Raw genomic sequence first — 144,179 nt, 5'->3', positions numbered from 1 at the left:
CTTTGGGCTAGCATTCCCTTCTACTCTTCACATATTTTTACACTTAAAATGCAGTGAGCTTTCACTTTGTGTAAGATACCACCCTATGTGCTGAGATACGAGAATGACCCAGACACGTGACTCTGGGTGCTGTGACTTATGGCAGAGCCTCACTGCATGTGGTAGAGCTGAACAGTCTGGGTACAGAAGTGCCTGAGAGGCCCTGCAGGAGGGGCAGCCGGAGGTAACGGGGTCGGAGACGGTGCAAAATGGCCCCCTGTCTGGAGCGAATCTACAGACAGCTGCATCATGAATCATGCATGCTGAGGGCATCCAGAGGAAAGGAAGCAGCCAAAACTGCCCTTCCCTTCAAGAAGAAAACTTCCAGAATCTATGTGTTTCCATGGAGACCCAAGAATCTGCCAAGCCAGCATCAGCTCTCTGGTCCCCAGGCTCAAGTTCAAGTGAGCTTAATTCCCCTTTGTCTAGGTCTCTTGAGTAGTGCGAGTTTTCTTCCTTTGGGGGGACATGGGTTTGTCAGTCTTGACTATGTTACTGGAGAGCCAAGTCAATTCAAACTCTAACTTGACAACAGTCCCCAGGTACCCTGTGGAGGGTGAAGTGCAGTGAAGCCTCAGTTCACTCTCACCCAAATAACCTGAAAATTCAACCACCAGGATTCTTTTCCTCTATTTCAACAAGTATAATGGCATTCACTTCATTAGTCAAATTCCTTGAGCACCTATGGAGTTCACTGTAAAGAATGCAGAGATGGCCCTTCCTAACAAGAACAACTGATGTGAAAGCAATTTACAGCTTAAAACCTTCCCATGGCTCCCATTACTTCATACATGGAAATTGTTACACAAAAACACAGCCTACCAGTCTCTTGCCATCCCTCCTCACTGTTCTCTAAACTCCAGCCATACTGCTTGCTTCCTCCTCCTCCTTCCCCTCCTGCTCCAGGGCCCTTATCTGGAATGATCCTTCCTCCAAACCTCCTTTTGCCTAATAAACTCACATCCATCCTCCATATCTCAGCTCAGGATCACCTTCTTAAGGAATATTCCAGATACTGACTGGCCTGCATGCCCTGGGTCTCTGCTCTGTGCTCTCAGGTTACTTTTCCTTACACTTTCTTCACTCTCCCCTAGAGTATGAACCTCTTTCCTCCTGGTACAGACTTTATTCCATAGGTTTTGAGAATCTGAAAATTTTCAAGGCAGGGAGAGGTAAGATTAAAGTTTGGGGAAGATAAATCCAACAGCTGGGAGCAGAGTATATGAAACAAAGGGAGAAATTGCAGGCACAGGAAAGAGACTGGAACGATCATCTTTAAGTCTGCCAGGCCTGGGCCTGTTTTTAAAATACTATGTTATTTGTTCTTTACCATAGATTCACAGGCAAGTCATTGATATCCCCATTGTTTAGGTGAAGAGACTGAGACCATGAAGCGTTTAACAACTTGATGACTATACGTGGGGACACTGAGTGCAGGGAAAGAAACTCGTCAAAGATGACTCAGGTTCTCACCTGGCCACTTCCCCCCTGAAGTGCTCCTGCCGTGTCTCCTGGGTGTTCCCTTAGCACCCTGTGAATCCTCCTACCAAGAGCACTCTTCACAGACTTTTACAATTCCCAGTCCTCCCCACCAGGCCCATGGACACCACTGCTGGACCAATCCCCTGATCCCCTGGCGAGGCATACAGCCTGTAAGCACCCGCAATGTCTTGCTAGATGAATATGAGCTGATGAATGAAGGGAGAACTCAGTGACCGGGAGAGTGAGGATGCCAATGGTAGGTTTACAGAGAGAAGCTCCCGGGCCAAAATGCTAAGCATCAGCCAGCCAGAGCAGGTGAGGCAGCTCTCTGGGGTAAACCCAGAGTGTTTGCCTATGAGGAACTTTGTGACTTAATATCGCTATAGAATGGGACTCTTCCAGGTGTCAGTGAGATGATTGGATGAGGCAGGGCTGCAGCCGCAGTGGAGATTCGACTCCGTTTTGTACCAAAGCTCCATACAAAATCAATAATGCCACATCTGAAAGGCTCAGAGAAGCCTGAGTGATTTGTCAGTGGGAACGTTTGGAGCTTGAAAAACAATTTATGCCACAACTTGTAAAACTTTAACATGAAGAATTGGTTTCCCTGGAGAGTTTGCAAGAATGTTCTACACAGAGAGAGAGAATCCATATCTTGGTTCCAAAAATGGCATCTACCTCAAACTTTTTCTGTTCCCCACCTGGGAAAGGGTCAAAGAGACCTGCAGACCTGTGATTACCACTTTGTTCCCTCTGGAAGTTGTAAAAACTCCTCTCCACACTCTAGAGGAGTCTCAACATCTCCCCCACATCTCCCTATGCTGGCTGTAGTCACCATCCCCCCAAAACACCATGCCAGTCACCTCCTTCTAATCTGCTACCAGTATTTCTCCCCTCCTCACTCCTCCCTCCACACTGTGAGTAGATAAGTTTTTCTAAATGCCGATCAGAACTAAGTGTAGAAATTACAACTCCTCAAGCTGGCATTTATGATCCTACATGCTGGCTGTCACCTCCCTCCCTGGACTCACCTTCCACAGAAGCTCCCTTCATGTTTATAGGCCACAGTCAAGCCAATTTCTAGCTCTTCTTGTATCCTGTGCTCTGTTTTCCAGCCATATTTCTGCTTTCAACCCATTATGCCTTCTTTCCAAGGGCTTTGTCAAAAAATCCTCCTGTCCTTCCAGAATTTTCTCAAATGCCACTTCCTATCTGAAGCTGATCCCACCTCTCTCAATGAGAATTAACCCCTCCCTTCATATATGTCCACAGTACTTCCTTTTTATGGCTCATAACAATTTTTCAAAAGATTGCCTCATATTTTAGTAAGTTCCATGACAGTTCATGAAACAGCCCATTGCCTCACAGTCTCATTTGGCGTGATATGACTAAGGTACATCAGCACATCAGTGGGTGGTTCTGATATTTGCAACCTAAGAATTTCTGTATTTAATGACCCTAATTAAAACTCAGCATATCAAAGGAATTTTTTAGACAAACAACAATTAGCTTTGAAAATTTTCACAATTTGTTAACTTTGCCAAGCTCAATAAACACTGTTTTTTTTTTTACCCCTCCTTACAAGTCTTCAATGGAAAGCTTTGAAATCCTGAAACCTTCCCTCTTTTGAGTGGAAATAGCATGGGCAATCATTTTCAAACTTCTCTCTCTTTTATTTCCTCTCCTCTCTCAAGTGAGAGATTCTATATCTCACTTTATGGATAGCCACCTCAAGCACTCATTATCATTATTTCCTCTCTTTTGGATAATTCTAAGCTTACAAGAATACACTAGAATCTCCACATTTAATTACCTCGTCTTAACTTAGTTCCCCACTCCAGAAATGACACCAGCAAAAAATCTCAGAAGGGATTGTTTATATATTCCTTATTTCTAGTTTCTTTCTGCCTATTCTTTATTTTTTAGTTAAATTTATATTTATATTGCACTAAATATAAACTCATTGTGGAAAATTTAAAAATACAGATGAACTGAGAAAATTAAAGTATTTATGTAAGGAAACTGCTAAGCACATGGTAAACTACATTTCCCAGTCTCCCTTGCAGTTCAGGTGAACACTTAACATTCCATTAGTGAATGAGACATAGACTCATAGTCTACTTACTAATGAAATGTGAATGGTAGTGCTATGTCCTACTTATTGGCATGAGCCAGAAACCCCCAGGCACATCCCTCTATGCTCTTTCCTCTCCCTGCAAGACTGAATGGCAAAGACCAGACCAAACCTGGAAAGCCAGGTTTTGAAAATGGCAGAGCCAATATTAGTCTTGGACTAATTAGTCTGTGTACAGAGGTCACCTGCTAAAAGTGAAGTCTAGCCCCAGACTACTACCAGAGTAATAGAAATAAACTTCTATTAAGTTTGAGCCATTAAGAAATTGATTTCCATCATGACAGCATTAAAAAATGCTGGTGACAGAGGGCACCTGGGTGGCTCAATCCGTTGAACATCCAACTTTTGATTTTGGCTCAGGTCATGATCTCATGATTCATGAATTCAAACCTCACATTGAGCTGTAGGCTGATGGTGCAGAACCAGCTTAGGATTCTCTCTCTCTCTCTCTCTCTCAAAATATATAAATGAACATTAAAAAAATATTTTTAAATCCTACAGACTTACTTCCTGGTGAAACTGGTGAAAATTATTTTTTTTTGAGAGAGAGAAAGAGAGCACAAGTGAGTGAGGGCCAGAGAGAGAGAATCCCAGCAGGGGTGGGGGTGGGGGGTGGAGAGAGAAGCAGGACTCACTCAAAGTAGAGCTGTGTTTTTACCCAAAGAGGGACTCATGTGGTGAAAATTATGTATTAAAAAAAATCATTCAGAGCATTTGTTAATGGTCCTAAAGATAGAAAGCATCTATTGAAGAAAATCTATGAAAATTTAGGAAGAAAAATGAGAGTCTGTGGTATCTGAGCCAATACTGCTCCTTTCTTCTCCTTTCCTCCCACTCAGTAGTTGGAAACTCAACCCCAGACTACTACAGCTAAGAGCCCAGAGCTCCTAGTTGGGAGCAGGACATCAGTGTTTTTTATTCAGTCCTCAGTGCCTTACTGCCGGAGCTAAGTTTTAGACAAGTAGGGATCAAGAAGGTAGAGATTCCCTTTTTCCACCAATTCCCACTCATGGAATGGAGGCTCTACCTCCAATGTGGCACACTGAGAATACTGGGGCCCTTGGGTTCTTTCCTTGACTCATGAATCAGTGATTACCCACCAGGGGAGGCAAGCTGAACAGAGCCCAGGCTGCTGCCTCCTAACAAGTGCTCAGCGCCTAGAGTGGGGGGATCCTTCAGAGTAGCTTGCCATTATCTTTACTCTCAGCCTCAGAGTCCTGTCTCAGATTTTTGCTTAGGGGATGAAGCAAGTCATAAAACAGATAGCTCCTAATCTCTCTTCCCAAAAGAACGGACTTAATTTGCAACAGAGCATATAGAAGTTCAAGCCGAAGAGTGCCCTCAAGAACAATGAGGATTGTAGTGAAAGACAATTGGAAGGAGATTTCATGGATCAATGAAGATACACCCTAGACTGTAGGCTGGCTACTGCAGGAGAGAAGTCAGAAATAATCCAGCTGGGATAAGCCTTCCTAGGATCAGGACAAATATCAAACACGAACCACCAAAACCATTCCTACAAGGAGCCATAATTTAATTGGATTAGTTTGTAGAGGAATATATACACCAGAGCATTATTGAAACCCTAGAGCAATCAGCTGGCAATTAGTGGAGTTTAATAGCTTTGTGTGAAAAGAGCAGAAGAAAGCTTTATCAGTATCACTGCCATGAGGTGTCATCCTAGAGCAAGGAGCAATATCAGAAGATTAACACTGTGGAAAAAGGGAGGGAAATTTCACCAAAAGAATCTAGCCAGTCACCAAACAAATAAAGAAGCAAATAACAATAATAAGCCTAGCTAATGTTGAGAGGAAGAAGACCAATACCCAGAATTACTATAATATATCATCTAATATGTCAGTTTCCTATAAAAAAATATTACAAGGAGTGCAAAGAAATGGGAAAGTATGACAAATAACAGGCAACAGAAACTGTCTGGCAGAGGAATAGACAACAGATTTAACAGAAAAAAGGTGTCAAGGTAGTCATTAAGAAAGTTCACAGAACTATAGAAAAGCATGATTAAAAAGGTAAAGGAAGGTATAACAATTTTGTATCAAATACAGACTATTAATAAAGAAACATAAATTATTTAAAAGTAGAAATTCTGGAGCTGGAAAGTACAATGACTGAAAAAAGACAAGGCTCAAGTGACTAGAATCAGACATGAGAGAGGGAACATTATTACCAACCCTACAGAAATAAAAAGGATTAAGGGGCGCCTGGGTGGCTCAGTCGGTTAAGCGTCCAACTTCAGCTCAGGTCATGATCTCATGGTTCATGAGTTCGAGCCCCACATTGGGCTCTGTGCTGACAGCTAGCTCAGAGCCTGGAGCCTATTTTAGATTATGTATTTCCATCTCTCTCTGACCCTCCCCTGCTCACGCTGTCTCTCTCTCTCAGAAACAAATAAAACATTAAAAATATTTATAAAAAATTTTAAAAAAAGAAATAAAAAGGATTAAAAGGGAATACTATAAGCAATGTATGCTAATAAATTAGATAATTTAGATGAAATGGACACATTCCTAGAAAGATAAAACTATCTAAACTGACTTAAGAAGAAATATATAATCTAAATAGACCTAAAACAAGTGAAGAGATTAAATTAGGACTTGAAAAAAAAAAAAAACTACCCACAAAGAAAAGCCCAGGCCTTAATGTCTTCATCACTGAACCCTACCAAGAATTTAAATTAGAATTAAAACTAATTCCTCATAAACTCTTGCAAAAAACAGAAGAGGAAAGAACACCTTGCAACTCATTTTATGAGGTCAGTATTATATTGATAAGAGAACCAGGCAGATACCACAGAAAACTACAGACCAATATTTCTTATGAGTATGGATGCAAAAAATCTTCAACAAATCCTAGCAAACCATATCCAGCAACATTTGAAGAAACTCATACACTATCAGGTGGGATTTATTCCAGAGATGCAAGGTTAATTCAACATTGGAAAATTAATTAATGTAACACTTTATATCAATAACACAAAACCAAAAATTACATGATTATCTCAATAGACACAACAAAAGCATTTGACAAAATCCAGCATTCTTTCAGGATAAAAACAACTCAACAAACTAAGAATAGAAGGAACGTCTTTAACCTGATAAAAACATCTGAAAAGCCCAGAGCTAACACCCTACTTACTGGTGAAAAATTGAAGGCTTCTCCCCTAAGATCAGGAACAAGACAAAGATGTCCATTCTTGCCACATTCATGTCCCGGATGTTCTAGCCGGAGTAATTAGCCCGTTTAGGTTGCTGTGGGCTTAGTGGCTTAAACAACAATTATTTCTCACAGTTCTGAAAGCTGGGAAATATATGATTCTGTGTCTGGTGAGAACATGCTGCCTGATTGAGTGACCAGGCTTCTCACTGTATCCTCACTGCAAAAAGGACAAGAGAATTCTCTGGAGTCTCCTTCATGACTTGATCACCTAACCAAGACCCCACCTCCTAACACCATCACATTGGGGGTTAAAATGTAAATGTATGAATTTGAGGGAGAGACAAACAATGACAGCACTTAGTGAAGAAAAGCAAATAAAAGGAAATCATATTGGAAAAGAAGTAAAACTATCTCTATTCACAGATGACATGATCTTGTACATAGAAAGCCCTAATGAATCCACTACAAAACTATTAGAACTAATACAGGAGTTTGGCAAAGTTGTAGGATACAAGATCAATATGTAAAAATCAATTGTATTTTAATACACTAGTAATAAATTATCCAAAGATGAAATTATGAAACAATTATACTCAAAACAGCATTAAAAAGAATAAAATATTCTTTTTTATTTATTAAGAATAATTATTTATTATTTTTATAATTTATCATTCTTTTATTTTTCATAAAATATTCTTTTTTAGGGGCACCTGGGTGGCTCAGTTGGTTGAGTGCCCGACTTCAGCTCAGGTCATGATCTCACAGTTCATGGGTTTGAACCCCATGACGGGCTCTGTGCTGACAGCTCAGAGCTTGGAGCCTGCTTTGGATTCTGTGTCTCCCTCTCCCTCTGCCCCTCCCCCACTCACACTGTCTCTCTCTCTCTCTCTCTCTCTCAAATAAATAAACATTAAAAAAATTTTTAATTAAATAAAATAAAATATTCTTTTTTATTATTAAGAATAATTATTTATCATTCTTTTATTATTTATTAAAAAGAAGAGAATGCTTAGGAATAAACTGAACAAAAAAAGTGCAGTTTTATATGCTGAAAACTACAATACACTATTGAAAGAAATTAAAGAACTAAACAAATAAACATACCATGTTTATGGATCAAAAGACTCCATATTTTCAAGATGGCTATCATCTCATGTAACATAGTGTGTCAACTATACTTCAATAAGAAACATAAAAAATAATTAAATTAAATCAAATTTTAAAAGATCACAATCATCTCCAAACCAATCTACAGATTCAAAGCAGTATCTGTCAAATTCCAGCTGAAATTGTAGAAACTGTACCAATTCTAAATTCATATGGAATTGTAAGGAACCCAGAATAGCTAATAAAATCCAGGAAAAGGAGGACAAATAAGGGGCATTATAGTTCCCAATTTTGAAGCTGACCACAAAGCAATGGTAATCAAGACAGATTGGTACCAGCACAGGATTAGACACGTGCATCAATGGAATAGAATTGAGAGTCCAGAAATAAGCCCATACACCAATGGTTAACTGTTTTCCACAAGAGTGCCAAAACCATTCCAAGGAAAAAGAAGAGTCTTTTCAACAAATGGCACCAGGACAACTGGACAGCAACATACACAAGGAATGGAACTCAAACTTTACCTCATACCATATACAAAAATAAATGCAAAACAAATCATAGATCTTAATGTAAGAACTAAAACTATAAAACTGTCAGGAGAAAATATAGAAGGAAGGAAATCTTCAAGACCTGGTATTTGGTAAAGGACTCTTATATGTGACAACAAAGGCACAAGCAATAAGAGGAAAACTGAACAAATTGGTCAGAGTATGGAAAATAAATTTTTTAATGTTTATTTACTTTTGAGAGAGAGAGAGAGAGTGCAAGCAAGGGAGGGAGAGCAGAGACAGAGAGGGAGACACAGAATCTGAAACCAGCTCCAGGCTTTTCCCTGTCAGCATAGAGCCTGACACGGGGCTTGAACTCACAAACTGTGAGATCATGACCAGAACTGAAGTCAGACGCTTAAGCAACTGAGCCACCCAGGTTCTCCTAGGGTATGGAAAATAAAATATTCATACACAATTGGTGGGAATTCAAAGTAATACAGCTACTTTAGAAAACAATCTGGTGGGGTGCCTGGGTGGCTCAGCCTGTTGAGCGTCTGACTTCGGCTCAGGTCATGATCTCACGGTCCGTAGGTTCGAGCCTTGAGTCAAGTTCTGTGCCGATAGCCCAGAGCCTGGAGCCTGCTTCAAATTCTGTGTCTCCCTCTCTGTGTCTGCCCCTCCCCTGCTCATGCTCTGTGTCTTTGTCTCTCAAAAATGAACATTAAACTTTTTTTTTCAAATGTATTTCCACACAAAAAAATTGTACTTGAATGTTTATAGCAGCATTGTAACAAGCTAGAGTGGAAACAACCCAAATGTCCACCAACTGATGAATGAATAATGAATGTGGCACATCCTTACAATGGAAATAATATTCAGCCATCAAAAGGAATGAAGTACTGATACATGCCACACATAGACGAACCTTGAAAACATTATGCTAAGTGAAAGAAGTCAGACATAAAAGCCCACATATTCTATGATTCAATTCATAAGAAATGTCAGGAATAGGCATTTAATCCCATTCCCATATGGAAGTTAGCCATATGGGAATAAAAGGGTAATAGATGGCTAATGGGTAATGGGCTTCTGACTGAGGTGATGAAACGCTCTAAAATTCACTGTGGTGATGGCTGTACATATCTGTGAATATACTAAAAAGCACTGAACTGTACATCTTAAATAAGATAACTATATAGTGTTTGAATTACATATCAGTAAAGCTGTTTTTAAAAGTTTGAGCCATTGATTATTGGGATCTATTTGTTACAACAGTTCAGCCTATTCTAACTAATACAACCCCATAATCTTACAATCCAGTAATATACTTCTTTTGATGCATACCCACTAGGCTTTGTTTTGTATGAATATAGTTTTTTAAAAACAAACCAAAATTCTTTAATATGCATTTTCTACTTAATTATAACTCTTTATGTCAATAAATATGTTTCATTTTCATTTCACTTAATATCTAGCACTAAAAATTTTCTGTTTTATTAAAGCTTAAAATCTTGGGTTTGTCAAACAGCTGAATTTTTCATTCAGTTTTTATTTTATCATAGTAGTATCAACTTTTTAGCCTTTTCCCCCATTCTTTTATTGTTTTTTTCTGAAAGATTTCCTTAACTTTATTACACCAATTCTTTAGTATATTTTACATTTCCAAACATCTACCTTTTCTTCTGAATATTCCTTTATTAAAGCACCCTATCATTTTTCATGAATGTAAAATCTCTTATGTCTCTGAAAGTATGAATTATGAGTTTTGCAAGTTTTTGTTCAATCTCCTCATTGTCTGACTTCTCTAGGTCTTTTTTCCTTCCTATTTCTTTGTTTTGTTCTCTGTGTTTCATCATAAAAGATTCTTCTAAATATGTACTCTTTATTGACTTTCTGTTCGTGTTTTAAAACAAGGCACCAGAAGCTAAGTGTGTCAGAGTGCAGTGTGCTAACTAGTGAGCTCACGGAGCAGTGAGGAAGTGGTGTCTGACTCCTTTGCTGTGCTTCCTAGATGTCAGCATGTGACACTAGACAGTTTCTCCAGGTAGATGTCCTCCCACCTCCTGGTCTGCACACTTAGTTATGACTGCCAGGTTTCTGGTCACTGAGAAAGGCAAGGGTGTGGAAGTTACCCCACCTGGTATGTAGAATTTCCCTTGATCCCTTTACTTCTGTGTGGCCACTCCCAAGCCCAAAGCTTCTCTCTCCCAGTCTCTCACTAGGGCCTCTTTCCTTCTTCAACTCTCTGTCATTTTTCCATACCAACCTCTGCAATGAAGAGTCTCTTATGTAAGTATTTAATGGCAGCCATCTTGCTAAATCTGAAGGATGTTTTTCGGTCCTCATCTCAGTCTCTCAGAAGAATTGAACAGTTTAGTGTTACTTCTCTCCAGAAACTCCTTATTTACTCCATGACAAGAGATCTCTCTGCTACCTTGCAGTCCATTTCCTACATTTTTTTGTAAATGTAAAACAGGCATGCCATTCTCCCGCTTAAAATGCATGAAAGCTTTTCAACACACTTTGAAATTGTCTGGTTTCCCCACGAGGATCCACAAGGGTCCACGTTGCCTCTCCCTGCTTGCTCCTCCACCTCATCTCTGATCATCTCCCGTGCACTCACTCTGCCCCAGACACCCTTGCCTTCTCTCTGTGGCTCAAACATACCAACCCGGTCCCCAGGGAGAGTTTCGTGCTTCTGTTCTCCCCCAAGCACTCTTCACTCAGGTCTTCCCGAGGATGGCTCCTTCTCATTATTCAATTCTCAGCTCAAACATCACGTCGTCACCCAATCCAAAGATGCATCCCTGCCACCATTATCCAAGCTACACTCACTTGGATATCCATCTCTTCAGCTGCCACTGTGGCATTTAAAATTATGTGATATTATCCTGATTATTTTTTCTTTACTCTCTGTCTGAATTTCCCAACAAGAATGGAAGCCCCACATGGAGGGTGCTTCTGTGGTGTTGTCTATTCTTATTCACCAGTGTCATCAAACAGTGCGTGACATGCGGCACATCCTTGATAAGTGTTCACTACTTGAAGGAGTGAAGTGAAATGAGAAATCATCTCAGCACAGTTCAGGGAAGGATCTATTTCCAGCTCAGACTATCACTCAGAAGGAAATCTTCCTAACAAAACAGACTGAAATTCTCTTGACCACCACAGATCCCAGAACTGCTCAGCACCTCGCAGAACACAGAACATTTACCTGGAAAGGCAGGACACCCATGTCCGACAGCCATTTGTCATCAGCAAAAAAGCAAGCAACTAGCAAGCAGTAAAATCTTTCAAAAAAATTAATTATGATAAATTCAGCACCTTAAGATGGAACTTTGGACAAGCGCACAAGTAAATAATAAGAATTTCACAACAGTAAGTGCAATATGTGAAGAGTATCCAAAACTGTCTAAAAGCCGGAATGCCCTCTTGGTCCCTATGATTAGGGATTCTAGTCATTTTCTTAGTGTGAAAGAATTAAAACTGGCCACCACAATTTGCTGTAGGTATTTTAGTTTTCAAGTTGTATAAACATGCAAGGTGAACTCTATAATAAAATGGTGATGGATTAGCCACTGTCAACACATTCTGACTTAAAGAGATTCTTTTAATACTTTATACATATAGCACACAAACAGATGACCATTGCTGTGATTTCCTAAAAATCTGAACACTTTTTGGCCCTACAATTCCACTTTAAAGAAGTTAATCAAGGAAAATAATTAGGAATGTGAATTAATTTTTGGCCAAAAGGATAGCGATTATATTATCCTTGATAACAGCAATCCAAATATCCAACAACAGGAGATTGGTTATAGCCATTTACAAAATTACTCCATGGATAAATATTTATTGGCATGTAATGAGTTCATTAGGTTGAAAAAGGAAGGTTACAAAGCAATATGGTCCCATTATATCTATACAGTATTTTATAGTATGTGTTTTTTCTTTATCCTAATCTAAATTATTTTTTTCTCATAATAAATAGGTGTTAACACTGCAGTTTGAAAACAAAAAAGCTGTAAAATTAAAATCAACATTTTGCTGATGATCCCAGAATGAGCACAATTAAGTAAGAAGCACTCTATATGATAGTGTTTCGTAATGGGTTTATTCCACCTGAAAGTGCCATAAACCATACACACATGATGACATCAACATTTAAGCCCCAACTAAATTGACAGGCTCTACCAGACGCTTCCAATTCAGGTGTCTCCCAGCCCTTGCTTCTCCCGTCTGGCACTCCCTCCCTCCCCCCACCTCTGCCGCCAGCATCCCCAGCCTTGCTTTCTTTTCGGAGGCTCCTGTCTCAGTCAGCTCCAATGGCATAACAAAACACCATAGACTGAGTGGCTTAGACAACAGACCTTTATTTCTCATGGTTCTGGAGGCTGAAAGTCCAAACTCAAAGCACTGGCGAGAGCTCCTGATGAGAGCTCTCTGCCTAGTTCGCACCTTCTTCCTGTCCTCGGAAAGTGGCCTTTCCTCAATGCATGTAAGCAGGGAAAGTGGCCTTTCCCCAACGCATGTAAGCAGGGAAAGAGGACTCTCTCTTCCTCTTCTTCTAAAGCCACTAACAACAAAGCCCCACCCATCTGACCTTGTTTAACACTAATTACCACCCAAAGGCTTCATCTTCAAACACCATCATCACTTTGGGGCTGGGCCTTTAAAATACGAGTAGGGGGCGGTGGGGTACAACACTCCATCCATAATGCTCCTCTTCTCCTAATTACATCTGGATGCGTGCCAGGGCTCTGTCCTGATGCCTCACACATTCTCCACCATTCACACACATTGATGGTTTCTTATTTTTTTAATCTCACATATGTCCCAAGAGTCTTTAACTCCAATTCCAGACCTTAATCTCTCCCGAGTCCGACAAATGGTTCAAATTCACATGCCCTGAAGTGTCTACCCTTTTCCAATCCTGCTTCTTCTACCATGCTCACCCCTGTGGTAGATGTATGTCAAGACCACCCACCCATTTACCTGCACTGGCAGACGGGCAGATGGCCTAGATTCCTCCTTCTACCCACAGTGGCTAAGCACTCAGTTTGTACCATAAGCCTTGGTGGCTCCTGCCGCCAAGTACACAAGAGATGCTCAGGCCCTGAAGCACTGGCAGAGAAAAGGGGAAAATTGCTCAATCCAGGATATCAAGACTCAGGATTCAGAGCTTAGCATGACAGGTGTGACCTGCCTTGTGTGGAGCTATCAGTGGCTTTAGGCGCTGGTGTGGCCGGCCATGAAACCCACACAGCCCTTGGCCTCCCTGACCTGTGGACACCTCACCGAAGTGGACTGTCAAAACCTCCAAAGTACAGGATGCCCTAGAAGCCAGGGAAGCACAGATGACCTTCCTGGTATATCACAAATGGCATATCATCTGCTTACTTAAGGTTTTGTGAGCAAACAAGGCAAAAGCAGCCTTGGACGGGGGCGCCTGGGTGGCTCAGTCAGTTAAGCCTCTGACTTCCGCTCAGGTCATGATCTCACAGCTCACGATTTCGAGTCCCGTGCAGGGCTCTGTGCTGACAGCTCAGAGCCTGAAGTCTGCTTCAGATTCTGTGTCTCCCTCTCTCTCTCTCTGCCCCTCCCCTGCCTGTGCTCTGTCTCCCTCTCTCTCTCTTTCTCAAAAATAAGTAAACATTAAAAAAAATTTTTTAAAGAAAAAAAAAAGCAGCCTTGGACTGAGTGGAAGACTTCCTTCTCACGAGATCCGTGCTGATTGACATTGGTTTTGCAGGCTTCTAGACTATGTCCTATATTTCCTCTTCCTGCTCCTCTCCCCTCCTGCTCCAGCCTTTTCTCATACAGATCAAAGCTTAGCTCCTAGTTTCTCTCTTACTCAAATCTCTCCTGACTCACAACTGTCGTCCATGTTGCCCAGGAATGGGCCTTTCCAACATGTAAATCTGACACATTTCACCCACTGAAAACCCTGGGGAGGCTTCCGTTATCCCCTGGGAAAGGGATCCTTTATCACCCGGTTCCTGCTTGCCTGCCAACACCTCCACACCTCATTCTCACACACTCTTGACAAATTTGCTATTCCCAAGCAAGCCGTGTTTCCTGTGCCACCTCTAATCCTTGCGCGTGTGTTCACTCTCACGGGGTCTCCCCATTCCCAGCCTCCCAGGTCCTCTCCCACCTAAGCACTTCCCCAGGATCCCTCCCCCACACCACACCGGGAGATTTCAGAGCTACTTGCCCCTGTTGGACTTCATACAGCCTGTGGGGCAGCCAGACCTCACCATAACTTTTAGACTTCCCTCTCCTCCTCCATGGTGTAAGCACTTAGAGAAATGTTCTGGATTTTCTCACCTTTCTTCACACTGGTATATTTGAACTTAGACATAAATGTTCAATAAATATTTTTGAATGAGTTGATTAACAAAATTAAAAACAAATCAAAGAATGACTAGATGGCACCAATGACAACAGACATTACCTCTAGGGTTAAAATATGCTTCAAAAGTGCTTGGGAATCCTTGTGCCCATAGATATGGAACATTGGATGTGGAGGAATAAAAAGGTTAGGGAACTTGGAGTTGCCTGGGTGGCTCAGTCAATTGAATACCTGACTCTAGATTTCAGCTCAGGTCATGATTTCAGGGTCATGGAATCTAGCCCTAAGTCAGGCTCCTCACTGAGCGTAGAGCTCCTTAAGATTCTTTCTTTCCCTCTGCCCCTCCCTCCAGCTTGCACACACATCAGCATGCACTTCTCTCTCTCTCTTAAAAAAAAATGGGGGGTGGCATGGATGGACCTTGAGGGTATTATGCTGAGTGAAATAAGCCAGGCAGAGAAGGACAAATATCATATGTTTGCACGTAGAGGAGGATTAGGAGGAACCTGATGGAGGAACAAGGGGGAGAAGGGCGGAAATGGTGGGGGAGAGGAAGGCAGGCAAACCATGAGAGACTCTTGAATGCTGACAAAAACTGAGGACTGATGGATGTGGGGGGGAGGAGGGATGGGCATGGAGGAGGGCACTTTGGGGATGAGCACTGAGTGTTATGTGGAAACTAATTTGACAATAAACTATTTGTAAAAAAAAAATAAAATAAAAAAATAAATGCTATGGATTTTGGAGTCAAAAAAAAAATGGGGGGTGGGGGAAATGAACCTATTTGTGGTACATGGAAATCTGAAGAGTCAGGATAATCCAAAGATGGCGAGACATGAGATACTGGCCTGAAGAGATTTGCAAACTCCTATATTATGGATTTGGTGATTTTCCAATAGCCAAGTGAAGGAAACACTGGAGCTTTTCTTGCAAATAAACCCACCTTCCCTGAGCAAATAAACTCCAAAAAAAATGGCCCTGGCAAAACAAACCCCACTGGAAGCAACATCCTGTTAATCAGGAGCTCTGAGATGTGACCTGCCCAGGCGGCTCCTGGACCTCTTCTGCCATTTTATATTTCCTCTTTAATCAAATCCCTGGATGCTACAGTTCTCAACTTGCAGAGATTTAAAAGGCACTTTGATTAATGGACTTGATCAGTGTCCGCTCTTGTTTAACCACGGTGTTCTCCTCCACGTTTCACATTTCACACCCACATAGCACCTTTTATTACAGGAACTGAAGAATGTGATGGGCTGCCAGACAGCAGAGTAATTTATGAAAAATATATTTTTAAAGGGAGAGTGTATTAAAACTCGAAAAGAACTCAGTGCCTGTTGCTATTTTAATTTTAAATAGGCTATGCAAATAATTAAATGTCAGGTCATACTGACACCATCAAATTTAGGAGAGTAGAGATGGTATACAACCCCCAGAGACCCAGGGAATATTAAATCAGATAGGATTTACCAGAGCACTGAAACATATCTGCTTTTGACATGAAATAACAGTATCGATTGCGTTAAAAATGAGCCAATTTCCAAAACCCTCCAAACCTGCTACAAATGTTTCCACATATACCACAGTTCTTTAAAAAGAGATAAAAAGAGATCGAGATGAATTTGTAACCATATTTAAGCACTAACTCCCTCTTTGGTTTGTTCGTTTGTTTGTTTGTTTGTTTTTACTTTTCTCAAGCCTCCTCTGCCTTACATTAGCCTATTTCAAATATTGACCTCTAGGAGAGGATGGATAAGAACACCCAATATGCAAGGCTAAAGTAATGTATACTGCTCACCTAACTTTAGAACAGTTTAATTTAGGTATTTACCTGAACTTTCCTTGAAACTTGACCAATGAGAGAGGGTCAGCCATGAGAAGATCTGACTTCTCCTCAGCACAGCGCTCCAAGTGGCCATTAACAGTCAACTGCTGATTGGCTGTGGATGAGCCCTGTGCAAGGCCTGGTGGGGGATGTAGAAAAATCCAAGGTAAAAAGCATTCCATGTAGCTATGGGAACACATTGAGCAGCATCAAACATCACGTGACTCTGCAACAGGGAATGGAAGGAAGACTTGGAATACTTGGATGCTAGTCTTCCTCTTAGAATCTTGGTTCTTCCTCATCAGTAAAATAAGAGGGTTGGACCAAATGATCTATAAAATTCCTTTTAGAGCCTGTAGCCAATAATTCTAGCTAAAAAGTGAAGTTGGGTTTTAGACAATTGGAGAGATAGGGTAGATTAAGTAGAGAAGCCCTTTTGTGAATGGGGTCATTTGAACAGTCAGATGAGAAATAAGATATAGCTATTGCTTCTTGGAGGCTTCTTGGTGATTTCAGAAAAAGCTATAATCAGCCCCGAGTTTTTCAAACAGCTTCAACTGCCACAATCCAAAGCAGTTTTCACCTTGGCTTCTGCATGAAAATTAATTGGTATGATCTTCTCAGCCATGCACACATTCAAAATCATCAACATACGAATATGTCATCTGGTCATCTCAGAACACAAAGGGCTGCACAAAGGCAAATCACAGAGCTGTGGAATAAAGAGGAAAGAGTTGTCAGGGATTCATATGAAAGAATTCACCTTTCGCTGCTGCCTGACAACAGAAGAGCCAGCACAGAAGCGCCATGGGAGGGAATTATAGGCTTGCATGGTAATGACGGGTCCGGATCAAGACTCGGGTATGAGTGCAAAAATTCCTGATCTTGCTTCACAGCGGCATTAAAAGCAAGTCCCAAGTGTATGAAAATATCCCCCATCTTACAGGCAACAGTTCAAGTTTGGGTAATTAGCCATAATACAAATACATACATGTTACTGTGATATTGTGAGTTTAGATAATAAATGGTTGAAATTCACTTTGTGGGTACAGAGTGCTTCATAAATACTTACTCTCCAGAGAGACTTCAGTTTAGAGTTACTCACCCCATTTTTTGGACGTCTCCTTATCCAAGTCGCACCAGGTCCCTGTTCTCTTTGTAAAAAGTTCAAGTTCCACACTAGCCTCTTCACTGTTCCCACGGTGGCGGATGGACCCTGGCTTGGATCTTCCCATCCCAGCAGAACAAGAGATCCAGGACAAGCCAGGAGTGGTCTTTTGAGTGACTTCCAATTCACAAACAGCTCCAGTGACTTATTATTTCTTGGTTTTTCCATGCTCTAAAGCAAAAACGGAACTATCTCTGTGACTTACCCCAGACCACAGGGATGGATGGTTCCTTGTGGGGATGCTTTCTCCAGAGAAGAGCTCATACTACCAATTCACAGCTTTGGGCCTGCACACTGTTCATCAGCCACCTCACAGCCCCCACATCTCAGCCAGGAGCCAAACAGGAGGCTCACCAAAGGCTCGCATTCTCTGGGAATATATGAGACAGGGCAGTACAGGGGCACCTGGGTGGCTCAGTCGATTGGGCATCTGACTTCTGCTCAAGTCATGATCTCACAGCTCATGGGTTCAAGCCCCACCTTGGGCTCTATGCTGACAGCTAGCTCAGAGCCTGGAGCCTGCTTCAGATTCTGTATCTCCCTCTCTCTCTGACCCTCCCCTGCTCACGCTGTCTCTCTCTGTCTCTCAGAAATAAATAAAACATAAAAAAAAAAAAGATAGGGCAGTACAGGCATCATCTCCACTAGCTCCCTCCCTAAAGCAATGGTTCTAAAGACACTTACCCAACATGGTGTTGGCCCATACTCCAGAGACCCTCTAGGGCCAGGATGGAGTTGTACTGGCCAGAGAATCCCCCGTTAGTGATAGAACACAGCAACAATCCTACTCCACCTTCCTGATCCTCCATCTCCTCATTTGTAAAAAGAAGGTTTTCATCTGTCTCTTAAGGCTTTAACCTCCATGGTCGCCTGCTTGGTGGATGAGCCTGCTTGGTGTCCAAAACTCATTTCCGGTGTTTACTGCTGTACAGCCTGACCTCAATTTACTTGTTTTTGTGATAAAATAATGCCTGCCTCACAGTGCTAACTGTAAGAAACAAAATTAATTAAGCATGTGAGTGTTAAACCACATGAGTGAGCTGTCTTACCTCATGTAGCAAGACCTCTTACCTTACCACCCGCCATAGTTCCTTTCCCCCAGAGGTCCTCACTAAGCACTAGATTGAGTACTTGGTGGACTTAAGCTGAGAACAAAATTGGACCCTCAGGATATCCCAAACCCTGTTTGAATGAAGAGTTTATCTGAACCATCTCTATTAAAGTTGGAGATCTCAGACTAATAATACCTCCCAATTCATGAAATCTGTTTAGAGCAGCCAGGCATGCAATATGAAGGAGTCATGTTAAGAGAAAAGGAAATCCAGGCACCTAGGAGTGAGTATTAGGTGCGTATGTACATGTCCCATTATTTTCATGTCTTAAGACAACACCATTTTATTATATCTCATGACTTTGTGGGTCTGGAATTCAGTTTAGTTGGAGGACCTGTCCGTTTCACATGGCATTACCTGAAGTCAGTCTGTGGTATTTAGACGGTGAGGAGACTGGACTGGAGAGACTAAGACAGTTTCACTCATTTTGGGGGCTTTGGCAACAATGGCTGGAAGGGTCGGCTCAGCTGGACTGTCAACTGGAGAACCTGAATGCAACTATGCCAGCACGGTGGTCTCAGGGTAACCAAACTTCTTACACAGTAAGCTGGAGTCTTGAGGGAGTTTTCTAAGAGATCATGGCAGGAGAAGCAAGGTTTCTTCTGATGTAGCTTTGGAAACCAGGCACTGTTGTTTCAACCACATTCTAATGGTCTGCTGGTCCTATTGAATGACTAAGCCTGGTCCAGATTTCAGGGGACAAGGATCTTGAATTTACCCCAATACTTGAGCCTCAGTTCTGCTGCATAGAACCAGGTATGGTGTGACCTCTTCCATCTTCTCAGCCTTCCCATTGTCACCACCAACGTCTTCATCATGTAATGAGAAAGCAAAGACTGAGACATCACGACGGGAACAGAAAACCCCAGCAGGTAAGGACCAAAGGACCTTCTGAACGGCCATCATCTTGAAATATCTGGCTGTGTCCAGTCAGCTTTCATTAGCCCAGAACCTAGAATACGAAAGATCTTCCCACAGTCTCTGCTCCACAGAGATGAAAACTGTCAACAGGTGGTTCTCTGGAGACTGGCACTCCCAGGAGACTCTCTATCACCTACTGTTGATGGCAGGCATCAATGTGAAGGGACTCGGTCTTCCTCAGAGAGGACAAGAGAATTGGGCAGCTGACAGGTTGTGTCCCTTTACTGCTGGTAGCCATCATGCAAGAGGGACCCAAGGCTTCTCAGGGTTGGCAGGTGCCCAAGCCTCTCCATTAATACCAGCAACCAGGATCTTACAACAGAAGTGTACTTGTCCATATGCTGCATCGTTATGGGTGGGCTGTGCCTTTGTTCTGCTTCATCTCTACTCCAGGACAAAGACTGGGAAAGCAGCTTCTATCCAGAACATTGTCAGTCATCATAGCAGAAGGAAAGGTGAACACCATAACCATCAACCCTTCTGCTCAAAAGTGGCTCCTGTCACCTCTGACATGCACATGTCGTTGGTCGAAGCAAGTCGGATGGTAACACCGAACACAGAAGGACCAGGATGTAGAGCCCCCCCACCACACGGAGAGGCCCTGCAGAGAAGGGTGCCATAATACTTAGTAAATATTAACATCAGCTGCCATAGTCTGTACTCTGGACATCAACATGCAGTTCCCTCCCCTGCCCATGTGAGAGAACACTTTCCCCTCCCCAAGGGAGACAACCCCCTAGTCCCCTCCAAGTGCTGTATGAGCTCTAAGTCCAGGACTGGTGCATAAGGTATAAGCCCCTGTATAGAAGGTTTGGATGTGCCTGCCTCCTTTAGATGGGGACACCTGAATAATTAAGTAAGTCACTTGCTCCCACACACAAACTTAATATGCTATTAGGGACAGGGACACAATAAACACTCCCACTGGGAAGTGGATGAATGGAATTCATTTACCAGTCAGAGACCCCCAGTAAGTCTAAAGTCCCTCCAGGCAGGCGTGGTGACCAGCCCCTTGTCCTATGATGGGCACATTCCTTGATTAGCCCATTCTTTTCCATAGCAGAAACTCCCCAGCCCACTCTTCTCCATCATCCTTGGTTCTGCTCATGGAGAGGTCCACTTCTTCACAACCCTCCTTTGCTATATCTCAAAAGGAATATGGTCTCTTTAGGCGCTAAGCAGAGCTCTCAGCCTCTCCTCTACCTAAAAAATCCTGCATGGGTGTGGGGCAAAGTTTGTTTTAAGTATCAAATGGGTGCAGTCTCTTTTACTCCAAGCCGGTGGATTATTTTTCCCCCATACAATTCTCTTAAAATGTTAGTTGGTTTCTCATATGTTTGATTCTAGTCAGCCTCCAGAACCAGGAAAGATAATAATACTATGACTACTCTTGCTTTAAGCGCCTCAGTTTGGGGTTGGTTTGTTATGTAATTATAGATAACAAAGTACAGATACCCAGGGCCAGGCAAGGCCTGTTGAAGCAGAGTTGCTGGTGGAGAAGCCTGTATCTCGCCTCTGTTTCTCTAGGTGATTCTGTTGTTGCTGAGGGTTGAAAAGCTGCTGATCTTCTGTGATACCAGTGAACAAAAATAAAGGGTTACACAAAAAGTCATCTTTGGCTTATCCCTATAAGAAACTCCCTTTTCTATTTTTTTCCCCCATCACATTCACATAACAGTCAGATAAAACCAAGTAGATAGTGACCAGATGGTAAAGGGTTGGAAGCTATATCATAGGAAGAAAGTAGGGGAGCGGGTGCATGGGGAGGTGTTTAATGGAGAGAAGAAAAGTTGACAGGGAGCATTTAGTTATCTCCCCATATTTAAATGGGTAAGAAAAGCTTTCTCTGCTTACTAGAAATCAATAGGAAGCCATTAGATAGAAATCACAAGGATAAAGATTACACTTGATATGATTGATCGTAATAAGATGGAGAAAGTAGTATTTTCTTAGTAGCTATTACCAGAATACGTAACTAGGGCAGGGACTTGGGCTTTTCACAAATAGCCTGGTGAGCTCTCTCCTGTGCACATGACAGGATCGCATCTCCTCACCCCTGTGAGGTTAGGAATGACCAAGTGATTTACTTTCAACAACAACAACAAAAAAATGTGACTGGTAATGCTTGTACATTTAAAAAAAAAAAAAAAACCTTCAAGAGCCAGCGTGCAAATGGCCACATCCCCTTTCTTTCTGTGATGTTTAGATACTAGAGACACCATTAATCTGGGTCCAGAATGAGGTCGTGAAGCGGAACTCCCAAGTAGGGTTGCCAGATAAATTACAGGATTTCCAATTAAATTTGAGGTTCAGAAAATAATAATAATAATAATATTTTAGTATGCATTTTGGGGGGCATATGTATGTTAAAAAAATTATTGAGTATTTGAGGGCATCTTGTATTTTCCCTTCCTAATTCTGGCAACCCAACTTCCAAGGGACCCCTATAAGTCATGTAGCATTAGGAAGAAATAAACTGTTGTTATTTGAAGCCATATAGACTTGCAGATTGTTTATTACAGCCAAATAACTTAGCCTAAACTGACTTAACTATTTCCCATTTTTGATAAGAACATATTTTGATAAGGCCTAAGCGTGACCTTAATATGTGAAAGGAGGTAGGCAGCTTCTCTGCATAATAAGAGAGAAAACTGAGGGCTCCCAGAGGTAATTTGAGAAGGAGAGCTGGATAGAAAATTGTTAAAACAGAGCGTCAACCACCAGGGAGTTGCTTATCTACTTGAAAAATAAAATGAGAGAAAATGATGGTAGAGAGCAGTCTTGAGGTCACAGAAGTCATTGTGGGGTTTAGCATAGGCATGGAAGGACTTCACCCAAAAGTAGGCTTGCCTGAGCCCGGGGTGGCCAAGTCAGTAGGAGAGGAGCTGAGCGCAGAAACAGCCCGTGGGGAATGGGCAAGGCCATGTCTGCTCTACACTGCCACCTACCAGCCTCATCAGTGCTCGCGGGCCAGGGCTTCAGGGCAGGGCTGGAGATAAAGCTCTAGGTGGCACCTGGACCCAAGTCACAGGCCTGCGCTAACCCTAAGAGACTAATTACATTCCATGATGCAGACGTCAGTGCCCCTCCTGGGCCCCTGGTAGGCAGGGGATGGTGGTTGGGAGTTGATTTCAATGCCACCACCCAAACGTGTTTGCAAACTTTTGTTTGACACACCAGTGTTATAAGGAGCTTTCCTTGGTAGCAAGGGATCTGTCATTTCGATGTATCCTCACCCCACATGGTCCCCTCTTACCACATGGTGGATGTTAAACATACAATATAATTGATGCCAGGAGGCCCAATATTTTGAGACCCCCTTTAGCCGCTACAACTCGTTTTGGCCACCAGGGGGCAGCATAGTGTCATGAACTAGAAACTGGTGGTGCCTTAGAATCAGGGTGGATGGGATTCCCATAAATCAATTAGGGGAAGACCCCAGGCTCTGCCAACATTTTCCTGGGTCCCGAGAAAAGGGAGATAGACATTTTTTTCCCTATAAAGCTATATTAATCCAATTTAAAAGAGCTGCCCTTTATTCTGAAATTTTCTTTCCCAATTTTTTTACCATTAAAACATCTTTTCTTTTATGTGGTAGGATTTTTGTTCTGTTTGCTTATGCTTTACATTACTATTTAAACAAATAAATAATGGCAACCTTCCGGTGTTCCAGAATGCTTGCAGTAAGTGACTGTTTCGGTTTGTGCGATCAATGGTTGGTAGATCTCTGAGTGTTGAATGTCAGAATCTGATGGGGCCTATGACAAAATTAGGGGAGTAGATACACTTCACTTTTGGGTCCCCCAGACCTTCTTTCCTGCCACCCATTGCTCTTTCCTTTGTGCCCAAGGGGCCAGCCCAGGGCCCTCCTGCTCTCTCCCCTGCCAGCCTCCTCCTCTAAGCTGAAATCTGTTCTCGGGAAAGAATCTACTATCAGCAGCTTAGACATCAGTGAGAATTTAACTCGCTCCTTTTCCCTCCCAGAAAACTTGCCTCGGACGTCTTATCTCCGATTCCAGAATGCAGGTGTTTGTGGCTGCAGGGGGAGATAGGAGAAGAGGGGAAGGCAGTCCACGTGGCGATAAAATCAGCCCCCCCAAGGGGCTTGCAGATCGCATGCTGCTTTCTCAGAGAGGCTACACAGCCGCCCCAACGCGGGTAGACCAGTTCCCCGGACAGAGTGGCCCCAGTGCTTACTCTTCGTTCACCTTTATGGAATATCTTAAGTCACACCCATAAGTGCTTACGGCCCTGATGACACAGCCTTCTGTCCGTTAGGCCCGTGCAGCCCAAGCAAGAGACAATGCCCCAGCTCATAAAGGGCCTGCTTCAGTCACAAACCAGAACGCATTGCCCACGGTGCGTTGTGGGATACAGTAGCATTTTTAGCAACGACTGTACCAAACAAGTTAGCGAGCCTGCGCTGAGACCTGCCATGGCTGGGGGGCTGGGGGGGTGGGGGGGCGGGGGGCCGCGGAGACGCTGGTGTTACGGGTCTACAAAGAAGTATGAGTATGAGACACGGTGAGGCTGCCATCAGAAATGCTCCAAAACAGGGGCGCCTGGGTGACTCCGTCGTTAAGCGTCCAACTCTTGATCTCCGCTCAGGTGGTGATCTCAAGGTTTGTGGGTTTGAGCCTCTTGTGGGGCTCTGCGCTGAGAGCGGGGAGCCTGCTTGGGAGTCTCTCCCTCCCTCCTCTGCTCCTTGCCCACCCATGCTCTTTCTCTCTGCCTCAAAATAAATAAATGCACTTTAAAAAAATACTCCGAAACAACTGCCAGAGTTGAAAAGGAGACGACAACGTGTTTGGGAGCCTTGGGAGGCCTTCTGCGCTGGGCCTGAAATAACCTGTAGGCTTTGGACGGCAAACAGCAACGGTACAGCGGATCCAAGGGTAGGAAGCACAGCGCTGTGCTGAGAGCTCAGCCGGTCCGGTTTGGCCATCCTGTCGGGCATGCAGCAGGGAAAACGAAACGCTCAGGAACGACAGGCAGGCTTGGCAGGCAGCCAGCGGTGGCCTCAACCCCAAGGCCACAACGGACCGCTCTGTGGCCTTGGCGGACTCCCTAAGTCTCAGCGACCTGAGCAGCCAACGGTAGCCCGCGAACCCAAGCAGTAAGAAAAGTTTAATAGTAATTGTTACTTTTTTCTTACCCAGTCTCTGTCTCAAGCCTCATTCTTCCTGAGGTTGGAAATGCCATCCCTCAGAGTTGGGGCTCCCGCTGTAAGTGGCCTGTGGCCCGCAGGGGCCCAATCAGGGGGCAGCCTCTGTGTCTGCGTCTACAGAGGCCTCCCCACGCCCCTGCTGGGCCAGGGCCGGAGCTAACTGCCTCCCCTTCATCCTCACGGCCATCTGGAAGGCTGGCTGGGGCTGCCAAAGCAAAGCGCTACAGACCGGGTTGGGGGGGAGGGAGTGCTTAAAGTAACAGATATTTATCCCCCCAAAGTGTGGAGGCCGGAGCTGAAATTGATGTGTCTGCCGGGTGGGACTCCTTCCGGAGGCTCTAGGACGGAATCCTTCCCTCCATGCACTCCCTGAGAGGTGGCTGCGAGCCCACGGATTTCCCCTGCTGGCTTTGCACCTCTCCGAGAACCCCCAACGCCCCCCCCCCCATTCTCCCCTCCTCACCCTCCACCCCCACACACACACTCTCTGGCCCTCTGCTCTGGGGCAAGGATATAACTCTCTCCTCCCTGAGGCCTCCACACCCCTCCTGTGCCCTCCCCCAGCCCAGGGGCCTCCAGCCCTCACCTTGAGCTCCTACAAGCCGGTCATGACCCCTGGGGAGTTAGGCAGAAGGCAGATGAGAGTCAGTGGGTCTTGTCTCCCCGCTCTGAGGCCCAGTCTCTCTCCCCAGCCACTCTCTCCTCTGTCCGCAAGCCAGGAAACTTGTATTAATTTACCACATCTTCTCCCAAATCTACCGGTTAAGGCCTAGACTTCCCAAGCTCAAAAACCAAAAGAAGACCCATTTCTAACAGCACATTGCCTTTGCTGATGTAAGTCTCGCTGGCTAAAAGGGACAGGGAGTCTGGTAAGAAAACCCCGGCAACAAAATGATTTCTTATTTGAAAATGTTATTGCGCTTCCCCAAAGCACGCAGCTCACTGGGTGTGTGTGAAGGTCTGGCCTCGCCTCTGGGGTGAACATTCCAGTCAGCCAGGGCGCTTTGCTTTCAGGGCTGAGAGCAGGAAAGTACCAGACAAACCAAGACACAGTGTTGGCCGCGCAGGAAACGGCGGGTCCCTTCCCCATCCAAGGACACTGAGCAGCCTGGGGACTCTACGGCTCAGGATCAGGCCCTGGTAGTTTGGAACCCAAGCTGCTGAACAATGAGCAAGTCTCTCCATCAAAGGCTTTCTTTTACTTGGCACTTGGTTACCATTTCAAAGCACCAGCAGTGCTGTTCACACTCCGGAGGAACACCACAAAGGTGTCATTGAGGACTTTTATGACCAGGCCCACTGGGGGGGCTAAACTCACAGTCCTTTCCGCCCTCAGAGACTTCCCCACCACTCGATTCCACACATCTGCCCGTGGCTCTCCCCACCGCAAAAAAGGACACCTTGAGTTCTGCCCCAGATTCTTGAAAATAAACACATGGTAACCGCCTCTGCTGCACCCTTTACGGCTCCCAGCCCGACATTTGTTCCTATCAGCTCCTGTTCCTGTCCTGGCAGAGGGGCAGGCATTGGACTCTGCAGCTGGTCAGCGGAGTGGAAAAACAACGTGGATTTCCACCACCTGAAACCTAATTTCTGGTAGGAAGGTACCATCTGGTGGATATTTGGAAAACTGCTCACGTCCCGTGTTCGAAAATGAGCATCTGAGGGCCGCTCGTGTGGAGCGTGCCAATGGAAATATTCCTCCAAGACGGCATGAGACCCCCGCATTCAAACATGGGCTGAGTCCCTGAATGTGTCTGACTCCACATACACACAGTATTCTTAGAAGCAATCAGAAGCATCTAGAAGTGTCTTCTCTGTTTTCTGGCCTTCTCCGTCCAGTTTACCATTAATTCAAACAGCTATTTATTATCTTCTCTTCTTCTCAAAGTATAGTTCTTGCTTCTCTTTATTGTGGAGATTTATGGATGAGGGCTGCATCTTGAGAAATCTAGTCATATGGAACACATTCACATGGTTAGTGATCCTTTATGGGGTCCTCTCCGCTGAGACTGTGTCCTGGTCTTTATATCCTTGCATTAGTCAGTCACTGGACAAGAGTCACCTCCAAAGGCCAGGACCTTGGACAAGGAGGCTCTCTACAGCTGAACAATGTCTGCTGAGCAGCCCGCTAGCAGTGGTGAGGTAAGTCTTTCCCTAAGGGAGCCCCCAATCTGTGAAAATAGGCTGGGCTCCTAATATAATCTTTACCCACTTGTTAAAGTCTCATTCCCACTAAAATATGGGATCATTCTGTTCTCTTCCTTCTTAACTTCATTCAAAACCAATGGACAGTGGCAGTTACCTAAAGTCGATTAAAACCATCCCCCAAAAGGCCAGGACTTCTGTGAGGAATACTGGGAAGTCATCAATATCTGTTCTATTTCCACTTTTGTTCCTTTGCCCCTTCCTCTGCTGTAGCCTCTCTCTATTCCTTCATTCTACAGACAGAGTTTTGTTTTCTAGGATAAGAAACAGGACATACTGATTCATACTATGGGGTAAATGACTGCTAACCAAACATTCCTGTCTGATGTAATCTTCCCTATTCTTGCGATGGTCCACATGTTCATCACAACTGTATTTAGACAATCTTCTACCAGCTCTCTCATTTCCATTTCTTCTCTAGTCTGCCTTGACTATTGAAGTCACACCAGTCATCCTTAAATATCACTTTTGTCATGTCATTCCCTTGCTCAGTGTCACCTCACCTCACTGACATGCCCAGTCCAAGGACAAGGAGCACTGGACCAGGAGCACAGACCTGAGGGGCCATGAGGATCTCAGCAACTAAGACCACAAGCCCTGGAGGCCCAACTGCAGGGTGTGAGTTTCAGTTCCACCATTTTCTGGCTGGACTTTGGGCAAGGTGACTGTACCCTTCTGCCTCAGTTTTTCCATATGTCAAAATACTGTTTCAGAGATGAAAATGGCAATAACCTTCTGTGTTAGATTAGTTCATACACCTAAAGCACTTAGATTATTGGCTGGCACATAGTAAGTGCTCTATAATCTTAGATATTAATAGCACTGTTAGTACTTTTATTACTACTGTCATTCATAATATTAATACTACTATTGGTTGTATTATTAGTACTACTAATAGTAATACTGTTAATCACAGAGTTCCAAATAACTGAGTGACCTTGACCTTGAATAAACCACTTCATCTTGCAGAGGACTTTCAGTTTTATCATCTTTAATTATGTTAATTTTTATTTTGAGAGAGAGAAAGGGCAGGGGAAGGACAGACAGACAGGAGGACACAGAATCTGAAGCAGGCTCCAGGCTCTGAGCTGTCAGCACAGAGCCTGATGCCAGGCTCGAACCCACGAACTGCAAGATCATGACCTGAACTGAAGTCAGACGCTTAACTGACTGAGCCACCCAGGTGCCCCAGTTTTATCATCTTTAAATTGAGGGTCCGGTGTCCTTCCCAGCCCCAGAATTGTGTTTCTCCCATCCTCTTTAAGGCCTCCAGGCCTGACTCAACAACATGCATTATCATATGATTGTGTGGTGGCTCTAATGTTCAGCTCACCCTTACACAAGCCTTTGTTCAGACTTTGACCTGCCTAGAATTGTCCATGCACCTCTCAGCGCACTGGCCCTCTTCCCACGTACAGGATGAAACGGTCTCTCTGATCTCTGTGTGTGCGTATGGAATCCGGAACCGCTTCTTCTATCTAGGTGTTCGGGAAGTGTTTATTGACCAAATTGATATCGAGCACCAGATGGTTCTGGCCACTTTCCAGTGATTTGTCTCCCTGGCCTCTCCAGCTCTGGAATCACTCCTCTAACAGAGGTCCTGGAAATGCTCTGGCTTTTTCAATTGCCAGTTTAATTTGCCGCCATCTGTCATAGAGTGTGCGTTCCCAGAGGCCTGGAGCACATCTTCCAGGGGCTTAGCACTGTGCCGCATTCAACTCCAGGCAGAGGGAGTTTACGTGCAAAGAAGCCCAGGGTCCTGGTTGGGGGGTGGGGCGGGGAGAGGGGAGAAAGAAGGTGGGAGCTGGAAAGAGACACCCCGTATATGGCCTCCACTGTCTGAACTACCCTTACTCACTGTGCACTGACAGAATTTAGGAATTGATTTCTAAACATTTAGAAAAATCAGTGTCCTTTAATACAGAAATCTTCCAGAAAGATAGCTTTCTACATACATTGTTTATTCTTTTGTATGTTAACACCTATAGCACCAACCACAAGTAGTTTGAGCTTAGGCCAAGGTAAGAGAAGGAACTGACAAAATGTCTAGATCCACAGGTGTGGGAAGGGGGGTGGAAGGTGCCGTTTGTTTCCTAGAGGGATGGGTGAGAAGTCTGTGATATCGGATAAGGAAGCCAGCACGATGTGAATGAGTGCTGCAGCCTTGGACCAGTGTCCTCTGCCTAGAAGATCAACAAACATATATATGTGTTTCAACCTGTGTATATTTGGGCCTTTTACCATAGCCATACTGAGGACACTTGCTAGGGGGTTCAAAACCCATAACCTCCTTTTATAGAGGTAGCCAGATTTCTAGCAACTTCAACACTCCAGCACACAATCAGGATCCTGGCGCTCGAGTATAAGGGTCTTGCTGAGCCCCCAACTGGTGTGCACTCAAGAAGGAGTTAGAGAGTCATCCTAGCCTCAGCAAAGCATATGCTCACAAGCATCCTACTCACTGTGAAGCCCATCCAATCTTCCAGGAGCCCCATCCAATCTTCCGGGAGTCCCTTTTGTGCTTCAGATAGGATTCTAGGAATGCAAGGAATCAGTGCTTCTGAATTCAAAGTCCCGTATGCCCCAGGTTTGCCTTGCCAGCCTCCCCAGCCCACGCTAATCTCAACTCTTTAAGCTGGGTAGTTCCATCCCTGATTCATCTGATCAGGGGACATGTGCCCAAGGTCTCTTGCTAATACATCCTACTTGGGTTCCTAACCTATAGTTTGCTGCCACCTGACACGATATGATAGAGACTACACAGTGTCTCCTGGAAGACTGACCTCTACCATCGAGCCTTGATCAGCTGGAAAAGGTCTCCTCTATATGCACTGCTTTGAAATCCAGCCTCCTGAACCCTAAAGGGGACATTTTATAAACGTCACTTATTGAGAGTAAATAAAACAGAAAATCTCTTAAAGAGCATGCCATGCTGAGAAGAAGCCACCGCAGCTGGGATGCTCCATCCTCACCCAGGAAGGCCTCACCCAGCCTCTCCTCTACTGCTTTTGGAAAAGAAGAGTGACCCATCGCTCTTCACAGCTCCCCCGCCCCATGGCACTTTCCGTCCCACCGTTACTTACCTCTTCCAGGAAGCTGAGTCAGACACTCTCCTGCCTCCTTTGCCTAGGCCATGGGCATGTTCCATGTTTCCCAGGGAAACAAACCATGTGTCCTGTCCCTCAGTCTTTCCTCTCACCCCATTCCTACCCCTGAGCTCCATATTACTTCTCTGAGTACACATTTCTTGAAAAAAGCTATTTTATAATTACTGCCTCTCTCAGTACCCTCTTACTTCAGATTCTTGCAACCTGCTTCAACCCCCATTTCTCTCTTTATTAAAATGTTTATTTTTGAGAGAGAGAGTGGGGTAGGGGCGGGGGGTGGGCAAAGAATCTGAAGCAGGCTCTACACTGACAGCAGTAATCCCAACGTGGGGCTCAAACTCATGAACAGTGAGACTCAGGCTCATGACCTGAGCCTAAGTCGGACACTTAATTGATTGAGCCACCCAGGTGCCTCACCCATGGCCATTTCTCTTCTTAAGGTGGTCCCTCAAAAGCCAACAGTGAGCTTCCAGGTGGGACATTTTTTTTTTAATTTTTTATGTTTTATTTCTGAGAGAGAGAGAGAGAGGCAGCATGAACGGGGGGAGGAGGGGGGTCAGAGAGAGAGGGAGATACAGAATCTGAAATAGGCTCCAGGCTCTGAGCTAGCTGTCAGCTCAGAGCCTGACGTGGGGCTCGAACCCACGAACTGTGAGATCATGACCTGAGCCACAGTCGGACACTCAACCAACTGAGCCACCCAGGCGCCCCACCAGGTGGGACATTTAATGAGGAATGATGCCGTCTTCATGTCGGTCAGCTCTCCACAGCACTGGCATTTCTGCCAGCTATTTCCCTTCCTTTGTTATCCTGGTTCCCAAGACACTCCATTTCTCTGCATTCTCACCCCAAAACCTTTGCCATGACTCTTTCTCCCTTTGACTCCTTTTCCTCCTAGAGCCCTCTGCATGGCATTCTCCAAAGCTCTGTTCTTGCTATTTATCTCCTTAAACCTTCCTGGTTTTGGATTTCAGTGTTCACCTCCTTGTGTAGAACTCCTGATCTTCACCCTTAGTCCTGAAGGTGCTATGGAGCTAGAGGTCTCTACTTTCACCTGCTTCATGGGCATTTCCATTGTTATCTTCCATATCCTCCTCAAAATCAACAGATACCAAACTAACTCACCACTTTCCATCCTAGATCTGTTCTTGTATTTCTGCTATCGGCCCAACACCCATCCTTATCCCCAATTCGGTCATGGTGGTCACCCAGGCTAACCTGCTGAGCCCTGTTCTTTTTTTTTTTTTTTTTTTTTAAATGTTTTATTTATTTCTAGGAGAGAGAGAGAGAGACAGCGTGAGCAGGGGAGGGTCAGAGAGAGAGGGAGTCACAGACTGAAACAGGCTCCAGGCTCTGAGCTGGCAGTCAGCACAGAGCCCGACGCGGGGCTCGAACCCACAAACCGCGAGATCATGACCTAAGCGAAAGTCGGACGCTTAACCGACTAAGCCACCCAGGCGCCCCGGCCAGCCCTGTTCTTTCAAGTCTCATGAGGTGCCAACCTCCATGGATGCCACCTCCGCACCTGTTTCCGAGTTCCACTCTAACTCAGAGCCTCATCACGTCTTCTCAGGATGACTAGGTGGCACTCAAATTTCTTGAAATATTAATTTCTGTGTTTTTGTGTTGCCTTTCCTTCGTCTATCCCATGAAGATTCATCACTGAATACTTGGTGCATCCTTGCCTCTAGTGAGAGCCCCTATGGCTTTTATTGGAGAAAACACACGTAATGCCCTTGAAAGCAACACGGAGAAGGAAGAGATGCTTTTAAAGAGAGAAGAGAGACTGGGAAACACTTAAAAAATAAAAGAAGTGAAATACCCTTCCACAATAAATAAAAAAAATACTAAGCAACAAAAAAGGAATGAATACTGACGTACACAACAACATGATGAGTGTCACAGATAAAATGTTGAGTGAAAAAATGTTGCAGTAGGATTCTGTTTATGTGAAGGTCTAGAACAGGCACACAAATCTATGGGGGGTAGAACTCAGAAGAATAGGTGCCTCAGTAAGGAGAGGGTGGCCTGGAAGGGGACATGAGGGAACGTTTCAAGTGATGGGAAAGTCCTAGATCTTCAGTGGGATGTGGTTATGTGGGTATTCCATATATCCAAACACAGCAAGCTCTACACATAAGGTCTATCAATTTCACTGGATGCAAAGTTTAAAAAGAGTTCAGACTGGGGGAGAGTGATGGGAGCAGTACTGATGGCAGCTCCCTGGAGAGGGAACACCACTTACAGGAGATCATTGTCCGGTGTCTTTAGGGATCCTAGACCTTGGGTGACAAGGGTCCCAGACTTAACAAGCTTTACATGCTCTTAAGCCAGAAAAGGCTACCAGTCTTCAAAGATGTCAGTGCGACCATGATGGAATGGAGGTCGGGGGTCCTTCCCAGGCCTACCAGGTATAGAGTTATCTCCCCAGATTCCAGCGCATCCTTGAGAAGGTAGGACATAATGGCAGATGCTCAATTTCCTGTCAGCCCAGCAGAGCGAAACTGGAAACTCAACCTGAAGAAAATAAAAAATAGGCATTTCCAGCACCCCGGCTGTGGTGGATTGAGGGTCAGGCCTCCTGCAAATGTAAAGACCTCTAATATTTCTCTCAGTTCTTCTTATTCACTCTGACAGATTAATCTTCCTAAATCACAGTCAGAGTCATGTCTTCCCTTGGCTAAAATCTTCCACGATTCTACCTATATTTCTTGGAGGAAAAAAATTTATAGTCCTTAGCCTGAATTTCAAGGGCCCCCTTAATCTTTCTTCCCAAACTGAGTAGCCACCACTTCTTAGTAAGGAGATAGTGAGAGGGATGCTGTTAGACTAACACCAGTCAGAGGAACTACATTTTAAAGGCTGTTGTCCTAGGCAGAGAAGGACAAACATCATATGTTTGCACGTATAGGAGGATTAGGAGGAACTTAACTGAGGAACAAGGGGGAGAAGAAGCGGGGAAATGGTGGGGGAAAGGGAGAGAGGCAAACCATGAGAGACTCTTGAATGCTGACAAAAACTGAGGACTGACGGATGTGGGGGGGAGGAGGGATGGGCATGGAGGAGGACACTTGTGGGGATGAGCACTGAGGGTTATGTGGAAACTAATCTGGCAATAAACTATTTGTAAAAATAAAGGCTGTTGTCCTATTGCTGGCGGGGGGGGGGGGGGGGGGGGGCAGAGGAGCATACTCAAGACCACAGGAGTTCCACACACTAATGTGCCAGTGTTCAGAGCAAGTGAACACATTTTAAGATTTATGCAACCCAAATATACACACAAGTGCAAATCTCTCAAAATCTGAAATGTGTTCCAGTCATGCTTTTCCTAATCGCCACACATGGGAAACCCTCATGCACGTGTGTGTCTGGGGACTGAGACAAACTCAGCCTTTAGGACGAGACGGACTGGGTTTGAATCCCTGCTCTGCTCTGACTGTAGCAGACAGGACTGGTTGTGCATCCAACAATCCAGCACGTGCACGCGCACACCCCTTCCAAACAGCCGGATTCGTATCAGTCACACTTCCTCCGCTCGGTATCCCGCTAAGCCAGTCCTTGAAATCCATTCCACTTAGGATGGACATACGTTGGAATTCCGATCACTGAGACATAAAGGAGAGCTCTTTTGAGAGACTTGCAGGAAAGTTTCCTTTCTCTTAAAAATGACCACCCAGGAAGAGGTGTCTCTTCTGCTGCCGGATTTGTCTGGATATGAAGCCTGAAATTGCAACATTATCTGGCATCCACAGGAGACAGCCTGACAACAGACCCTCCACACCCAGAAGGCACAGCAGCACAACTGCTACGGGTACAGGAATAGGTTGATCAAAGACACAGCCCGCTTTCAGCCCCTGAGACACGCCAGTTTCTCTATCCATCCCCTACATGAACAGCGAGACATACAGCGAAGGCACTTTGGTAAATTGAGATTGCTCTTTGGAGGCTGGTGTATTTAGCTCTATTGACGTCTTCACTCGTTTTCCCGAGCTTTGAATTAATGGTTCATTTCACTCTGCCTCAACTGAAGTGGTGGATGAACAAAGGTAAATACACAAAGGTTTGAAAAAGAAATCAAGTTGAGGTGAGGAACTGTGCATTTCCTCCTGCAAATGATATTCTGTATTTCCTTAGAGTAGAATCTGACAGCGTAACACCTCTTTGGGTTCCTGTGTGTCTATTTCATCTCTAATGACACTGCTAATGGAGGGCTTATTCTCACTTACCACCACTACAACAAACACATCTATCCGTTGGCATTTAAGGGACTGCACACAAATGGAGCTATAAAAAGCTTCAATTGCTCACTGCCTCACTGCCTGAGGGTAATTTGTACTTTACAAGGCAGAGGTGGAATTGTGATGAGGAAGATACCACAATCTGCTGGTTTCAAACTTAGGGAAAGTATCAAAGAAAGAGCGAAGACACAAAGCTACCTTGATTCACTGTGGAAAGTATTTATTGAACATCTATCTACTGTACGCACAACATCAGCCAAGATATTGGAAAAAACTCAGATGAAATTTTAAGCAGCCAGACTCCATTCCCCGAGATACTACTTTTGTGGAAGGAAAGAATCTACATACAAAACCATAAATGTGAAAAAAGAGTCACAGGAATAGATGTAATGTATATGTTATGTAAATATATTACATATATATAAATATACATGTATTGAATGCTAGATTGAGAGTTGGCAAAATGGAAAAAAGATTAAATGGAATTGTCAAAAAGAAAGTTTATGTGGCCTCATATCTGTAGTATCAAGTAAACTGTTAGAGAGTGACACCTAATAAATTAATGCAACTGTCTTCTTGAAGTGTTCTTGAACACTTAGTTAAAATCAGTTTCTAGGGGCACCTGAATGGCTCAGTCAGCTGAGCATCCAACTCCTGATTTTGGGTCAGGTCATGGATCTCACAGTTGTGGGACTGAGCTCTGCATCGGGCCCCAAGCTGAGTGTGGAGCCTGCTTGAGATTCTCTCTACCCCTCTCCCCTAAGATTTAAAAAAAAAAAAATTTATATAAGTTTCTGGATCCTATTGTGCTTTACACTTTGAATGCACTTCTATCCTAGCTCAACCAGCCTAAGATCTCAGGAGTAAATTGACAGTCTGACAAAGTCAAGTTTACTGACCCATTACTATGCAGGACACTGGACATAGAGGAAAGGTGGAACTTACAAGATTTGGAGTATGGTGACATTTAAATAAATGAGCATGCCAATAGGTTCACAGCAAAGCAGGGCTGTGTGTAGGGCTGAACATCAGGTCTGCACTGCAAAGTGGACCTAGGGTCCTAAACTCTTGGAAACTAAAGTTTAGATGTAGAATGTGGTGTCCCCAAACCCAATTGGAAGCTCTGCACTTCATGGAAATTGAGGCAGCTTCTCTGGGTCAAAGTAAACTATGTAAACATGGGATATTTCATTCTTACCAATGTAATGTCAAATAGCAACATTTCTGATGGTCTGATTTTAGAGAACGAAGTTCCTCTGAGTTAAGAAAGCAGTAGTCAATGCAAAGGAGTTGTTCTGACAAGTTACAGCTCCAGAATGTCCTTGGGAAAAATATTTTTTTCTTGTTAACTGCAGCTGGCTTTATCTGTGCCTGATGAAAGGCAAGGCAGATTTATATTTTCTTAGTCTGAGCTAATGTTTACTTTGTCACCTCCATGACAAAACACACGCTGTCCTGCATTTTGGTTACTTATGTTCAGAGCTGTCTCCAAGCTAGACTATAAATACACCAAGGTCCAGCAGTGTCTCCTATGCGGTGTCTGCTCAGAAATATTTTCTGGACCTAATCTGATTACCAACAGCAATAGCAGGATTTCAACTTCATCAATGAGGGCACATCAGGTCCAAGCAAAACTAAGATCAGGCCATGTCAAGCGGCAGGTTAGGAAGCTCTTCTAAAAAAAGACCTTCCCACTTGCGAAACTGAAGGCACACCATTCTTCCTCAGCTGGAAGAAACATTTATTTTAACAGGATCTCAATAGGATTGTATTCAGCAAAGTTGCACCTACAAAGGAAACTTGCAAAAGAAATAAGAGCCAGGCAAAGGGTTATTAGCCTTCCGCCCCATGAACAGTATACTTTCAAATCTGCCTCTTTCATACTTTGCTCTTTTTATGAATGGCGGTGGTAATCAGCCTCCTCCATGTTATCCTGCCCTTGGCATACATAATTGCTTAAAAAGGCATAGCCTGTCAAGTTTTTATTTGCTCAAGTAATGTCAGTTCAATCATCTCAGTTCAAATATGTCATCATTAAACAACTGCATCCATTATAAAGAACATAATGAAACCATTTGGAGTGGAAAACTGTTCTTAACCCCAAAGTATCTCCCAAGTAAAGGGCTTTTGTGTCGTAGGAACACTTTCCCCTTCCTCTCAACACGGAATGTCAACACACTGCAAGTTGTTTGTAAATTGGCCTGGCGGGTGAAAACCAGAGAGCAACCAGTACAAAAAGCTGTTGTTCCCAAGACCTAAAGAAATGACATTGGAATCTCTCTGTGCACTTAAGAATTCTAGGTAAACTCAGTAACTAGAATTTGGTGAGCACAAGAATTCCCATCTGATAAAGTAGTTCTGCTTTGCACCCAACTGGAAGCCGGAGTTCATCAGTCCACAATGAGATTACCAAAAGGAACCCATTCTTAAAGAGCATTCCTTACTAAATGTCCCTCCATGGCCTGCTGATTAGCCCTATCTGGGAGAACAGGCGTGCAGCTCAGGGTGGACAGGAAAGACACATGTTCAGAGGCAGCAGGGATGACAAATGTCAGCAATGCCACCCCAAGACTACTTGCTTTTCATTCCATGTGTGGAGTCCCCTTCTGAGACCAGGAGAAATAGGACACACATATGACTACAGCGCTTAGGGCCAGGGTCTCCTGCCAGGTGTAATCTGAAAGCTCCCTCATCTAACCTAACTCACACTCAGGGCCACTTAAAATGTTTACGCACTGTCAAAACAATACACGGACATTTATTCCCCGTTTTCAAAACATTTATATTTAACCTCAGGCAGCTTTGATCTCAATTTGAAGCACCACCCCCCAAACTTACAACAGCCTTGGGGCAAGGGTGGGGAAGAAATTCCTTAAGAGTTAGCTTTAGGCTAGTGCGGAGTCTGTTTTTGAGGTTTATGAGGTTGCTCTAGGAGAACATAACAGCACAGAGAGAAAAGAAAAATGCCTGCTTGTTTGATAAAGGAGAACTTCAGTTTATTTCTTTATTACTTAGGCTAAAGTGTCCTGCATCCACTTACTTAAACTTTAATCACTTCCTTCTGCTATTGTTATGCTGCTCATTTCTGAGACCATAATGGGCCCAGAGCAGGAAAAGTGTCTTGGGAATGGGCCATGACCTAGCCAAGAACACAGGCAACTCAGAGTACACAATTACTGGGTCACACAGCACCATAAAGTCTCAGTTTTTGTCGTTAACTGTTAAGACGTTCATCAGGGGAAAAAAAAAAGCCACTGAGATTTTCTATGGGAAATAACCAATACAATATTAGAAGAGAGGAGGAATATCCTTAGTTAATATTTGCAATTTAGAACCAAAATGACAATCCTCTCCCATGCAAAAGTTCAGGTTAGTTCTCTGCTTCAATAGTAAGAGCAAGTAGCTAAACCAATCCATGCTATATCACCTAAGGTTCAGCTTGATACATGTAAAACACACCACTCATGGAGTTCTAGATCATATGTTGCAAAAGGTGGTTTTTGAACTTTTTTTTTTGCCAGATAAGAATCTTCATTTACACTACAAATATTAATAAGAAAAGGAAGGACACTTAGCTGATGGGTGTTGTAGGTTAACCTCAAGCATGGTTAAATACTAACATGCATTTCTGCTTCTGTAAAGCCACTTGGCAAGCTTGTGCTTACTTCCCTGTTCTGGCTGACCACACCCACACCCTGTATGTAAGTTACAGAACGCCAAGTCACCATTCTACCCTGGTAGTCTATCACGTAGTCACTACCCCCACAGCTTCTCAAATGTCTAATTACGGTTGGTCATTTCAAGACAAAGAACTTAAAATTGATAGGTCTCTGCCAAAACTAACACCTGAGCGTCAAAATGCAATTGGTTACCATAGTATGCTGTAACATGTAATTGGTTAACCAAATAATGACATATTCCTCCTTACTGAGATCCACAGACGCTCACTGCCACCTTTGTTCAGAGCCATTCTCTGCATTTCTCCATAAGATCAGGATGTCAGGTTTGGCCTGGCCGTAAATAAAATCTTGACTCGCTTCTATTCGTCGTTTGGTGGTCTCTTCGACAATCACCCTGTTTCAATGGGCACCTAAAATCTGCATGATGAATTAAATGCAATTATCATGTCCATGCACCTTATTAAAGGAACATTTCTCTGTTGACTCTGCAATCAACCTTTGCATCTTTTCAATAATCCATCACTAGAGAGAAACTGCACAATGTCTAACCTTAAAGAAACATGAAGAACACTAGCAAGTAGTATTAAACACTGAAACATGAAAAACAGCTTAAAATGTTATCCAATCCCTTACTTCTTCTGGCTTTCCTTAACACGAGAACATAAATGATGGTTTTCATATTGAAATTTTAATATTTTGCTATGGCTTGAAAATCCTTTTAAAGTTCCAGGAACCAAAAACCATGTCTACTTTGCTATTACATCCCCATATCTTGAACAGTTTTCAGCATACAGAAAAGTTCCAAATTGATACTGCTGAATAAATACATTCCACTGTGAATTACTGTCACTGCCTAAGTTGCTTCTTTGTTTTTATTGAAGGCATGGATATGTTGCTGAAAATAGCATACTTTAAATGGGAACATGAAATGTATTATTTCCATAATTCACATCCAACCTGCTTTTGACAGCAGAAAATTTAACTGAAATGTATTCTTTATGGATGAGGGGAGAAAAGAGAGACATCTAGTGGATGGACTGAAAGACTCAAAACTCTAAAGCCACATCTGTCTCTCCTTCCATTTTTTGCTAAATGTCTCTGAAAAAAATAATTTGTCTTCATTGTCTGATAGTGCAGAACCTGCTTGGGATTCTCTCTCTGCTCTTCACTGGCTCACGTGTGCATGTACTCTCTCAAAACAAATAAACAATAACAACAACAACAAAAATAGGTATTATCCTGCCTGTATCTTAAGTATTCTCATTGATTGGACCAAAACCATGGTAGGATCAAAACACCATTTCCAGAAGTCTTTTTCAATCCAGATAACTTTACTCAACAAGTATTTGAGCACTTGCCACATGCCAAGAATTGTATTTCATAACATTATCACAAAGTTCACTTTTGTTTGTAGACTAAAAATGCTTTCCCAGTCTTTAAAACCAGTTCGAATACTTTCTAGTTCATAAGAATCCAATTATGTCACGGTCAAGTTTAACTTTCAGCATGAGATCTACAAATAGGTACATAAATTTGGCCAATTTGGAAAGACAAGGCCAAAATGTGCAAGAGCTTAAATACATGACTTGCCCTAGATCAGGACAGTTTAATGTTCCCATGGTTGTTCTATATACAAAGCGGTCTCTTTCTTTTCCTCTTTCTTTTTAAAGAGTTCATTTCCTCATAACTTCCAATTCAGTCTCAAACAGACTTGCTGAGTTTTAGGCTCTTGCTATTAACACTTTAGCCTGCTAACTAAGGACATCATGCATGATTTGGTAGACATATTTACGGTCATTTAATGGGGCGCCTAGGTGGCTCAGTAGGTTAAGTGTCCGACTTCAGCTCAGGTCATGATCTCACGGTTTGTGGGTTTGAGCCCTGCGTTGGGCTCTGTGCTGAACTCTTGCTCAGAGCCCGGAACCTGGCTCAGATTCTGTGTCTCCTTCTCTCTCTGCCCCGCCCCCAACTCATCTCCATCTTACTCTCTCAAAAATAAATGTAAAAAAAATTGTTAGGCCATGTGATACCTCCCTCTCTTGAGTAGCATCTAGCACAATAAGGCTATCAACTCTCTCAACTAAATGGTCAGAGAGTCTAAGCAATACTGCCAAATAAACGTTGTGAAAAATATTTCAGAAACCATGCTATTCAGTATAAATAAAACAGAAAAATAATCATTACAAGTCTTATTCTGTCCCTAACTACTTACATGGCCTTTACCAAGTCACTTACAATGGTAAAATGTGATTTGGACTAGACCAAACTCTAAAAATCCCATGTTACTGATGTCAGTTGCTTGCATATGTGATCGCAACCTTAACTGCATCCATTTTTAAGGTTTTCAATCCATGTGTGAGGACAGTACACATCCCCCAATGTTGTTATCCGCTATTTCCAATTTGTTTACAGCCACAACACATTCACCCCTTCCCACAATCACTAATTGCTACTAAGCCCTTTCTTCCACGCCTAAACTATTTTCCCTACCTACTCTACCAAAACCTTCCTCGTCATTCATGGTCTTGGGAAAGAGAAATCAGTCTATTCTAATAGAACTGTATTTATTTATTTTTTTTTATAATTTTTTTTAATGTTTTATTTATTTCTAGGAGAGAGAGAGAGAGAGAGACAGTGCGAGCAGGGGAGGGTCAGAGAGAGAGGGAGTCACAGACTGAAACAGGCTCCAGGCTCTGAGCTGGCAGTCAGCACAGAGCCCGACGCGGGGCTTGAACCCACGAACCGCGAGATCATGACCTAAGTGAAAGTCGGACACTTAACCAACTAAGCCACCCAGGCGCCCCTTAATAGAACTGTATTTAGTCATCTCATAAAGGTACAAGATATCCCAACTAAACATTATGGCACCAAAACATATGTCTCATATTTTCTTACTGCCGCAGTGAACAGTGGATTCTTAAGAATTTGTTTGTGAAAGATACCATGTACTCCCCAAAAAAGGCTGTACTCACAATTCCAGTATCAACTTTCTAATAAGTCTCCAAGAAAGATTAACAATCCACTGTACCACTGATTCTTATTCATTGAAAACAGAGGAAATTTTAGGTCATCTTCTCTGTCTCAGAATGGGATTTGACTAAGAGGGAATCAAAACTGATCAATAAAAGCCAAAGCTAAAATTAGTAGGGTTTCTACTGTTGATGGGTGAATGGCACAAAACATTTCAAGCCATTTCAATTAGCACTGCACAATGCTCAGATTCAGAGTGCACAATCACTTACCTTATGGAGATTTAAAAATTACCAAAATTTAAAGAACTACAGAAGAACCACTTCAGGAAATTGATGACCTTTTAATAATCCTCCACTATTTTACACAGAGTATCATGGTTTAAGATAAAAAAAAAAATGTGGATTAGAAAAATGTAATTATTCGGTTTTACTTTCTTGATAAATCTGGATATTTTTAAAGGGCCAAAAGTCGTACACACAAGTTAATTCAAATCTTTCATTTCAAAATGAAAAATGGATTTGATTCACACATCTATTCATCTATCAAACACATTTACTGAACCACTACAATATGCCAGGTAATATATAAGGCAGTAGAAATACCAAATGAGTAAGACTGATCCTACCGTATAATTACTTTATTCACCTATTGTTGGATGTAACATTTTTCATTATTTTGAGAAACAATTTCAGGCACACATAAAAGACTTAAACTATAGCCACACGCTGTGACTTTACTGTACTTATCGGAGTTTTTTTTTCCCTCAAAACCACCACAACCGTCATCCTTATGAAGAAGAATTCTAAGCTTAGTAAAACATCTTTGAAATCATCTTTCACTCCTCTGTGAAATCCATTCACTACCACACTAGCCTTTGAGCTCAGGACAGAATGTTTTATTCATCACCAGGCACAGTGCCCGAACCATAGTACGTATTGAAGAAGTACCTCCGGGATTGAAAACCCAAAATTTGCTGTGGTACACGGGTAGTATAAATGAGTTGTAGTGTCTGAATAACAGTGAAACCATTTCGATTCAGCACCTTAGTGTCATGTATACAAGTCACCAAAAGTGTTGGACCACTGGAAAGCAGTAGAGAGAAATCATTTGCAAAATCAAAATAACAGAACAGTAATTTTCTTCTAATTTTTAATTTTCTCAGTTTTTTCTTTCAGGTTTTTTTCCAGTTGCCATATTTCTAAGTCTTCATTCATCTCTATTTTTGTACTTTTTTTTATTGCTGCTGCATACATGGGAGCAATGTTAATACAATTCTGAATTTGAATAGGTGTTATTTAATTTCAGCTCCCAACTTCTAAATATATCAGTTACATTGGGTTATGGCATAGGGAATACCAGGAACAATCACAGATTTTTATTTATTTTTGGTAAGATTCTCTGAAGACTAAGCACACTGTAATGAAAGTTCTGGTATGCTGAAAAATAAGTAATATGGAAGAGGAATGAACAGTATAGAAGAGTTATCAATAGTGAGTAGAAATCCTTTTCCACTGAAGTCTCTAGACCTTCCAGCAGATCTAAAATTCTTAAAGTATGCTTAGATGTGATACGGTCCTAACTACACAAAGTACTTATTTTTAGGATTTGCTGTGAACATTCGCGAGAACTTCTTGTAGACAACTCTGCCCGTGGCCATGTATACTGGCTACATGCTATTACACTGAAATATGTTCTACTGCACAGAGTAGAACGTTTTACCCCAAGAGTTTATACATATTTGGTCTGCGTGTATTTTAGGTGATCTATTTAGTGAAATTAACCGAAATTGGGAATCTAGGTGCTAACAGCTAACAAGACTGCAGAGGGCTATCAGAGGGACTCACGCATGGTTATGATGAACAAGATATGACAGTGAGAAGGACACAGGAGTCAAAGCAGAGCTGGTAAGAAAAGCAGAAATGCACGGGACTTTATCACTGATAGATTAGTCCCATACTTAGTGGAAGAAACCTCTTCACAATACCACAAATACCCTCTGATACTACAATTTCATCAATAATGTTACAAAATACTCTGCTACCATCTTTATGGTTATCTGAATGAAGGAAGTTTCTATGTATATATTCTCCAGGACTTCTCTGCAGAAATTATGTAGAGAATAAAGAATACAATAGCTTATTATACCTATACATTATGTTATTATTTCTGAAGGTATCTCCACAAATAACTGCAAGGACAGTTATATCCACTTGTTCAAGTAGCTTTGAAGGCAAACTAGTGGTGGACCTAACATATAAAACTGTTTTATCTCTTACCAAAAAGGAAGACAGACCAGAAGGTGATTTTTTGCAGTGTATGCAACGTACTAATATGTAAGGATTAGTTGTAAAAACCGGCTTACTGAAGAGTAGGCATGTTAGATAACCATCATCTATTTTATTTCTGTCCACTGATATTTCCCAATTGATCAAAGCCATGCCTATTAAAAAGGAGACATTAGAAAACACCCTTACTAACAGAAATAAATCAATTCTCACAACTCATAAAAATTGCACTGTTAATCCGATAACACCACCACCTTCATATGTGAATTAAAGTCCAAAGAGTTCAAGGAGTTTGTCTAAGATTATACAAATATATCTTTCATGCTTTAACAATAACAACAAAAAAATCAAAATTGAAGGAGTTGTATCATCAATTTCTAAAACCAAAATAAAACTTTCAATCACTGGTCTTAGTTTGGTGTTTTTCCAATGTACCATGCTCATGCAGCCTGACTTCGAATCAGTGTTAAAATTCATATTGGCCAGCATCTACATATATATAACTGAAGGGGCTATAAACTGAAAAATGATATACAGTGATAGGAGAGATGTGAAGAAAGAAGAGTACTGTTTCTATCATATTATAGTTCAGTCCTATAAAAGCAGTGCAAAGGGGATATCAGGAAACATAAGAAAGGTTTGAGTCTTCTTGTTTCCCTAATACATTTAAGTTTAAAGAAAAATTCCTGACCTTCACATTTTTATATCAAGCAGTTAACATCTTTATAGAACTATGCATGAGATTGTAATCTGTGGCTTCGTAAACATGATTTGAGCTTACTCATTCACTCTTCAACAATACTAGGTAGAAAAGACATATTTAAGGCAATGCTAATGGGCCAGGAGGATGACATCTTTAATGCTTATCAATTTACTTCTGTATCAAAAGATCTTTGAAAAAGCAAATGAAGAATAGTATACGTAGCAAACTCCTATTTGTGTTAAAATAAGGGAGCTATATTCCCTTCTACACACACAGAAAATAACAAGGACATAAAGACACTTCTCAGGGTAATGGGAAAGTAAGAAAAGCTAGGGAGGAAAATAAACCTACTTTCACATCTAGTCTTTGGTACTGGTTGAATAGATTTTTTTACATGTTCATAGACTACTTTCCTCAGTAAATAAAAAGACCCTTGATACTGATACTACTACTACTGCAGGGCAAACACGTTGTTCTTTACTCCCTCATTCAAAGACTCATGTAAATGATTAATGTAAGTATCCAGCTGCACTCTAAAAATCTAAAGTTTACTCCCCAGTTCAATCTTTATATGAAATACAAAGACACTTCAACTGCTCTTTAACTTTTGGACACAAGTATACTAATTCTATGTGTTATTTTCATGGATAATGAAGTTCAAGTGTTTACTGGCATTGATGCTAAAGTTCTAAAAGGCCTATAAAACATTTTCCATTTTATTCTTCTATAAACAGCTGGTAAAATTTCAAGTTCACAAGATTATTTTCTGCCATACACATTATAGAGATTTCAATGAATCCCACTATTCCAACAGAAACAGAAATCATATAAAATACATAAACACAAAGTAGAATGACACTGCTTCTAAAAAAAACATTAGAAAAGGTAATTGAGTTTTAATTTATTTTCATCACGGTTTCTTCATGATCCAGATATTTTAAAATGCAAAGAAAATTAACTTTCCATGATATGTCAGGGACTGGCACTAAAAAAAATTTCAGACCGCAAATGAGTTATACAAATGAAAATATCAAATGGAGATCCAGTTATCAAAATGAAAGCACTCAACATATTAAAATTTCACAATTATTTGTTCAGAGCACATAAAAAAGTCAGCTTGCTAACCAACTGTTGTGATTTTAAAGAACTACTGCAGAGGTTTGAAGAAAATAGATTAGTTAACTTATAAAGAGATTAAAGAGCTTGAAACAAGTATTAAAAAGAATTGTGTGCCTTTATTAGAATGGTGTTAGGCTTTAAATATACCAATTCTGGTAGTCAAATTATTCATTTTTAATAAGAAACGACACTACAGAACTGCAGTACTGGTCCAACAATCTTGTCTTTACTTTTCCTTTAAAGCAAGAAACAGGATTCGAGTAATCAGAAAGCACTAGCAGGCATCAGTTAATCCAAGATACTAGCTTCTTAGTTCCAAAAGCACTTGCAAAGAAAACCGTTGTGGGGGTACAGGGAGACGGAAGCCATTTGTAATAACTGGAATCCCATGAGGGTGTGTGTACGCCAAGTCTCACGAGGCTTTTTTAATGTATCCTTTACTTGGTCACTTATTTGTCCTCAAATACTAGTTTTTCTTTGACTTTTTTTCCTCAAAGTATAAAAAGTATGAAATATAAACAAGCTCTTGCATTGCACACTTAGAAGTGTACAACTCAAGCATTATAGAGCTATCTACATACCGATAAATCCCATCAAATCTTGAATAATTCAATAATATACAAAATATCAGGGCACAGAAAGAACTAAAACCCACTTCTTTTTGTTACACATAAGATTCAAATATTCAGTCTAAAGAAAAACAATCATTTTGGCTCTCCTCTACATTCACGTGTTGATATACTTATTAAAATATTCCTGTGTAATTATGTTTGGTCTTCTTACTTCAAGTCAGGTTTAAAACCTCAAAACCAGCCATCCAGACAAAACAGGTAATCAGAAAGATTATTTCTTGCCCACCTCCCTAACCCCAATAATTATGAAATCAATTTTACGACATGACTCCAAACACTGGATTGTGACGACAAATGCTAGGTCCGATTTCTTCATAATCCTTTTTGGTGTGGCACACTTGGTAGAACTCAGGCTGAAAATAAAAACATATATTTTTACAAAAGTCAAAAACATACTACCTCTTGATATGCTTTAAAATAGACTTGTGTGGTGCCTGGGTGGCTCAGTTGGTTAAGTGTCTGACTTCAGCTCAGTTCATGATCTTGTAGTTCTGTAAATTTGAGTCCCATGTTAGCCTCTGTGCTGACAGCCTGGATCTTGCTTCAGATTCTGTGTCCTTCTCTCTCTGCCCCTCCCCTGCTCCCACTCCTCTCTCTCTCTCTCTCAAAAATAAACATTGAAAAACAAATCTTTTGATAAAATAGACTTGTTAAGTCTAAAATTTTTATTATTAACTCACCTCCATATTTGAACAAAGCTTAAAAATTTTAGCAACTGTGACTTAAAATCAGTTATAATTCTTAATCAGAAATGAAAAGGCATTTACCACATGTCCTAACACACATCCCCCCACCTTAGCATGATTTTGAAATTCTAAAGAAAGACTGGCAGACAGATTCTCAAAAGACCAGACTATACTGCTGAGGTGTCCCTCCATTGCACAATTAATCAATAATCTAAAAGAGCATCATCAAATCTAAAATATAGGTAAACTCCTATCAGTCATAGACAAAAACTTCTAGATCAACTTGCTTTCCTCACTCAAAGTATGGACAGAGGCTCTCTGTTAACTCCTTTCTCAAAAGGCAAACTTACAAACTCAAACAGGTTAGAAGGCACAAATGAAGATAACTAAAATTAAGGAAGAAAATAATTTTCACCTCTTCATTGTAAATGGTTTTAAAAATCCAAGTGTGTATAATATTCAGTAATTCAGATTAAATCTTCTTCATTTTATATAATACTCTGTGCACTACAGGATAAAGCACCAATATTTAATGGACTAATGTTAAATTATCATTTGAAGGGATTTTAATATGTTTTGGTTTGGGGAGAGAGCTCTTAGAACAATTCCTTTTACTATGTTTTGAACATTGTACTTCCTGTGCAATGACCTTAATGCTTTTAAATACTTGCACAGAAAAAACAATGACCTTCTGATATCTGTATTATCACAAGGTTAAAAGAATTTTCTCTATAGATAAATTTTAAAACTATAAATGCTCATTTGAAAAAAAATGTCTAGTAAGCAAGAAACAAAATCCAAAGGACTTCTACCTTCTAAAATACTGTGTGTATATATATATGTATATATACACACACATATACATACATACACACACATATATATATACACATACATATATATATATACATGTATGGAGAGAGAGAGAGAGACACATATCCAATTTTAAAACCTGCTCATGCAATATACAGATGCAATTTAAAGAAATTTCCCTTGTCCTATACTGTATAAGCACTAGGGTGCTGGCTGGCTCAGTTGGTTAAACATCCGACTCTTGATATCAGCTCACGTCACAACCTCACAGTCTGTGACATGGAGCCCTGCATCCAGCTCTGCACTGAAAGCAGGAAACCTGTTTGGGATTCTCTCTCTCCTTCTCTGTCTGCCCCTCCTCCACGTGCACACATAAACTCTCTCTTTCGAAATAAATAATAAACATTAAAAAAAATTTTTTTAATTACAGAAGTATTGGTGAATTCTTCTATCTGAAAAATTACATTATAAATGTAAGCTTTATCTCACCGTGGAAGCCAGCATCGACCCTCCAAACCAAACTGCGTATCGCTGCATGTGGTGTGTAATGACTTGTACATCAATAGGTTTTGGCTAAAAATGAAACAGTAAGAGCACTTCAACAGTAAATTCAAGCAACAATTTCTGTATTACTTAACTTTAAATGTGTACATACATAAAAATGTAATGTTTCACACACCCAAAAATAATAAAGCTTTAAGAGGACGCACATAAGGCAAAACAGAACACAACAGAAACAAATTAAGCTCATTTTCAAAAGATAAAAAACCACCACACTGAAGTGGGGAAAGCGACTAACCCAAGTAACTTATGAACACAGTATTAGGACTATGCACTCTGGCTTGAGATAAAAACTAAGTAAATGCTAGACTCTGGTTGGTACATTTTTCACAGTGGTGTGGATTAACAATTCTGAAAGTACTATATATATATTCGAGATTTGAGCAAAAACATAAATACATTGTAGATAATGGAAACTAAGTTTCTCACTGTCAGAGAACACAGCATTACAAATATGGAAAAGAAGGCGGCTAGAATGAACCTTTGGTATTCTGGAATGGGCAGTATCTATATATTCAGAGTTTTAAATTTATACAGATACAAAACTAGACACAGATTGTGTGTGTGTGCCTGCACATGCACACACACACACATCCTAGCTCTGTCTCCCAAGGCCTGAAGCAGTGACCCTCAGTAACAATGAACATAACTAGTATCCAAAACTTGGTTGCTTAATAGCATTTTCCACAAAAAGGAAGAGAAAGGGCAAGGTGAATCTGAATTATTCTGAGTCAAGAATAATACAGCACCTAAAGAATACTAGCACCACATCAAAAGGACAAAAAGCCATCTTTCATGGCTCCCACTGGACAAATCTGAGAAAATCTGAGCATCAAAATCAAAGATGTTAACAATATTAAGGATATTGTTGATATTATATCACAATGATATGATAATATGAGAAATTGAGTTTTCACAAAGATATTACTGAATGAATGAATGAATGAATGAATGAATGAATGAATGAATGAAAAGAAACAACTCTTCCTTACAGTAGAATGAGATTTAAAAAACACAGAGGAATGACCGGAATTTACAAAATACCAGTTGGTAACTACCATAGTTGTAACTACTTAAAAAAGAAAAATGGGTGTTAAAACCAGTGGCTAAAAGTTTGATAAGAAATAAGATAACTACATAGTCCGAAAGTGTCTTTCCATAATATTCTTATTAAATATAAAGAAAAAATAACTTCATAGAGAAACCTAACCAACACAACTTTATTAGCCAAATGATCAAAATTAACATCTGGAACAAATTATACCATGTGTCTAGTGATACTTAAAAGGATACAACATCATTTCTGTGGTATTACTGCCAAAAGTACATGATCTGAACCCAACTAATCATGAGGAAATATCCCAAATTGACAATCCCAAATTGAGAAACATTCTGCAAAATAAATGGCTTATATTCTTCAAGAACACTAAGGTTAAAAAAGACAAAAAAGATGGAGTACTTGGTTCCAGATTGAAAGGCTATAATAATTAATTCAAACAATGTGATCCTGGATTGGATTCTAGACCAGAAAAGGTTTTTTTTTTCTTTTGCTATAAAGGACAATAATGGAAGACTTGGTGAACCCTGAATCAGGTCTATAAATAGATTATATATTATATCAAGGTTAATTCTGTGATTTTGACAAGTATAATGTTCTGTTTGGGACATATACACTAAAATACTTCAAAGTGATAGACCATTATATTTCTAACTCACTCTCAAATAATTCAGAAAAATGTATGTATATATGGATGTGTCCATATATTTACAGATATAGAATAAAGCAAATATAAAATGCTAACATTTGGGGAATCTAGATTCCCCCAATCTAGATTTATCAGAATTCCTTCCACTAGGTTTTGTAACTTTTCACTAAGTATGAAATTATTTCAAAATAAAAAGTTTAAAAACTTATGGGTCATAAAAACTGGCTTACTTTGTTTCTGTTAAAGAAACCTACTTTAGTTGCATTAAAAATTACAGATTGAAAGGGAATAAAGACAGATGTAGATACAGATATATAAAAATGTTAGGGAAAGCCATAAAATGTCAAATAAAAGAAAAAGGCAGAGACCTCCAATAAATGGGATTTTTCCTGTATCATTTAATGTCAGTACAGCTGACATCACTGGGGGGGGTGGGGGGGAGAACCCTCATTTATTCTGTACAAGAAGCCTAAAAATGTTAAATTTTTACTTTGTTGAAAAAACTGTATTTTTATTTAGCACATATCTTCTAAATCAAGGTTTTGCTTCAATCGTCTATACCGAATAAGGATGAAATGTAACATTTACTGAAAATCTGTCTCATAAATACAGAAAGTAGACAGAGGAGAACTTAAAATTAATTTTGATTTTGACTGTGAACCCAAAATCCAGGACATGTAAAAGAAAAGTTTTATTCCGCTGAACCACCAATTTGATTTTACACTATGAGCTGCTATGGGGGCTGGGAGAGGTAGGGTGTCAGTCTGTATAAGAGGGCTTGACCCCACAACATCAGCTTCTCTCTCATCTCAGCTCTACTGTACTACCACAGGAGTATTTAAAGTTGCGTGGATCCCTAAGGAATATTATCCTTGGAGTATGCAAGGAATCTGCTCTATATACGTTATCTGTCAGAGAGGTATGAAAAAATGTCACTCACACAGACTAAGAATATTTTCCAGAAATGCAGATAATATCCTAGAGGAATCAAATGACCAAGAATATCAGAGACATGAATCAATGATATTAGCCACTTTCCATTAGAATGCCTGATAGAGGCCTCTTACTTCCCTAAGTTAAAGCAAAAGCTGACAGACATTTCCCATCACCATTACAAGAATCAAGGAAGCCTCAACCCTCCCACCAATAACCGAGAAAACCAACCTTCAATCTGCCACCACTCAATTCCTCACTTAGTTTCAGCCTGGCATCTACGGTTCTTTTCAAATCTCTTTGCAAGCGACGTCCAAAGTCCCTGAACATGGTTGAACCTCCAGAGAGAACAATATTCTATATTGGTGGAGAAAAATAAGTATTGACTTTTATTTAGGAAGAAAATATTTTTAAAGACATAGAAACATTTTTTTTTTTTTAATTTTTGAGAGAGAGAGAGAGAGAGAGAGAGACAGCGTGAGCAGGGGAGGGTCAGAGAGATAGAGGGAGACACAGACTCTGACACAGCCTCCAGGCTCTGAGCTGGCTGCCAGCATAGAGCCCGACGCGGGGCTCGAACCCACGAACCGTGAGATCATGCCCTGCACAGAAGTTGGACGCTTAACTGACTGAGCCACCCAGGCGCCCCCTTAAGAAACAATTCTAAAATCCTATCAGAGCCTTTTGAAAAGAGTTTTAAATTTAATATTCATGAACAGACCAAAAATTAAGTTTTTAAGAGTATGACATTGAACAACAATCTTGCTGTAAATACTGACCTTGTAGAGAGGACGTCTGACATCAATAGGGCAATTTTGAATTACTTCATCTACAACTTCTGAGATAGGTTGAGTAAAGTCTGGATTAGCAAACTGAAAAGTAAAGGTGGATATACAATGATTAGATCACTACAGACTTAAATATCACAATAAAAAGTTAAGTATGTTTTCAGTTCAAACACAAAAGTATTTTTACAAACCATAAATTCTGGTCTCTAATTCATAATTAGACACTGAAATCCGAGATTTCAGAAGGCAAATTGTAATAGTGATGATATGTACCATTTCACAACCATCAAGACAGCAAAAAATGTAAAGCCACACATACACTATGAGCTGATAAAAATCTGTGGGCAGGCATATAAGCAGAGGTGCAAAAATCTGAATTGATCAACACACTTATAGTTGAGGGCAAACAAGGAAATGCTCTTCTCATTTCATCTTTTGTACTATTAAGTAAGTGTCGTTTTCACGACATAGGTAGCGTCACAGTTCCGTATTCTTGTGGGTGATTTTGCTGTTTAAAAGGGTCTCCAACCACAGCAGTGCCAAAGCGCTATCTGCCGTTTCTAAGCTTGAGATGGCTGTAATGTATGATATGCAGAAAATATAAGGTTGGATAAGCTTCATTCAAGCATGAGTTACGGGTATGTTGGCCATGGGTTCAATGCTAATGATCAACGATACATACTCATGTGTCTTTAAACAGAAACACAAATAAAACAAGTTTATAGGTTCAGTTGACAAAAAATGAAACCTAAAGCTCACAGGATCTAACCCTGCATTTCTGCTATGAACAACAGTTTAGTATTCACTAATCTGGTGTTCACAGCAACTTTATAGAGCATCTACTATGAATAATGAGAATAAACTATGTATTTACATCATGATATACCACATTCAAACTATTTCCAAATAGCTGATACTCAAAAGCAAAACTCATTTTTTAAAAAACTTCAAAAAATTTTGAATGATTACATATATATAAATCTTTTAAAAATATATGTTTTGGGGGTGCCCGAGTGGTTCAGTTGGTTGAGTGACCAGCTTCGGCTCAGGTCATCATCTCACAGTTTGTGAGTTTGAGCCCCACATCGGGCTCTGGGTTGAGAGCACGAAGCTTGCTTGGGATTCTCTCTCTACCCGTCTCTCTGGCCCTGCTCATGCTCTCTCTCTCTCAAAAATAAATAAACATTAAAAAAATTTTAATGTATGTTTTTGTGAATATATGCATTGTTAAAAAAAAACATGAACTGGATATACACTAAATTTATGACAACCACCCTCAAGAGAAAAAGAAAGGATGGAAACCAAACAGAGAAACAAAAAGGTCTGAGGAAGGGAATACTTTATTTCTTAAAATAGGATCTCAGTATGATAAATATTAATATTAGTATATATTTATTTGGAATGGAAGGTAAATGTATTATGCAACACTTTTTTTACTGGTTAGGTAGGTTCAAGATAGAAAGTAGTTTGACAATTTAAATCATTATGGAAACATAAGGGGATTAAAATTAATAAATTTTTTAAAACTTAATCTTTGTATACAACAGGCTTTATACAAGAAGAAATAATATTAGGGAAGGTTTCTTTTCTTCCCCATCATTTATGTTTATATGCATGCCTGTGGCCCTCCAAAATTAGGCTGTATGTATTTCTAGACTTCCACAGAGGATCCGAGGAACTACAAAATGTAACAGTTTTTCTTTTAACTTTATTTTAATTTGAGAGAGAGAGCAGGGGAGAGGAGTGGAGGGAGGAGAGGGAATGGGGGAGAGGTAGGGAGAGGGAGCGGGAGAGGGAGAGAGATAATGAATCTTAAGCAGTCTCTACGCTCAATGCTGAGCTAGATGCGGGCCTCAATCTTACGACCTTAGGATCATTACCCTAAGCCAAAATCAACAGACAGACACTCAACCAACTGAGCCACCTCAGCACCCATAAAATAGTTTTTGTATGCTATTTGAATCTCAGAATTCAACTTTTATTTTGAAACAAAGATCTCATTTTACTAAAACTTTTCAAAAATGTATGTAAGTGGCCATATATTAATCTTTAAATTGGAAAGGGAATGCTAGATGGGGTTTTTCCTAGCTAAAAATAAAAGATCAAAAGTTAACCTAATCTGTCAAAATAAACAAGAATATTTCATTAAAATGAATAAAATTTAAAGTACTGTCTAGAAAATGAGTTGTCAACCACATTTCTTGGCCTCTCATTTTTCACATTAGGTTGTCTAATGGGAGAGACAATATTCCTTTGTTCATTAAACCAATTCTAAAACTTGACTGACAGATAACTTTTAACAATGTGTTAATTTTTTCCAGTTTTAAAAATTAGTTTTAAGTTATTTAGAGTCTGGGCATATAATGAAAAGAGATTTAATGTTATGTAAGTGATGAAGCATAATGACACAAAATATTTTAATTTAGATAAAGTAAAATATCACTAGCAAAGATTCTACTGACTTCTACTATCATAGTAAGAAACCAAACGGCAGCCAACATCTATCTTTTCGAAGCATGCCCTAACAGGAATATAGAATCCCTAGTGATAATGAATACCTAAGAGTGAGTCTAGAAATGGGACTCATACTGATGCTTGAAAGTCCAAAATACAGACTATTTGTTCCGTCTGTTAGAGGTAGTCCATATTGCATCCTGTGGGGAAATGGGAGAATATAACCCCACTCAGCTGGCTGTGTATGCCATTTACAGACAATCTTAGTTTATGGGCAGGGCATGGCTCAGTTCACAATTAACTAGAATGAGTAACAGAACTGGAATCCTGAAAATTTCATCATGTGACCTGTATAACTGTCTCTCTAGGTTTTATTAGACTATAAAATCTCTAAGGAAACTTCAATTCTCCAAACATGCTTTTATGATCCCATAATGATACTTCAAACTGAGAACCTGTAATGAGACTTAATCCCCAAAATGTGGACGGAGAACATTAACAATTTGATAGAAAATATAGTCTATAGTATCTCATCAACTTATTAATATAGAATTTACAAATTATCTACATTGTCTTTTGTTAGCCATACTCGTTAGTAATTACCTAAACAATACACACACACACACACACACACACACACACACACACACAGGCACACACTCGAGGGATTAACCTTCCCATAATTCTTTCCCAAACCTTTAAGACAGTTCAACTGCTATAACAAAAGCATTAAAAAAAGGCAGGGATAGGGTCATTCATTCCTGTGCTATACCTTCTCTCCTAGCAATTTTTAATCAGGAAAATACAAAAGACAGAATTTATACAACCTTTAAATATTCACATACCCTGGATCCACCCACCGATATTCTGATTTAGAAAGAAATGAAGTCTGATTTGAACAGATCTTTATAAAAAGCTTGGGGACTATTGTGCTATATAGAATTCAGGTGAGAATGTGAAGAATAATATGTAGTGAAGCAGCAAGCAATGAATACTTGGTAAATCAATGAAGGAAAAGAGTTAAGAATTCAATAAATTGTTACAGTTTATTTAATACTTTAATACTAATAGGCTCAACCTAGGGTCCCTACTAAGCCTATTTTTAGGCCTCTGCTTTCACTTTCAGCAAAAGGATTAGTCCTGCCTCTAACTGTTCTCTGATCATGTGGCTACAAGTGGCTATCAAGAAAAGAGTATCTTTTCTCTCTTCTGAAAAATTTACAGAGAATACACTCAAAGTAAACAAAGCAGTTCAAATAGCTTTGAAAAAAATTAAATTTCCATTAAAAAAAAAGTACCAAAGTGCCAAGCCTGTTCCTTCTAAAAATAGTTCAAATGTTTGTGAAGAATTTAGCAATTCAAAAAATAAACACCCTTACTCTTTCATACAATCTATCATCAGTGTTCAAGTTCAGATACCTATAGTTTTGTCTAGCCAAAACAAAAACCAGAGTGAATTATTCAAATGACAAGAACAACTCTGGCACAGAAAAATCTAGAACTACCCAAGACAGAATCTTACAATTCACTTGGGAAGTGACACAGTTCATATGATACAAAACAAAGGGGGGAAGGGATGTCTATTCTGCAAAAATATGATGAACTGTACACACATATCTCATCTTGTTCTCTATACTAAAAGCACCAATAAAGAAAATTTATTAATAAGGCATAATCCCAAATGTATGGAGAGAAGAGAACAAGAAGAAACGGCAACAAAATTTGGCAAACTGGAATCTGGAAAGCAGATGGACAAGACCAGGCACTCCCTCCGAAACACTGAGTAAGTCATCAGTAGGGAAAGCCAAGAATAAGGCTGTTTTGTATCACCAGCCCTCATCCCTACCCCCCTCACCCCACCCCAACTGGCTGTACCTGTCAGCACTGAAATGGAGGTAGAGGAAGGGCAGGGAGGAACACTGGTTGAAAATGTCTGTGAAGAACAATTAGAGTCCTAGATCCCAAACAAAAAAGCCTATCAAACACCTCCTCCTCATCCAAGGAGCAAGCTGGCTTATCTATTTTCTAAAGAGAACTGATTAGCCCTGGAACTCTTACACAAGCTAAAAGGAATGAAAAATGGGGGCTTTAAGTGAAGGTATGCAGCCTACTGCTGACAAACAAATGCTGATCCTCTTGCCCATCTGGCTGCCAACCTTTAATCTCCAGGTAGCAATCGTCTTGGAATCAGATTACCTGATGTGATCTAATAGAACACACTAGGGCTTTCTCCAAAGAAAGACCAACAGGCCCTACCCACAAAGCTCCGATTTCCAATAAGGTTTTTAGTGTCCCCTACTTAAACGGAGTGACTCTCCAAAAATCTCTAGCATGAAAAACACAGGAATCAAAACAAAGAGAAAGGTAATCTGGAGGAAAGAGGGAATGCAGAAAGAAGAAAACTTCAAAAGCCCTAGATTAATATCCTCAGAGAGCCAGAAGATATACATCCATGAAATAAGAAGAGAGCAGCATAAAAAAAGGAATATTCAAAAGCAGAAGTAGGGGAAGCCCTTGAAAATTACATATGTTACCAGAAATAAATTCAACAGAAGTTTCAGAAGGTAAAACTGAAAAACACCTAGAGAATAAACAAAAAGATAAAGTGCAACTAGAAAACAGAGAGCACATCAGAATGCCAGGGGAACAAAGGACAATCTACAAGTATCTGGAAAGAAAATAAGCAGGTCCTACACAAGGTTTAAAATCAGAACAGTTTTTGACTTCAAATAATAATGGGAAGCAACTAAGCAAAGGCTTCAGAATGCGGAAGAAAAATGATTTACAATCCAGGATTCTATACTCAAATTATCAGACAGGTGTGAAGATAAAATGAATACATTTTCAGACATGCAAGGTCTTCAAATTTTCAGCCCTCAAGTATCCTTTTCATCAGGAACCCCACTGGCAAACGATAGCCACCAAAATAAAGACAAAAAAGATATGAGACAGAAGAGAGAAGACTTAAGTGAGAGGCAACAGGAATCCCCACAATGATGGTGACAGAACAGGACAACTCTATAGCAGGTACGAAAGGAAACAGTTTCAGACTGGGATGGAAAGAGGCTCTGGAAAACTAAATTGATGATAAAAACCTCTTCATCTGAATACCCTGAGAAGGCAGTTATAAAACCAGTGGATAGAGTTCAGAGGTGAATTAAGGATCATTTTTTTAAAACTAAGCAAACAACTTACTATTTTCCATGGAAAACAAAATATAAAATAGGACAGGAAAATATCTCATGATAAACTGCATGACTCAGATCTGACTGAAATTTGTACTGACAAAAATGTAAGCACTGAATTTTTACTTAACTCAAATTATAATGTATATATTATGACAAAAAGGTATGAAAAGGTACTGTTTGTTCTGGGAACAAAAGAAGGGGAGGGAAGACAGTCCTCATCTACCATAGCTGGAAATCGGTGGAAAATGCCTAAAACAAAAAATTTGAAGTTGTGAAGTAACCAAAGCAATTCGGCAGCAAGCACCAAAAGAAACAAGTAAAAAAGGTTGAAGTGCTCACCTCGTAGGGAAAAAAATAGGGAGAGGCGTATACGGGGGAGCATAGAGGGCACTCATAGGTTTTGTCAGAATTTAAATAAGTAGGGCTTTGAAACAATGTGCATATATACATAAATGATCCTTATAAAACAACTCTGAAAAAGAAGAAAAACACAGATTTCTCACAGAAGAAATTATTTTCAAAGAAAAAAATGCTATGGAGAGTAAAAGATGGTACAAAGTTGTGGGGCGCCTGGGTGGCTCAGTCAGTTGAGTGTATGATGTCAGCTCAGGTCATGATCGTGCGTTGGGCTCTGTGCTGAATGCTTGCTCAGAGCCTGGAGCCTGCTTCAGATCCTGTGTGTCCTTCTCTCTCTGCCCCACCCCTACTCGTGCTCTGTCTCTGTCTATCAAAAAAAGATGGTACAAAGTTTTAAAAAATTTTAATGAAGAAAACTTGGTATATCAAACAATAAATATTTCCTAAATTAATGAAAAAAATTATATAAATTGAAAAATTATATATGAAATATTAGAAACTGAAATCCAGACAACTATCCCTTTCCTAAGCAGCATGACACAATCAAAACATCAGAGTTGATTTACATATCTAATGTCTCAAGGTTTTTGAGACCGTCAAGACATTAGCTGAAGAGGTCTATAAAGAGCATTCCGCTCAACTACTTCCTCCTTTAAAATCTAAGATATCTCTTATATCCTATGCCATTATCTATCCCATGGTAATTCCTGTCCTCAACTTGCAGGTTTAGTTTTTCTCTCCAGTATTTCAACTTCAGTTGATGTTCCAACTTCAGTTGATGTTCCTTAACCCAAGTGATCCTTAATCCATTACTACTTCAGCAACTCATATATACATGGCCCCAGAGGAAAATCTGACCTGACTTCCAGCTACATGGTTACCTTTCTCTCCATCTTCTTGAATCACTACTAAAATAAAAGAAAGAAATTACCAGGAAAGATAAATCCCCAAGGATGAAAAGAGGAGGTAAGTAAAAATGTATAGAGTATTTCAATCCTGTTTGGAAGACAAAAAAGGAATGTTACATCCTAAGTGTTTCCATGCTTCAGATTCTTTGTCTCCCTCTCTCTCTGCCCCCTTTCCCTCTCATGCTTTGTCTCTCCAAAATAAATAAATATGAAAAAATTTTTTTAACCAAAACAAAACAAAAAAAAAAATGGGGGTGCCTGGGTGGCTCAGTTGGTTAAGCATCTGACTTCAGCTCAGGTCATGAGCTCATTGTTCATGGGTTCGAGTCCTACATCGGGCTCTGTGCTGACGGATAGCTCAGAGCCTGGAACCTGCTTCAGATTCTGTGTCTCCCTCTCTCTCTCTTCTCCTCCCCCTCTCATGCTCTGTCTTTGTCTCTCAAAAATAAAATTAAATAAATATTTAAAAAAATTTTTTTGCTAAGTGCTTCCAGAGGGGCATATTGGTAAGAAGCTAACTACTTCATCCTGTAGAACCTTCAGAAGGCCCCCAAATTTAAGGTATAAGAAATCACACAAGGAAAGGTAAAAAAAGGTTTTAAAAATATTAACATTCTCTATATAGAAAGACTGAGACCCCTTCCTCCAGGATCCCTTCCAGATCTTATATAACCAGACAGTTAATTACAACTTCAATGAATAAATGAAAAAATGAACAAACAGAAAATAACACAAATGAAGAAATGAGGCAAAAATTAAGGAAAAGCTCAATTTTAAAAGAAAAAAATAATCAATTACAATAGTACCTGAAAAGCAAAAAATGTTAACAGGCAGAATACCATAAATACTGTAAAACTACTGATTAAGCCAATAACTAGAACATAACAAACAGGCTGAAGGAAGAGGGTCTAAGAAAAATATCAACCAACCTAAAAGGAAGTTAGTAGATAAATTATTCACATTGCTATGTCTAACAACAGTCAGATAAGTATTTGAAAATCTAGAGGTAATTACCAAGAGCAAGGGCTCCGTAAGAGCTCTGGGATGCTCTGCAGAGCACAAAAAGGGTAAGAGAGGAAGGGCGGGGGATGAGGAGCTACTGTGTTTGCTGTAAGCCTGTCAGTGTTACCGAACTTTTAAAACTATATGCATATATCTTTTTGTTAATTTTTATTTTAAAAACTGGAAAATTTGCCATCTAAAACCTTAAAACACCCACATACTACTGACCATAATGCCTTATCCTTCAGGAGCTCTCCCCTTTTGCTCCCAATTTACAGCTATCTGCAATTCATCACAATCTCCAATCCCTGTCCACATCCCTCATTACCCCTACGTTATTCAGGCCTTTCAGATCCAGGCTCTTACACCCTGCAAAGCTTTGACCCATACCTTGTCAAAACCCTTTGTTCCTTTCCCACAACTGCCTGGGATGGAAAACACTGTTGTATGACTCAAAGTTCTGAGTTTCTAGCTTCTGTAGTGCCCCCAATACTATGAATTGAGTCACCCTCTCAATTCTCCTCACTAATGATTATACAAGTTACTGTTCTCTCCCAGCCCTCAACTGTATGTCCATTCCCTTCTTCCAACACAGAAGCTTGATTCCCCTTCATGAAAAATAAAATTATGCTCTGTGACCATGAACTTCCTCAGCTACCTACCTGCTCCTCTACCTACCCTTCCCAGCTCCACATTTTCCTGTACCCATGCATAACTCTTTACCTTTACCTCTGGAGTAACCCCTCTTAAAGACAAAACTAACCTCAGCCTTATTCTTGCAAATGAGTTCTTACCAGTTCCTCCTCCATCTGGGAAACTCCAATAAACTCACCTGTTTCCAACACAATTCACACCTCTGTTCATCTAACCCAGTGCAGCCAGAGTGACCTTTCTATTACCGTTCATATATTTGTGTCATTTGCACTGAAGACTTCTGTACAATTCCAAAATCCAATAAACTCCTTTTTGTACCTATTAGTCTCTCATGAATACCTTTCTGGACCCATCTCCTAACACTCCCTTCCTTTATACTTCTACTATCTAGCTCTCTTCTCCCAGACTTCTATCCAGTCTATCTCCTGTGCCAGAAAAATATTCCCCTAACATATCTGCCTGACAAATACCTATTCATCCTCGAAGTGTCAGGTCAACTGCTACCTCCTCTAAGAAGTTTCCATAGTTCTCCCAAGCAGACTTAGATGTTCTTTGCTCCTATGCCCTATCCAGATCCATGCATTTATTAAGATAAATTTATCTGTTTATTCATCTCCTTATTCTGCGCTCAGTAAAAGATAAAATAATTTTTCATCTTTTAATACTTACACTGAGACCATGAAATTTATATTCATTTGCTAAGAGAATAAACAATTTTTTAAGAAAACGGTTTTTAATGTACAGTAAGCACAAAAAGCATTTAATGGAATTCTATCAATAAATTTCTTACAGAGGCGTCTGGGTGGCTCAGTTAGTTAAGCATCCCACTTCAGCTCAGGTAATGATCTCACGGTTCATGAGTTCAAGCCCCACAACGGGCTCTGTGCTGACATGACAGCTCAGAGCCTAGAACCTGCTTCAGATTCTGAGTCTTCCTCTGTCTCTCTACCCTCCTCCTGCTCATGCTCTCTCTCTCTCTCTCTCTCAAAAATAAACATTAAAAAAAATTTTTTTAAGTTTCTCATACTCAGTTACTAGAAGAATTTTTCATTATTAAAATATATACTAAGAATACTTGTATGTTACTAATATTTCATAGAGATAGAAAACTATTTTGCTAATAATATTCTGTTACAATAATTAACTAAAGGTTCTTTGTCTAATGGTCATTAGACAGGGGTACTTCTAGAACGTATCCCAAAATATTTTATTTAAAAGGCCGTAAATTTTAATGGCTCCCCTCTTTGCATGACCCCACATAAACCACAAATATTAAAAAGGCAAGTTTCAGTTTTCTAAATGTGTGAAAAACAGTTACTTGCTTAGCCTCTTTCAACATGGGTGATTTTTCCTCTTGAAAATGATTAATTCCCTATAGCATTTTAGTATACAAAAGAAAGTTCCTGAGATTAACTTTCCTGAATATCCTATAGTTGACTGATAATTTCTGCCAAATATTTTGAAACAATTCCATCTAACAAAAACAAACAAACAAGAAACTTACCTCTGGGTGAAAAAAGATTTCAGGTCCCAAGAATCTCTCATAACCAACATCAATAGAAAATTCTTTCTTTGAGATAGCATTGATTCCAGTATATTGCTTAATCCACTTTGATCCATCTGTGTCATACTTGTTAAATTCTTTTACTAAATCTGGGCAGACATAACTATAGCGCTCCTAGAAAAACAAAGAACTGAGTAATTATTTCCTCATTTTAGTTAACAGTAAAATAAGCTGGCATATTTTCAGTAAATAAGAATCAAATGAACAAATACCTTCAGAAAATAAAGAAATTCAGCTGAAGAAAATTTTACGTTACAGTATTATGCCTTGTACAAGTAAAAAGCTCATCTCATCTCCTACATATAATTCCTGGCTTAATATATAAACTGAACAAGATTTGACCAACTAAAGAGACAATCTCTACTACCTCAATGTTATTTCATGAAAACATTCATTAATTTCATTCAACATTTTACACTATTTCAGTAATTAACGAAGTTTGCATTCTAGAGAGAAGAAAGCATAAAATACATAAGAACCAGAGAGTAAATAATAGTTGAAATAACCACACCAATTAATATAGATACTTAATCCTTAATACCTATCTGGAACAAAACTGAATGTGGTCTAAGTAAATGAGCAAAAGGAAAACGACTGAAAATATAAATTATTCTTTTCTACTATATCACCTGCAATGCTAAATTGTTGCATATCTGATTATATGTTCTAGGTAAAAGTTTTTAGCAAAAATGCAATTCAAAAATGTTATGGTTATAACATTCCATTTGCAACTCAGGGCTCCTGAATCCATATCTCATTTTTCTTTTTTCCTTTTTAAGAAAAACACACAGGGGTGCCTGGGTGGCTCAGTCAGTTAAGTATTCCACTCTTGATTTTAGCTCAGGTCATGATCTCATAGATCCTGAGCCTGAGCCCCACGTCAGGCTGTGCTGACAACACGGAACCTGCTTGGGAGTCTCTGTCTCCCTCTGTCTCTCTGCTTCTCTCTCTCTCTCTCTCAAAAAACACACACACCCATTTCACATATTTTTGCACATCCAGAATTCTAGCCCACAACAGCTAAAAAGATTACTAATGATCAAAAGACATAAAAGGAAAAAGTACTGGAAAACAAAGGACACTTTGATTATGTTACCATAGGTCTTGTTTCTCCAAACTTGGAAGTAGGAATTACATGAAAATAATAAGTTTTAAAAGAAATTCAGACTGAGCATCAGTATTCTCTAGATTTAAATCCTTAGTGCTCTTGTCATTTCTTTAAATTCCAAAGACTTCCCAAAGATGTTAGAGCAGTAATGTTCTTACTAATTTTTTACATATTTCATTTTGATACTACCATTGAGGTGAGTTTTGTTAGCCTTTCAGGAACTCCTTTACTACTAGGAAACAGTAAATTCATTTTCATTCCTAAGCTTTGACGAGTGAAAGAAACCCTATAATCATGCAAAGATAGGCAAATAAATAGTTATTTCCACTGGGGCAGTTTTGCTTCACGTACTGAAAATACAGGAAAAACCCACGGAAATTTGTTTAGGTACACTGGCAAATGAGAAATTTAAAAAGCAAGGCTAAATATTTTGGTGGTTTATATAAAGCACTGATAGACTTATGTAACATGTAAATTATTAAAACACCTTAAATAGCCTTCACATTCTTCTATTTGCCATATCACTGGAGCCAAACATCACCTGTATTCTATACACAAATGAAACAATTACATAAAAAAAAAAAACAACTTTGCAACAGAAAACTGTGAAAATTAAAATAAAGAATTCAGTGAAGAAATTGAGACATGAGAACTCTGAAGGGAACTAATTATTTTTACAATGGGGAATAATCAGAGAAATGTATATAAATGTTCTTGACTCAAATGTGAAATGTGGAGACAACAGGCATAAGACTGATAATTCCTCACAAGTTCTTTACAAGAAATACAGAGAAAACATACACATAATTAAGAATAATGACTTACAAAAGGTTTTTAAAGTACTGTTCTTTACCTAACAGTTTCTCATGTTAACAGTGTAAATTTGATTTTAATTTCTAATCATTACTTTGTACCTTTACTGCCTTAGCAGTTTCCAAGGATTGTTCTGGAGGGATTCCTACTTCTCGGTCTCTCAGTAACTGCTGAATAAAATATGTTATATCTCGTCCTGCAATTGGAATGTGCTTAATACAGCTGCCAATCACATACCCTTCAGCCTAGATGAAAAAAAAAGTGTCAAATTTACTTTCATTGGTTTCAAGGTTAACATAAATAACCATTAAAGACTAATTTCTCAAGTTAGTGTAGTTATATTCTCGAGTATTGTTTTATCACAGAATTCTTCTAGTCTTTACTCCTCAGGTGTATTCCTCACAATACTATATACTACATAATTTGCAGTACTATACAGATATTATGAACAAGAATGGCCAGCAACTCAGATCTATTCTTTTACTGCTAACAGTTTTATAAGCAAGACTGAAATGACTGAACAGCACAAACAAGGAATTTCAGAAGTATTAAATGTTTTGATATTAGACCAGATAGAAATTTATAATTTAAAATTCTTTTAAATTATTTTAAAACCCTTTATAATTTCAGTAAACCGTTTAGACAACAGTTTAGGAAATTTGTAGTCTACAAACTATCTTTTTTCCTACTGAAGTAGGTACTAGTTTCACAAGTCTGAGGCATTCTATGCATCATCATAATGCCAAAAAATTAAATTCTATATGATGAATCCAAATTTTCTGATATTTTCAGAGGTACAAAAATTAATGTAGCAAAATTATATTTCATTAACAAAGAATATTAGGGATGTCCTCATCTGGCCATGACAGAGTATTAAGCGATTGGATTTATCCTCTTACCTTAAAGAAAAAACAGGATAAATTATATGAAATAAAGGTTTTCACACAGTGAACAACAGGCAGAGTAGGGCAGTGTTCCCCATGATAAGAGAAAACAAACAAGATGAGTGCTATGTACATCCAATCTCACCGCCTCAAAGAGTTCCCAGGCAGCAATAACAGGAGGGAGAGCCCAAGCACAGCCAGGGATTCTCATTAAGTTGAGGATACAGAATTTCGATTTCAGGGAGGTCACAATGGCTACAGTTTGCAAGTCTAACTACCAAAGTGGAAGACGCTGCACTGACAGAACTCTGGAGATGTGAAAGGTAACATGTTAGCTGACCACTAAACATTCATATTAGGAAACCATCAAGACCAGAATAAGAACCTCTAGAAAGGAGGGGAAAAAATAATCCCCAAAGTTTATGCGTAGCTGGGAATAGTCGACCTTCCCATTAATCACAGTTTAAGGATCTCAAACATTGGGCATTGAGTAGAGTCCTTAGAAGGGTACTTCTTCAAGGTTGGGGATAGTGTAGAGCCAGACCAAAGACTATTCTAGATTTGGTCAATTAACACTTAAAAGGAGATCCTAAAAGGTTCAAAATGATTCCTAGGAACTTAACTGTGTTCCACGAAAAAAATCTAAAAATATTTTTAAAAGCCAGGACACAACAATGTGAATATATAGTACCTAATGAAAAATTATTATCAAGCAAGGAAACAGGAAAATACACCCCATGACTGGAAGAAAAATCAAAAGAGAAAGCAATAGAAATATCAAAGAAAATATCATTGATAGTCAAAGACACTGAAACAACTACTATATATTCCACGTGAACAAGATCAATGGAAACATGAGTCAGAAAGGGAAGATAAAAAAAGACCCAAAGAGAACTTCTATGGAGAAAAATAAAGTATCTGAAATAAAAACTATTCTAGGGGCTTAGTTGGTTGAGCATACAACTTTAGTTCAAGTCATGATCTCATGGTTAATGAGCATGAGCACCACGTCAGGCTCTTTGCTAACAGCTCAGAGCCTGGAGCCTGCTTCAGTTACTTTCTCTCTTCCTCTCTCTTTCTCTCTCTCTCTCTCTCTCAAAAATAAATAAACATTAAACAAAAAAAGAAGAACATTTAAAAATATATATGCTAAGTGTGATTAGATAAATTAATTGTTCTAATAATAAAAAGAAGTCAACATGAGGACAAGAATGAACCATTTAACTCATGAGTTCAAGCCCCACATCAGTCTCTGCGCCCACGGCACTGAGCCTGCCTGGGACTCTCTCTCTCTGCCCTTTAGGCTCTCTTGCCCTCTCTCTCAAAAAATCTCAAGGAGAAGAAATAGAAAAAATTAAAATAAAATACATTAAGGTACATCACAAACTGCTAAAAACTAGTAGACCAGGAATATATTTTGAGAAAATCTTGAAGGCAGACAGACAAATAAACATTAGAGAAACGAGCTTAGGAATAACACCAGACTTATTTTCAGAAACAAGCCAAAAGACAGTAGAACTACATCTTTAAATTACTGAAAGTAAAAACCTATCAACCTCAAATTTTATACTAAGTAATATCTTTCAGAAATGAAGACAAAATGTTTTTTCAAAGGATGTACATAAGTTGGAAGAGTTTATAGTCAGAAGACTGGCACTTTAAGAAAAGCTAAAGACTGAGCCTGGGTGGGTCAGTCAGTTAGGCATCCGACCTCGGCTCAGGTCATGATCTCACAGGTTGTGGGTTCGAGCCCTGTGTCGGGCTCTGTGCTGACGACTAGCTCAGAGCCTGGAGCCTGTTTCGGATTCTGTGTCTCCCTCTCTCTCTGACCCTCCCCTGTTCACGGTGTTTCTCTTTCTCAGAAATAAATAAAAACATTAAAAAAAAAAAAGAAAAGCTAAAGGCCATTGCTATCATTCTGGTGGAAAATTAGACTAGACAGAAATCTGCACCTTCACAAAGGAAACAAACACTGGAAATGATAAGTGCATAAATATAAAAAGAAACCTATCTTTTTAGAAATGATGATTTGTTATGGGCTGACATGTCCCACCTCTCCCAAAATTCTTGTGTTGAAGTGCTAACATCTAATACCTCACAATGTGATTGTATTTGGAGACAGGGACTGTAAAGAGGTAATTATGTTAAAATGAGATGATAAGAGTTGGCCCTAATCTAATATTCTTACGTTCTTAAGAGATTAGGACACAGAGACAGAGGGAAGACCATGTACAGATAAATGGAGAAAATTAGGCCATTATGATAGAAGACACAGCGAGAAGCCTCAGAAGAAATGAACTCTGCCAACAACTTGATGTGAGACTTTATTACCTCCATCTGTGAAAAAATTAACTTTCTACTGTTTGAGGCATTCAGTCTGTGGTACAGAAGCACCCTTCCCTGTCCTTGCACAAATACTCACAATCTCAATGTTCTCCTAACACCATCCAATGGTTTCTGTTGCAGCTAAAAAACCTCTCCTGTCCTTGGGAGGACTTTGGTGTGCCTTTGGAGCCTAACCAATTTGGGACTGAATACCAGCTCTGCTACTTCCTAGCCGTACCTTGTTACAGCAGCCATAACAAAACTAATATATTATCTACAATGAAACAAAGTCATAACACAGTGTAAGTTTTTAACATGTAGAAGTAAAATGAGTGACAATTATAGTTCCAAAGGGAAGTACAAGTACAGTACCTACTTATGAAACATTAGAACATTATCTGTACTTCAATTATAAATTAAAGATGTTTATTATGATCTCAAGAGGAACCACAACAACAAAAAACAAGCAAATGACAGTAACAAAGAAGTAGAACATAGCTAAAAAGTCAGTACAGAAAACAGAATATAAAAAAATACTCCAATAATTCAAAAGAAAGAAAAGGAGGAAGAGTACAAAAACAGAAACATCCAATTCTTAATATCCTTACAAAAATTCACTCTTACTCATGTTCATAACTTCTATTTGAAAATTACCTATTTGAATGTTAATTATCAAGATACTGATATCACTGATTAATTGTACAGATGTTCGGACTTGGGTCAGCCAGAACAAATTCAACTACTAGCTCCATGATCTACTATTTGGTGATCTCAAGCAATTCATTTATTTTCAATTTTAATAGGTAAACTGAGGTCCTAACAGATAATATAACCTACATTACAGATTTTGAGGTTCAAATGAGAATCTGAAATGAAAATCTTAAGAAGGTTGATGTACCACTAAGAAAGAAAACTGTGATGACAACTGAACTATAAAAAAATGAAATGCTGGACACATAACAATTTCCAAGATATTAAAATATCCCCAATGGCAAAATAAAATGTGGGATAGCCATACAGTGAAATATTGCATGGCACAGCCATGTAATGAAATATTATTTAGCAATAATAATAAAGGAAGTACTATACGTGCTACAACTTGGATGAATCTTGAAAACTTAATGCTTCATGAAAGAAGCCAGTCACAAAAGACCACAAAGTTTATGACTCCATTTATCTGAAATGTCCAGAACAGGCAAATCTACTGAGACAGAAAGTATGTGAGTGGTTGCCAGTGGCTAAGGTTATCAGGGAGGGAGTAACTGCTAATGGACAGTGGGTTTCTTTTTAGAGTCATAAAGATGTTCTAAAATTGACTGCAGTGATGGATGCACTTTGTGAATATACAGAAACCCACTGAACTATACATTCTAAATGGATGAACTGAATGGTGTATAAATTATATCTCAAGAAACCTGTTACTAAAAAAGGGACAATTATTACTTAACTATTATGACATTGGAGAGTGGATTATGACATCTAACCTAAGTCACCCTGATGATGTAATCCTCAACAGAGGTCGCCTGATCCATTAAAAATAGGAATGAGAATAATGAAGAAATAAAAGTTCAAAAAAATTTCATCCCTTACAGGACATTTAATACACTATAAACATTATTTGAAAAACTAAACCTTTCTATGTATATCCATCTAATATTATCAAGTATGAATTCAAATAGTCATTTTCAATGTATTAGACACAATAAAAACCCTAATTTGTCATTAAGAATTGGAAGAAGAAAGGTCTTGGCAGAAAATCCAAACCATAAAGTACAATAACTTGAACTTTTTATTCAAAAAAAAATTTTCCAGGGCACCTAGCTGGCTCAGTCAGTAGAGCATGTGACTCCTCCTGCTCTCAGGGTCATGTGTTCAAGGCCCACACTGGGCGAAGAGTTTAATTGTAAAAAACAAGTAAATAATTTCCCAAAATTATTAGCAGCCATAAGCTTTATTATAAACTATCTAGTTAACCTACACCCCCAACTGAAATCCGTTAATTAAGGATAAGAGAGACTGCCAAGTGGCTAACATACACACACAGACATATCCAAACCAGAAAACAGAATTTCATTTTTAAGAAAAGAAAGGCATAATATATTTCCATTTCAGTTACTCCAACATTTTCTAATTATGAATTAGAAATAAATTCTAATATCTTTAAAATCATTTTCTCATTACAGTACAAACCTACAGCAAAAGAAAGATTTTAGAATTTGTTTATAGAATTTTATATTACTTTGAGGAAAATACAGCTAAAGCTGAACAAGTGACCAAATTTTTTAAAGTGTAACATTTAAAATTTTCTAAAAGTGGTATTAATTCATATAATATATTTATGCCAGATGTGTTATTTGATGTCCTATTTGGTAACTGTAAAATATTCTTACCACAGGAATAACATGAGTGACACCATCTCCACTGTCTATTACTGTACCGGTCAGTGTCCGTTCTCCTACTTGTCTCGAGGTCCAAGATGCAGCTAAGGCAAGAACAGCCTTAGACACACACATACATACACACACACACACACACACAAATATGACAGGCACAAAAAAAAAAAAAAGAAAGAAACAAGGGCAAAAAGTTAATAGAAAAAACTATTTCAATGGAGTACTTCAATTTTAAATGTACAAGTGACTCTTGAACAACACCAGGTTTAGGGACACTGACCCACCTCCCCAAGACAAGCAGTTGAAAATTCAAGTATAACTTCTAATTCCCCCAAAACTGAACTAATAGCCTACTCTTGACTAAAAGCCTTACCAATACCTAACAGTTGGTTAACACAGATTTTTTATGTTATATTATAAACTGTATTCTCATAATAAAGTAAGCTAGAGAAAAGAAAATGTTAAGAAAATTGTAAGGAAGAGAAAACACATTTATAGTACTCCACTGGACTTAAAAAAAAAAAATCCACATATTAGTGGACCCACACAGTTCAAACCCATATTACTCAATGGTCAAATATAGTATCTTTGGAAAGAAAATACACAAAATTAATTTACATTATGCAACAAAATTACTCACATCCTACATTTTAAGACTAACTTACAGGCTTGTATTCACTTTCAGGGGCATATTCATAAATGTTCCATGTTTTAACAAGGGCCATTTTTCTCCTAAACCCCACAAAATGGGGAATGAAATATACCAGTACTAAGAGTGACAGGACTTAAACTATGTTCCTATGGGCTAGCCTATACACAAACCACAAATCACCAGTTATTCCATACACAGATGGCTATAAACAAGTACCTCTATCGTAAGATTAGCTCCAAATTTTCTAAGTGCTACATGCATTTAGAAACATGTAACAAGTTATTTAACCACAGAAAAAGCCATTATACTCTTCTAAATATTACGATTTAATCAGGAAACAACGTTGAAGGATTGCATTTTTCAATGCAAAATACTGGCATGGAAAGCAAGATACAACTCTCTTTTTAAAAGTTTACAATTAAGAAATTAACATAGCTAGTTCATTTTTTAAAACTAAATTTCATACAGTACAAGCCTCAAACAAGATATACAGCGAATAATTAAAAACAGAGCTAAACTGGCTTTATTTTACCTACTTACAATATAACAGCTGAAAGGGACCTAGAAAGTTATCTAGGCCATCCTCCCATTTTAGCACAGGATCACACACCATAATCTCTGTGACCTAAGAGAACTATATAATAGTTTATACACTTAGTATTTTAGTATGATATACTAGGTATCACATTCACTACAGGGCTGAAAAACAAGTAAGAGGTGAGCTATGATTCTGAAGAGTAGGAGAGAAGTTATTCCATGAAGATACACTTCCAAGTAAATTAAATAAAATACTACAGGGATTTATGATACATGGAAAGCAGAGGGGCAAAAAGGAGAAGGTGGTCCAACATACCTAGCAGTAAGTCAATCAAATCAGACTATGAAAAAAAGGATATAATAAACATTTCAAGGATAATTGAATATGTATATAAAGTTCCTGACCTGGAGCAAACACTCAATAAATATTAGTTCCCTTATTTCTGTCCCATGAAAGCTTTGAATTTTCTAAAGATCATTAACTTACTTCCTTCAACACTTCTCTTTTGTTGAATAACTATTTTCTATGACTTCTAAATTATTGATTCAGGAAAGAACTATGGTAAGCTTCAAGGTTATGAAAAAAATGTATTTTTTTAAGAATGATTTAACTTAGATTAAAATTTAAGAAAATCAAGCTTATGTTGACTTATGAACTTGCTTACCTGCACAGCAATGTACAAGCCTGGAACATTGAAGGACTCAAACATTATTTCAGCAGTATATTCCCTGTTTTCTGGAGTATTCAGTGGAGGTTCAGTCTATTAAATTGAATAACATTTTAAATAGACAAGATCAGATTATTTCGAAAACTTTATAGACAATTTTTAAATAAATAATTTATGTCACTTTAAGTCTTTTAATTAAACTTTTAAACTTCCAGGTACAAAGATAGACATATAGACCAAAGAAAAATGATATAAAGAATTCAAACAGATCTACGCATATATGAAAACAATATAGATCTTCACACAAGAAAAGAAACTGACTTCCTATGTCACACCATTAAGAGAAAGGAGACCAAGCCAAATCATCTTGTAAAAAGGTAACGACAGACCCCCAGGGAAATATATCAATCATATTTGCTGGTGGAAGAATTCTCATCCATGTAGTTTTCAGCAGGATGTACCTGGTGTACTTATTACTAGAGTAAGTAAGTCAAGATTCTACAAATTTATGGCATGGCTTCTTGGAAAATGTTACATAAGTCCTATAACTGTTATAAGTAGTAAAATGGAGATGTGTATGGGTGCCTGGGTGGCTCAGTCAAGTAAGTGTCCAACTTCAGCTCAGGTCCTGATCTCACGATTTGTGAGTTTAGCACTGGGCTCAGTACTGACAGCTCAGACCCTGGAACTTGTTTTGGATTCTGTGTCTCCCTCTCTCTGCTCCTGCCCCGTTGTGCTTTGTCTCTCAAAAATAATTATATGTTAAAAAAAATTTTTTTTTTAAACCTGGAGATGTTTACACCATTCTCTTCCATTTATGTGACTGCATACATCATTTAGAAACCTGCAAATTACGTCTGAGCCAGAACAGGGGCGCCTGGGTGGCTTAGTCGGTTAAGCGTCCGACTTTCGCTTAGGTTATGATCTCGCGGTTTGTGGGTTCGAGCCCCGCGTCGGGCTCTGTGCTGTCAGCTCAGAGCCTGGAGCCTGTTTGTCTGTGACTCCCTCTCTCTCTGACCCTCCCCTGCTCACGCTGTCTCTCTCTCTCTCTCTCTCTCTCTCCTAGAAATAAATAAAACATTAAAAAAAAAAGTCTGAGCCAGAACACATCCTGAGGGAAGAGTGGACTGAGGAAACCATACTGCAATCCTGGACTTCATGCTTCATCTATGCTTAAGCTTGAAACTAGGCAAAACCTCTAATTCTTACGAATCTGATTTGACAGTCCTTTTTGTTATCTCAAATATTTAAACTAAAAGGTAAAACTTTTAAACTTCAGAAGAATTATCTTTTTGACCATGAGGTAAGAATGATTCCTTAAATGTCAAGAGCACAAATTACAAAGACAAAGTGAATTCACAGCAAATTAAATTTTTTGTTAGTTTAAAAAAAACTATAAAGTTTTTTAAAGAAAAAGGTAAACTAGGAGTAGACTTTTCACATATGTAAACCCTTTAATAGCTAAACTACTTGATGTGTTTAAACTTATTTAAGAGTTTTATAACTATGTTCAAGGGTTTGGAGATAATTCAGGGATACATACATAGAAAATTAAGCACACTAAAAAAAACAAGGCAGTTAAATTATAAACTCCAAGGAAAACTGAAGTTCTATATAAAATAAAATATAATCAGATCTCCCAAGGAAAATATACAAATAGCTAATAAGCACAGGAAAAAGTACTCAAGATCATTAGTCATCAGGAAAATGCAAATTAAAACCAAAATGAGAAATCTTACACACCCACCAGAAAGGCTAAAATTAAAAAGACTGACAAACCAAATGTTGGACAGAATGTAGAACAACCAGATTGCTAACACATTGCTGGTGGGTGTGCAAAAAGGTACAACCCCTTGGAAAAAAGTTCTACAAGTTTCCTATAAAATCAATCATGCACCTAACCTATGACACAGCAATTCCGTATCCAGATATTTACACAAGACAAATGAAAATATGTCCACAAAAAGACTTGTACAAGAATGTTCGCAGAGACAGCTGGGTGGGTTCAGTAGGTTGAGCTTCTGACTCTTGATTTCAGCTCTGGTCATGAACCCATGTCTGGCTCTGTGCTGAGTAGGAATCATGCTTGGGATTCATTCTCTCTCTCTCCCTACCCCACAACCTCACCGCTTGTTCACACGGGCAAATACTCCTTCTCAAAATACGTATTTTGTTTAAAAAGTTTGCAATGACCAAATTATGCACAATAATAAAAAACTGGAAACAGCCCAGGTAATTATCAATAAGAAAATGAATAGTGAGACACATTCATACAACAGAATATGATCCAGCAACCAATTTTGACTATATGCAACAATGTGGATGAATCTCAAAGACTATGCTGAATGAAGTCTTACCAAAGAGCACATCTTGTAGAATTCCATTTATACAAAACTCAAATATAAGCAAAACCAATCTGTACTGGAAAAAATCAGAACAGTGGGTGCCTCTAGGGCATAAGGATAGGAATTAATCAGGAAAGGGCAGCAGAAAACTTTCCAGGCTGATAGTAATGTTCTATATCTTGATAAGGGTTGAGGTTACACAGATGTATGCATCTGTCAAAACCAGGAGATGGGTGAACTATATCATGTACCCTGTAAGACAATTCCATCCCACTTCTTTCTGTAAATTCAATTTGACTGGAACACAGCCATACCCATTCATTTAAGTATTTTCTAAGGCTGCTTTCCTGCTACAACAGCAGGGCTGAGTAGCTGCAAGAGACCATATGGCACTAAAAGCTAAAAATATTTGTTATCTGGTCCTTCAGAAAAAGTCTGCCAATGCCTGGTCAACAGAATGGTAGAATTAAGATTTGTACATCTGATAGCATGTAAATGTTATAAACATAAAAGAACTCTAAACAAATAATGAACTCTATTCGATGATATGCATGCTAATGTATTTAGGTGTGAAATTACTCCATCTACAACTCATTATGAAGTAATTAAAAATGTAAGATCGTGACACTTGGGTGGTTCAGTCGGTTAAGCATCCAACTCTTGATTTCAGCTCAGGTCATGATCTCACAGTTCGTGGGTCTGAGTTCCACGTTGGGCTCTGTGCTGATGGTGCAGAGCCTTCTTGAAATTTTCTCTCTCCCTCTCTCTGCACCCCCCACCCACACACGTGCCCACTCTCTAAATAAATAAACTTTAATAAATAATAATATGGAATGATGGATAACCTAAGAGCTGTCATAAAGCAATTATATAAAATTAATATTTGAGTCTAGGTTGGTACAGGTGGATGTTTATTGTAAAGCTCTTTCAATTGTGTTTATGGTCTACCCGTAACAACATTCAAAAATTATCATAGTAAAATACAGAATACTGATTTACCAAAAATTATGATTTAACTATATTGTAGGGAGGAGAAGACAGGGACTTTGTGTTAAGAGAAGGAGGATAAAAGGAAAAGAATAAAAGCTTCATCTTTCCTACTAGGTAGTTAGTAGGTAGTGGCTCATATTTAAATAAACAAACAAGAAACAGAAAACATGTTTAATTTTATGAGATAACTAGCACAAAAAAACTCTTAAAAGTTTAAAATGTTTGTCTCTAGAGAATATGAATCCAACATTGGGAAAGGTTGGGAAAAGAGGGTACCATCTTTTTATTTTAAATCTTATACCACTTGATTTTTTAAGCTATAAATATGTATTGCTTTGATAAATATAAGAAAAAAAGTTTAGAAGTAAATTACATTGTATTTTTTGGGGTCAAGAATTATTAACAAAATAATAATCAGACTAGTTATTTAAGAAAAGCAAAGTGAGGGGTGTGCGGGTGGCTTGGTTGGACATCCAACTCTTAAACTCGGTTCAGGTCATGATTCTAAAGTCGTGGAATCAAGCCCCCGTGTCGAGCCTGCTTAAGATTCTCCAAATTCTCTCTCTCCCCCTCTGCCCCTCTTCTCCAGCTGGCGTGCACACACACACTCTCGAAAGGAAGGAAGGAAGGAAGGAGGGAAGGAAGGAAGGAAGGAAGGAAGGAAGGAAGGAAGGAAGGAAGGAAGGAAGGAAGGAAGGAAGGAAGGAAGGAAGGAGGGAAGGAAGGAAGGAAGGAAGGAAGGAAGGAAGGAAGGAAGGAAGGAAGGAAGGGAGGGAGGGAGGGAGGAAGGAAGGAAGGAAGGAAGGAAGGAAGGAAGGAAGGAAGGAAGGAAGGAAGGAAGGAAGGAAGGAAGGGAAGGAAGGAAGGAAGGAAGGAAGGAAGGAAAGAAAAAGGGGCACCTGGGTGGCTCAGTCGGTTGAGCGTCCGACTTCAGCCCAGGTCATGATCTCATAATTTGTGGGTTCAAACCCTGCGTCAGGCTCTGTGCTGACAGCTCAGAGCCGGGAGCCTGTCTTCAGATTCTGTGTCTCCCTCTTTCTCTGACTCTCACCTGCTCACGCTCTCTCTTTCTCTCTCGCTCAAAAATAAATAAAGCAGGGAAGGGGAGGGGAGTGGATGGAAGATGAAAAAGAAGAAAAGCAAAATGTCTTATTTCTAACTTATTTTGAACCTTACTTACTGTTCCTATTGTAAAAATTAAATATTAATTATGAAAAGAAATTCCTAAGCACCTAACTCTTGGTGCTTCAACATATTACAACTTTAGTGGAACCCAGAATTAGATCATCTTAAAGACAATACAACTTTATAACAAAGTCTCTTAGGCATATAGCAATGTAATAAGCAAGAAAGTATGCCTGAGTACAGATGTGATGAAAATGTTCTCATTGTTTCTTCAAAACTGTCTCTGATGAAATTATAATTTGTACTTACCAAAAGAAAATAATGGTCTTCTGGTTCTGCTCTTAAATATTTAAAGATCACCTGTTCCATAAACCTTTCCATCAAGTCCCAATCTTCAACTATACCATGGCGAATTGGCCACTATTAAAACAAAACACAAAACACATGAAATCACATTAATATCAAAAGTCAACACAACTACCCAAAAAAACGGAATATTAAATCATAGGATAGCAGTTTTTAAGTGTGATTTAATGAGACTATAGATTGTGCTTAGGAGACACATACTTAGCTATTTAAAGATCAATGAAATTATTCCTACAGCATATTTTCAGATGGTTCAATTAAAATAAATAATGCAAACATGTCAATTGCTAAAAACTCTTACATCTAGATAGAAGTTCACTGTACCAGTCTTTCTGGATTTCTGAAAATCTTGTAATGGGAAAATAACCCATTAAAACTAAAGTCTATGAACAGTATAAGTACAGTTTATAATTTATTATCTCTTTCACAAATATTTGTTGTGTGCTAATATAAAACACAGCTGGCAAGTATGAAGCCGTCATAATCATAAATGAAGATGTCAAATTTTATTTAAACAGCTGTATATATTTGTACAGAACCATGCTTTAAAACAGAGCCTCAGGGTATTGCCGCAAATGCACAATGTCACCACAAAGTATTTAAAATTTTTCAGGGATGCAGCCCCTCTGGAAAACAGTGTGGAGGTTCCTCAAAAAATTAACAATAGAACTCCCCTATGACCCAGCAATAGCACTGCTAGGAATTTACTCAAGGGATATAAGAGTGCTGATGCATAGGGGCACATGTACCCTAATGTTCACAGCAGCACTCTCAATAATAGCCAAAACATGGAAAGAGCCTATGTTTCCATCAATTGATGAATGGATCAAGAAGATGTGGTTTATCTATACAATGGAATACTACACGGCAATGAGAAAGAATGAAATCTGGCCATGTGTAGCAACATGGATAGAACTTGAGGGTGTTATGCTGAGCAAAATAAGTCAGGCAGAGAAGGACAGATACCATACGTTTGTATGTATAGGAGGATTCAGAGGAACTTAACGGAGGACCATGGGGAAGAAGAAGGGGAAAAATAGTGGGGGAGAGGGAGGGAGGCAAACCATGAGACTCTTGAATGCTGAGAACAAACTGAGGGCTGATGGGTATGGGGGAGAGGGGAACGGGGTGATGGGCATGGAGGAGGGCACTTGGGATGAGCACTGGGTTAAGTTATATGGAAACCAACTTGACAATAAACTGTTTAAGAAAAAAAAATAAAAATTTCCATGGAAATGCAGTGATACTCAAAATCAGCCTGACGCTGCATATCTACCAGTTCAAGGGAGTTCAGTTTCACCATTAGATCATTCTATATTCCTTTCAATAATATCACTTCTTTGAGAAGCTGGGTTGCCAGAAGTTGCTATTATAAAAACCAAGTACCTCCCCCCAAAATACCATGTAAAATAAGAAATGAGGGTGGCCATGAAAAGTTGTTAAGTGCCTAACAGGCACATGCATGTGATTATTTGACAATTAAATAAAAACAGTTTCATTTTGAATAGTGTTTTATGCTTTTCAAATGGCTACTAGCTGCTTGGCTATGTAGTAAACACAACTGCTGGGTATTTCTTTTTGTCTAGGTGGCATAGTAAAAACTCTTACTGAGACTTTGAGGGTACTGAGAAAGTTTGTGAACCTCTGCAATAATAGTTCCACAACATATAACTAACAAAAGATTAGTACTCTAACCATATAAGGAATTTCTGAAGCAAGCAAATTACAAGTTTAGGCAAAAAAGTTTAAAAATATATATAACAGAAAGGAAACAAAAAAACCTACAGTTCCATGCACACAGTACACACTCAGTGCCTAAGGCTGAACTAATGAATGAACAAGTAAACATCCGACAGTTACTTACTCAATCATTAAGCCTCTTATTTATTAATCTCTAATGTTCACATCTCACTCCAGCATTTTAGGTACTTCTTTAGTCATTACACTTATAAAATGACTTCTTAAGTTAAAACTTGAAATAAAAAAAATACTCCTCAGTTTGCTTTAGAGAAGGGAAATTAATGTACTTTCATTTTATAACATTACTGAAAGTTTACACATATTTCAATGTTCTAAGTGTTTATTATTCATTTACTAGTCAAATATTATTGTGCACCTAAGGTGAACCACTGGCAAATATGCTAAGGACATGAATATCCTGCTCAAAAGAAGTTCAATCTAATGACAGAAAACAGATACAAATATTATATTCTAAGTTCTCAAAGAAATAAAGTATCTAGGACAAGATGACCAGCTTGGCTTCTGAAACAGAAAGGCTCCTCCTATTCCCTTACTACTGAGGTCGTATTTAAGCTGGGTCTTAAAGGAGCAACCTTGTCAATGTTGTGTTTTGGGGGCAGAGGAAGAGCATGGAGACAGAGAACGGGAAAGATATATACAAAGATATACACTACATAACATGCACACACTGCGGTTACCAAAAGGGTTGGGGGAGGAAGTATAAAAAGATAAATCAGTTCTAGATGAAGGAAACCAGATTCTCAAAAACTGTATTTACTTACCATGTACCTGTATTTTATTCTACAGGAAATAGCTCATCCGTAGAAATTTTTAAGCAGTGCAATGACAAGCCCAGCTTTGATTTTCAGGAAGATTATTAGAGCAGCATTGGGGAAGCTGAAATTCATCTTAAAAGAATCAAGCAAGAATAAGAGCCCCAATTGTGGTATGGATGATGCTAGGCCATACTGAAGATTTCTGTCAGTAAGAATGAGAACAAACTCAAAGATATCAACAGGTTTCCAGTTCTGAAGTCAGGTTGGAGAGGATCTATTAATCAAGACACAAAAGTTGTGTTTTGTCTTATCTTGGAATAAGCAAGGGTGGAAATATATATATAACAAATTTTGTTTTGGGTATATTAAATGAGGGCCTGGTAGTTGGAAATGTAATGGTCAAGGAATTGGAAGCAGAGATCTAGGCTGTAGTTGTAAGGAATGACGTGCATGAGATCACCCTAGGTAATAAAGGCACCTTGATGGCTCAGTGGGTTAAGCTTCCAACTTCGGCTCAGGTTATGGTCTCACAGTGCATGGGTTCGAGCCCTGCATTGGGCTCTGTGCTGACAGCTCAGAGCTTAGAGCCTGTTCCGTATTCTGTGCCGCCTCCTCTCTGTGTCCCTCCCCCACTCACCCCACTCACACTCTGTCATTCTCTCAAAAATAAACATTTAAAAATAAACAAAAACAAACAAATAAAATGGAATCAGGTAAGAAATAAAATGGAATCATGCAAATAACATAGTTAATAAGAGGCAAAAGGGGGGAGTAAGAAAAAAAAGAAAAGTCTATGTTAGGAAGAGAATTATCAGAGCAATTCTGTGATAGACAAACTAAGAAGGATAAAGATTATATACTATTGGATTAACAAAGAGTTTAAAAATAATATGCACTCAAATAATCTGAGACTAAATAAGAAGTTTGGTTTTAAAAGGAAAGAGGAAAATGACAGCTAAAAGGCTGAAAAAAAAAAAAAGAGTAGGAATAAAGACTGAAACAAGTTTTTGAAAATGTGTTTAAGAGAACAGAATGAGTGCAGAGAAACTCTGGCCTCTTAGCTCACTAACTTCATCACCTTCAAAGATTTCTTTTCCATTCTGGCTCCAGGTTAGATCTTGGTATCACTACGATCTCTATATTCCTGGAATCAACTATATCCCTCTCTGATCACAACCTCTTCTTTTGGAATACTCCAGTAGCCCACCCTATTGCTGATCACAGTAAGACTTGCAGTTCATTGGCTTTTGTAATTATTCCCTAACCATCAACCATCAAACCTCCCCAAATACACACGCACAGTTTAGGGTTTATGCCCCACCACTATGATTATTCATATTTCCTTTTGTCATTCTACCTATCAAAACCCAACCCAGCATAATCCTTTGCTAAATGTGCCTTTACCCAGAATGCTGACTATACTAAAGACACATACATAAGTAGGTAGATAAAACTAAGTACTCATAATTGCATTCTCAATTCTATACCTAACTTTGAGTGGCAAGCCTTTGTTTCCCTACTCTGTTCATCTTCACTCTTCACACTAGTAATTTTAAATGTTCTCCCTATCACTCATATATTCTTCCCCCATCCCCTGAGCAGCAGAGATGATGTCACCATGAACTTCAATCACAGAGAAAGCAGAAGCCAACAGTCAGGAATCCAATCTCCTTTCACCAAATCTATAAAATTGATTCCATACTTAACCCTGTTTCTCTTTCACTTTTTTAGAACTGAAGAGCCCCCCCCCCCCATATCAATTCCATCACCTGTGCTCTGAATCTCATCTCCATAGGTTTCTCAGACACCTGGAATTGACTATATCTTTCCCGTTACTTAAATCTTTGTCTAATAACTCTTTCACACTGGCATTTAAACATCTCCTCTATCTTAGCCCCACAAACTATTTATCTGTCTTGCCTCCCAATCACAGCCAACTCCCAATGATATTACTGTCATTTTCTCCTGGCCTAATACTCACAATCGAGCCTACCTGAACCCAGCCTCACTGAATTCTTCCTCTTCTAAAACTGTTCTTAAGGTTACAAATGACATCCTTGTAGCTAAACACAGTAAATAATATATGGGCTCTAGCTTACTTGATAGTTTGGCAGCATTTCACGCTGTTTATATTCCTTCTTATCTAGCCCAGTCTCTCTAACCACAGCCTCTCAGTCTCCTTTGTAGGCTTTTCCTCTTCTATCCAAATCTAAACGGTACATCCTGGGCCTCTTCCCAAGGACACTACCCTAAGTAATTTCATCCCTTCTAGAAGTTAATTGATACCTTCCAAACATTTGTCTCTAGCTATCATGTTTCTGAGCTCCAAGAGCCAAGAATCTGACTGCCTAACAATGTTTAAGATGTCTCTCAGGTACCTCAAACACAACACATTCAAAACTAAACTTACCCTCTCCTCCCTAAACCACACCAGTCAAAAATTTTCTCCTCAAATGTTCTCCATCTCAAGAAATAAAAGGAAAGACCATCCAGGAGCTGGGAACTACCCTCAAGTACTGTTTACCACCAATATCTTGTTAATCGTTCCCTATTATTCCTTAGGTATCCACTTTTTTTATTCTTGGCAAAAAAAAAAAAAAAAAAACCACAGAACTTATATACATCTAACCAGCCTTCTACATTTAATACCACTTTATAACAAAGAGGTAAACAAAGAAAGCAGAGGATCATGTTAAATGACAGAAGACTGTAATCATCAGAATCCAGAAAATGGGACATTTAACAAGACAAATTACTAAAATTTTTCCATGAGTAAAGGAAAGAAAGCTCTCCCTCTCACTCACACACACACACGCACACAGAAAAGAACCCAAGATCTAAGTAACTTGTCAACCAAATCAAAGGAGCAGACCTTGATTAAAATCTTGATTCAAACAGATTAACCAACATAAGAAATAATCAGGGAAATGTGAGTACTTACTAGATTTGGGATATTCTTAACAAAGTGCATTTAGGTATTTAGGTGTGGTATTTATATTTTTAAAAGCCCTTATCTTTAAGAGAGAAATATTTGCAGGTGAAACAATGTGTGAGACTCATCTTAAAATAATTGGGAGGGAGGAGGAAAATTCAGATCAAACAAGGTTGGTCAAAGGTTGATAAGTGCTGAGCTGTGTATTTGGTACATGGGGGTTCATTATATTCCCTTCTATACTTTTGTACACAGAAAGTTTTCCATGATAAAAGTTAAATATGTGTGAGAGAGACACATGCACATAATTTCTGTTTCTGTCTATCCACACTGCCTTCAAATGTAGTCCAAGTCACATATTCCTTGTCTCAGCTACATTATGGCCTTCCCAGAATCATACTGTGTTCCCAAATAATAAAAACAGCTAACACATATTGCTCATTTGTTATGAACAAAGCACCCCGTTAACAATTGCTTTATATGGCATTATCTCTTCAAACCTTCCAACAATCCTGAAGTACTAAAAATATCTCAATTTTATAAATCAAGAAACTGAAACTCAGAAAGCTTAAGTTGCTGAATGATATCACAAAGCAAGAAAGTAGCACAGCCAGATTTCCAGCCTAAGCATAGACACTTCAATATTTGTGCTGTTAGTCACTAACATTATCCTTCTCCTGGAGCCCATTAATGTTGCCCATGGGACAAAGTTCAAATCCTTTAACACATCTGGCCCAACAATACTTCCAACCATCTTGTCCTGGCCTATATATCCAGCCTCCTTACTTCTTTCCACCTTATTCGCTATGCTTCAGGCACATTGGTTGTTCAATTCCAAGCTCCCTCAAACTTCCAAGCCTTCCTGAACATTAGAGTCTCGGCCTAAAACAACCTTGCCTACACAATTCATTCATCAAACTCGTTTTCTTCTTCAAGGTTCAGCTGAAAAGATAAATTCCTCAAAGAATTCACTAAATCCACAAACCAGATTAGCTACTCCTGATGTATATTCCCAAATCATCCCGTACTTTCCTTTTTCTAACCTTCATCACACCTGTAATTATTTCTTCAATGCATTTCTTTCCATCACATTATACTAGCCTTGAAGACAGGGAAGCCACTTAGGTTGTTTTTTTTTTTTTTTTTTTTTTTACACACAGTCGTTGTTCATTGTTCATTAATGATTAAATTATCAGTAGGAAATAAAAGAGGTATGAAGGAGAAAATGTGCAAATAAGGCAAAGTCAGTATCTAAAAATAAGATAATAAAGGTCACAATGGTGTTTGTTTTTGGTGTGGGCAGGGGTCGTAAGGGTGGGAGTAGGTACAAAGAAAACATGTGGGTCACTAGATTTATTTGCTCTATATACTGAGCTTTTAGGATTATGGTCACAATTATTTTTAAACTACAAAATGAAGACTTGCCTATTTCACTCAATTATAACTCAGTTAAAAAGGAAAAAAGGAAGGGTCAGGAATGAGAAAAGGAAAAAGAAAAAGAAGAAAAGAGACAGGCACGTCCAGGTGATACAGGCTTCCAAAGAGACATGGTGTGAGTCTGAAGATGGGAGGGACATGTCTCTAGATGTGGCATTATGGAAGTAAGAGAAGGCCACTCTCACGCTGACGGCTGAGAGACCTAATGGGCATGGAAAAGTAAATACTGCTCATTCGAATGGTAAAAATTTTCCTCTCAGGAAGAAAACCAGAGTTAAAGCAAGGCTGGGAGGAGCCCCAAGGAAGAAGAAATTTCTACAGTAAAGGGGTTGAAGGTATTAGGCCTATAACTGAATAAAATTCTAGATGGCACAGCTATTGAACAAACTAATTTTTTAAAAAATATATATTATTTAAACAAATCATAAAAATATACCTTTGTTGCATATGTAGGCTTTTCTATTGCTTCATCACCAATAAAGAAGTCTAGGTCATCAACACCTTTCATCACCCTCCTTTGAGCTTGATCACCCACTTTTGCTGATTCCTTAATAGCAATACCTTAAAGATAAAAGTTATTTACACATGTGAAAGTTCGCTTTTCTCAAATGAGGCATTTTAACTTATATTTCTTCCATTATAAGGTATTATCAAACACAACATGATCTAACATACTTAAATTGTTAAAGGAGAGCACAAAGGTCATTTAAGAAATCGATGACAAAATTCATTTAACACAATGAAATCTCAGCATCCATGCAGGGACAAGGCCTCAAGTGTAAAAGCCATAATAGAAGTAGTGCTGTGGGAATATTTCAGTTATATTTCTTAAAACTATGCAGGATCCATTTTGATTTAAATAAGATTATAATCCCATCAAATGAACATATGCTTAATGGACAATCAGAAAAAAAATGAAAGAAACACTAACAAATGAAAATGGGAAAACTACAAGGGGAATTTTCTTTCAAAAGCTTTCTCCTTATTTGCACTACTATGGACTAGCAATTCAAATGTAACACTGAGGCACCTGTGTGGCTCAGTTGGTTGAGCGTCCAACTTGGGCTCAGGTCATGATCTCACACTTCATGAGATCAAGCCCCACATCAGGCTTGCTGCTGTTAGCACAGAGCCCACTTCAGATCCTCTGCCGCTCTCCAACTTGCACTCTCTCAAAAATAAAAAATAAAATTTAAATACAACACTGGCATAGGGTTCTGTTAAACTTTAATCCCATATTCAAAGGGAAATTTCAAATTACTTAGGTAAAACCCACAAGAATCCCCTTAAATAATTTCAGAAACCCAGCCATAGTTCTTGACCTAAAACTTATTATGTATTTCTTAATTAAGATATAAATTTCTGAATCCTTCAAGTTAAGCAGTCATTCATTCAAAATAATTATCTGCATGCACTTAAACTGATCCAGCATTCAACTGTTAAACTTTCATTTAATAACAATTATATCCTTAACAAGATGGGGAGAAAATACTGAAGGAAAGACATTGTAAACCCAGGCTATTCCTTCAAAATGTTAGAAAGCTTCCTAGTAATTTATTTATAATGTATATAGACATCCAGATGGCTCACTACAAGTTTCAAACAAAGATACATGCAAATAACTTTGAACCATATCTACAGGCCTTCCAGGTCAAATATTCATGCTCATCAGTGGCAACTGACTGTATCTGCTGATTATAAAAACTGGACCTGTAGCATCAAAATTGGGTGAAAAAAACCCAACTCAAAAACTCCAAAATCAAAAACCTTCTTTCAGTAGGCAAATGGATTTTTAACATGCTACAACTTCTCATAAGAATGACAATGAAAACTAAAGTTGCATATTTTGGCAAAGAGACAAAATAGAGAATGGGTACAATGGTAATGAGATCCTAAGGTTTCAAAGATCAAGATTATATGAGTGTCCAACAAAGACAACACAGCCACTTAAGAACATAAAAAACAAAATGAAATCAGTAATCTCATGAAATAAATTATTATAAATTATGAAATAAGAAAATAAGCATTTTATGGCTTGAACATCTCCCCAAAAGTATGCTGGAGTCCTAACCTCCACCCAGTACCTCAGAATGTGACCTTATTTGGAAACAGGATCTTTTGAGTTGAAATGAGATTATTGGGGTGGGCCCTAATCCATCATGACTGGTGTCCTTATAGAAAAGGAAATTTGGACACAGCCACAGAGGGAAGACAACGTGATGACTCACAAGGAGAAGACAGCCATGGGACTGGGGTGATGCATGTACAAGCACTGTCAGCAAACATCAGAAGCCTAAAGAAGCAGAGAGGGTTTCTCTCCTAGAGCTGTCAGCAAGACCATGGCCCTACTGACACCCTGATTTTGGAATTCTAGCCTCCAGAACTATAAATTTCTGATGTTTTAAGCCACCCAGCTTTTGGAACTTTGTTATGGCAGCCTTAGGACACAAATACAAAAATACACAAGGGTCTAACACTAAACTCAAATATGACTAAAGTCAAGTACTAGTCCACAAAAGTAAATCCTTATTAGTGGGCAATAAAGCCAATATGTGTTATCAAATTCTTAAACAATCAGTATATTGATACATAAATGTGAGGAAAAAGTAGGAAAAAAAGCAAACCTGTCCTTCTGTGTAGACAACATGCATGAAGAAAACATGAGAAGACAATAGTACCGCCAAACTAAGATCACTGTAGTCACGTTAATGACCTATTTAATCAGTGTCACCTAAAATCCATTGTATGTATTAAATTACATTTAAGTAGTAGCCCAAATTCTTGTTTTACTCTTTAACTGAAGTATAATTAACATAAAATGTTTACTAGTTTCAGGCATATAACATACTCATTCAGCAACTCTCCATATTACTTAGTGCTCACCAGGCTAAGTGGTGACCATCTGTCACCATACAACACTACTTACAATATTATGGTCTATATTCCTTATGCTGTAGTTTTCATTTCCATGACTTACTTATTTTATAATTGGAAATTTGTACCTCTTAGTAGTAAGCCTAACTTCTTACATTTAATTCATAGCTAAGTATACCAGAAGTATATCAAAAGTACAAACTCAAACAGGTTTGAATAAAAAAATAAAATAAACATATATGTATGTATATGTATGTGTATATATGTATACACACAAATATAAAACCTCTCCTCTTAAATACAATTTTAACAATGTATTTCTCATACTTTGTAAAGTATGAATTCTGTCCTTGCCATATTAATTACAAAACCACTGACCTATTTATGTCCATTGAGTGCCCAATGGAAACTAAAGATCTGCATTTTTTACAATTTCTACCATGTTCTCAACTTCACTGATCTAAAATTTAAGCTGTTTTCCCTACTCTCCTGCATGTTTATTTTCCCATTTCCTTATTTTCATAAATAAGGATATACTACACAAAAATATTCAAACAGCTGCCTAAATACTATTTTATAAGGCTAGTGGCACTGTAGAAGTTAGCACCACCAAGCAATGGTTCAAATGACTTTTCACCTGATATGTTAAAGTTCCGATTTGGCAGCAGGACAAGTAGCTCAGGGGTATTACCATATAAAGTACAAAAGGTACTTTGTATGTCTGAAAGTCAAAAGTACAAAAGTACATCCATCAAAAGCCCGATGCATAATCCATGCTAGCAACTAAGAGCGTTAACAAACCAAGTGTGAGAGTACTTTTTAAAAACTACTGAAAGACAATCTACTAAAAGTTGATAGTCAGGCTGAAATGAAGTTAACATAGGATAGAACAAAAACAATGTAAGTATGGTTTAAAAAAAAATGAGAAAATAGCTCAAGTCAACATTTCTAAATAGGAGAGACTATCCTTATTTTGAAACGTGGTCTCCCATGTCAATAAACACAGGTCACGTCCACACATCACAGAGCAGTCTTCACAGGTGTGCGATGGAGGATGCACTATTGAACAGTTATATCCACAAACTGTTAACGGAAATACCTCAAAGCAGAAAGCTGTGAGATTTTCAGTTCATTCATTTTTGTCTTTAAAAAGAGACATTTGGTAGATTTGGCAAATGAAGAACTAAACATCTAAAATGAATGGTGAGAGGTGTGCAAATGAGGTCACACTTAGCAAATCGTATTTTTAAAGAACTAAATCTTACACAGTGCCAGAAATAACTATCTTTTACTTTAACTATTAAGAAAAAAAATCTTTAAAACAGCTTATTCTTGGCTTAAAAGAATACTTACAAGAAGGGATGATAAATTGTGGTTCTGTGTTTCCAGCATATCCTAGTTTGGTATACCTGCAAAATAAAAAAGAAAATTTTAAGCATTTCACTAGTTTAGCAATTATGAATTTATTTCTCAGATTTCCATTGGTTATGAAGTGAGACTCCACTGTGGGTAAACTTAAAAATCCCATAGCTTTAATGCATGTAAATATCCCTACTTTCCAAAGTTATACCAATATCATAAACACCACAGCTTTTAACAAGCAATTCCACTTCTAGAAACTGGTCCTACAGGAATACTCATACAAATGTGAAATAACATATATCAAGGCCACTTGCTACAAACTTGCTTACAACAGCAAGAGTCTGAAAATAACCTAAATAAACATGAAATGAGAAACTAGTTAAATATGCTAACCTCATCCTGTTATACTATGCAGCTACTGAAAAAGAGATCAAAGCAGCTCTGGATGGATAGCTTCTTAGACTGATATGGAACAACCTCCAAAATGTACTGTTAAATCAATAAAAAACAAGGTACAGAACAATGTTTCATACAGGCTATGCAGTATTTGTATAAAGGGAGAGGGGGTAAGAACATATACAATATACTTGATTGTACAGACATACAGTATCTCTGGAAGAATATAAAGACATCAATAATTTTGGCTGTCTCCAGGAAAGGGAACTGGGTAGGTGATGGAGTGAGGAGATTTTTTTATTGCATATTTTTTCATACCATTTGAATACACTACTCTTCAAAATAACTATAATTTTTAAATGCCTTGCCACAGTGGATTCAGTCTATATTCTTACAACAAAATAATGACAATAATGACGATTAGGAACTAAAAGTTTTGCTTTGAAAAGCTGCGTGTTGTGGGCTACATAGGAGATACCTGGCTAAGTATGAAAGCCTATTAACTATGAGCAGGCTTTTAAAGACCAAGTAACAACATTTTACATTACTCCATATTCAAGCTCACTGGTAAATAGTAGGCAGGTAAATTGTTGTGAGATTCTTGAATTCTAATAATATCTGCAGAACTTTTTTTTTCTAATATAAGAAGGTGGAAAAAAGCTCTTTTAGGGAGAACTTGTTCAAAACTAAGTTCACGAACTAAGACTGCCAAATAGGCTAACTCATTAAAAGTAAGGAGAAAACATAAACTCTTCCAAATGTGATAACGCTCTGAGAGGAAAACCTCTTCCAAGATTGCCCACTGTCCGCGTTTAAAAAGTAAACAAACAAAGCTTCTTTGCAACGCATACAAAAGAGCTCCTTTCGTATTTGGCTCCCGGTCACCTTTCCTAACAGTGCTGACACACTACACCGGGCTCCCGAGCCATAAAACTGCTTACACTTTCTGGCCAGACCAACTCATTTCATGCCACGGAGCAACTATTAACACTGTTCCAACTACAGGAGATGCTCTTGTCAATGCTGAATGCGAGTGCAAAACTCTCACCCATCCTGCAGACTGCAAGTTAAGTATCATTGCCCCTAAAGGAAAACTTTTCTAACATTCCAATAGTATACTTTGCCCCCACAGTGGACAAATAGAACTGACTTATGTTTTATTACAATAAAGACTTAGAAAACATGACAGTCTAAAACTGTGTGAGCCACAACATCCTGAAAGTTTACTATCTAACACTTAGTGTAAGATTAATATCTAGTTATTCCTTCCTCTAATCACTCCACTTGTTTTTTTTTTTAACCATTAGTCACCAAAGCAGTTCAAGTCATTATAAGTAATACCCTAATAGGACAATGTCTTACTTCTAATTCTATTACCCCTACAAAGAATAATCTCTGTAAAAATCACTGCCTAACTCAAATATCTTCACATGAGGCTCTATTGCTTACAAGATTAAAGTACAAACTTGTTCTCATTTCTATAAAATGATTCATTCTAGTAAGTAATTCCAAAAGTCCCTTACAGATAAAAAAACAAAAACAAAACCTATATGATTCTGATTCCTTCAGCTGAATATTAAGGAACTTCACAATAAACCCCAATTAAACGTTTTAAGTGTCTCCCATCATTTGCTTCCCTGAGCCCAAATCAAAACACACTGCACTTGTTACTCATTTTCCTCCACAATGACCTGCAGTTTCCCCATCACATGCTATCTGTGTTTACAAGGTACCCCTCTCAGAAAGCTGTCACCACAACTTAGAGGACTCCTTCATGAAGTCCTTCCTGATCATTTTAATTATCAGTCATCCTTTCCTTCAATAAACTTAACTGCAACAATCACTCACTCTACAAGCCTATACTGTTATTTTCCTGTGTGTAAATACCATCTCCCAAATAAAGTATTAAGATGTTTGAAGTAGAAACAATATGACAGTAGAAACTCCCTTAAGAAAACTTCTATTTATCATGTTCACCAGATTAATCAATACTCCATCCATAGTCAAAAATCAATCTCTGAATTGAGCATACTCAGCAATAAATTAGTTTCAGAACAAACACTAAAAGAAGAATCTAATCAACATAACACAAAATAGTCAATACATAATCAAAACAAATGTGCTCTTCCCCCAAACACAAAAATAACTCTCTAGCATATTAGCTAGATGGATATACCATAACACTTAATCATTTCTACTACACTTACAACACCATAGCCAAATAATTTTCTAAATTTTTGGAGGAGAATAGCCAAATATATTTACCAATGTTCTACTGCCCTAGATTTAAAATTAAATAGTATCTCAAAGATACTTAAGTTTCTCGAGTATCTCAAATATTCAAATAGCGTCAAAAAGCATCTCAATTTTCACCAATTTTTAAGAAATATAAAGGGAAATCTTTCAGTTTACTTAGCCTTAAAAGTTGCTTAGCCTCTAAAAATTAATTTGGCTTGTGGCTTGGAGAAAAATGTTTGTGACAAAGAACACAATCTAAAAATATTGAAAAAGTCTTACCCTAAAATCTAGAAAAGTTACTGAGTTAGGTTGAAGTCACATTTTCTCTACTGGAGAGAGAGCAAAGCACTAGATAAAAAAAACAAGAGTATGACTCTTTAAAACCACTCTCCTACTATTAGCAAACTTTAAAAGTTATACTCAAAATCCGTAAGTTCCTTTTTTAAAGTTTTTTTGAGAGAGAGCACACAAGCAAGGGAGGAGAAGAAAGAGAGGGAGAGAGAGAATCCCAAGCAAACTCCACGCTGGGCTCAAACTCAAACTAGAGATCACAACCTGAGCTGAAATCAAGAGCTACAAGTTTAATCCACTGAGCCACCCAGGCACACTAAAAAAGACATTTTAATGTTCTTACATGAGCAGAGAAGCATTTAAATAGGGAAAGGAGGAGAGAGGAGAGGGAGTCTAGGAAGACCTGGAGGAATTGTTCAGCTGAGTCTGAAAGGATGAGCTATAACAGTATGTATCAATGCACACAAAATATGGTAATTTTTAAATAAATTTTAATAATTTTAAATAAAGAGTAAACTGGAATGAACTGGAGAGGATTTGGGTATACCTATAGGAGATTTGTTTTTAACCTTCATTTAAACTTTCTTAACATAAATATATGAGAAAGAATAAAAATCATTAGTAAAGATATTAGGTGCTAAATTTGTTTATAAGTTTCAAATTAAAGCTTTTCAAATATAAAGTAGCCTCCATTAACCTAATTTATCAGGTTTTACACTTGAAATGGCTAACTTGATTAAGACATTTTTATGATGATCTCTCAAAATTCTCGATAGTCATCAGAGAGAAAAAACTATACAAGTAAATGACAGAAAAGTTTTCCTCACTTTTTCTGACTAAAAGAAACTCTTTCCTCATAATTAATGGCATTTGTTAACTTGAACTCTCTAAATTATAATTTAAAGACGTGTTCACTGTATTTAAACTAAAAGTTCTTTGCTTTCACTGACACATGCAAAATTCAAATTTTGTGTAATAAAGCAAAGAGATTTCAAATCAAACTTTTTCATATTAAGACTTTCTCAAGCCATGCATACATGTTCCTCTCCTTGTTAAACCAATGTTCTTTAGTATTAAAATAGTGACCAAAGATCACAGTGAATCATTTTTAACCTCACTCTTCCAAAATGAAATTTTGTTTTAAATTCATAGATTCTGTCTATAGTATACTTTTTTTTCCAAAGGGCTTGCAATTTTCTATTAAGTGCTTTTGGGTGTTCAAAAAAGTCTTCTATATAATTAAACAACTCAGGAACACAATACTTAACCAGATTATACAATAAATCTACAAAGAAGCATTCATACACACAAATCAAAATCTAAGTTGCCTTCAAACAGAAACTCTTCCTTCAGACAGCTAGTAGGCACTTTGCTAACATTTCCACCCATTAGGCTTTAAACACAGGATGAAACAGTTTGGCTTTTTCTTAAATTTGTCACTTGGATAACATCACTTAATACTTGGGACAAGTCTTTATATTTGTAAGGTATTTATTCAAATCAATTCACAGATTCACTCAATCCTTATCAAAATCCCAAGAATTTTTTTTTGAAGAAATAGAAGAAACTCTATCCTAAATTCATAAAGAATCTCAAGGGACCATGAACAACCTTGGAAAAGAACAAAGTTAGAGATCTCACACTTCCTGATTTCAAAGTTTACTACAAAGCTAAAGTAACCAAAACAATGAGGCACTGGCATATAGACACAGACATATAGACTAATGGAATAGAAGAGAACTCAGAAATAAGTTCCATATATGGTCAAATATTTTTTTTAATTTTTATTCAGGGTTTTTTTTTGAGAGACAGAGAGAGACACAGCATGAGCGGAGGGGCAAAGAGAGAGGAAGACACAGAATCCAAAGCAGGCTCCAGGCTCTGAGCTGTCAGCACAGAGCCTGATGTGGGGCTTGAACTCATAAACAGTGAGATTGTGACCTGAACCGAAGTCGGATACTCAACCAACTGAGCCACCCAGGCGCCCCTGGTCAAATATTTTTTGACAAGGGTGCCATAACCATTCAACTGGCGAAAGGATGGTCTTGTCAACAAACGGTGCTGGGGAAAGTGGATATTTACATGTAAATGAATGAAGTTAGACATTTACCTTACACCATATACAAAATTTAACTCAAAATGGATCAAAGAGGGACACCTGGGTGGCTCAGTTGGTTAAGCTTCTGACTTCACCTCAGATCATGATCTCATGATTCATGGGTTTGAGCCCCGCTTCAGGCTCTGTGCTGACAGCTCAGAGTCTGGAGCCTGCTTCAGATTCTGTGTCTCCCTCGCTCTCTGCCCCTCCCCCACTCTGCTCTGTTTCGCTCTCCCCCATAAAAATAAATATTTAAAAAGTTTTTTTAATAAAAGAACATCAGAAATGATAAACAGGTAAATGTAAAAGACTATTTTTTATACTTAGTTTTTGGACACACAGCTAAAGTAAAATCTGATTATCTTTGGGGTTATACAGTACACAGATGTAATACCTATGACAACTAGAGCATAAAAGGACAGTGAAGGAAAGCGGAGCAGCAGGCAAGAGTTAACAGACCTCCTGAGATGCAAGATCTCTACTCCTTACATGTAGTTTTAATTAACTCTAGAGAAACAGTGAGTAGTGAGTTTTCTTAAAGACGTATATTGTAATCCCTAAAGCAATTGCTAAAAAAAATGCAAAGAGGTATGGAATTCCAAAGATTCAAATAATTCAAAAGAAGGCAGAAAAGATGAAAGCACAACAAATAGGCACAATTTTTTTTAATGTTTTATTTATTTCTGAGAGAGAGAGAGAAAAAGAGAGAGAGAGAGAACGAGCCAGCCAGCATGAGCAGGAGAGGGTCAGAGAGAAAGGGAGATACAGAATCCAAAGCAGGCTCCAGGCTCTGAGCTGTCAGCACAGAGCCCTATGTGGGGCTCGAACCCACAAACCCATGAGATCATGACCTGAGCCGAAGTGGTACGCTTAACCAACTGAGCCACCCAGGCGCCCCAAGGCACGAAATTTTTTTAAATAAACAAAACGGTATAGCTAAATCCAACCATACACATTATTACATTAAACTTAACAGACAAAACTCTCTAATTAAAAAGGATAGATTAAAAAATTTAAAAAAATAAAAAAGCAAGCCCCAACTAAATGTTGTCTGCATTATGTGTACTTTATAAAGACAGAATGAAAAAAGATGGATGGAAAGCAGAAATCAAGTGTAAGAAATCAAGAGTGACTATTGTCATATCAGATAAAAATGTTCTTTAAGAGTAATATGAGGAGTGCTTGTGTGGCTCAGTCAGTTAAGCGTCAAACTCTTGATTTTGGCTCAGGTCATGATCTCACGTTTGTGACTTAGAGCCCCAGGTTGGACTCTGCACTGATGACACAGAGCCTGCTTGGGATTCTTCATCTCCCTCCCACCATCTTCCTCTTCCTCTCCCTCTTTCCCTCCCTCCCTCCCTCTCTCTCTCTCTCTCTTTCTCTCTCTCCCTCCCTCTCCCTCCCCCATTCACTCACTCTCAAAAATAAATTTTTAAAAAGAGTAATATGAGAGTAATTTTATAATAATACAAGGGTAGATTCATCAAGCCCTCTAACAGTCTTAAATGTGTATGTGCCTATTAACAGTTTCAACATACTTGAAATGTGTCATAATTAAATGCTGAAGTAATTCAACTCTTACAGCAGGAAATTTTGTCACCCCTCAGTAATGGATAAAATCTCACACACATACACACCAAAAACTCGGTAAAGGCATAGAGGATCAATGTTAATAACCATTTTGGTCTAACTGATATTTACAGAACATACTCAAGAAGTGCAGAATATGAATTCTAAGTATACATGATGCATTCATTTGGATCATGGATGGGCAAACTATGGCTCCAAAACAAAATTCAGCCTGTTGCTGCTTTGGTGTCACTACTGACTTTAAAATTGTTTTTATATTTAAACTTTTAATTTATTTTATTTTTTTACATTTTGGGAGGAGGAAGGAAGGGAAGCAAAAAGGGAGGAGAGGAAAGCAACAGCAGGGACCATGCCTGGCCCACAAAGCCCAAAATATTTACTGTTTGGTCTTTTATAGAAGAAGTGTGCCAATCCCTGACCCAGACCAGATGCTAAGCCATAGAAAACAAATCTCAATTAATGTAAAAGATTAAAATCATAAATACAATATTCTCTGTCTAAAAAAAAGAATTAAATTGAATCTGACAGCAATAAGATATCTATATAAAACCCAAACATTTGGAAATTAAACACACTTGTAATATAATTCATGAATCAAAGAAAAACTGTAAGGGAAATTACTTAAAGTTGATTAGTAGTAAAAATAAAAAACATCAAAATGTGTGGGATGTACCTAAAGCAATGTTTAAGGGAAAATTTCTACTTTAAGTGCTTACATTGGAAAAAATAAAAAGGTCTAAAATCAGTGACCTAAGATTCCACCTTAAAAAGTTGTAAAAAGGAGGGATGTCTGGGTGGCTCAGTCCTGTCAAACTTCAGCCCAGGATGTGTTCTCCCAGTTCATGACAGAACTCTGCTGATAGCTCAGAGCCTGGAGCCTGTTTGTGATTCTGTCTCCCTCTCTCTGTCCTTGCCCTGCTCACACTCTTGTCTCTCTCCCTCTCAAAAATAAAAATAAATATTTTTTTAAAAAGCTAGAAAAAGGAAAGCAAAGTAAACTCAAACTATATAGAAATAAATGGTAAACAGAAGAGCAAAAATCAGGTTAAGATATAAGAAAGAAAAAATGAACAAGAAAAAGATGGCACTATGAAAAGATAGGCTGATTGAGAATAGTACAGAAATTGCCAACATAAGGAATGGAAAGCTGATTAACACTACAGATCATATAGACAAAAAAATGATAAAAAAGAGACTACTATAAACAACCACAGCTATCACATTAAGATGTAAGGGACAAATTCCTTCAAAGATAAAATTTACCAAAATCAATACAAGATGAAACAAAAAATCTATTTGAATAACCCCAAAGCTATTAAAGAAAGTATCAGCAACCTTCCCAAAAAGCAAACTCCAGACCTTAGTTTCACTGGTAAATTCTATCACTCATTTAAAGGAGAAAAGAAGAAATAACAATAATTTTACATAAGCCCTTTCAAGAAAGAGGAAAAAGCTTACCCGAAACCTTTTCATGAGGAGAGCATAATTCTAATGCCAAAATCAGATAAAGATATTTCAAATAAAGAAAATGTCCGGCTAATATCCATCATCAATACAGATGAGCAAAATCTTTAACAAAACAAATAGAACAATATGCAAAGAGGGTATATATCATTAACTAAGTGAGGCTTAGCCCAACAATCCAAGCTTGGTTTAACAGCAGAAAAATCAAGCCACTGCTTTTTCAAAACATCTCAAATAATTTCACTGGTCTGAAGACTACTCAACATGATATGCGGTCTGATGCCTGCATACCACCCCAGACTCATCCAAATACTCACTTCACTTGTATGATCATCAACCCCTACAAAACACATTTTTTATCTAAAATAGAATTATTCTTATAAAGCTTTTAATAATTATAGTTCGGAACAGAACACACAAATCCGAGCACTAACATAACATAAATGTTCATCTCTCTTTCCACCTTTTTTGTTTTATTTTACCCCAATCCTTTGATTCCTTATAGGCCCTTTCCAAATCTTCCATTTCCATCATTCCTTCTGGACACATGTGATTTTCATAGTACTATTCCTAAGCAAAATTAGTAGAGTCTTAATGCCTTCCAAATTGCTATTCTTTAATAAATGGTGTATAAGTATGTGTGTTCATATATGTGTACTTTTAATATTAAGTACATTTTGTTACCTTGAAATACCTTTAAAAAGCTTTCAAACCTAGTCATTTTTTAATCTCATTTCTAAAAAGGAAAATTACATATTGTTAATGTTCTTTTTTTGATGTCAATTGTAAACAGAAATTTACATTTAAATGCAGAATAGAAATAAAATTACACATCAAGAAAAATTCTATTACAGAATGCATACATTTTTTTCTTCTGGAAGTCTACAAAAAAAAAACAAACAAACAGAAAATTGTGAGGCATCTGGGTGGCTCAGTCAGTTAAGCATCCAACTTCAGCTCAGGTCATGATCTCATGGTTCCTGAGTTTGAGCCCCACATCAGGCTCTGTGTGGAGAGCTGAGAGCCTGGAGCCTGCTTCAGATTCTGTGTCTGTCTGCTTCAGATTCTGTGTCTGTCTGTCTCTCTGCCCCTCTCCCACTCATTATCTCTCTCCCACTCATTCTCTTTCTTTCTCTCTCTCGCTCTCTCAAAAATAAACATTAAAAAAAACAAAACAAAAACTGTCATTGTCTCCAGGCAGCAGGAGGAGAAAAAGGAGAATTTTGTTTTCTAAATTTACACGTTATGTCTTAAATGATCTAACCATACACATTTAAGACATAACAGTGTCACATTACTTTTTTAATTAAAAGACCTTCTGAACTGATATTAGCCCATGAAAAAATTTTAATAAATAGTAACACTGGAAAAGTCCTAATGCAAGTTTCCCTACCATGCCTATCCCTAGCTACCCAAGTGCCATCCCAAGAGTAAAACATTCACAATCCTGGAAATAATTCACGCATGGACATGGACATATGTTAATTACATGTCACTGGCTTCTGTGGGAAGAGAAATTATGAATCTACTTCTTTATACTTTCCTATATTTCTAAAAGTGTCATTTTCTAAATGTTTCTTAAAAAGAGAACATAAAATGAAAAAGGCAAAGCTATCCTACCTAATGTTTATGAAACTTATAAGCACAATACAGTATTTTGGAAAACTAAACCAAAATTTTCTTTTGTGGCCCAAGGAAGCAGGTCAGATTTACAGTAACTCTTCCTGAGCTATATACAGCAATGAAAAAAAATCTCTGATGCTGATTTTGGTAAGCAAGGAGGAGTAAGAAATTGGAAATGGCTTAGAGAAGGGAATACAGTAGAAAATTCAAAAGCATCTTTGAAGTTATCAAAGGTTTGGTGACTAGAAAAGTAGTAGTGGAAATATAATAAAGTTAGAAGAAAGGGATTACCTGCACTGGGAGAAATGAAAGGCAAAAAGCAAATGAGTTTTATGTATGAAATGGTTAGTTTATCATGGTCCTAACTGCCTCTGGAGCAGGGAAAAGTGGAATGGGAATAGTCATCAGTAATGTGCTCTCTTAAAAAGAAATAAAACATGATAAAATGTTTTAGCAGGCAATAATAGTGATAAATAAGAATATCTGCTATATTATTCATTATACTTTTCTAAAAGAAAAAATTCATTTAAAGAAAGAATATCTTCAAATAATAAAACCAGTTATGTCTGTAAGGCAAAACATTAGCATCCCTTACGTTGGATATTATTTTTAATTCTGGGGTCGCCTCAGTCAGTTGAGCACCCAACTTCAGCTCAGGTCATGATCTCACAGTTCATGAGTTCAAACCCTGCATCCAGCTCTCTGCTGTCAGCACAGAGCTGGCTTCAGATCCTCTGTCCCTCCCTCTCTACCCCTCCACAACTTGTGTACACGCTCTCTCTCTCTCAAAAATAAAAAAGTTATTAATTCTGCAAATTCAAATTTTACTTATTAAAAGCATGTAGCTGACAAAGAGTACTTTTACTTAACACATGGTTCATATTTCTTTTTGTTTTGAAAATCATCTTACAGCAAAAAGTTATTTGAAGATTCCAATATGTTACTGATAACTGAACCACTAATGAGAGTAAAAATCTTAAAAAACAACAACAACAAAAAAACATCACAGTTCAAATATGAACTGGAATAGAAAGCTACAACAAAAACATCATTCCAAAAAAGAAAATGTATTGAAGTTATTATGCTAAATATAGTATATGTATCTACAGCCTATGTAAGAGAGAAATGGCACTAGACAGAATATTAACTTTCATGTTTCAATAATCTTAAACCGTGTAACTAAATGAATATAAGAACCCCCCAAACTTTAGGATGCAAAGAACCCTTAATGATCTAGTGTAACCCACATTTCCCAAAATTTCTTTGTATTGACAACTACTAATTTAAAGTTGGAAGAAGTCTACCTCAATATGAACAGCTTACTTCTTCATCATATCATAAAAACAAAGTCTATATTAAGCATAATTATCAAATTATAAGTGAAAATGGAGGTCTACAAATGAATCCCAATGCTTAACTTCTTTAATACCTCAATTCTGAGCTTAGCTATCGTTTTCTTTGTACGTCTAGTGTTAAGAACCTCTACAACAAGAATGCAGTCATGGGGAGCCTGGGTGGCTCAGTCAGTTAAACGTCTGACTCTTGGTTTCAGCTCAGGTCGTGATCTCAAAGTCTCTGAGTTCTAACCTTGCACTGGGCTCTGTACTGACAGATGGGAGCCTGCTAGGGATTCTCTCTCTCCCTGCCCCTCAGGTATGTGCTTTTGTTCTCTCTCAAAATGAAGAGAAGAGAAGAGAAGAGAAGAGAAGAGAAGAGAAGAGAAGAGAAGAGAAGAGAAGAGAAGAGAAGAGAATGCAGTGGCTAATTAACTGGGAATATTGGCTATAAAGACAATTAGAAATTATTTTAAAAACATTTGCAATGTCCTCCAGTGTTCTGCTCATTAAAGTCAATGTTTAGCACAACACAAAAAGACTGATAGACTTTGTGGAAGAAAACGGACTTCTCTGTGTCAAGAGAAAGAACATTCTCCCAATCCTTTTAGATTTAAAACTTAAAATCTAACTCTTTTTCACTAGTAGGGAAGAAAGAATATGTACCTTAGAATCAAAAAGTTATGAGTGAAATGCTTGTTGTACCATTTACTATCTATCTTATGATCATAGACTTTATTCCTAATGTGTAAGGAGTAAAACTGAATTCACAAGGCTGTCATGAGGATTAAAGAAGATAACTGTAGATGGCACTAACTACGTATTTAGTACACTTTTCCTCCCCCAGATCATTTTCCTGTATCCATAAGCCTCCTTTAACTCCTCTACCGTGCCTGCAAATACTTTTCCAAAGACTAAGCAAGTTTTCCCAAACTTTTGGATGATCTACATAATCTATTGCCAATCAAACCAATTCCAACCCACTGTTTTCCATTTAAAAATGTTCTGAAATGAGGCAGGATATAAATGAATAAAATTAACTACTTTGTGTCACACAGCTCCAAATGGAGTCAACTCCAGCTACAGCAATCTAATTGATCCCTCCCTCAAATATTTTGAAACTCCTGACTTCTCTTCATCAATGAAATATTACTGAGCAATATTAAATACTATGTACAAGGCAATAACTTGGAGAGTGAACAAAAAAGACATCCTACCATCATAAAGCTTCCAATTTAGCTTACATTAACAAGGTTTTTCTTCCCTTACATCTATCGTATCCTACTTTGCTTTTCCAAGAATTTGAGAAAGTTCAGCCCCTTCATAAATCATCCTCCAAATACTACAGCCTTTAATAATGTCCCCAATTAAATACCAATATGCCATCTTTAATTATTTCACATACATTAGTTTTATCTCTGGAACTAAACTATAAATCTTTTAAAGAATAAAATCATGCTACAGCTTTCCGGATACACCATAGAACAGAAGTGAGAATTCCAACAGTGAAGAAAGTAGTTGATCACTTGTATAAGTTGATTACTTATATAAGTACTTGATTATTTTTATAATAATTTTAACTATAGCTGCAGTTGTTACTATATGTCAATTATTTTGCTATGTTCTTTATATCATCCTGAATCATCAAAAGCATGCAAAATGGATCTGTTTACATATGGGGAAACTGCAGCTCACAGAAGAAACCACTTCAAAGAGATACAAAAGCTAATACGAAATTAAGTATCCATCAGCCTTCAAAGTTAATGTCTTTTGTACTGTCTCCTTTTAAACATGAGTGGTTACTTCCAAAGTAAAACCAGAGAAAGAACTAAGAGTACATTATGCTAGCTATGTGATCTTTGGCAAGTAATTTACACTCTGTGTCAGTTTCATCTGTAAAAGAGTAACAGTACCTACCTCAGAAGATTAGGTATCAAATGAATTAATATTTGTGAAGCAATTAGAACAGTGCCTGGCACACAGTATACACTATCTAACTGTTGGCTATTATTTTTATCGTCATAAATCATCATAATGAAATCATCAAATGTGCTTCCTACTCTCATAAACTTGGTTTATGATAGATTATGGCTTCGTACTAGCTACAACACAAATACCAAAGTAGTGCAGAAGTCAAGGACATTCAGACCTCCATAATTCAGTTCAACGTATCTTTTTAATTCAACTCAAAAAGCACTTACTGAGCACCTATCATACATCACTTTCACTACTTTCCTGTACCATATCTCTATACCACAGTAAACATCACTATTGCCTTGTACCATATCAAATCTAACCTATCCAAATTCAACCTATACTTTTCTCACCTCACTTTGTTTCCTTCCACAGTTCTCTCACCTGGTATACTAGTCTTATTTCTGCCTATTAATACTTTATTCATCCTTAAAGGCTTTAGTTAACATTTCTTCCAGGAAACCTGTTTTCATCTTCTCTGGAAAAAGAAAATTTTCTTTCACCTTTGTTTCCAAAAAGTTTCATTTGTACCTGCCAAAACATTTATCATGTTGTTATAAGTATGTACATGTAAGCTTCCTAAAGGCAGGCACCATTTCCTAATCATCTTTATACTCCTCACAACAAAAGTATTGCTCAAAAGTATGCATTTGCAGATCTTTACTACAGCTACTAAAAAAAAAAAAATCTTTTCCCAACCATAAACAAAATAGATGCAAAAGCTACTTCCTATTTCCTAGTTTTGTTTATAAATATATATGATGTATGTATATGTATGTATATATATTTACATATATATATAATCTTCTGAGGAAAAAAAAGTACAGCTCAAATTCTCTCAATTATTATTCTGGTTTATTATTTAAAAAAAATTTTAAGCTTAAAGAAATAACCTGTCATATCACTGCATTTATCAAGCAGGTCCTACTTTCCAAATACTCCATACTCCCAAATAACTAGACTGTTATACCTCTGTTCTGATGAAAAATCCCATATTATTCACACCATCAATTATTCCCTTCAAAAAAAAAAAAAAACCTGCTCTTTCATACATTTAGATTGAACACTCTGTGAAACTTCACCGAGCTTTTGCACTTTTGGAAAAGAATGTGTTAATTTAAACTGCTAAGTAGTAAAGGATCAAGCAGTTATCAAAATTAAATAAGGAATTTAAGGCAACATAAAGAAAAATGGGCAACATACCTCCCTATCCTCACCTTTCTACTGACAGCAGACAGTCCCTTTTTCTGCCAGCATCAAATCCCCACTCCCATTCTGATGAACTCACCAAGGATTAAATCTTTGTAGGGCACAAACCTTCACATCCCTTTATAGGGGGAAGGACCCATTCTACTCCTATCAGATAGTACACATGACATGACCTATGTCTAACCAATCTGAGCTTAGGTAGGAACGCTGACCATCCCAGAGATGTTTTAGAATTCATATTGCTAGTATTTATCTAGTTGCAGCATCTTGCAGACTTCATGCAGCATGACTTTGACAGCTGACTCTCACTACCTTGCCTTGCCTTTCCTCTGCTTTTCTGAGCCCAGTTCTCCAGCCTTCCCATCAATTTTGTGGTGTACACCATATCCTTTCAATAAGTCATGTTTTGCCTTATATGAGCTAGTTATTTTGTTGTTTGCATCCAAGATTTCCACAAGTTACATTTCTCTCATTTCTACTTCTCATGGAGTCTTATCCATTTAAATCCTATTTCACTGTTTTTTAAAACCAAAGTTTTGTTGCGTTTTTTATTAAAAATGCTTATTTTGAGAGAGACAGAGAGAGACAGAGAGACAGAAAGTAAGTAAGTAGGGAAAGGAAGAGAAGGAGAGTGAGAATCCCAAGACCCCGGACTTCTGAGATCCTGAGTAACCAACTGAGCCGTCCTGGCACCCCTTGTTTTGCTTTCGAAAGAACTTTCCTGACAGGAAGGCAACGTGAAATAAGGCAGGCCCCATTGAAATACATTTTAGAAGCAATAAAATTCTCAACTAGTCTATTATACAAAGAACAAATTAACGAAGAAAAAAAGCCTTAAAAGGTCTCTTTCCTTAGCTCTGTCACCTCTACCTTTTTTAATTAGTATGAATCAAAAATTTTAAATGAATACTTACAAATAGGAAACACAAGCTTCTACTAAAACTGTACTTTTCAGATAAAATGGATCAAAATTCACTGTATACTTGAAATAACAATCTCTAAATTCTATCTTAGACAGGGCGCCTGGGTGGCTCAGTTAGGTGTCTGACTTCCGCTCAGGTCATCATCTTACGTTTTCTTGAGTTCAAGCCCCACATTAGGCTCTCTGCTGTCAGCACAGAGCCCACTTCAGATCCTGTCACCCTCTCTTGCTACCCCTCCCTCGCACACACTCTCTCAAAAATAAACACTTAAAAATAAATTATATTTTAAGGGGAAAAAACTACTTTCTGGTAACTCATGTTTCTCTTAATCTATATTTTCACTAAATTCCAACTCAAATATCAAACATTAAGTCTTTTGAGTCTAATAAAAAAACTTCTTATAATTCTATACTCTTAAGTTCTTACTCTTACATTCAACTATTTCATTTCTGTGTTTTATGCAGTTATTAATGAGATGACTTTTGTAATGCATTAATTATTCACTTTCAAATGGCAACTTCAGAAATATACCTTCATTCTGAAGTTATATGTAATTAAACATCATTTCCTTGATTGAGTTGTCCTGAGTGAACCAGCAACTGTCAGTTTTATCATGTTTGATATAATCCCTGTTCTTGCAATATTCAAAGTTAATACATAATTCTATGTCAATTAACTTGCTTGTGTTTCAGGTTAATCAAATCAATGAACTGGTCACTAAGACTACCCTATATATCTCATATTTGTACTAAAAATCAGCAATTCTAAAAAAGAATTTTTATGTATATTTAAATTTGAATACTCTTCAAAAACTCGATTAACAATTTAACCACTCTTACAGAATGTATCCCAACTGAGGGCATTGAGCTCTGGAGTCAGACTGCCTGAGGGCTCAGACTCTAGTTCTACTATTTAACTATAGCCACCATTTACCTGAGCAGGTTACTTAAGTAAGTTCTTGATATCTCAATTTCCTCATCTTAAAATAGTAATTATATCATAGTACCTATACCTCATAGGGCTTCTGAAAAGGTTATAAATAATTATGTCAAAAACTAACTCTTGGGGCATCTGGGTGGCTCGGTTGGTTAGGCGTACGGCTTCATCTCAGGTCATGATCTCGGGGTTTGTGGGTTTAAGCCCTGCATTGGGCTCTGTGCTGACAGCTAGCTCAGAGCCTGAAGCCTGTCTTTGGATTCTGTGTCTCCCTCTCTTTCTGTCCCTCTCCTGCTCATGCTGTCTCTCTCTCTCAAAAATAAATAAAACATAAAAAAATTTTTTAAAAACCTAACTCTTAAAGGGTTTTGAAAGGCTGACTTGGACACATCCCACGCAATGTCTTTAAATAACTGAAATCCAAAAATAAAAATAAATTTAAGATTTAAATGTCTGAAACAATAAAAAAGCTTAATTCCTTAAAAAAGCATTAACTTCAAAGTAATAGTTTCTGAACTTGGTTTAAAATGTTATGATGGAAAACAAAATTAGTTTTGCATTTGTGCCATCCAGTATATATTTGTATCACCAAAAAACCCTGAAGATTTCATGCACTGTACCATGCCTCAACCAAAACCACTCTAACATATTTTGTGTCATTTCAACTAGTAATAAGAAACTTCAACTAATATAATTCATGAATATGAACTCCTAAGAAAATTTAAGACAACTCAACAATGCTATCAACTGATAGCCAGGAACACTCCTGAGATTTCTCAACTCTGGATCTCTGTTTCACTTATAAATAGAATGGGTTAAATTATTTCTCAAAGTCTTTTTTTTCAGCTCCATAATTCTATGTAAGTCATTAGGCACTTCCCTTAATTCATGTAAATTTCACAAATACACATTAAATGCTATTTTTGTGGTCTCTAAGTAACTTAAAAATGCTTATAGCAAAAGAAAAAATGCACCATATTTAATTTACTAAATTCTAGGACTTTAAGTAAACAAACAACTGAGTTTTATCATAGACTGATACTAAAAATTGTGTATATATTTTTACACAGTTCCAAAACTAACTTTAAACTTTAAGGCATTTTGCACCCTAATTCCCCATTTTAAGACTTTCAATTCCTTGTCGTAACCCGTCATTCACATTAAATACTGCAACTGTAAACGTCTTCAACACCCTTCCGATGAGAATTGCATTTTCACTCTGGGCAAGAAAACTTAAGAGAATATTTAAAGATGTAATGTTCAACATCAGAATGGATGAAAAAAATACTCTTGTGAGGTATGTGTTAGGGGTAGAGAGAAGTTAGAAAGAAAAAATTTTCAGACCCCACAAATTCAAGGCTGTTCCGTTACTGGTTATAAGGAGCATGTAAGAATGACTTGAGTTTAAAAGTCAACAGCTTTGGGGCACCTGGGTGGCTCAGTTGGTTAAGTGTCCATCTTTGACTCAGGTCAGGATCTCTAGGTTACTGAGTTCCAGCGTCGCCTTGGGCTGTAGCCTGGCAGCTAGAAGCCTGGAGCCTGCTTTGGATTCTGTGTCTCCCTCTCTCAAAGAGATAAACATTTAAAAAAATAAATTAATAAATAAGTCAACAGTTTGGAAAGTTTTTTTTTTTAATCCTGAAAGAAAATTAGTAAAAATTCCACAAAATGGTCCTTTGGAAAAATTAAGATTTTTTTTAATGTTTTATTTATATTTGAGAGAGAGAGAGCGAGCGAGCAGGGGAGGGTCAGAGAAAGAGGGAGACACAGAATCTGAAGACAGGCTCCAGGCTCTGAGCTGTCATCACAGAGCCTGACACAGGGCTCGAACCCATGAACCATGAGATCATGACCTGAGCCGAACTCGGACGCTCAAATGACTGAGCCACCCAGGCGCCCCAGAAAAATTAAGATATTATTTATCTTTTTGTTCTGATATTAATCAATTATGGAAGTATCTCATTTATATATTGTATGATATAAAAGTCCATATAAAGATATAAAACCACCAATAAACAAAATAATATTTGTCACTAACCTATTTTGAAGAACCAAATTTAACAGATTAATCCAATAGCATCACCTTATCTTGCACTGTCATTTAATAATACATGAATTTATAAGAAGCTATAAATCATGTTAATGGAGTGTTATTATTACTTAACTGCCTTGCTCTTACCTCTTTAAGCCAGTGGCTATTACAGATCAGTAATGTCATTAAAGAGCCTACAAGTTCCAACAGAATTACAGATGAGCAATTCAAATGCTTTTCTTATAGGGGGATTTTGATTCAGAAAACATTACTTGAAGGTACATTTTAACCATTCCACACTTCTGCCCCTATTCCAATCACTTATCTGTTTTCACTTTTTAGAGAGGGAGCACCCTGGACAAGGAGGGAAATTTAGCCATGTGGTGAGCTAAAATCTCCTCCTAAGGATTCCTCCTCTGAAAAAGTGAGAGGAAACAGATGACTGGCTGTCAGCATGGCTGACTTCACTTTAAGCCACAACGGCTCAGTCATTTTTTTTTTAATGTCTTTATTTTATTTTGAGAGACAGCGAGACAGAGAGCGAGTGGGGGGAGAGGCAAAGAGGAAGGGAGACACAGAATCTGAAGCAGGCTCCAGGCTCTGAGCTGTCAGCACAGAACCCGACGGAGGGGCTCAAACCCATGGACCATTGAGATCATGACCTGAGCCAGAGTCAGGCACTTACCCAACTGTGTCACCCAGGAGCCCCACAGCTCACTCATTCTTACTGTAAAGTTCAAGAAGCCAGATTACATATCCATGATTTCTAAAAGAAGGAACATTAATATTCAATCTTTGTTTCTCTTTATCATTTCATTAGCTTCAATTTATAAATTGTAATGATGACTGCCACATCTCCACCTTCATTCCTGAAGTTACTATAGTTTTCACTGAAGAAGTTAAAGTGTTTCCAATTATGATCATTATCTAAATTCAATAACAAATTCAAATAACAATCTCACTCAGCTTCTAAATACCAACTCCCTTATTGTCCCAATCAAACTCAAAAACTTGACATCGTCATTGATGACTATTTACAATCCACCACAAGCAAACGCCAAGCCTTAGCTATACCTCCATCTCTCAAATCAGCAAAAACATTTCCACTGGGCAAAGAATTGTGTTAAGCCAAGCACTGCAGGGGGAAAAAATATGCATAAGACACTGTGTTCCTTTCCTTAAAAACTTCAATTCAATAAAAATAGTAGCTGATAACTGTAATGATTACAATGTATCAAGTTATTAATATGTGTTAAGCACTGTGCCTAATCACTTTCATGCATTATCTCAAAAAACAACACAGAGAAAAAAACCATCCATACGGTAGTTACTATGATCTCCAGATTACACATGGGGAAAATATGATGTGCAGAGTTTGAAGTCCACAAAGTCATACAGCTAGAAAAACTTGAACTCAAAAACGGCTATGACTACAAAGCCCTTGCTAACCATAAGTAATACAAAATATAACTGAAGAAGAGAAGTACAAGTAAAAAAGAAGCAACCTTCCCCAAATTCATCTCTTCTGCTCTGTTCCTTCTGCCAACACCCTATTTCAGAACTTGTGCAAAGCTAGTGCTGGGAGGGCTGGTTAAAAATCATCTAGACAGACCACTTAAATGAATATTCCTAGGCCTAACCCTTGAGATTCTGAGTCACTAGGGCAGTTTTTTTAAAACCATACACCTAATTCTTGTTCAGCCTTTCATTTGCTCATTCATTCAACAAAGATGTAAGTTCATATTCTATGTGTCAAGTCCCATAACTTCATCCCAAACACCTCCTCTACATCTGATCCAACTGCATTCCATTCCGCAAATACCTTAAAAGCCCTATTTACAACACTTGACTCCTCTCATAAGGGATTTTTACTCTATACCAAGTAAAAATATTTTGAATCAAAGCTTTCCTGACATAAAATAAAACACCTGGTAAATTAAGTGCTCAATAAATGTTAGTTCCTTTTCACCTGACAAAAACAGATTTCATTATATTACTACATGGTCCTCAGTTCATAAGGGAAGGGAGTGGTACAACATATGCTAAATGGGCTAAACACAAGCAGCAGCGACTACTCTCCCTTCTGCTGCATAAGCTTTTCCTTACACTGTATATTCAAATCCTTAAAAGGAGAGTGCGTATCCTACCTTCACTAATACTTCTTGGACCCTTCCTGACTACAATAATCTCTTTCTTTAAAAACTATGAAAGGGCTAATACTGTCAGAAAAGTAAAGATAGTAATATTTGATTAAGTGGTCTTTTACCATTCTGACTTTTTAAAATAATTTTTAGCTCTCGTCTCATTAAGAATCTCGAGAGCAGATTGTATTATACATTTTCGTTATAATTCCAAGGGTGTGTAACCTGCTGTCAAGTACATAGTTAGCTTTGATTTGGCATACCACTTTTTCTACCTGTAAGAGTGAGCCTTAAGTCACTAACATAACTTTCTGCCTTTACAACATCAAAAATGAATTCTGTCCAAAAAATAGCAAAACAACTGAAAACTGCCAAAGGCTCATCCTCTAGGCAAGAAACGTATCATATATAGTATAGGGGATCTCCCACACTTATTTGCTATAATAACTTGGGTAAGTAGGTTAATTTCACTAAACCCTAAATTTTTCTGTCTATAAAATAGAGATAATTCTCATATTAATGTGAAAAGTAAATGAGATAAAGTATTTAGCACTAGGCCTGATAGGCAATTCTTCAAAAATATTGGCTATTAGTATTTCCTGATAAACAAAACCTAAAAAGTAAATTTTTTCCGGAAGTTAAATTTAAGCAAAGTGACAAGAAAATAAGTTAGGAATTCATGTATCTAATATATATGATCAGAAAGATCTGCACAAGAATGGTTTCTCTAATTCATTAAATCAAATGATTTACAATCATATTTTAAAGAAGAATAGAATTATCCTTACTCATAAAAATAAAGCAATGTGCATAGTTCTGATAAGGGGCTCAGGAGTCCCCACAGTGTAACAGAAAGAACACAGGGATTCAATACAGAAAAGCTGAAGTCAAAATAGAAACTCTTACCACCTGCTCACTACATGCCATTAGAAAAGTAATTTAAATTTGTCTCATCTGCCTTCTGACTTGTAAAATGAGCTTAAAAACAGCCATCACAAAACTAAAGTAAATAAAACCCTGGCCAGCAGACCCTCCACAAGGGAAGCTTTCCATCCTGTGCTTAAAACTAAATTTCTGAAAGCATTTTACAATTAGGCTGGAAAGTTCATTACATACAATGTATACAACCCAAAGTTCATATTTCAACACAAAATTTGCATGCAGGAAAAGAGATTGGCAGGAAGAGAAAGAAGAAAGATTGTAGGTAAGTCTAAGTAAGAATCCAGCTTCTCAACAGGAACCTGTCTGTTATACTTCAAACAGCAGGTAAAACATGACCCATGAAGGAATAAGAATTCCAAGGTTTTCTGGTAACAAGATACTGGCAATATTTCTGTCCTTAGAGATGGCTGGAGAAGTTAATTATTAAATATTATGTACAGAATTCACATATGAAACATCAACTCCCTACTTATGTTTTTCCCCACCCACTCAGCTCTTGCCCATTGGCTCTACAAGAAAATCACCCTACCTGTACGAACTGCTACAACATAACCACAGTATGAATTATATAAGCTCCCTATCCATTGACTCCAACAAAATATTTGTGCTTATATTAAAATTTCTAGGGAGCTTAAGTCAATTATGGGAATTCCTGAATTCATCCTAAATCTGAATATATCTAGATCCCAAGGCTATATTAACTCCTGCTATCATAATGGAGATAATTTACCAACAAAGTATTTATCAGGGAAAAAAGACATAAAGAGGAAAAGGAAATACCACAATGCAAAGTTGTGTAATCAAGCTATAGCATAGAAAAGTACATAAGGAGTTCCTTCATTTGGCTTGAATGTTCAAGAAATGAATAAAAACACGCAAAAGATAATTTAGGATCCTCTTAACTTTGCATATATTACAATGTTATTATGTTTCCCTAAGGGCACCTAGGTGTCTCAGCCAGTTGACAATCCGACTTCAGCTCAGGTCATGATCTCACAGTTCCTGAGTTTGAGACCTGCATCCAGCTCTCTGCTGTCTGTGCTGAGCCTGCTTCACATCCTGCCCCCCTCTCTCTGTGCACCTCCCCTTTTCCTGCTCTATCAAAACTAAACATTGAAAAAATAAATGTTTCCCTCATCACAGGTAGCAGGTTTTTGTAACTGTAATATTGGGCAGCCAGCTCTATCAATGAAAATCTCTACCCAAATTTTATTCTACAGTACTATACCAGTGCAGACAAAAAAAAAAAAAGCGTAGACATGATATCAATATGAAAGTATTATTTCTAAATTATTTTCAAAAGGAGTTATTTTCTTTTATGATCTGAGCTTAGGTGATTCTTTATCTTATGTTGAGATAAAGGATCTTTGCTAGAGGATCTCTAATTTTAAGTCTGGGGTATTAAGCTTTATGTTTCCTAACTCAGCTTTTCTTATCTGAGAATATCAAGTTTCTAGATGGCCACCTTTTCAGTCAGTCATCTTTTTCCTAACTTACATAATGAAATGGAATGAGCAACCAGATTCAGGTTATAACTTTTCACTTACGTTAAGTCGGTAATTGTAATTATAGACTAAACAGATGAATGCATTCTCTAAAGCACAAAGGAACACACAAATTATAGGTGCACAATCTGCATCTGGGGACCACAGTATTCTGGAACATAAAACTCCCTATTAAGGCCTTACTTACTAAGATATGCTTATCACAGGCCCCATCTCAATGAGCTATCCTCTCTCTGCTAATAAAGCCAAAGGTGTGACGTTGCTAGAGTGGTATTAACAGGCAACACAGAAGATCAGCAACACCGAAGACCAAAAACCATTCTGAAGACCAAAATAAGTGGAGCTCTGACAGAGTGTAAGAAAGGTGAGAGGGAATGGGAATCCTAATCAGTTCCATTTAAATCATGACTGTCCAGCTAACTACCTCACCTTGTGAGGTAAAACTAATGTAATAAAGTAAAATGTAATAATGTAATAAAAAATGTAATAATGAAATTTTAAAATAAAAATAACCCCTAGGATAGAGTGAACCCCTCCTGCACCTCCTGTTCACTCAGCATGTGTTTTAAATTCAGGGTTGCCCTATCAGAAGGAGGTCACTTAAGGACAGTCAACCTCAATGAAATACCTAATATACTTGCTCAAAAATAACCAGAACTGTATTTCAAAAGGGGAAAAATAGAGTGAGAAAAGGTAACATCCGACTTAAGATGTTAACCATGTTAGTTATTAATTATCTACACTAATTCTGTTAACAGCCCCATAATTTCTAAAGCATAAAAATTTTAATTATGTAGCAGTATTTTTCACTTTAACAAAACACACTTGAAAATTCCTTCCCACTCAGGCCAAATCTAATTTTAGAACTGACCCTAAGCAGAAACTACTCACCAATTAGACTGAGGAAAAAAATATATATATATTGACTCCATAAAATCAGACTGGAAAAAAAATAATAACTTTAATAAGCCTCCGGTAGAACAATACATTTAGAAGTTCCATGGCTAAAGAGGGCTGGTGTTTCCCAAAGGAAAATATTAATAAATTGGCTGTTTCCATACTCATGGCTGGGATTTCAGAAACAAAGTTATGAGCATGAAGATTAGAGCTGTTTTACCGAGAGCAAATGCAGTGAGAAACAGACACAATCCTTTAACCAACAAAAAGTTTACTGATTAATAAAAGGAGGGAGTCTGGCACTCTACCTCTCATAATCCGCCCCCTCCCACTGGATTATTTAAGGAATTAGAAATATAACAATGTATCAGCAGAGGACACACACACACACACACACACACACACACACATTCCCAGCGCTGTAACTTAAAGCAGTCATTCCATATTAAAATACACACAATAATTTCGATGCAAATACAAGGGTGCCAAAACTCCAAGATGACTATTTATCTAATCTAACGCCATTCTACATGTTAACAAACTACCTTACAGATCTGGAGACGCTTTGAAAAGCAAGCACATCCCTTTATAACTCAGTACCACCTTCCTTCTAGACTTGAGATACCTTCACAGAATGAATAAACAAAACTTAAATGATTTTCCTAGGTGCTTCCCTTCCTCCTTCCTCGCGAAACGCTAATATATATAATTTTGAGTTCACATAAATTGATAACTAGCACCAGCAACTCAATCTATTTGAAAAAGGCTTAATCTTGAAAGTCCTAGTAAGAGGTGTTCAGGTTGGAAACGAAAAACTACCTTATAAGGGTATAAAAGACAGAAAGCAGGAAGCGGCTTTGACAAAACTAAGGAAGTTGCAGCGCGCTTGCTCACTGGGGGACTTTTTTGAGGCAAGAGAAGTAACACATGACATCTTTCTCTCTCAAATTAAAATGGGACTTGGTTCACCGGTAAAAGCGCAGTGGGAGATGGAAAAGACCGGGAGTCGGAAAGGAAGAGGAGGTGGGTGGTCGAATGAAAGCCCCGACCTAGGTTCCCATTTTCGGAGTCTGATTCTCCCCTTTCCGCACCCACACCCTGGGCAGTGTTGTCACAGCAATCTTGCAAAACCTACAAGGAGTGCTTCTCTTTTCTCGCTCCTCTGCCAGGCTGTCCCCGCGCTCGATCCACTCGGTCCCCAAACCCACGGGCAGGAAGGGACGCCGAGGAAAAGGAGAGGCGGGTGCGCCGGGCCGGCGACCACCCGGATCGCACCTAGGGCCCCGGAGGGGCGACCGGCCCCAAGTCTCCTTGGGCGGCGCTGCCCCCCGCGATGGGGGAAGGGGGGGGAGGGGTCCCGCCGAGCCAGCCGCTCTCGGGAGGGTTCTCGGCCCCGCACCCCCAGTCGGGTCCCAGAGGGTGAAGCGAGGCGACAAGGGAGGCCCTGGCTCCGGGCCCCACCCCTCGCAACACGGCGGAGCTAGGACTGACACGGCCGGCGGCAGCACCTTGCCGCAACATACATCTCCCGACCGCCACCCTCCCCCGCCATTTGCCCCCCACCTCCGCCTCAGTTTCCCGATCCCCGCCCGTCAGCCCCCTTACCCCGTGCCACAGTCCACCACACAGGCCGGCAGCCGTCCCGCCATCTTCCCCCTCGCCTGGTGCTGCCGCTGCCGCCGTCTGCTCCGTGCTGATTGGGGCCAGGGATTGGCGGCGGGAGATCGGAGCTATCTGACCATCCACAGCCGGGCCACCCTCTCCGTCCGGGGGGGAGCCGGGAAGCCGAAGCAGTAGCGAGAAAGCAGCAGGCTCGGTCAGCGGCTACCACTTCCGCAACCCAGGCGGGCAGGCAGTCCCCGCCCTGCCCCGCCGCGGCCTCCTCCCCCTCTCTCTCTCCCCTCCTCCTCCCTCCTGCCCCCACCCTACAACTTCTTCCCCCCACGCCGCCTTGCCCCGGGAAGCCAAGATGGCCGCCGGTGCCGCCGCCCCGGCCAGGCCAGGCCCAGGCCGCGAGCGCTCCCGCTTCCGGCTCCGGGCGGGAGGGGCGAGAGAGCATGCGCAATGACGCGCTGCCGCCGGCCTCCGCTCGCGTCCGGATGTTAATGAAGTCCACTACGGGTTTTCCCGAGGTCAGGGGCGGGGAAGTCGGCCTCAGCTTCCAGCTCTCCTTCTGAAGCTGGAAGGGCTTTTTAGTTTCAATTACTTCTGTGGTAGGTTGAGGGAGGAATAGAATTGCGTCCGGCAGCCGCGAGTATCTTCTCCAGTGCCCCCGGGAAAACCGGCCTAATAGAAAGCGTTCTCAGCGGTACAGAACATTCTTGTAACTTGGAGAGTCTGCTTTTCTGGCTAGAAAAGCGGTATCACAACGGGGGTGAGCAGTCGGGAGGGATGGGTGAACAAAGGCTTTCACCGGAGCTCTTCTGCCTTTGTGCGGAGTTTTTAGCCATTTACACCTGTGCATTGTTACAACAGTACAGATTACAAGTGTTACAACATTGTCTGGATTTGTAGCGCCCTCCCACCCCCCGGCGGCTGACCTGTACCCAAGAAGACAAATAGTCCGTTATTCCAGGCTTTTGGATGATGGCAAAGATTCCCTCGGAGCAGTTTAAGATTGTACTATTTTACCAGCAGGATAATACCAAGGATTAAGGGCCAAATAATTTATTAGGGGAAAAAAGGTTAAAAACTGGAGAGCCCAGAACAATGGTTTTCACGCTTAAATGTGCCTCAGAATTACCTGGAAGCAGATTTCAGGGCCACACCCCCAGAGTTTTCTGCTTAGTCTGGAGAAGGGCCTGGTAATTTCCGTTTACACCAAGTTCCTGGCGATGGTCTGAGACCCCACCTGGGGGTAATCTAAAAGTTTAAAAGCTTTCCGCCATGCTTATCTTCTGTTAAATCATCAATTTGCTAATATATCGGAAATAAAAACATTTTCCCTAAGAAAGGTGTCTTAATCACTCCAGGAGATAACAGTATGGTGTTAGACCAGCCTGAGGAATGGAAGGTGGGATTTCATTCATTTAACAGGTAAGTATTGCTCACCTACTCAATTATGGCAGGGACTGTGCTGCTCCGGTATAGTCGTTGGGCACAAAAATAGATAAGGTCTCTATGCACCTTACACGGCTTAGTGGGAAAACATAAATGTTAAAAGCAATAGCAGAGGGCAGAGGCCTATGAGAAATGGGGATGAAGGGTGGAAGAATGGGAGGAAAGTGGAATATAGCTTCTCTGACAAAGTGACATTTCAGAAGTTAGGTAGGAGATAGTGGAAAGACTGAGGAGAGCCTACCAGAACAGGGAACAGCAAGAGTCAAGGACCTGAAGTGGAAAAGAACTTGGATTGTTCCACAAATTCAAAGACGACCCAAATGCTCAAAGTGAAGTGAGCCAGGGAAGATGGGCGGTGAAGCCTGAGAAGAAAGAATCAAACTGCAAGGATTTGTAGACTTCTCCACGAATCTTTAGCCTAAAAGCAGCCTGAAAGACATCAAAGAGATTGAAGCAAGGAAATGTGGTTGCTTTGTAGGGACTGGACCCCACAAAGAGTGATGTGAGTGGTCTTATAATACATTGTGTGCTGTACATCAGGGATAGAATTATGTGAGCAATAACACTCAGATGGGATTAGACATGTGCAGAAGAGACAAAAGGAATCATCATCATCAACTGGTGCCCAGTACATCCACAGCTACTCACAGAAAATAGGTAAATAATCCTCCTGGGAGACTTTCTTCAGCGATTGTCTTCCAAGAAGTCAAACAAAAGTGATTCTCCATTCAGAGGCATAGTTGGGTTTTTTTCCCCTACATTTTAGGAGATGCAAAATGGGTTCTTTGCTGTCTTTTCCACCATCAGATATTTAAGGTCATTTGGAAGAATAGATACTTGAAGATAAGCTGTGACAGAAAAGGGACATGTGGGTTAGTTGGGGTAAACAGTTGTTTCCAGAATTACTGGTGGCAGGTCAGGAGTGAAAGGATTTTACCAGAGGGGTCCTAAGACCAGAGGCTAGGCACTTGAACAGGTCAATCAACAAAACCACACTGGTGGATCCTCAAGATGACTGCCCCACTGGCCTTGTGTGGGCTGTCATAAAAGTAGTTACATTAAGGGTCAGAAACTGGAGTGTTTCCAGGGCACAAGCAGGTGACATTGTGACTGAAAAGAAATAGAGAGAGTCCACATCCCCACCAAAGGCAGTAGAAAACTATTACTATGCAGAAATGTGGACCCAATATTGCCAGAGCCTCTTTTGTTCAAGGAAAGTTGGAAATCTGTATTTTTATCTGTTGGTAATTAATTTTCTGCAGGCTATATCTGACCTGTGGGCTACCAGTTTTCAACTTTTGATTTGAGAAGCTGTTTAACAGTTTACTTGCATATTGGATTCAAATATGCAGCTCAGGGCAGTGCTGTATACTGTATCTCATAAGCGTGAGAAAACCTTCTACAGATTTTAGATGTTAGCCCTTACCTTTGTTAAGAGCTGCGACTGTTAGAAGCATTTGGAAGCTTCCAACACTTATCAAAGTATCATTTGTGTTTGTGCTTGTTCCTCATAATTTATCTACTCACACACTTTGCTTGTTTAAGACTCCTCCTACTTCTTACTTGCTACATGCCAAAATTGGTCAACCTCTGTGCTCTTGCTGTGGTTAAGCCTTCCTCAGCTGCACACAGCGTTCAGATACATTCAGCCAGAACATTTCTGACAACTCTATTTGCATATATACCCTTCCTGCTCCAAATACAGAGAAGCAGAGGATGTCAGAGCTAGAAGACTTCACAGAGATTATCTTGTTTAGACATGAAAAGGAAAGCAGTGGTGGATCGATGGGGTTTGTTTGACCGCCCTATATCCATTCTTTAATAGCATCCTGATTTGTTTGTAGTTCAGAACAACCAGGTGCTTGTCACTTTCTAAGCCTGGTTCCCCAACATTTTAAGCACTTGTGAGTCTTGTAATATCCTTTCAAGAAAGCCCCATTTGCTTAAATTGGTAGTAATCAGCTTTCATTACTTGCATCAAATTTAAGAACACTAAGTGACATAGAAACCAGAGAATATAAGTGATTTTCCCAGTATCTTAGAGACACTAGGGAACAGGACCCAGACCCAAGTCTGGCTCTTTCCAGTGCTCTTTAGTTGAAATGCCACAGTGTTGTTTAATTTTTTTTTAATGTTTATTTATTTTTGAAAGACAGAGAGACAGAGCATGAGCAGGGAAAGGGCAGAGAGAGGAGACACAGAATCTGAAGCAGTCCCCAGGCTTTGAGCTGTCAGCACAGAGCCCAACGCAGGACTCGAGCTCAAGAACCGCGAGATCATGACCTGAGCCAAAGTCGGCCACTTAACCGACTGAGCCACCCAGGCACCCCAGTGTTGTTTAATTTTGACTGATAATACTGGTTAAAAGTTACTGCGTGATTTCCTAGGTTATTTGTAATTTAAGGCCAACCTAACAAATGTTTCTGGGAGTGCCTGGGTTACTCAGTCCATTGAGCATCCAGCTCTTGATTTTGGCTCAGGACATGATCTCACGGGTTCACGAGTTCTAGCCCCACATTGGGCTTCATGCTGATAGGACAGAGCCTACTTGGGATACTCTCCTCCTGCCTCTTGCTCTGCCCCTCCCCAGTGCTCACTCTCTCTTTCTTCCTTTCTCTCAAAATAAATTTAAAAAAATTTTTTTAAATGTCTCTGGATCTTAAAATATCCAAAAAGTTTACAAAATTCACATGTCACTCAATCTCCATCATTTCAATATGGAAAATGTTATTATTTTTTTTAATTAATATAAGTACTTGCTGCCAGGGTGACTATTTACAAACTAGCAGACCAATCAGATCCACAGAATACTGATTAAGGGCAAAAAGATAAATGGCCAGGATGTCTATGCAGCCGAGTGGTCAGAGGGAATGTTTGTAAACCCTGGCTTCTCCCTACTCCGGTTGTGTGATCTTTGACAAATTCGTATGTAGAGAGAGCCCTGAACTTAGAATTAAGAGACCTGAGTGTGAATTCTTTAATCTGTTTTTATCTGTACATTTGCAGAATAACTAACCTGTTATTTCAAACTTGTTCTAAAGTTTGAATTTTAAGGAAGCATATTATAAATTATGGAACAATATTATGGATCCTTCAGGAGGCCCACAGTTTAATTATAAAGTAATGACACATTTAATTACTACCTAAACAGTCTTTTGTGTCCTCCTCATCACAAAAGTTATCTTGGAGCCTGTGTACTCTTTTAATGCTACAATTGTATAGAATATTTTTAAGATCCTATGATATATTCTTTTAAATATCTCCATTGGTGGCAAATCTTGGCTTTTTGTGGGTAGATTTGATTTTTGGAATTTGCCAAGTCATTTTTTTCAGAGCTAAGCGCAGTGAATAAAATGGCTGATCAACTAGAGCTATGTTTTCTGACGATAGCTTTGTGTGACTATAAAGTAATAAAACTGGATTTCACAACGCAGAGTACTAACCACTATACGATCACAGCAAAACTGGATTTCAAAGGGAATTATCAACTGCTGCGGTCTAGGAACTTCTAAAAAGAAGTTCTAGAAAGATATTACTCAATGGACACATCCTTAGGATAAAAATGTTATACTCATCATATGTTTTATTCCAATTAAAAATATATTTTAGGGCCACCTGGGTGGCTGAGTCAGTTAAACAGCTCTTAGTTTCAGCTTAGATCATGATTTCATGGTTCATGAGATCAAGACCCGCCAACAACATAGACCCTGCTTAGGATTCTCTCTCTCTCCTCTCTCGGACCTTCCCCTGCTATCTCTCTCTTTCTCTCAAAATAAATAAACTTTAAAAAAGTATATTTCATACAGTAATAATATCTGTACAGTGTTTGAAATGAGGTGGGATTCTGTAGGATATCACTCTAGTTTCCCTCACTGCTGCAAAAAAATGAATAATTTATTTAAAATATAATGGGACACCTGGGTGGCCCAGTGGGTTAAGTGTCTGACTTTTCACCTCGCCTCAGGTCATGATCTCATTGTGAGTTTGAGCCCTGCAACCCAAATCTGCACATTTTTAAATAAAGAAATATAACTCAGTTGGAAAGAAAATACAAGCTACACTCCTCCCCACCGTACATGTTACATATAAAGACATGTTCCATATGGGCTACAAATCGTCAACATAGAGTAGAATCCACATTCTTCATTGTGGCCTGCTAAGATTCTTGTATTCTGATGCCTGCCTGCCTTTTCACTTCTTTTGTCCCTGATGTGTTAGCCACATCAGCTCTCTCACTTTTCTTCACACTTACCAAGGCCATTTCTACCTGCATCTTTTCCCTGGACTTCCTCCCTAATCCTTAGTTATTCCAGAATCAGTTTAAATCTCACTTGCTCAGGACAGCCTTTCCTGAGCACCTATTCTCAAGGAGTCTGGCTCACTCCACCATGTCACCATATTTTAATTCTGTAGTGAACTGCTTCATTTATTTATCGGTTCATTTGCTTATTATCTATCTCTCTCAAATGCCCACTAGAATTTGAAAAGGACCCGGCTCATAATAAAGTGCACAACAAGTATCACTTAAGCGAATGAGTTGAATAATAAAAATAAGACTGCAAATATACTAGAAGAAAATTTAGGAAAATATTTATATCATCTCAAAGTGTGTGTGGGGGGGGACTTTCTTAAGTAGAAACCCATAGCCATTAATGGAAAGAATTCCTTACATAATTAAATTTCCATTGGCTAAAGATTTTTCTAGAAATTATAGATTAAAAAAAATATATCACATATGACAAATGTTAATACTCTAATAATTAAAAATGATAAGAAAATTGCAAATAATCCAACAGAAACATTGGCAAAGTCCATTAACACAAACTCCCTACAGAGCAGTAGGGCCATTAAAGTGGACAATTAACATAGGGAAGGAGGCTTTTCATTACTGGTAGTAAGGGAAATACAATTTAAACAATAAGACCATTTATAAACCATCACTAACAACATTTAAAAGGAGAAAAATATCCAGTGCTGACAAGTCTATAGAAAAATGTACATACACTAACCACTGTTCCCAAGAAGGTGAATTGCTACAACATCCTACAAAGTTAACCATCAATATCAATTCATTTATGTCTATATATTTGTACATATTAGTCTTAAGAATCCCATGTTGGTGAATCCTTAAAAAATTAAAGTACAGATATGAGAGAGAAGATTATGATCATGAAGAATTATTTTAAAATTTTACAGATATGAGAGAGAAGATTATGATCATGAAGAATTATTTTAAAATTTGAAGATTTAGAAATGCGTTCTTCAAGTTCTCTGTGATCAGGTCAATCACTTATAGATGATTAGCAGGTAATAAAAAAAAGGCAGACTAGTGAAAGTATAAATAATAGGGAATGGAAAGGACCATGTTAAATTGGAAAGCGCACGCAGCATCAATAATATTATTGCTGTGCAGACATGTAAATCCAGATCTTCCAGTTTTTCATATTAATCTTTCTCTAATGTTGTGCAAACAAAACATTTTCTTTGCTATCTCTAAACTGCAGGCCACCTTTTTTGACCTTTGATTTGTAATGTGGTCTAATATGTGGAAAAATACATAAAACGGGGGAATAAGAAAAGAAGAAAGGAAGGAAGTCCCTATTGTTGACACAAAACAAACAAACCTTTTAGAATCTCTAAGATAGAGAGTTTAATTCAAGCCCGGGTTAGGAGGGCTGCCTGGAAACACACTCTTCTCAGGGTAGAAAGTGCTTCAGAGAATGAACAGTTTCTAATAGGGATATATATTTTTGACATCTTGTAAATGCTAAATGGATTATAGATCTACATGTAGGCAGGGATCATGAGTTCTACTGTAACCGAATGTAGGTAGTGGGCGCATCAATCCATATTCGAGGACAAGATGGTTTTCCGTTGGGGGCACCAGGGTGGCTCAGATGGTTGAGCATCTGACTCTTGATTTTGGCTCAGGTCATGATCCCAGAATCGTGGGACTGAGCCCTGCGTCAAGCTGAGCATGGAACCTGTTGGGATCCTCTTTATCTCTCTCCATCTCTCTCTCTCTCTCTCTCTCTCTTTCAAGTAAAAAAACAAAAAAGATGGTTTTCTGTTAGGCATTCATAAAGCAGATGTACAATGCACGCATGGAGAGCCATAAATCAGGTTTTAGGTTTGAGCAAAATTTATGTACAGTCATGTTGACTTAGAAATCTAAGATGGTTTCCCTTTAGAGAGTTCTTCCCTCATCACTGTGTATATACAGTCATCCCCGTTTTCCATGGTTTTGCTTTCCACGGTTTCAGTTATCCAGGGTCAGTCCCAATCTGCAAGCTGATGAAACTCCTGACCTAGCATCAAAGGGTAATGTTAGCCTAATGCTATGACACAACACCTATGTCATTCATCTATTTCATCTCATCACATAAGCATTTTGTCATCTCACGTCATCATAGGACAATAAGATATGTTGAGAGAGAGAGATCACATTCATGTAACTTTTATTACAGCACATTGTTATAATCATTCTATTTTACTCTTGGCCTCTGACTGTGCCCAATTTATAAATTAAACTTTATCATAGGCATGTATGTATAGAACTAACATAGGGTATACAGGAGTCGGTGCTATCCATGGTTTCAGGAATCCACTGGGGGTCTTGGAACGTATCACCGAGGATGAGGGTGAGGGGGGTGGGTAACTGCACATATTTGTATGTGAGAGAAACATAGAGACGATATGGAAGGCTGTGCACAAAACAATGGGAACCCTAGAAGGGATGAGATTGAACAGGAAGATTGTTCACTTTTTCCTTATAACTCTGTATTTTCTGTCTTGTTACAATTATTTTTTGTCATTTTAAAAAGTCTAATAAGATAGGAGGAAAATTGCTGAGGTTACGCAGACTGAAACTCCAATGCAAATGCTACAACATAATCATAGAAAGCTTGTAGGATAATCCAGCCAGAGGAATTTCAATTTGTCTTAGGAACAAGTCATTAATTTAAGAATTAACACCTGAAACTAGAAATGACAGCTTTGAAAGGGAAAACATATACACACTGTAGGGTACAGTGACTTTTGTTGGGTGTAGATGAACTGGAAGTCACATATAAACATAAAAGCTTGACAATCGAATAAAAAGATGATCCAGGAAATGGTACCTTGGTTATTTTTTAAATAAAAGATTAAAAATAACTGCATGCTTAGTTCTTTAAAATTACAATGTAGCCCAAAGTGTACATTGCATTTAGTATAACACATGATGCTGTTTTATTAAAACCAGTTCTAGCCTTAAAGCAGCTCAGATTTTTCAATATTTATTGCTTTTTTTCTGCTTACCTCTCAGGCATTACAATGCTCTTCAAAACACATATCTGAAAAATGATCAGGCTTCTCATTCCAACCCAAAGCTGCGCTTGGTTCCAGTTTCATGAGAAAAAACTAAATTGCGAATACATTTTTTTCAGACACATTTATTTTCATCCTTTGGTTAATTTGACGACCGGGAACAGTTCTCACATTTCTGGGACAAGTCCACCAATTATAGAAGCACTTAATCATGACAATATGATAAATAATAAATTTTGAACTGGGGTTTATCCAAAGTGAAGTTATTAAACTTTTTCCTCCTGCTTTCTACCCTGACCACAACGCACCCTGACACACACCATGTACCCTTGCAGCATTTATGTCTAGTAGTCAAGTAGCATTGAGTCTGTGTTATTTTTCAGCAAATAACTTTATGGGGGAGGCTTAGTATACCTCCCCAGTTTAGCAAATGAGAAAACTGGAGCACAGAATTAAGTGATTTATTTCATATCTCACAACAAACTAGTAGAGTGCTTCTATTTAAATATATTTCTGGAGATTCATAGATGATAAAAGCTGTATTGAAAATCTGCACAATCCTCGTGTAAATTCAATGATGCCTTAAAATCTTGGCATAATTTCCAGTGGGTCAAGACACTTTGCGGTGGTAAATAAGAGAAACCAAATTCAAATCAGCTCGAAAATAAAAAGGAATTTTTTCTTTAAAATGAGTGGATTTCAAATAAGTATAAATTCCAAGAGGGAAATGGGTTGAGGCATAGCTGGATGCAAAGCTCAAAAATGTCAGAATCTGGCTTCTTTTTCTTTTAGTTTTGCCTGTGACAATATTGGCTTCATTCTCAGGCAGCTTTACTCATACGTGGCAAAAATAGCTTATATTCTAACAGTTCATCAACAGCAGGGTAGAGAGTGTATCTTTCTCAATGGCCTCAGCAAAGGAACTGGAAGTAACTCTCATTGGTTGGTTTGGATCGTGTGTCCTTCCTGGGCACTGCAATGTGGCTACTTGGACAAGCCTGGGTCACATACTCTACCTCCTCCCTACCAATCCCACCAAAAGGAAGCACATGGATAACAAATGGAAGAGGGGAAAAAAGTGTTCATTACCCAAAAGGAAGTAATGAATGTAAGGCAAGCAAAAACAAAGTCCATTAAATTTACATTGACTTGTAAACTGACACAGTTAAGTGTTAATTTCTTGCTTAGTGGTTGGGGGCTCATAATGGCATTTTCATCAAAATAAAAAATACTACCAACCCTCTAGAAGAAGATATGTGAAAACAGAAAAAATAGAAATACACTGAAAAATACTGTTGAGTTTGCCAAAAAAAAAAAGAAAAAAAGGTGTGTGGCATGTATATATGTTTATAGTGTCTGTCCATAAATGAAGACAAAGGCAAATGAGAAATTAAAATGTAGGACATCTGCCAAACATTACATTAATTTAAATGCTTAATTATTCCCTCGATCCTGCACTGGAAAGCAATCATTATGTTTTTACAGTAGCATTTGTTTATTTTGGTTTCCATTTCATCTTTAACGCCGATGAGCTTGTGCTAACTTCATTTAATAGTATTCCACTGGAAAGCATATAATTATTCACAAAGAGTAATGGCCTCATACATAGCTTATTTTTATCATAGTGTAACTAGAACTCAACTCATTCATTTATCCATTCATTCACTTACTTATGTGCCTGTTATGAACCAGGAACAAGGCTGGACACTAAGATTAAAGAGATGAGTAATTTGCAGCCTCACCCCTGGAAGAAGTCAAAGTGCAATAAGGGAAACAGACAAATAAAAGTTAATGTGCAGCATGAGGAGGGACTTGCACAGGACTTTAGAAGCAGAGGAGGACACATAACTTACACAGCTAGACTTCAAAGGAGAAGGCTTAGGGCATGCTTTCCCGGGTAAAGCAGGTGACAGGCAGTTCTGGAGAAAATGACATGTGCAGTGACACAAAATCTCCAAAGAGCTATGGGAGTGTCCGAAACGGGATACAACTGTGGCTGTGGTGTAGCCTGTGTACAGGGTAAGATCCATGTAGATGACTTTGGGTGCTGACTTTGGACTTTACCCTGCAGTTCCAAAACCCTGGTTCCCCAACTAGGACCAGGCTGACAGCAAAGAGCCAACTGGAAAGCTTGTCAGAAATATGAATTGCCCAGGCACCACCTCTGGAAATTTGGGTTAAGGAGGAATCTGTGTGTTAACAAAGTTTGCTGAGTGATTCTGGAACACATCCAAGTTTGAGAACCACTGCGTATAAAACACAGGGACCCTTCATAGGCTACTGGGAAAAGAGAATAACGTGTTTGGAAAGATAGCTCTTTGCCAATGGAAAGTCTCAGTAGAGCAGGTCAAATACAGGCAATGGAGGGACCCGATAGGAGACTATTGTGATAAAACGAATTAAGAAATGGCCAGCACCTGCACTATAGCAGAGACAGTGGGGTGCAGAAGAGGTGAAGATTCAGAGCGATTTCTGAGAAATGTAACCCACAGGTCGAAATGATCTCTTTGATGTGGGAAGTGGTATGTGCATGTGTGGGTGACTGGGGGTGGAATCTAGTTTATAAGGGTGTCCTTGAGAACTCGGAGTAAGAGGGAAGCAGGAGGCGTGGCTGTGTGTACAGCAATGAGATATTAGCTCAAGGTGGAAGACCAGGCTGGAGCTGGCCATGGGCAGGAGGCCAAGGCTGGGGACTGGGCTATCCAAGATCTAGAGTCTCAGACCTGAGTTTGAAAACTTGCTGATGATCTTTACCCTGGGACACCTCCCTTCTTTGTGCCACATGGGGTTTCTCCCAGCAGTCATCTCTCACAGCCCCTTTAGTAGCTTCTTAGGCTTTCTCTCTCGCTTCTAAACTTTCTGAAGCTAGGGATTGTGTGACTATGTTCTCAGAGACTAATCTATTGCCTGCACATCCTTGAGGTTCACATTTCTAGGTAAACGAATTTTATTAATTACGTAGATAATTACAGCTATAGCAGCCTCATTGTATCAGTTTAGGCTTAAGACGTCGTGTACGTGCATGTGTGTGTGTGGTTATATAAATTTGTATTTCTAGAAGTCTACACGCTTCTTTTATTACTTTCTAAAATGCACATTTTTATCATGAATAAGAGTATGCCAGAGACATTGCTTTCTCCCAAACATTAATTATGGCAAGATGCGTGTGTAATTAGCGAGCCAGGCATCTGCACAGATATTAATTTACATCCCACCAAAAAGAGCTTGATTAATAAAAAATTATTTTTACAACTTTTGAGCTAATTAATTAAAGACCAGGAGTAATCTTCAATTCAAGTATCCAAATAAGTGAATATGGATCTACAGAGATTATTTTTAAGGAGAGTGGTATGATGACTGTAAAGTACCAATCTTTTCTCACATGGTGCTACATGAAACAAAGAAAAAAGTCTCTACTCAAGCCCCAAGGAGTCACTGCCATGCAAAATAATAACAGAAGGACAAAAAATGCAAAGCTACCTTGGAAGTATATGCTTCATTCTGTTCATTGATTGGATAATTCCTTTTTTGTTTATTCCCCACTATTTTTGCCTTCCTTATTGCCACTAAGTGCCCTGTGAGTACTGTGAGTACTGAATAGGAACACAGAAGGATGCTTCACATCAACAGAAACTCAAATCGTTACAACTTTTCTTGATAATCTGCTCTTGTGAGAAAAAGCAATGACAAGTAAGCAAGTTAGTATCAGCAATTTCACAGTATGATTTCCAATCAGATGTGGGAACTAACTTTGGATGACCAAAAAATGTGAAATAGCCAACATGTTGGCAAAAACTAAGAAAACTATTGTTTGGATTCTAATGTCTACATTTTAGATTGGTTATTTGTACTAAATTCTTACATATAGGTACTGAATTGTACCTCTCTAAGCCTATTTGACCCTTAGTTGCTTCCCAGTGTGAGTCGATGTTCCTGATAGAGCCTGATTACTATGAAAATCTATAACTTCCTGTTTCCCCTGATCTCCAGGACACTGTTTTGTGTTTCTCAACTTATAATTTATAATATGTATGTGCTTTTTTCCTTGTCTTTCTCTTGTTCTGTCTGTGTCAAAAGAAGCTGATTTTTAAAGACTAAATAAAGTTATAAAGTGGGCATTTGGATGACTCAGTCGATTAAGCATCTGCCTTCAGATTAGGTCATGATTTCATGGTTTGGGAGTTTGAATCCTGAATAGGGTTCACTGCTGCTGTCTGTGAGAGCCTGCTTTGGATCCTCTGTGTGTGTGTCTCTCTCTCTCTGTCCCTCCCCCATCCACACACGTGTGCACGTGCACACTCTCTCTTTCTCAAAAATAATTTTTAAAAAAGAATAAAATATAAGAAAGACGCTGATTCCTGCCCACTCTATTTGCTAGACTCACTTGCCTATGTCCCAAAGGTATTAAGACACTGAAGATAAAAAGACAAAGCAGGAGCACTGGCAGAAGAGAAACCAAGGCATTTTTCCTCCTCTCTGATTCAGGGTGCCTCCCCACAGTGACTGCTTCTCCATGCTTCTCATTCCTGGTTGGGGCAGGATTAATGGCTCCAGGGCTCTGTTAATCCTAGAGGTGGAAAGGAGAGTCTTCGCACTATTGCTACTTGCTAGGTGCCCCCCCTTCCCCAGTTTGGCCTTCCAGTCCTTCCAACACCTTCATAACTAGCTCCCGGTATTAAACCCCTCAACTGAACTACCTCACTTGGGCTCTGAGTTCTGGTTGAACCCCATCCCATACACTGAGGCCACAATACCTGGGAAGTGGTTAGGCAAAGAACAAAATGATTATCATCACAAAAGAATATGGGTAGGTGTTGAGAGGGAAGGTATTGCAAAGGACATCCCCAAATGTCCAGCAGAGATATGAAATAACTTATGAACGTGTTGTTGAAAATATATAATACAATAGATACAGTTATTTAATTTTTTTAAAGCCACTTTCACTTAGTTCTTATCTCCACTCATTAGTAATCTCCCATCAACAGGAAAACGGGGGAACGGAGCAGAGTGAACAAAGAATCATGCCCACGCTGGGCCCAGAATAGTTCCAAGTAGCTGCCTACACAAAAGAAAGAAGGGTATAATCAGCACCTAGAGTAGGTAACAAGACACATTTAACACTGTTACTATTAAATAACAATGACGACCTCTCTGAAGTCCTCTGCTGCTCTCTCCCCAGATACTCTTTCTCTCTCTGCATTACTTTGACCTTCCCACGGCACAAAAGCAATCGAGCTTAATTGGGTGGGAGAGTCTAAGACAGTTGTCAGTGATCTCAAAGGCCTGGGGTGACCCATCCTGTGAAATAGGTTTTGAAATCAGATTTTGTGCTCCATGCAAGGCTCAGCCTATGGCTTCATGATCTTGGGCAGGATTCATTTCTTCATGTCTAGCTTCCAAGCAAAGTCATTTCTAGTTTTGTTAAGATGGAGCCAAACTGGAAGCCCCAAAAGGGATGAGTTTTATTCTCCAGCCAGTGATGGGCTATGTGTTAGTTTGCTGAGGCTGCCGTAACCAAGTACCCAAAACAAGGGGCTTAAGCAACAGAAACTTACGGTCTCACAGTTCTGGAGGCTGGAAGTCCAAGACTAAGGTCTTGGCAGGGTCCCCTCCTCATGGGGCTGCAGGGGAAAATGTGCTCCAGGCCTCTCTCCTCATATGTGGTGGTTTGCTGGCAATCTTCGGTATTCCTTGGAGACCAGAAGCATCATCCTGATCTCTTTCTCTCTCCTCACAGCCTTCTCTCTGTGCGCGCATGTCTGTCCTTACCCAGATTTCCCTCTCGTAGGAACATCAGGCATTAGTGTTTACCTTGATGATTTCATTTAAACTTGATTTCCTCTGCACTGACCCTATGCAGAAATAAAGCCACGTTCTGAGATACCAAGGGTAGCACGTCAGCAAATCTTGTTGAGAAGAACACAGTCCACCCGCTAACTGGCCACGTACGCAGATGAGCTCAGTGTCTCTTGCTGAACTCTTCTTCCCACACCCACCTACTCATTTCTCCACCCCAGCCTCAGGCAGAACTCAGTGGACAGGAGCCCATTTGGTAAATTCATTCACACTACAGTGTAATTCACTAAAATTGTCCTGGTCTACTTATAAAGTGTAACAGCCCAAAAGGATATAAAGCAGCAATAAGAAATCAACGAAGTTATTATTTATATAAGTAAATATAATTTATTTTTATAATGAAGTTATATAAAGATAATATAATAAATATATTATCCTTCCTGGAAATGTGTACATTTTATCAAATCACAAGGAATTATATTCATTCCTCACTATAATGTGAATGGTAGCAACACTTGGGGTTATAAGTTAAAACTTGCTAAGCGGCCCTTGGTTTTCATGAAGTTAACATAAAATCTCCAGAGGTGCCTGGGTGGCTCAGTCAGTTAAGTGTCCAACTTTGGCTCAGGTTGTGATCTCACGGCTTGTAGGTTCAAGCCCCACATCAGGCTGAGAGCTCAGAGTCTGGAGCCTGCTTTGGACTCTGTGTCTCCCTATCTCTCTGCCCCTCCCAGATTTGCACTCTGTTGGTCTCTCTCTCTCTATCTCAAAAATAAATAAACATTTAAAAATTTTTTAAAAACATAAAAACTGCATTTTCGAATGATGGCAAAATAAGTTTAAATTCCATGTTGTTGATACAGTGATATGCACTCATAATTTCTTACTGAAGATTACTGAAAATATTTTTAACACTCATAAAAATTATAAACACCACTAAAGGACCTGCAAACTTGGAAGCTACTGTCACAATATGTTTCTTTAGTGGCACAAAATCTAGGAAATAGGTGAGATAGTTGAACCACTCAAGCCACCACTGGCTTTCCTTTAAGTCTGTGCCTTCCAATAATGCCTCCACTCATAGCATTTAAATTTTTTTTCAGTTTATTTATTTTTGAGAGAGAGAAAGAGAGACAGACTGCAAGTGAAGGAAGGGCAGAGAGAGAGAGTGAGACACAGAATCCAAAGCAGGCTCCAGGCTCCGAGCTGTCAGCACAGAGCCCGATGCGAGGCTCAAACTCATGGACCGTGAGATCATTACCTGAGCAGAAGTCAGATGCTTACCTGACTGAGCCACCCAGGAGCCCCTTCACCCATAGCATTTAAAAGCCATGTTTGCAACCAATGAAAGATTTATTTTTTAAGCTCAAAAATATAAGATATCACAGCTATCACATTTAAGAAAAACTTAAATTGACACTAAGAACAAAGGAAGATAGCAAAACGTTATGTGTTGTGTTCTAAAATACAGCTAATTCTTTATATTCACAGGAGCTATATTCTATAGTCTCTGTCAACATGGAATTAGCAAATACTGAGCCATTGGTCCTAAGGGAAATACAAGGTTAGGTGCCTTTGGGGCTCTGGTCACAACATTTTTGTCAACCAAATCCATATTCTGGCTTTATGTGTGTTTCTGTTTAAAGGCACATTATTTAATACACATTGTCCATTCATTGCTACTGAACTCATGACCACCTGCACTATAACTCATGCCTAAATGAAGCTTAGCTAACTATATTTCCTCCTTCAGGCACATTACTGCCTTCTTTTGCTTAGGAACTGTGGACAGCACTACAGCACTGTGCTTGGGGGCCATTTTAAATAGCAAAATCCGGAACAAAAGGCATAAAAAAAGTCAAAGATGCGGCACTAAATAAACTGCAAAAGGGATATTTGTTTACAGTATCAGAACCAAAATAAGAAGGCCAGACATCACCTTGTTGGGCCTTAGCTGGGAACATGCACAATCAGGAACTCAAATTGTTTGCCATTCTGTTCATGTCTGGGAATAACCATGAAAGGGTCATGGGTATTGATTTTAGGATTATAAAAAATTTTAGTGAGTAGAATTACCAAATATGAAAGCCATGAATAGTGAGGTACTTTAATCTGGCTCCCATTACCCATTAGTCAAAAACAACAACGACAAAAACAAAACAAAACAAAAAACCCAACACCCTATTTATCTAACAAAATAGGTTCTTTACAGCTGAGGTTCATATTTGTAACATAAGACCTTGCATAGTGGTGGATAAGGATAATTAATGTTGAAGCCCTGCTACTATTAAAAAATTACTAATTAACTACTTAAAAAATTAAACTGGGATGCCTGGGTGGCTCAGTCTTAAGTGCCGGACTCTTGATTTCGGCTCAGGTCATGATCTCATGGTTCGTGGATTCAACCCCCACGTTGGGCTCCATGCTGATAGCCTGGAGTCTGCTTGTCATTCTCTTTCTCTGTCCCTGTCTCTGTCTCCTTCTCTCTTTCCCTCCCCTGCTTGTGAGCTCTCTCTCTCTCTTTCTCAAAATAAAGAAATAAACTTTTAAAAATAAGAATAAGAAAATTTTTAAATAAAAAATTAAACTGTATAAAGTAGAAAGAGAATAAGAATTAGACTCTAAGAAGGAAAGGAAAAAGGAAGAAGCAGAGGAGGAGAATGAGAAGAAGAAGGAAGAGGAGGAGGAGGAGGAGAGGAGAAACAGAACTCCTTATAGGCATTTCTTATTCTGCATAGTAGGGGCAGATATTTTAAGCTCAGATCACACTATAACCATTAGACCACAGAGTTTTATTTGCATATCTTTTTATAAATCATGTGCTTGTTAGACACTTACTGAACCCCAGGGACAGTACTAGAACATTATTTAATTTTTTCCTCATTCCTATGAAGTAGTTATTAGGTAGAATCACATGAAATTGCCAATTTTGAACAATTTTGACCTATAAAAATGTCCGTTGCTTACCTTCCACCTAATATTAACATCCTCATTTTCGTGCTGAGGAACCCAAGTTTCCCAAAAAGCTGAGTAACTGCCCAGTGGCACACACAGGTTCAAGAGGGCCCTGATCTGAACCAAGATCCATTTCCACTGAGAAGTGGGTATGAATTTCAGGTCACAAAAATACATGTACAAGAGCTTTTTAACTTTCTTTTCCTCTGTGTCACCTTAAATGCCACTAAGTGGTAGAGATGTGACACCAGCAACATCAGAATGTTCTCGTCTCACTACTTCTTACCCATTGCCTAGAATTGTTTTGCCCCAGGGTGGTGCCCCAGGCTCAGGGCTCCGATTCTCTCCCAGTCATTCCTTCAGCTTCCTGCTCCGTATTGGTGGGGGAAGGGATCTCACAGCTTGGTGGGGGCAGGGCACATGTCTCCTCTGCTCTCAGGCAGGAAGCATACCACACATCCCACTTTCTCTAAAACCACCATGGGCTTCCTCACTGGCTCTCCTGGATCCAGATCCTTACCAGTCTCAAGAGTCAGAAAAGTCTGGCTCTGACATACCATGCACAGTCCAAGCCTAGAGTCCTTTAAGGCATTGGCTTTGAAATGTCAAAAGCTTGAGCTTCTGCCTTCTACAGACTCTTCTCTAAAACCCTTTCCTGCTTATAGTTTCAAAGTCTCTTTTCCTTAGTAAAAAAAAAAAAATCAGGGATCTATTTTCTTTCATTCTTTTCTTGAGGCACTAAAGGCAAAATCATTAGCAGCCTGAAGGGTGAGTGCGAGGACAGGGATCAGGATAACAGGAAAGAACAGATGGGAAAAGAGGAAAATGGAGATTGATGTTCAAAATGCTTTGCCACATACATGTGTGGCTCTTCTGTCAACATAACTTCTCAGGCAGTTGGCAAACACAAGGATGCCCACAAAGTGTCTGAGGAAGTCGCACAGACCCTGCTTTGTTTGAAGATTACTGGTCTGGACCCATGGAGATGGGTTAGCCCATATAGTAATAGTCATTTTCATGTGTGAGCACATCCAGAATCACATAAAAGCTTGCCAATCTGACTAAATAAAAAGGATTTTCTCAGGCAAGAAAAACTGAAACTTATTTTTCAACTTATTTTGAATCTATTGAATAGGAAAGCCCCCTGTGACTATGCCTGTGAAGCAGTTCTTTTAGATACAGATGGGGTGCTGGGCCATTATTTAAGCAAAGGTTACATAAAATGAAATCGATCAACAGGGCATGCCAAATCAGAGAGGAGAGTCAAGCTAACCCTGCTGCTATGCTGCATCTAAATTGCAAAACAGAGGAAGGATGGAGGAAACAGTGCAATTAGACGCATTTAAACTCTCCTGTATGAGCAACAGCAAAATGTACTACTTTGAAATTGTAGGGGGAACTTGGAGCTCTAAGGAGGCAGGGATAAGAATAAGGAAACCGGGAGAAGAGAAGAATGGAAGGAAGAAGGCACACTGTGCACTCAGACGCACAGGAAAAGTATTTGATCAGACTTCTTGAAGAATCAGGAAGGAACAGTAAAAACAAATTCTCTTAAATACAATGAGAGATGTTACGATTGGAGAGGAAAAGATTAAGAAGTTGCAGGGGAAGGTTTGACAGGTACTAAGAGCTGAAATGGAAGAAGATTGAATATTTACAAGAGATCAAATAAAAATGGATTTAAGTAAAAATATTTCACCGTACAAAGTCCCTAGGCATGCTATTAATGTTTAATTTAGATTATACAATGTTATCACACTCTCTATGTATTTGTCTAAAAATAGTTTTAAAAGTGCTACCCAACTTTCTTGGCCACCATCCAGAGTACAGTTATGGAGCCTTATACCGTCCCAGAGTGTTTTCTTCTCCTGAAGACTAATTTTGTTCTCTACCTGACAAACTGAGGGAAGAAACATGAGTTGTTTCCAAGGAGCACCTGTTAAAACTGTTCTAGCTTTGAAGGAGAGGCAAACATACCAATGTTTTGAGTTTCTCTTAGAGGTTTTTCTTCCACAAATGATTTCCTACAATTGTCGTGGCCCTTTAGGCTTTCGAAGCACTTTCAGAATACTTATTTCATTTGAATTTCAGTATATTCTATCATAAACATCTATTTTCTATATCATGGGTTTTTGGGGTTTTGTTTTTGTTTTTTGTTGTTGTTGTAATTTTTTATGAGAGAGAGAGACCAGGGGAGAGGCAGATAGAGAGGGGGCAGAGGATCCAAAGCAGGCTCTGCGCTGACATCGAGAGCCGGATGAGGGGCTCAAACTCATGAACCATGAGATCATGATCTGAGTCTAAGTCAGATGCTTGACCTACTGAGCTGCCCAAGCGCCTCTACAGCATATGTCTTTACATGTTGCTTTTCTACTATTAGAACCAATAAAGTATGAGACCTGGTTAATTTTTAGTTTCTTATACCCTAAATACTCAATCTTTCATTGTTTTCACTTAGGTTTTCCTTTTTCTTTCTTTCTGACTAGAGAGCTTTTTATGCTGGGGGTCAGTTCTGTTGACACACCAAATTTCTAGTCTTGCACTTGGCAAAGTCACACAAAATCTAGAAGACCTAGAAAAAGTTCACAGTGGGATATAGCTGGCCTCCTAATATCATAGCCAACTGCCAGGCCATTCATTGGTACTGTGAGAGCCATTGTAGCATTGTGAAGTCATCGAAGGGTCTCAAGGGCTATTGACGAAAGTTTTAATTCCAGATTAGAGCTGGCTTAGAACCCTGGAATTAACTCACAATTGCTATGTGGCATCCTCCATAAAGTGGTGGTAACCTCTCTGTACCATTTATAAAGTTTCTCAGTGCAGTACAGTTCCTGCCATATAGTAGGCATTGAATGAATATTCACTCCTTTCCTTTACCTCACAGAAGGACTGTTGAAGAGCGAAGTCCCATACAGTTTATGTGACAAGGCCTGGGGTTTTATCTTCTTCGCGGAAATAGAGGTGGCAACTACCCTCAAACCCCAGGGTAATTGCGTGTACTGCTGAACTCCAACCAGCCCACCACGCCTGTGGAAACCAGGGCATCTACTGACACCCCGCTGGATGACCTAATCCCCCTCAGGCAACTCATGAGGCACCAACATACCATAATCCCAAAATAGCCCAAATGCATACCGTGATTTCAGAGAAGACTATCATGATTAGCCAGGGAGTTACACAACAACACATGCAGATTTCACCAGCCAAACATCACTCAGACATCTTGCTTTATTAATATGGAACATGCTGTTGAAGTGTTTGGGCTTTAAAGCATTTACCCCCTTTCTCCCTTCCTAAATCCCACCCGTGAAGGGCTCCTAGACCACTGCCTTTGTCTAGGTCTAGGTCAAATTTCCTGCTTTGCCACTTCAGCATTTAATCTTAGGTCTCTAATAGTCTTATTTTTTCCTAAGCAGCACATAAGACAAATTAGTGTCAGCCTTTGTGAAAAAGACAGACATGGTCTTTATTCCCCCATGCAAGAAAGTAAGAGAAAGCCCCTGCGAACATACTAGGACAGATGTGGATTCTCTGCATGAAGGTGAGAACAAAGCGGGGAGAACTGGACAGGAAGGTAGAAGAAGTTGCTTTAGCAGGACGACTGATCTCTGAGACCAACGGCTGCTCGATTTCCATGAGGACACACTGCGGACATTAGAGCAGCCAGATACCACATTAGCTGCCAGAGATAGGAAGATGAGTGGAACACCATCCTTATCCTGAGGACTTCAAAGCCTGGTAGAGAAGGACCAATGAAGCACATGGTACGACACATCATGATTGTGACTGATGCTCGAAAAGACTCAAGGTGAAAGTGTCCTGGGGTCGTAGCAGAGGGTAGCCACCTGTGATGGCAGGGAGGGGAAGAGAGAGGAACAGAGACCTCATACAAGGAGTGATACTGATACTAATTAGGATCTCCATGTTGGTTCTAGCCAGCAGTTGTTTTTGTGAAAATGAAGTAAATATTTTTTCAATGTTTATTTATTTTTGAGAGAGTGAGATAGAGAGTAAGTGGGGGAGGGGCAGAGAGAAAAAGAGTTAGCAGGGGAGGGACAGAGAGAGAGAGAGACCGAGAATCCCAAATCCCATTCAGGGCTCGAACTCAGGAAACGTGAGATCATGACCGGATCCGAAATCAAGAGTTGGACGTTTAACCAACTGAGTCATCTGGGAGGCCCAAAAATGAAGAAAATTACAGAGTCCATTGACATTTCTGGTCTGTCTTAATATCTGTATTTTGTTCTTAATGATCTTTTTAATTTATCCATAAATTTATATTTTACAAATGTAGATATGTGTACTGTGTGCATTATGTATACATGCATGTTTATATATGTATATGTCTGTACATATATATTAGAAATATTGTGCTTTATGACTCTTGCTTCTATTTCTCTAGCATATGTGGGATTTATTTATTTATTTAGTTAGTTAATTATTTTTAATGTTTTATTTATTTCTGAGAGAGAGAGAGAGAGAGACAGCATGAGCAGGGAAGGGTCAGAGAGAGAGGGAGACAGAAACTGAATCAGGCTCCAGGCTCTGAGATGGCTGTCATCACAGAGCCCGACACAGGGCTTGAGCCCATGAACCATGAGAGCATGACCTGAGCCCACGTCGGACGCTCAACTGACTGAGCCACGCAGGCACCCCTTGAAACATATTTAAATGTGCCTGAAGCTTTGCTTCTTCCTTGTAGATATTATTGGTGATTTCTTCTAAGTAAATTGCAATTGGAGTCAGTATGGATATGTATCTATATATACCCCTATTGACATTAATCCCCCCCAAACTTTTCCTTTTTTTCTTTTAAAAACTTGTATCTTTATTTTCTCTCCTGTGTGTTTCCCCACCATGTTTGTAGCCAGCATCATATAGCCTGTCACTCAGCACTATGCCTCAGAATCCTTAAAAGAAACACCTGGATGGGCTCCTGGGTGGCTCAGTCGCTTGAGCATCCAATGTCGGCTCAGGTCATGATCTCACAGCTCATAGGTTTGAGCCCCACGTCAGGCTCTGTGCTGACAGCTCGGAGCCTGGAGCCTGCTTCAGATTCTGTGTCTCCCTCTCTCTCTGCCCCTCCTCTGCTTGCACTGAGTGTGTGTGTGTGTGTGTGTGTGTGTGTGTGTGTGTGTGTGTGTGTGACAAAAACAAACAAACAAGAAACACCTGTGGAGGCTCAGTATTGTGGTCTTGGCATATAGCCCCCGTTCCTGCTTTCATACCCCCATACGATTCTGCAACTTCCAAATAGGTGTGCACTTTGGAAAGTGCTGCTGTGTTTATCATGAGGAGATGCCCTATGTGTTGTATGGCTCTCATGATAGCTCTCAAGAGTGTTTTCTGTTAGTATATTTGTTGGAGTTTTCCAAATCACCCGTTGAAAGCTGTTCCTCCATAACTCTCTCTGAGTCACACAGAGCTAAGGGGAAGGTATTTATCCTGTTCACGTTTTAACAGGAAGAGAACTTTAAAGTAGGGAAACCTTATAAATATTCCTTAACTGGACAAAAGACTCTACTTTCTGTGCTGCTCCAGAAGCACCCTCTCTAGCTGCTGCTACTTCATCATTCTATACCCACTCCTGGGGAGTGGGGCAGCCTTGCCTGAAGCCTACCCCACATCCCCCTACTCTGTAGGCCACAAAAGCACTTTGCAAACTCTAATGCATTCCACAAACATGGAGTATTAGTGCAATTATGTTAGAAAGCATATACCCACCCCTTATTCCTTTATCACCATTTATGTGAAGTACTTTGGGACTAAGTTGCCTTATTTGTTCCTCAGAGTCATTAAGAGGCTACCCATGTGAATGCAGAGGGTCCAAAGAAGACTTCAACTTTTTAGGAATATCCCTTTATTAAAAAATATGATGAACATTGATTCATTCTGGATACATGGTATTTTCATATCATCTGTGTTGTTTTCTGCATGTATAAATGTCTTCAAATCAAAAATCTAAAAATCCCCCTAAACAGAACTGCATACATGCTAAAACATACATAAGTAATGTCCCAGAAGCAGGCACCCAATTCTGCTGAATCGACTGGATTCTGCCCCGCTAACGTCTAACTGCTCCACTTTTACCCGTTTTCTTTTAAAAATGTTCATTTCCTAATTTTTCCTAGTATCTCCTCCCCTGTTTATGTGGGCAATACCCGCTGTGCTTATAGGAGTCTATTTATAAAAGGCAACTGGAAATAATAGGTACTAGATGCTGACATAAAGAAGAATAGGTCAGGGCACCTGGATGGCTCAGTTGGTGAACCATGCGACTCTCAGTGTCATGAGTTCAAGCCTCACAATGGGCCTAGAGCTTACTTATAAATAAATACATACATACATAAATAAATGTTTAAAAAAAGAAGGGTAAGTCTAATAACCAAAATTGTGTTAATGTAAACATGAAATTTTAATAACAGCATACCAAAATGTATATTATACTATGATTAAAACCAAGTAAATATTTTGTATACATACTGTGTGTGTGTGTGTGTGTGTGTGTGTGTGTGTGTGTGTAGAGGTGGGTGAATAAAATTGGGAGGGAAGGAATCAGAAGAAAAGATTATTGTATGGAATTCCCATAAAGATTATGGGAATTATGGGTGACTTTATAAAAATCCCTCATAAAAAATGTGAGTCTATTTAGTAGTAAAGAAAAACGAATGACCTTTATGTCACTGAGTTTTCCTTTGTATCCCATTCTTTTAACTCTGTACTTTCTTTTGTGACTATTGCTTCTGCTTCTCTGGTATGAGCTCACTTGTTTTAAACGCTAGATGGTATGCTGCTTCTGATATACATTTTAGCTATAAAGGATGATTTCTTTTGCATAAGCTGAAAATGCGGTCAGTACACAGATCCCTGTCCTTTCCCCAAATTTCATTTCTCTGAAGTGTGATCTGTACTGTTAAGCACCATAAAAGTCAGCCTTGCCTTATGCTCCCTTATACCCCCTTGCCACCCACCCCATGTGTGCCATGAATGGACTCTGCTAGAGAATGTTCTCTTCAATTTCAACCCTTCATATCTCTCACGGATGGTCCAATCTTAAACCTGCATTGTTGCAAAATTAAAAATCACCTTTCTGATTCTCTCCCTTGAAGTATCCTATAATCCTTCTTAAGTCACCAGGCTATTAAGCTACTCCTAGCCTTTTATGGTATACTTTGTGCCTTGTGAGTCTCCTGGAAATTTTGCTTGCTTAGTGGTAAGATTGTATCAAAAACCTGAGAATTTAGAATTATTAGTGCTCCCCAGTTCCCAATAGTTTCCGTGTTACTTTTTACAAATGTCATTTTTAATATATAATCTATATGTATATATAACATATACGGATGTCACAGTGTTAGAATGATAAACATTGAGTTGGTTAGAGAGATTTGTATATAATGATAAACACTGAGGTGGAAGGGCAATAGGGCCAGTCATTAGTACAGGGGTGCTCAATGCATTGGCAATGTTTTCTTTTTCTTAAAGGAGGGAGAAGCTATATTATAATATTAAGATCTGATGAAACTGAGCCGTAGATCCATATCTCTATATCTATAGGTGTGTTCCTCTGTTAGTCTATCATTGCCTGTGTGCATGAACTATTTGACAATTTAAAAAATGTCATTGTTAAATCTTTTTATTCCATTGTGCTGGTCATTTAGATTTATTTATTGACGTGTTACAGAAACAATCAGTGAGAGAATTTTGGAAGGGGAGGGAACCCACACAAAATACAGAGTTGAGAGATGTAGGTTACAGTTAATGGAACAGGGAACAAAGGGACATATGTTGAGAAAGATACAAAGAGGAAGTAAAGTAAGTGCGTTACATATAATTACACTAGAGGAATTAAAAATAGCGAGATATTCATACTGAGAGGGGGAGTGTAAGTGTACTAAGCACTCATCTGTCAGAATGGGAAGGAAATCCACAGATAGAGTCTGTCTGGCAAATGAAGAAGTGGTAATTTGACTGTATTACTGAGAGATAGGGAAGTAACCACTCAGGAATTAAGAACGCTGTTAAAAAGTCAAACTTGGTTGCTTCTCAAGGGTAGGTCTAGAGTTTGGGTGGAAAGCAAGGAGGTGGGTAGAGCTGAGATGCGCCAGCAAAGCCATCTGATCTTTGGCAAAAAACTCTCCAACACCATTGACTTTTTTTTAAAGGTGCACATGTACGGCTTTGACTTAAAAGATAGTACAGTGTTAAGACCATCGAACCCAAGAAAACGTCCCTCCCTTCAATCATCTGATCAAGTTAGTGTTTACTTCTTAAGGTACTGTTGTCTGCTTGCTAATTAATTATTTACACTTTTACATCTTTACCCTTTAATTGGTATCCTAGAATGATCTGTTTCCTTTCTTTTAATTTTTACCCTCTGCAAACACTTTAGAAATGGTGTTTCTGTAAAATTTAACAACTAGTTATCCACTTATGGAAAGTTTGTTTCTGATAGATTATTAAGTGAAACAAAGAAGGTTCCTCCCATTCAACTGGCTTAAAACATGCCTAGGACAAACGACAAACATGAAGAGATAGAAACCAGAGCCTGAAACTGAAGGCCTTAGGATAGAGAGTAACTGCGAATGGGCTTTTCAGGAGGGTGGGTGATGAAAATATTTCAGACTTACAGAGTGGTGATGGCTGCACATCTTTGTGAATATACTAAAAGGACTGAATCTAAAGTTTCACAGGAGTGAATTTTATGGGACATGGAATATATCTCAACAAAAAAATATGCCTATAAAGAAATCCTAGCAGGGAATAAACAAAAACGATAGTTGTTATGTTATATTTGGAGAGTATTTTTCTATCTTTTCCTTTCCTAAGGTTTTAGTAATGTGATATCACCTTCATAATTTCAGAAATATTTCAAAGTAACATCATTAGCATCAGTGTGTGGCATCATCTCCACATGCGTAACTCTTTTTCCTAATTCCACAGTGTTTTCTGTTTTTTCACGTTCTCTTATGTGCATTTTAGTTTTATTTATTTGAGAGAGAGTGCCCTCAGGAGCAGGGGAAGGATGGAGAGAGAGGGAGAGAGAGAATCTTAAGCACGGAGCCCAACAGGGCTGAGATCATGACCTGAGCCAAAATCAAGAGTCAGATGCTTAATGAGCTGAGTCAGCTAGGTGCCTCTAATTATTTGCATTTTAATCTGTTTTCTTTTTGTTTTGGAATTTGGTATTACTCTCATTCTTGTTCAATTTTTTTCCATCACCTTGATGCTGCCAAATCTTTACTTGTAAATTTTTTTTCTGCTCTGTTTTCTTCACTCACTATAACACTTTGCTTTCCTGCTTCTCTTGAGAGCTCTCCTTGAAACACACAAAAACACTTTAACCACACTGTGACTCTGGGAAAGAGGGGCTGGACTTTCCAGCCTTGAAGCATTCCTCCATCCAATTAAAGCTGGCAGGCAATCTGGAGGAAAAAGACAACAAGGAGAGAAAGAGGAGGAGAAACTGATATTTCCTGGGCCCCTTCCATGTGCCACGCTCTGTACATGCATTGTCTCAATACTCCCTCAAGCTGGGGAGGCACTGTTACCCTCTTCTTTGCAATGCAGACTCTGACTCAGATCAGTTAAGCAATTTGCTCAAGGTCATACAGCTGGTAAACAGCAGAGGCAATATCAGACCCAGTTCTGTCTGACTCCAAAACTAGCACTCTCTTCCTCCACACATTCATGTTTGCTTAGGTCAATTCCGTTATGACCTTGCCAAGAGGGCCTCTAAAGGTTATACCAACTTATACTAATGACTCGTGAATTTTCATGTTTATTGGCCACTTTTATGTTTACCGTTAGATTTTCCAATATATATTAGCCATTTATGTAGTTTCTTCTCTGAATTTCCTGCTTATTCCCTTTTCCTGTTCTCCTACTGTATTGTATAGTATTTATACTCCCTGCGGATTTGTAGTGCTCCCTCTGTGCATCATGGATAAAGATTCCTTATTTTTACATTATAAAAATGATTTCCTAGATTGCCATTCACCTCCCAACTTTGTTTATAGTAGTTTTAAATATAAATGATAAAATATGGGGGCTTCCAGGTGGCTCAGTCAGGTAAGCGTCTGACTTCAGCTCCGGTCATGATCTCTCAGTCCATGAGTGTCAGCCCCTCATCTGTGCTGACAGCTCAGAACTTGAAGCCGCCTTCGGATTCTGTAATCTCCCTCTCTCTGCCCCTCCCCCATTCGTTCTCTCTCTCTCTCTCTCTCTCTCTCTTTCTCTCTCTCTAAAAAATAAATAAAACATTAAAAATATATGTAACTGTTTACATTTTACCCTGTTTTCTCTAGTTATGGGTTTATTATTACTCTAAAAAGTGATTTTACCGCCCTAAGGTTATGAAAACATTTCTGTGAATTTTGTTTTTAGAAGTTTTATAATTTTCTTTTCTATTAAAAAGTATCCTGGTCCTTAATCTATCTATCTGGAATTTAGTATGTGATATGAGAGGAAATGAACATTATTCTTTGTCCTAAACAGTAATCAAGTGTCCTAAACCAATTCATTTTACTTTATATACTGAATTTCTATGTCCGCTTCATGGAATATGAAGTATATACACATAGCATACACGGACTAAATTGAAATACACACACACACACACACACACACACACACACGAGTCTGCCTCTAAATTTTCTAGTCTATTCTACTGACTTACTGCCTATTCTTAAACCAGTAGTGTGCCGTTAATTTTGAAATTTAGTAAAACAAATTCTATCTTCTTACAATATCTTTTAAAGTTTATTTATTTATTTTGGGGGTGCAGAGAGAGAGGTAGAGAGGGAGAATCCGCACTGCACAGAGCCAGATGTGGGGCTCAGACTCATGACTGTGAGGTTATGACCCAAGACAAAATTAAGAGTCAGATGCTTGATGGACTGAGCCACCCAGGCACCCTGTCTTTTAAATAGATAAATAAATAAATATTTCATAAGTAAATAAATAAATAAACATTGCACTAAAAGATACTAAATGACTTGTCCAATGCATGTATCATTTAAAGATAGAATTCAGAGAGAGTAATCTGTGTCTTGAGTTTGAATCATTTATTCATTTTATTTAACAAATTTTTGTTACTAGAAGCTGTTATTGCTTCTGAGAAGCCAGCAGTGAAGGAAGCAAAAATATCTATGTCTTCATGGGGCTAACACATATTCAACATTATTATTCACTTTCAAATAGATATATCCTCCTTATACTTCAGCTAGATTTCCCAATTTTTGAGAAATAAATCTTAGCTATTATTTCAGCATTATTAAAAGAGTTAGTCTGGCACTTTATATTTCACAGCCTCTTTTTCTTGCATACAAAAAATTTTAACTCTATAGTTTCATTTCCCTTTTGTTAATGCAAAGTAGTATCTCTTCTATATCCAAGTTTGGTTCTAAAAACCTCTCTGTAGAGAATTGATTGTTAAGGAGCGCAAAGCTAAGTGAGGAAAACTAGTTTAAGGAAATCAAGGTCATAATTGATCTAGAAAAAAATACACATTTTCCTTAAACATTTATCAAAATAAAACAATATATCTAGCATATATTATGCATCTGAAGTGAGTAATTAATTTCCCTTCACCATTTCTTGCTTTGGGACAACTTTTCAGAACTTCTCTTTTATGACATTTCAGCAAGATGCATGACTATTTTATTTTGTAGCATATAATATTCATGATGAGTCTTTTCCCTATTAGTTTTGATCACTACATTTAAAATTTAATGACTTGGAGTAGTTGACTCCTACTCTCTAGTCCGAAAATGACCCTAAAGGAAAAAATATTAAATATTAAATTGACAGGAAATAAATATAGTTATATGTTTGGGTTCTGACATTGTACAGATCTGGGTTCAGAACCAGCTTTGCCTCAGAAACACTGTGTAACTTTGAGAAAGTGAAGTAGCCTCTCTAAGTTAGATTTCTCCATCTATACATTGGTGAGAATAAAAATAGTGCTTCATAGATTGTTGAGAAAATTAAATAAGCTAAAACATATAAAGTTAACCTCCAGTGCCTGTCACATGATACATGTTAAATAAATGTTAGCTAAAGGGCACCTAGGTGGCTCAGTCAGTTAAGCCTCTGACTCTTGATTTCGGCTCAGGTCATGATCTCACAGTTCATGGGTTTGAACCCCATGTTGGGTTCTGCGCTGACAGCAGAGGGTCTGCTTGAGGTTCTCTCTCTCTTCCTCTCTCTCTGCCCCTACTCTGCTCTCTCTCTCTCTCTCAAAATAAATAAATAAACTTAAAAAAATGTTAGGCAACATTTTTTTTAGAGGGTTGTCAATATCTTGACAATACAAAAAAAAATGGTTCATTTGGGTGATAGAAGCAGGGGTATTGTGAGAAATAAGGGCTTGAAGAACTTCCTGGGAATTCAGGGAAAAGCTATGGGTTTAGGCCTCATGGACATTGGCAGTCATTCAGGCACCAGAGGCTTTCAGGGAAGAGTCACTGACCTGAGTCATCTTGGCGACTTCAGGGATCCCATAATCGCTGTGACTCAGCAGCCCTCCATCTGCTCTGCTTCCTTTCTATGTCTACTCACCAATTTCTCAACTCTTGTGTGAATACCTTTGATTTCAGTTTACTATGGCTTCTGCTTGTTCATAACTACTTGCTCACCTTTCCTAATGATGGCAAAGCTTTAACTTATTCAAAATGTGTCAGTTTCATGTCAAATTTTGAGGAGGTAGTGTCAGCTTGACCTGATGATATTCCTGTTTGCACAGAAGGTCTGTGCCAAATCATCTCAGAGGCCTCAGACACATCTAAAAATTGTTTGTCTGGGGGGCTGATGCTGAGGTGGGAAAACTGGGGTTTGAAGGATTAGGCAGGGGTAGGATAGGTCCTGTGGTATGGAACACGCACCCTCTCCATTGGAGTCACAGGCTTTGTGGTTCCTCCTTGTGGGGGCTTGCTTGTCGATGAGTTATATGTTGAGTAAATTATAAACAATCTACTCAACACAGCCCAAAACTAATGTATCTGCTTCCTTCCATTCACAGTTTTATTACTTAGGTTGCTTTTCATCTTGGTATAAAATGGGAAAAGTTTTGGCCCAGAGGATCCAGTCAAGGATTTAAAAAAATTGATGCCCAGACCCAGTTTTTCTTCCTGTATTACTTTGTTTGTTGTTTTAAAATTATTCCCCATTTCTTTCCTTTCTAATCTCTAGAAATGATAACTCTAAATTTGAGTGATCTAACACTATCTCAATGACCTGTTTCTGGTTTATGTAACATGGGGCCCATATGTATATGGTTTATTTTTAGCTCCTCTAGGCTTCCTTGAACTCCTTTTACTTCCTTAGATTTTTAATTTTTTACTTCCTTTAATCCCAGGACTCATGTTACTTCTCCTTCCTCTATTCTTCTCTATGCAATAGCTTAGGAACCCTCCATGGTGTTTCTCATCTCCTTTGGGCTTCACCTCCATGGATTCCCTAGAACCCCTTTCCTCTCACTACTTCATGCCTCTTATCTTTGAGCTCATGAAGTGTTCTCCTCCATGGACTCGAAACAAAGATATCTCCACTGGAGTGAGTCATCGTGCTACCCTTACTTCAGCAAAGGTTCATCTTGGCAATCACTGTCCACCTTTTCTTACTCATTTAATTTAACCTCCACCATTTCTCTAAATTCACCTTCTTCACCTCTTTAATGGCTCTCTTATTTTCTTTTACTTTTACAGAATCAGTTAATTTCCCTGCCTTCAAAGGGCAAGGCATATGAAATTCTGCCTGTGTTAATTTTCTAGGACTGCTATAACAAAGTACCATGACTGGGTGGCTTGAACAACAGAAATTTATTTTTTCACCATTCTGGAGGTTCAAAATCAAGATTGGCTTCCTCTGAGGCCTCTCCTTGGCTTACAGATGTCTTCTTTCTCTATGTGTCCTCACATGGTCCCCTCTCTGTGTGTCAGTGTCCTAATTTCCTTTTTTTTTTTAAATAGGGACAACAGTTATATTGGATTATGGCCCACCTTAATGACCTCATTTGAAAATTACTTTTTAAAAGATCTTATCTTCATATTCTGAGGTACTGGGGGTTAGCACTTCAACATATGAATTTGGGAGATGGGAGACATAATTCAGCCCTTAATACTCCTTATACTTTAAAATACAGATCAACACTTTTCTCCTCCTGCATGATGTTTTCTGATCCCCAAATCACATAGTGACATGATTTTTCTAGAACTTGTCTGGAAGTTATTATCCCTACCACCCATCTGGTAATCAGTCACGTTGTCTCTTGTAACATCTCGTGTTTTCCCATATTAAGTTGTTATGTATGATTTGTGTTGTTAATATTTCATGTTTTATTTCCCAAATAGGGTAAAAAAGAATCCTACCTCTCATTCTCTGAATCACCATATCAGGTCCAGTACTTTGCATGCCATCTGTTTAATAAGTAAGTTTGACAATTTTAGTCAATTTCTCCCACTTTTAGACTCTCCTAAATTTCAGTCACCTTAAAAACTTGTCATTAATTTAATGATTTTCAGTCAACTCCTAAAAAATATTTTCTCTTTGAAAAAGGGCCCTGTTTGCTCAAATTATTAAGAACCCAGCAGGACAGTGGTGGA

The 144,179-nt window shown here is 38.8% G+C and overlaps 1 protein-coding gene across 1 annotated transcript; it reads right to left on the bottom strand.

Annotated features, from left to right (window-relative positions):
• Positions 1 to 44,875: 44,875 nt before the first annotated feature.
• ACTR3 (actin related protein 3) lies at positions 44,876 to 112,332 on the bottom strand. Its single transcript, XM_039229924.1, has 12 exons — positions 112,066 to 112,332; positions 86,859 to 86,914; positions 83,068 to 83,192; positions 75,690 to 75,800; positions 70,918 to 71,013; positions 69,061 to 69,168; positions 63,563 to 63,706; positions 61,481 to 61,654; positions 51,405 to 51,497; positions 50,857 to 50,982; positions 47,915 to 47,998; positions 44,876 to 46,279 (listed from the first exon to the last, which is right to left on the bottom strand). Exons 1-12 carry the CDS (start codon positions 112,107 to 112,109, stop codon positions 46,184 to 46,186), a joined length of 1,257 nt encoding a protein of 418 aa, XP_039085855.1. The 5' UTR covers positions 112,110 to 112,332; the 3' UTR covers positions 44,876 to 46,183.
• Positions 112,333 to 144,179: the final 31,847 nt, after the last annotated feature.

This window comes from Hyaena hyaena, unplaced genomic scaffold (genome assembly GCF_003009895.1).
Source record: "Hyaena hyaena isolate Hyena2069 unplaced genomic scaffold, ASM300989v1 scaffold_41, whole genome shotgun sequence".
In the NCBI taxonomy this organism is placed as follows: domain Eukaryota; kingdom Metazoa; phylum Chordata; class Mammalia; order Carnivora; family Hyaenidae; genus Hyaena; species Hyaena hyaena.
Note: the sequence above shows the minus strand (reverse complement) of the source record. Positions and strands in the feature narration are given on the sequence as shown.

Bases quoted from the DNA above. Each gene is read 5' to 3' on its own strand.
- ACTR3 (XM_039229924.1), bottom strand. From the start codon at position 112,109: ATGGCGGGACGGCTGCCGGCCTGTGTGGTGGACTGTGGCACGGG. The intron at 83,193-86,858 runs GTAAGTATTCTT...TTTATCTTTAAG, and splicing joins ACAATTTATCATCCCTTCTT to GTATTGCTATTAAGGAATCA. The intron at 46,280-47,914 runs GTGAGATAAAGC...TTTTATTTTCAG, and splicing joins GGTCGATGCTGGCTTCCACG to CCTGAGTTCTACCAAGTGTG.